Source organism: Scophthalmus maximus, chromosome 6 (assembly GCF_022379125.1).
Source record: "Scophthalmus maximus strain ysfricsl-2021 chromosome 6, ASM2237912v1, whole genome shotgun sequence".
NCBI classification, from domain to species: Eukaryota; Metazoa; Chordata; class Actinopteri; order Pleuronectiformes; family Scophthalmidae; genus Scophthalmus; species Scophthalmus maximus.
The window spans coordinates 21,966,386-22,078,051 of NC_061520.1; the positions used below are offsets into that span (position 1 = coordinate 21,966,386).

Genomic DNA, 111,666 nt, shown 5'->3' on the forward strand with positions numbered 1-111,666 from the left:
AAAAGATGCCATAATTCATAGTGTTTGCGTTTGCACCTTCTTAAAATTCTATTTACAAGCAATAATTCATATACTTAGCAAATGGCCATTCATCAATAATTTAACAATGAGTCCTTTTTCTGTGTGGGTCCCTCAGTCGAGTGAGTGGTTGCAGATAAGGCAGGTGAAGAGAGATGGCTTCTCAGGCCCATTTCCAACAGATTGCATTACAAAGCGGGGGGTTTCCTTCTCAGTAAAATATTGGACAGAACATTTTTCCCCTTTTTTACTCAGCGGTCCCACAGTTTTTGTTTTTTTTCTTTACTCCCATTGCTTTTGCTCACTTTGAACACAGTATCCATATTTGTATGCAATAAAGTACATAATTACAATGACAACTGCAGCTTAGGAGCAGAACAAAAGTTATGAGCACACATCTCCCGGACGTGAAACATCGCTCACGGCAAAGGTGATTATCGTCCGTGCGCGTGAACCTTTTTTTAAAAGTACATAGATCAAATCCTGTTGCTCAGACCCCAGGAGTTTTTCTGGGACTCGCCTAGTTAACTCTGGGAGGCTCAGCTGATAAGTTGGAGCTGGTACAGTATCTGGGGGCGGCTACATGTACAGCGGCGGTCCAGCGGAGGGAAGAGGAAAGGATTTGCTGAGGCCAGAGTCTTCCACCCAGCAGACCCAGAGCTCCCCCCTCGGCAGCCCACCCCTCACCCATTCTGCTCCTCGAGCCTCCACAGAGCTCCGCGGCGCTCTCACACTGCTCTGCCCCCCGATTCGGGCCGCGCACGAGACACGTGGACAATAAGAACACCATTTACATGGATTATATTAGTCTTTATTTAAACTGTTATTCATCTCACACATTAGATAATTGCATTTCAAATTGTTATTCATCTGTCTATGTATCATGTCATTATGAAATTCCTTTGGTCCTTCAATAAATAAAACTAAGATATCATATACACATTTATTCTTTATACAATTTCATACAGTTAAAAGGAAAAGTATGTTGGTCTAATATCAGCTAACGTGAAAGTGAATTAAAACCTTTAAATAAGCCTTGCTGTTCTAAAAAAAAAATTTGAAACGAGCAATTATGTTCTATTAACTACTGTAATATTATTATTATTTTTGCCTTCAATGACAGGAGTCTGAAATTAATAGAAAAATAAAAACGAAAATCAAATTGTCAAATCTTTTGCAATTTGTTTGTGTCTTTGCTATTGTTTTCTGGGAAATATCGTGTTGAGAGATTCAAAATTGTCTTCGGGATCAGAGAACAAAAAAAAGAAAAGAAAGAAATGAAATCCATTCACAACAGCTCGACACAACAGGTGTGTTTTTACAGTTCGATATGGTTTTACCAAGTGGAACTGTGTGTAAGCATCCTTTAGTCACGACGGAGGAAAAGCTCGGGCTCAGGCGATGAGAGGACAGCTCTACCTTGGGCCAGAAAACTCACATTTACGTGTGGAATGCAGAAAAAATAGCAACAGCTTTTTAGTGTTTTACACAACAGCCTACAACTGTACAGTTAAGGAGAGAAGACGCTGTATACGAGATCTGCTATAGCATAAACCAAATCATAAGACAGTCCAGTCCGAAAAGCTCAGGCGCCTGAACTTCGGGTGAGATCCTGCTGATGAAATGAAACCTGTACAGAACAAGCAGACGGACCCGTCGGAGGTCCAGACGGTGTTCAGGGTGAGACAGTGTCGTCGAGAGGAGCGACGGAGAATCTGATCCATCAGCACGTTGTCACGTTGAGTGACTGGGGCAATCCCAGATCTGCCAAAACCGCTTCACAGTGTATCTAGCACCAGTGTGAGTGTGTGTGTGTGTGTGTGTGTGTGTGTGTGTGTGTGTATGTGGTGTGTGTGTGTCTGTCGGTGACTCGAGTCTTGTCCTATCGCTTTTCAAACTGCAATAAAAACACTGAAGGAGCGGTCGGTCGGTCGGCAGAGCTACACGGCAAAGCTTCAACGTAAAAAGGAGATTATCAAAGTATACAGGTGCAACAGGTAATAAATAAGGGTAATAATAGTTTAAAGTTATTAAAATGATGGTGGTTATTTGTGCCCAGCGAAGAAATCTTCTTTTACAAAAACAAAAAACAAAACAAAAAATGTCGACTTGGCCTCACATCCACATACAAATATAAAACAATACATACAAGTGTCTGGATGCTACCGCAGGGGGCGTTTGGGGGTGGGTGGGGGGTTTGGGGGCGTTACTCTTTGTAGCCCGGCTCTCCTCGCAATGTGCCGCGGGTGTAACCACGAGAGAAGTTCTCCAAGCAGGGGGTTTGTTTCCCCGACAGGCGCACTGTCACTGTTCCTCTCCGCCAGCCAGATCCTCTCCGCATCCGGGGGAGGCTTATGGAATGGAGGCAGGGCAGCGATGGGAAAGGTGAAATCTCTCCCCCTATGAGATCCATAGTGTCCAGAAACGTGGGGGAGGAAAAGGGGGGAAGTGGTGCAGGGTGAGGACTTGGTTGGAGGGGGTGGGGTGGGGGTGGGTGGGTCCTCAGAACGACTCGTCATGCCCCAGAGAGAGATCCCCTTTGGGCGTGGAGGCGCGTGACGAGCCCTTGTCCATGCTCTCGGAGCCGGAGCTCTGGTGCTGCTGTTCGGAGCCCGCGCTGGACGTGATGGTGGATGAGGACGTGGAGGAGGAGCGGGTCTTCTCCTTAAAGTCTGTTATGATGACCGTCACGTTCCCGACGGTGATGGCCAACTGCTGGGCGGTGCTCCGGTCGATGTTCTTCAGTTTGGGTCTGAGAGGCGGAGGCAGAGAAGGAAGGGGGGAAAAACAAAAACAAACCTTAATAACACAATTTAACACAACGCAATGTGTGTGTGTGTGTGTGTGGGTGTGTGTGTGTGTGTGTGAGTGTGTGTGTGTGTGTGTGTGTGTCAGCAGCAAGGAGACGGCGGCTGCCAGCACTGTGGGGGCGGTTACAGCAAATTGCTCAATTCAACGGGTGACACATGAACAGTCAGAACAAGTGTACATAAAGTGAGAGTGGGTGTTTAGTGTGAAAGATCATTTGTGAATCATTTGAGGTTTCCCCACTAGCCTGGTGCCGCATGAGTTTCTCTGAACAGACGTGCTGTGTGCGTCGTAGTCATAGAAGTGAAAGTGTGTGTGTGAGACATTGCTACACACCTGGAGATGTGAGAGTTCTTGTTGGTCTTGGTCGCTGATTTGCCAGACTGTATGCTGTGTTTGTCGCTGGGTGGGCTCTGGTGGTTGTCTGACTTGGGTCTGGAGGAGAATCACAGATAAACACGGATGAGGATAAAAACAAGGGACAGAAAGAGATGCGTGTGACGTCTCGACAGTTACACTGACCTGGTCTTTTTGTTGCTGGGCTTCTTCGTGACGGCAGGGATGATCTCCTTCTCTCTGTCGGGTTTGTCTTTGATGGGCTGTTCCTTGTCGTTCTTTTCCTTCTCTGGGGTGTCTACCTCTGGACGCTTAACCTCTGGACGCTTAACCTCTGGACGTTCGACCTCTGGATGCAGGACCTCTGGACGCTGGACCTCCTGACGCTGGACCTCCTGACGCTGGACCTCCTGACGCTCGACCTCTGGGCGTTCACCCTCTGGGCACTCGCCCTCCGGACGTTCGCCCTCCGGACGTTCCCCCTCCGGACGTCCCTCTCCGTTGGCACGCTCTCCTTCTCCGTCAGGGCGGTCCTTCTCCGTGCGCTCGCTCCGCTCCCTACGCTCCTTCTTGGGCGGGGGAGGCATCGGGTACTGCTGAGCCACCTGCTGGGCAACCAGCTGGGAGTTGATCCTGGGTTTCCTGTGGAGGGGATCCAAGGCACAAACATGGATTAGCCTCATAGCAGCGCTGCGAGGTTGACTCTGGCGACGCCGTTTTACAAGGCGGCTGACAAAGAGAGGCGACTGAACCTGGAGGCCTCGGCCCCCAGCGGCTGCAGAGGCAGGTCTACGCAGTCGCCTCCCGGTGGAGCAGCTCTGTTTTGTGGGCTAATCTCATTAGTTCACTGCTGTAATAAAATGAATGCACAGGATCACAAGGTGGGACATTTGCAGCACGTCACTTCGGTCCTCTAATCTGATTACGGCGGGGTTGGCCCCATTTGTCACAGACCGACATTCAGTTGGACATGGTGTAGCGGTTCCACTCGCTGAGCTCACCAGCGACCACACAGCTACTACCCCTCCCACCCCCCCTCACTAATTTTCAAACCCATTTATCCACAAACACAAACCATAAGCTCTTTGAGTTTGATCATTCTCTCTCAGCAAAGACAATAAAAGCAAGAACATTGACATCACACGCGACTTTGAAAAGAATCCCACGGATTTTACTGAAAGTTTTCCAGTTCCCACAAAACAAAACTGTCCCCGTCTGAAAACCTCTGCTCTGTGGTTGGTCACCGCCGAACTGAGACAGAGCAGCGTCCTGCTCCATCAGCTGTGCACGTCAACAGGGCCTGAAGTTGTGAGGCCAAACGCAAATGAAAAAGTCCAGCCACCCGAGCTCAAACACACACACACACACACACACACACACACACACACCTGCAGCATAATGGACACCAGCTGGCAGCATCTGGAGGGAAATGGGAAAACCTCAGGGGGAGGGAGGGGGGGAGAGAGAGAGAGGGAGAGAGAGAGAGAGAGAGAGAGAGAGAGAGGACGACTGCAGCCTTCCAGAGACTAAGACTCGGCCAAGACCAAACTGTAGCCAGCAGCGTGAATAATCACAGGCCAGTGCTGGGCAAGCATGGTGAGGACTAAACCACAAGTGTGCTCACTCACCCACTCACTCACGCACTCACTCACTCACGCACTCACGCACGCACGCACTCGAAAAGCTTAGCGTGCAAGTAAATAGCCTGGCTATGGCTCGATGGCTGCTCAACACGACAAGTTACACCAGATAGTAGTACAACTCAATCCTTCCAAACCATATTTTAGTTTTGGCAGGAGGAGATTTACCGATATCGGGCCCCTTGATGCTGAGGACTGCTTTTATGAGACCTGTTGTCAAAGTCGGGAGTTATGAAAGTTGTAGAAAACTCCCCGTCAGTCTAAGCTCCGGGCCAGATAAACAAGTGTTAACTGCTGGAAAAGGAATCTGTCCCAGAGAAAACAAATGTTTTTTGGCTCTGCCATGGGAAAAGGGCCACTGCGAGTAGAGTCTTGCAAGCAAATGCATGTGGAAGCCGCAGACTCTGAGCTGCGTCGGGGCTGATGGTGCTGATTTCAGAGGCACTGATGGGAGAGTGTTTTGCAGACAACAAGTGGTTAGCCTCAGTGTTTCGGTTTGGTCGCACTTTTTTTCTCTCCTCCTCCTCCATCAAACTCATTCAGTGTTTCCTCCTGCTGTGGCCCATTACAGGCTGAGAAGAGGCCGTCCTTGAGGAGGAGGGAGGAGGGGGGCTGGGCCGTGCGGCCGATCAGAGGACGATCAATCGGGACATAATAGAGCATCATGTTGTAATGCTCGCACTACATTCCAATCAATACACCGGCTGTGGTGAATGCAATGAGCCCTGGGCTGTTGATGCAGCATCCATTAGCTGTCGTGGTTCTCTGGAGCCTGGGGCTTGCCCTGGTGTTTCCCACCTTCTGGGGGAATTGAAAAGGGGGAGAATTAAGAGGATGATATGGGAGCAAAATGTTCCTCCAATCCCAACCTGGTATTGCAATTGCCCATTCCCATCAAATTGATGGGAGTTTCATTTCAATTGAGAGTAATGAGTGCTTGGATACATCAAAGTATGCCTGGCGATGCTTTTATTTGCATGCATGCTTCATTTGATAATTAATCACAAGATGGCGATACCGAGCTCTGGACCAGTCGGCACTACTGACAACAATAATTTGTCTGATGTTGTTGATTATGTAAATTCACATTGGAATAGTACATAGTCATAAGTCCATGCTGAACGAGGCGAAACATTTAAAACAAAAGTCATATGACATTCGTTTAAATTTCCTCCGGACTCGTGTAAACTCATGAGCCTTGGGTTTCCCTGCCCTGCCCATGTTCCGATACGGTCCGCCCCACGGGAATCTAACAGGTCCCTGCAGAACCATTCCTGGCCCTGGTCCACTGTCAACATCTGGTAGGAAACTGTCCACATGCAACATGAGACAGTGTGACTGAATTCAGCCTGAGCTACAGTACATGGGAAAACAGCAGCGATCTCAAAGCCACAATAATGACACAAGCTCACTCGCATCAAAACCCATCATGAAAAATGATGACAAATATTTGTCTCTCTAGCCCACAGCCAAGAGTAAATAGATTCTGAACACACGCTGCATTCAACAGGACCGGCCGTTAGCCAAGGAGGTGGTGTGAGTACGTGATTGACCGATGGATGAGATCCACACCTTGTCTGCCTGTCGAGGAAGCTTGGACTCGGGTCGGAGCCTGAGATTTGTGGCGGCGGCAGCCCCAGTAGTTAAGCAGTGATTCAGTGCCAGCAGTAAGTCAACCATGAGATGCTGCTGGCATGATAGAGCCAACACTCTCTCTCTCTGCCCCATTATTTATTTACTGACCACCACAAAGCCATGGCTTTGCACGGCACTCCTCTGTGGCTCATTAACATGCGCTGTGCGTGTGTGTGTGTGTGTGTGTGTGTGTGTGTCACTGGCATTTATCAAACAGTGGTGGCCCTACAACAGCTGGATAGTCTCCCACTGCATACAAATTAACTCCATATCTAAAATTAATTACCGTTCATATTTAAATCATCTGCCCACTTTGTGAGGGAAGTAGCGCACAAATTACTACAACTTTGCAAAAAATGAACCGACAACTGCAATCATATCGTTGTGCAAACGTCCAAATCAAACTAGTGCATATTACACAACAGGTATTGGAAAGGATACCGGGAGCAGGACCAGGAGTGAACCCCGGGGTCCAATTGCAAAATCTCCTCCAACCTCCCACCGCTGCCAATATATTCCTGGAGAATTGGCGCGCGCGTGCGTGCGTGTGTGTGTGAAGTGTATAAAGCCTGCTGTCGAATCGCTTCCCACTGTGAGGGCTTACAGCATATTACCTCCTCTGCGAGCAACAATGGGCTGTGATTGACAGCTCCTCTTACGCTCGCCCCTCAATTCCACCGTCTGGGGGAGGGAGGAGTGGGGAGACTCCCTCCACAGGACGTCCAGAAATAACTATCATCACGCTTAAAAGCTCCTAATTCAGTCAGACTGACACCCGTAGTTAGGCTGCTCCACTCGGGCCGAACCTTCCCAGAAACAGACACACCTCCGCTTGGCTGGCGCTCGTACGCTGGCCAGGAGACGCAAACGCCAGAGCCGCTCCTTCAGACTGAACACTTTTGTCTACAGAAACCCCAAAACACAATGAGCCCGAGCACGTCACGGAGATACAGGGCGATGAAGAGGATGAGTGAGCAACGGAAAGAGTGTGAAAGAGAGCGAGAGAGAAGGTGGGTGGGTGTGGGGGTGGGTGTGGGGGGGGGGGGGGGGGGGGGGGGGGGGGGGGGGGGGGGGGCAGGAAAGCCCTCATTAACACAGCGCTTTTATTTGAAGTGCTGTTTGGAGGACAAGCAATTATTTCCTGCCAGGCTGAGGGAATGCAGCAGCAAACAGCTGAGCGAAGAGGAGTGAGGGGGGGGGAGAGAGGGTTAGAGAGCCAACAGACAACGGTCCTCCTCAACCATTGAGAGCTCGGGCTATTTAACATCACCCACTCTCTCATTCAGACTTTGTACACGGCCACATCTACACAGTGGGAACGTGGGCTCCTTGTGCTCAGTGACAAAAAAACGCCGTTGACAAACATGAATCCTCCGCTCACACAAGTTCAGCGGTGACCTGGTTTCACCCCGCCGCAGCCTCGAGCAGATCCAGCATGTGAGAATGCCACGGGGGCTTTGGCTCGATCATAGCACCTCCCTTTGACACGCTGTCAGCCGTGTAACCGATGATCTATGCGCACACTTTCTCGTACACTTTCATTATGGTGTAGGAACATGTGATAGATGCCTGTGCCTCCCCACAAAGGCATGATGAAGCAGAGCCTTGGAGCTGCATACTCAGCAGGCATTCGTACACGTAGGTATATTTATGATCTAATGTTGTTGCACAATTTTCCCCGAATGACTTGAAGCATGTCAATGCACATCATGAACAAACCGTATTATCAATTTATTCCTTCGGACTTTAAACTGAAAATCGGCAGATGCAAATACCACACAGACTCACTTGTCAATATATTAGGGAACAGCTGGCTAAACATAATGCAGTATAACAGCCCTGCACAAAAATCAGGACTCCGTGAAGGTATGAACTACATTGTGTTGTATTGACAGGTGTTCTTATTTGAGCCCGATCGATTTGGATTTTTTGGGGGGCCGATGCCAAAATCGATATAAGGGAGTACAAGATTCCTGATACCGATGCATTGGCTGATATATAAATGTTTTGTTTTTTTAATCTGTCAATGATTCCTAAGATGTCATTATCAAACCTTTATGACAAAGAAATGTAATTGAGGCTTGATGTTTTAGTTCAACCATAAACTTTATCATGAATAACTATAAATTTAGTTAGTTGAATTGAGAATATAAACATTTATTTTACCTAAAATGCAAACATAAATGCACATTTAAAGGCTCATATGGGTTTGCCCATAATATCGGTCAGGCTCTAAACATATCAGCCGATGCGATATGTTTGTGAAAGGATAATATCGACTGATATTATCGGCCAACCGATAAGCTCAGCCGTCTGGCTCTAGTTATTATAATTTTCCCATTACTGATTTGATAATCAATGTGGGTAGGCAGAACAATGTCTCCTATTCGTGTAATACCATACAGTTCAACAGCACCACAAAGTGCAGCCTCCAAAACGATCAAACGGTAGAAATCATCTCCTCCTTAACACCGTTGTTAACCGGCCATTTACTGCAGGACTGTTGTATTTAGCCTGCATTAGTGTTCCTAATAAACTGAAAATGGCCGCAGGTTCCCTGGGAGGAAATGCTTGATCGTCTGAGCCCGAGGTGACTGGAGCGGCGTTGTCACCGCCAGTGTAGCCATCCACGGGCAAAGTGATCCGTGTGAGCGAATGCTGAATGAGGAGAACACCTGAGGAGCGGCCCGGGGCTACGGCGCTGCTCAACTCATTCCCGCTGCCCACTGGAGGCATTACGCTTTCATCCTTTCATCTGTCGCTTCCAGTCAGGATATTGAGGACTTAATGTTGCCCCCATTTCTAAACACTTCACCCATGTGGGGGTCTGTGGATTTCCTACAATGCTTCCATCACATTTCTACAGGTGGTCTGTCTGTATGGCTTGCAGCACGAGAGTACATCAGTCAGGTACTTGGATCCTGCAGTGCTGAGTACTGACAAATACTGGAGAGAGCAAAGGAATTCAGAGAAATCTCAACTTCTCTGCTGTAAATCTTATGCACCACAGTAACTGCAAGGAGTGGGGGGGGGGGGGTTGTTCATTAGCTTCTCCTGACAAGTTAAAAACAGTCTGCCCATTTGAGTAAGACAGAGCAAGAAGAAGGGGTCTACAACAGAGGAATTAAAATGTCAAAGTTTGTGTCTGCTTGTGCGCGAAACACACTTCATCTTCACACTCACAAGTATTTCCATGACTGACCTTTCGGGCCCGGCATCGGGCAAACTGACAGCGAATCATTGCAAAGTCACTGGGCACGTAGAAGTCACTTCCATCTGCATGTGACATTGCTCAGCATCACTGCGTTATTTTCCCTCCTTTCTCTCGCCGTTGTCTCTGTCTTCCCTGCTATCTTTTCACTTTCTCCCCCTCCACCCACCCTCCGTAAATTCCGCTGGCTTTTAAGTAGGTCTCTTCTTCACCTCTCCTCACCCTCTCTCCTGCTGTCTGCCTCATGGTGCGCATGAGTTATCTGTCAAGTTGACCCGCTAAACCCATCTCACTGATGTCCACTTATCTTCTTGACCATTTGCTTTAGTGAAAACACACAGCCCGGTTTAGATTTATTCAACAAATCATCAAGCAGCACTGCTACTGGGCGTTGTGATGATATATATATATATATATATATATATATATATATTGTGCGATGATAGAAAACCATCTTTCACAGTAATTTTATATAAACTATGTTTTCATTGAATTAAGAAAAAAAAAAGTTATCTGTCGTGCAATGTAACGTTATCTGGACCGTAAAAAGGTAATAGATCCAGATTTTGGTTGTATCCACCACCTGATCACTACAACGCAGACTCCAGACTCTGGTTTCAAACAACGTCACCGGCACGAGACGGCAGCGTGCGAATCTGGGGTATTTTGGCTCCATTTTTATACAGTGGGAGGAAGTGGAGATGCGCCATCCGTCCTTGTATTGAGCCACTGTGTGGCAAAGTGGCAAAACCTGACACCAAGAGGTTAAATGTACAGCCTCTACTGATTACCTTTAGCCAAGACTCAAATTCAAAAGACTATAGCTTCCCAACAACACTCTCACTAACCACAGCGTTGAAACGTGACTGAAGATCAACAGGATCAAAACACTTGAAAAATCGTTTTCTCTCCCAGTCTCATTTGTAGCAAATGACATGTCAAATGCTACTGTTCTTTTCCCATGCATGGATGGTGGCACTGGTAGGAACAGACGAGGCCGTCCAGTCACCCCCTCCCTGGGTAATGATGTGCTTCGCTCTGCTCTTGCCCCTGGAGACTCTTGCCTGAGTGAGCACATCCCCCTTGCAGCCATCCAAACCCCCCCCTTCCTTCCTTCCTTCCTTCCTTCAACACACACACACACACACACACACACACACACACACACACACACACACACACACACACACACACACACACACACACACACACACACACACACACACACACACACACACACACACACACACACACACACACACACACACACACACACACACACACACACCACTCTCCGTCTCTTCACAACTCTGTTTCTCTCCTTGTCCTCTTTTGCCCTCTTCCTCTGCCGACTCCTCGGCTAGCTGCGACTCCGTGCTTAACAACTCCCTCGTTCCCTTCCTCCTTGTCCTCGTATGCTTTATCCCCCCTGTAGTTTCCACAGTCGCCTCTCTCTCCCTCACTGTCACACTCATTTGCGAGCCTCATTTTTTTTTTCCTCAATGGGAGGAGCCCCGATTCGACAACACTCTAAACATTTCTCTTGTTTTGTCAGATTGCCAAATTGGCTATTGTATTTAATCACTCACACTCTGCCAAATCCCATGAAGTAATTAAGAACTTTTAAATCCGGCAATTAACGTAAAGATTAGGGCTAACCGCTCGTGCTTAGGGTTTTAGTGCAGATGCTGATAATGCTGGATAAGCAGAAGCAGTTTCCTCTGCGCGGGGGCTGCTGCGGGGGCAAATGGGGTGGGCGAGGAAGTGCAGACACAAATTGAACGCCAGCATGTCCCTCTTATGTAATTCCATTATCCGAGACAATTTGCCTTAATGTGACAGTGGGAGAATCCACGGCTTATAATGACTCTATTCCATCATTGTAAAAGACAGAAAGGCACAGACACACACTCAGAGACACACACTGCAATCATTTTCCAATAATTGTCCAGTCCCCCCCCACACCCCCACACCCCCACACACACACACACACACACACACACACACACACACACACACACACACACACACACACACACACACACACACACACACACACACACACACACACACACACACACACACACACACACACACACACACACACAGTGAGTGAGTGAGTGAGTGAGTGAGTGAGTGAGTGAGTGAGTGAGTGAGTGAGTGAGTGAGTGAGTGAGTGATGCTCTTTTTTTGGGGTGTCATTCAGCCTCTATCCTTTTTTAGTCTTATCAGTCCTGTTTCTAACATTCATAATCCGGGGATTTATGAGTTTCCCATATGGTCTCACTATTAAGCCCCGGACTAAATGCAAAACACGTTTACTTAAGCACATTAACATCTGTGAATATCCACAGAATCATGGACAAACGACAGCGACTGCTTATGGTTGACTTATTTAAGTTTACCTCAGCGATCGCAGTGTTCCCCCTCTGGGATGGAGGTGCAGCGGCAGAGGTGAAGCGCACACATGTGAAAAATTCTTTTGTGCGCTTAAGCGCACCCTGCTGGGAGGTTTCTATGCATATGCCGGCACCAGAGGGTCTCGAGTATATTTGTGCACAGTGCTGAGAAGAGGAATTGTCTGTATGGCTAGCAGTCATTCATTCTTCAGATTATTCGTTCTGTGCTGTGCTTTTATCCAGAATTTACTTCCATCACCACAATATTTTATCATCAAACGTATCTACTTAACAGTAATGACAGTTTTGATTCAATAATAACTTGCATTAAGCTTCTTTCAGGGAACCCCATCCAAATATATGTGACATCGCTGTTTCCTAATATAGCAAGTGTCTTTGAGAATGACAGCTTTCGCACAAGGTAAGGCCCACCTCCCTTCTGTGAATGATAATCCTGAATATGCGATCGGCATTGCTTGCCTCATTGTTTACATCTGTATGCATGCTCGCCTCACAGGCGTGTGACCTGAAGTGGATATGCAGCATCTGTACAACAAAAAATATAATGTTAGTTTCTGAAGAGATAAGATTTAGCCCTCTTCTCTTTTTAAAAACCACCAAAACTCTTAAGGTGCATTTTCTACTTGCGTCTTTCCTGACACCTATGTGAATAAACCCCTGTTTCTCACACTGTTGTATCCAGAGTGTATCAGTTGGAATGGTTTTGGTTGTGTGCGCCTGCAGCACTGTGCATTTTCGAATAAATTCTGGACCATATAATTTTATTTATTCAAGTCAGAGTACTGCATTTTGTGATCAAGTGAGAGACACCCATTTGTTCTGTTTTATACGAAGCACAGATGGAAGCCACTTGAAATGGTTGACAACGCGCAACGGCGCACAGATAACGGCACAGCAGTCAAAGACTGAGGCACCTCAAGACTTCCTGTGATCCCCGCCATCAATCAACTTTAGAGGTTCTCCTAATGGTTTCTCCCTGGGCCCCCGGGGCTGCCAGAGGTGCATACCAAACACCGCCACAAAGCAGACTGATGTGCAGAAACAGGGTGTCGCGTTCGGATGCCAGAAACATTTAAATATGATAGCGTGAGCCTCACAGGGGATGCTAATGCCAAGCCCATCTCTAATTACCATAAGAAGGCAGGCGGTGAACGCGGATGCCGACCACTTACTTGGACTTGTAGATTAGCGGCGGGGTCAGGTGCACAAAGCAAAGTGCTTCCTTGTTTAAGAGTCGAGAGTGGCAGAAGCTAGATTTAGCCTACTTGGGTATCATGTTACATCACCGAGCTGGCCTGGGTCAACGGGTTCATTAGGCTGCGCTGGGCCTCCCTCCGCATGCTGATGCCACTGCTCCCGTTAACACACATTATTGCCTTACAGTAGCATGACTCAGAACTTGTCTAGCTCACCTACTGCCGTGATCGAATGTGTGATCGGAGACTGTGAATCATCCTGGATGTAAACTGTGTATTCTCAATCAACACCTGTGAAGACGGTTAGTCTCGGTGGCCCTGTTCATACTTGGCATTTACATGCTCCTTAGGTGATCCCATCACAAGTGGACAGCTCTGAGTGCGTCAGTTCACACCTGGCATTGGTATGCGCCTCCGCATGCCTCTTGTTCAACCACTTTCCTGCTCAATATGCGCATGAAAACTCAAATTAAAAGAAGAGGAGGAAACAATACCAATCAAAACAACACTGGATCCATTTCCTGGGGTGTTCCAGGAGAAATCGCCCAACATGTTGTGCAGACGTTTAACATACTGCATCGCTATGGGCTTTTTCGAAATATCAATAATACTTTCAGCTCATGCAGAGGACATCAGTTGAGTGGGCGGTCTCTCGGTGGCCCAGGACACGTTCGCACCGCTGTAAGAATGTGGCCATATGTGGCCCAGACCTCCTAAGAATGTGGTCAGAGTGTAATGGCGAAATTCACACCTGAGCCTAGAGCCGTCCACTTGTGACCGGATCACGTCGGACTAAGGTTAATGCCAGGTACGAAGAATGGATCAATGGACACAGAGAAAACTGTGAGCGACAGATGTATCAAGCTTAAGGTGATGGAAACATTCATCTGATCGTAGATTTCACTTGTAAGGCTCAAAGTGCAGTTAGAAACCAAACCACTACACTAGTGGAGTAATTCAACTAGCTCACCATTACATTAAACATTAAGTGAGATATATTGGTATGCACAACAGTGCACACCACGAACTTTCAGCGACAGGCCAGCGGGCATACCAAGACAAATAACGGAGGCGGCCACATCACTGCAGCAACCTGTTTTTCCCGACAGCTTTTCCAGAACACACTAAGATGTGACCGACCAGGATTCTGTCCAAAACTTCTGCCGCATCGACATTCTCCTTCCTGCTGCTACAGGCAACACTGGCTGACCTTTGTCCCAGGACATGGGAGAAAAACAGCCACATTTGGTATCTGATGGAGGAGTTTACACCATGCAAAACAAGCAATTTCTCTAAGTATAATCATGTCCCACAGACTGCACAAGTCAATACCTAAACCGATCTCTCCGGTTGCACAAAATCGTGTGTTCAATGTTGACGAAAAACAGTGTTTTGACTACGATCAGCAGCAAGGAACTCTAATTAGTGAACACGCGTGTCCTTGTGCATAAAAGCACATTCAAAGCGAAGCATCAGATGAAAGCGGCGAGGCAAACATCCACACGTAGCCCCAAGTGTGAATCGTTTGGCTGAGAGCATGTTGCTTTGTCCCGTGCTCCGCTGGAACACGGCACACGGTGGAGAAAAGACAGCTAATTAGGACTCATTAGAATAAGAGGCAGCCCCACAACTATACAATTGCATTAATCAAAGGTTAACTATTCCGATCAAACAGCAAATGTGTGACAAACACTGCGGTGATGTCATGCGCTCCCATTTACCAAATAGCGGCAGCTGGGCTGTTGCCAAAAGCACAGCGGCAGGATGGCAACGGCAAGCTCGTCTCCGCTTCCTTCCTCCGCGCAGCGTGCTCAGCCTGCATCATCAGCTGTGGTCTTAAGCTACACGCTGCAGGGAAAAGCTCACATGGAGGGGAGGGGAGGGGGCAGACAATTAGGATTGAGCTCAATGTTTAGGATTCTCAGTGCGCCAGCACCAAGTGCGTGCTCGCCCGGTTGCAGTGTGCCAGGAGTGTTGGCCGAGCCACTCATTGTAAAAACCACAGCTGGAAAGGTTTGAGTGCAGGGGACTTGTCAGCAAAGCCACAAATGACTCATCTACCTCTCCTGCCGCTCATCGTGCAACTGATGACATGAACAAACAAACTCTCACACACACACCATGATACACACGACTTATCATCAAACGCCCTCCACAGACCAGAAGGAGGAGGCGTCAGAACACACCAAAACCGAAAGGGAATCCCGTCCTGACGTTCAAGTTTACACGCCGATTTCATCTCGGTTTCCCCATAAGGTTGACATCACAAAAAACTAATTCTGAGTAGAGCGCAGGGGGGGAAATGTCTGAAACATAAAAGCCTGTTACCATAAACACTGATATGATTAATCTGAAGATTTCACTTGTAAACGGCTGCAAGAACAAAGCACATCTGTGACATGAATGATTAATCATCGCCAAATGTATGGTATGACTTTCCTTTTTAATATATAAATAATTTTGATTCTTCGAACAAAATAAACTCGCTAACCTCCTCTTAACACCGTCACACCAGGTTGGGCATGAAACGACACTGGCTTGAAATACGCGACACAAGGGGGGAAAAAGTCTGATGGACAAAGAAAAAAAAAAACACATCTGGAGTTGGTGTCCCTAATCCATCTCACAACCACTTTTCCCGGGGGAAGAAATACAACCGTTCCTTTACTGTACAGCGGCTTCGGGCACAATAAATCTTCCTCGTCAGACCGCGCAGAAAAAAAAACCCAAACCAAAACACAACCCCTCCAATCCTACAGGTAGCAGAAAAGCCCGTGCATGCTCTCGCCTCGTTCCACTCCGTGGGAGAGGAAAGCGGAAAAGAAACGGCAGCTCTGTCGCTGCTGCTCTGTTGATGCACTGTAGCCGTGCAGCCATCAAGAAGTATGGTCCCTCTATCCCAAGCCCACCCCACCCACCCATCCCATCCTGGCCCCCACCCCGCCCCCCTCCCTGGCTGGTGAAGCAGCCAGCCTGCCTAGACGAATGCACAGAAGGGGAGCGCAATGTAAAAAAAAAAAAAAATAAATAACAATAATCCAGACAGCGGCTGAAGATGTTTTTTGGGGGGGGTTTGGGGGGTGGGGCGAGATCGTCCATCAACAAGTCCCCACTTGCTTGCAGACAAATAGAGCTGTCGATCAAAGTTGTCATTCCCATAAATTGCGATGCAATGCTGCAGCAGCCAAGCAGGGGAAAAACGAGACGATCAGACTGGAGGGGGGGGGGGGGGGGGCAGAGGGAGGGAGGGGGGGAGAGGGAGAGAGAGAGAGAGAGAGAGAGAGCAACGTTACCTTGTGGATGTGCCCTTCCTCACATCGCAGATGCTGCATTTAAACGCCTCGGCGGTGTTCCTGAAGGTGCACACGCTACAGTCCCAGTAGCCGTCGTCGGCGCTCTGTTTGGCTTGTCTCTTTGGCCTGACACATGACGACACACGCACGCGCGCACGCACACACACACACGCACGCGCACACACACACAAAACACGTTAAGGTCAAGTTAGTTTGACAAATAAAAAAGCAATAGATTTTTTTCTTTCGGGGGGGGGGGGGGGGGGGGTGAATTCACATGAACGGGGATTGAGACAAACGTTAACCTGTTGTCCGATATACGAGGGGGGGGGCAACGCCGCGCGCAGGTGTTGTCACGAATATTGGGTTCGAGTCCCGGCAAGTGGAGCCCCTCGGTGAAGCCCCCCCCCCCCCCCAGCGGACGACTATCCACACCGTCCGATCGTATCGCCAGCTAAGGGAGCTAGCAGGCAGGCGAGCGCTGCTACGAATGTCGGCATCGAAGCCTTAGCACTGTCGGCTAACAAAGGCGATATCGGCCGATGTCAATTTCGACATTGGCCCCGCGGACGGCCGCGCCGGGGCGGAAGAGCGTTCCGGGGAATGCCAGGCGTCTCCGCCGAAGAAAATCCCTTTGTCTGTTCAAGTGACTGGCTTCTCGGGGAGCGAGCAGCCGCCATAGTGACTGCACTGTTCTAGCTAGCAGTGGCACACCGAGTGAGAGAGGAAAAAAAAAAAAAAAAGAAGGGAGAAGCGATCCCGAGCGCGGAGGGGGAAACGCATCCGAACGTCGAGTCCGGAAAACGGGCAAAAAAAAATACCAAAAAACGGTCGCAAACGTCGACAGCCGTTACCTGGTCGGGCTCTTCTTGTCGCCCATGGTGAAGAGTAGTCCTCGCAAATAAAGAAGAAAACGGGGGGGGGGGGGGGGCCTCCTTTTTTTTCTCTTCTTGTAATTGTCAGCGAGCGGAGCAGGATCCAGATAGAGCCGCTGCTGAGGCTGTTGGCAGACAGGCTCCGCTCAGCGCTGGCTCCAGGCACGGCACGGCGACTGACTGCGCCGCGCCACGTGACCGCCACCGGGCCAATCACGGCGCGAGGCGCTTTAAAAGTCCGGATGGTTATTTAGTGGCGATTTTTCTTAATAACTCCTCGACACGTCTCGCGCACCTCGCCTCGGTGCCAGTGTTGATATCATTTAAAATGAAATGTTACATAGTTAAATCAGCTCTTTGGACAGATGGAGCTTTGTTAATTAATTATTATTATTATTTTTTTTTTTTAATTCTTGGCGGTGGACAAAAAAAACAAAAACAGGGCACACATTCAATATGTGTTGTGTTATATAGGTATATAGGATAGGCCAGCTGTTTCTCACCGCAAAAGCCAGGAACCAGCATCACAGGATGCATCGGGCTCCACTTGTTGAGCGTCTCCCAGCATGCGTTGGATGGAAAGAGCGGGAAGCTCGCTTGGTGAAAATGAATCTAGCCGTGGTTTGACAAACACATCAGCACACTCAAAGCTGGGAATTAATCACGTTAAATAACTTTAATTGTGAAGGAATGGTGCGTGTCATTTCGGCCAATTGCCTCTCACACCTTGACTCCCTGAAAGCAAGGTTATCACACCCAGCGGGGTAAGTGGACTCTATTTACAGGAAAGTCACATTCACCCATTCACACACATTCATACAGCGCTTCTATTTACTGCCTTTTTTCGGTCACATTCATACACTGTCGGAAAAGCCGTCAGAGGCAATTTAGGGTCAAGTGTCTTGCCCAAGGACACAACGGCATGTGGACTGGCGGGAGCTGGGATCAAACTGCCAACCTTCGGGTTTTAGACAGATGGAATTCTGTTAGTTAAATTTTTTTTGAATTCTTGCCTGAGGAAAAAAAAAAAACACAGGCAAAAATTAAATATTTGTTGTGTTATATAGATATATAGGATAGACCAGCTGTTCCTCACTACAAAAGCCAGGAACCAGCATCACAGGATGCATCGGGCTCCACTTGTTGAGCGTCTCCCAGCATGCATTGGATGAAAAGAGCGGGAAGCTCGCTTGGTGAAAATGAATCTAGCCGTGGTTAGACAAACACATCAGCACACTCAAAGCTGGGAATTCAACACGTTAAATAACTTCAATTGTGAAGGAATGGTGCATTTAATTTGCTTCTCACGCCTTGACTCCCTGAAAGCAAGGTCATCACACACAGCATGGTAAATGGACTGTATTTATATAGCGCTTTTCTAGTCACGTAGACCACTCAAAGTGTTTTACAGGAAAGTCACATTCACCCATTCATACACATTCATATACTGTCGGTGGACGAACGACTCTGCCTCCTGAGCCACAGCCTCCCTTCAAAGTATGTGCACATAGAGTTTTTAAATTTGTCCCATATAAAGATGAAAGTTATTATCCTCCATGCAGGATTATAGGTATATGTGAGCAGATTGTCTGTTGTCTTCCATGGTGAATGAATGGTCATTTCATCAGCACGAGCAGGTTGTCCTGTGAGCATCAGGCTGAATGGGGAAGATGCAACCTTGGAGGACACATTGTCCCCGCTCTGTTCGATGAATTAAACATGGCCACCGTGTCCCGGTTAATGCAAGATTCTAACGAGACAACACGTCTCAGCATTCGCAAGAGTAGCTTTTAATCGCCCCCTTTTACCCTCCCGGCTCTGACAGCCATGTGTGTCGTGGAATGTGTTGGGGCAGAACCTGCACCTCTTGTGCGCCTCCGCTCTGCCCAGGACAAGGCTCTCTGTGGGGGAGGCCGAGCGTGAATCATGTAGGCTCATTAGCTGCTCTCCACGGCTCCGGGTCCCATTGTGAATCCCTCGCTTTTCCTGGTTCAGAGTGAATATCCCTGCCTCCACATAAGTCTGCCCTCCGCCCAGTGATTACCTCTGCTTAGCTCATAGCATGCTGCTCTAATTGAGCCTCATCGCGGTTGCCTACTGATAACCGCAGTTCAGTCAAAACAACATTAAACCTTGCCTCACTGCTTCTGTAATGAGTTCCTGGGAAAAAAGACTGTGCTGTTCTTTTGTTTTTGTTTGCAGAGTTCATTTTTATTCATAGGTAGGGTGACTTCTTGCAGCTACGAATATTCTTTTTCTTTCACAATACCTGTGCAGACCGGTTATATTGCTGATACCACGGTGATAAAGAACATATTAAAGGAGGCATTCACTGAGGTGAGAGACGTACACTCGTGCAGCAGATCCATCAGCTACGCCGTTGAGCAAGGCGCCTACTCTGCGCGCAAACGACTTCACAAGACAAACAGTTGGCCCTCATTCATTATGTATGAGAGGTGAGCGGCTGAGTTTGAACAGCATGACATTAAGGCGGAGGAACGCATCAGGGGTGAGACACGCGGAAAACAACTTGGAAGGAATTTTGTGACGCAAAGGAGGGCGACGGTCTTGCCAATCATGTTTGTGCGAAACTGTTAAAAAAGAAAATTCATCCCAGCAGACTCGAGGAGAGTGAGTCACTGTCAAATTGTTGTTTACCTACAACATAAAACTGTTTAGACTCAATCTGACTGCATCCGGCGCCAGTCGACAGCATTTTGAAGCACGTAGCAGCCTTGGATAGCTGTAACTCCAGAGGGCTGCTCGGTGTCTGACAGGAGAAGATTGAGGTTGTACTGCTTCTGGGCATAAATGTGTAAAAACTGAGCGGTGTCTAGTGTTGGGAGAAAATCGCCGCTCCAACCTCGGCAGCAGCCAATATTCCAATCAAACGTCATCACCACCGATCTCTCCTGTGTGACACACCGTCCAGTGTCCCGGCAATTACGTCCGCGCCACGTGAATTATGGGCGTCTAGGGGTCGGTGTTGAGTGCCACTCCAGGAAGCAGTGGGCCCTTTGTGCAGAGAAGGGCAGTGTCGAATGTTGCTGCTCCTGTGTTTGATTTTGACAAACTGTATCGTGCCAGCGTTTCAGAATCAGAGGCATGACGTGTCGCACAACAGTGTCGGTGTCGGTCCCAACGTTCCGGCTCTGCGGCTGCCTCAACAGGCGGTGTGAAGGCGGAACAGCGATGCCTATCACCTCTGTGTACAGAAGGGCAAGGCCGTCTTGAACAGGCTGTGTAAAAAGGTTTAATGACTGCACTAATCAATAGCCCTTTTTTATACAGGATCCTGCTACTGAGTCCTCGGTTTTCCACCTGTGCTCGTTTACACTGAACCAAACAAAGTGTGTGACGTGATATCATGCCAACGCTCAGGAATGAGACGCAGCGACGTGAAACACATCAGCGATGGCGTCCGCCCCATCATCGATCCGGCTATGGGACAAAACATTCCCGCCGTGAACGGGCAGTGGGAGAGGGGCTTCAACCGCAAACTGATCTGAACGTCTGGGAAGTGTGGGAGGAGGGGGTTTCTGAAGCTATGCAACCATCAGAGAAGCAGTTCTGATGAAGCATGCTGGCAACTTAAAGGCCGGAGTATTTCTCTATCAAAACCAGATGGTACAACATGTCGTCCAACCACATCAGAAATCATGTGTCTGTAGTCATTCCAATAGGCTATGGATTGGAAGAGAGAGACTTAGGTCAAAATGTGGATAACAGCGTACGTCTTTCTGACAGTCGCTGCAGGAAAACGTTCAGTGTTGCACTAGGTTGTTCACACGAGAAGCTGTGTAAAGAATGACAAGTAAGATCTTGGGAGAGAAGCTTAAACCTCTTTTCTCACCTGTGCACAGCTGGCCATGGGTATCAATGTCAGAATTTCACTTTTATCAACCGTAACAACAATCTCCCCCTGACCTGTTGCCTAACCCTAACCATACCTGAACCATGGTTTATTTGCCATAACCGCGTCTTTTCCCCCCACATGCCTAAAGGCTTCAGTATGTTGTCTCCACTGTATCCATAACCTTCCTGAACAGCCTGACTGAAATAGTCGCCATAGTGACGGGAGAGACATCACGTCATGAAGTAACTGTATTCAAACCAAGCACCTGGCCATTGACTGTGTGAAGTGAGTGCTTGGAAATAGGAATACACACAAAAAAATAAGTGGGAATCAAATGTAAAGAAATTCCAAGACTTATCCAGGGCTTTGCAGAAAGATTTCGAAAATGAGGCTGCAAGGTGACTACAGGTCTGAATTACCACGCCAGTCAAATGCTTCACAGGGGGTAAGTACTTCAGAGTTTTCCACAAACTGATGATGTTCAGTTTCAGGAGGCCACATACGTTTGCTTTTTTCCTCGTAAAATATAATTTGATATCAGAAATCGAGACCAATTCATTGCACACCTTCTGTGCACCGATCACATTCTCAGGAAAAAAAAAACCTTCCCTCAAAGCTCGAGCAGTTAAAGAAAATCAAGTACATGGCAACCATGCACTTAAAATGTTCAGCATCTTAAAAACAAGCCATCCTGCTTCAAATACGTTCGTTTTTTGTTGAGCATCCAACAGCTAATCGGAATCTCAACACTCCTCCGCAGTTTGACCAGAGGAGCCCACTGCGTAATCTCAATATGGCACTCAATCATTTATGTGGGCACACACACACACACACACACACACCAAAAAAAAGAAAAGAAGCTCCGCCACGTACACGCCCGGTGAGAACAACCACCCTGGAACGGGAATAAAAGAAAAGATCCGTTTCTTCAAGATTCTCTGTCTGGGCCGTTTGTGTACTTTACCCCGAGAGGACCTCAAGAAACCGAGGAGAGGAGATAAGATGGGGAGGGGGCGAGGCAGCGGTGGTAACAGCGGCTGCTGAAGAGGCGGCGGGACGGCAGATTGAGGACGCGGCCTCTCCCCCTTGCTCTCTCTGGCACTGATCCATTACACACAGGGGAGAGAAAGTGACTTATGATTAATCATCCCTCGCAGAGCTCTCCAGTAACATTCCCCGATCGATACCCCTTCGAAAAGGCAGAGGGGCGAAGGGGCTTCTAAATAAGAGTTTGAATGAGTTAACGCTCACCGTTGTGCGTTGTTTGCGTGCTCGAATCCAAACTTTTGTTTGACTCCAGCCCCCTTTTGAGGCTTGCGTCATCCTTTGCCTACTAATTACACAGTTTATAGTGACGCCGTCTCTGTCACAGAGTCTTTCAGCGGCGTCGTGGCGGAAAAAAAAGTCTCGGCTGCTGCGTCTGCGCTAGTTCCACCGTGTTACCGCGATTGGACCTACTTGACCTTCCACATGCAGATGACGCCCATGTGAGTCTGCCTTTTGTTCTTTTTTCGCCACATGACCCGGCCGGCTGCTTTTCAGAGCGGACTCCCGCCGCCATGTCAAACAAATTGACTCTTCTCACAGGCACATAACGGCCCTCCAACTGCTCTCTCAGCACTCTTCACGCTGGTGTTTGCTTTTCGACTTAAGCTTTATAGATTTTTCAATAAAAAAAACTGAAAAAAACATACAGCACAAGCACCTCTTCAACAACGTGCGGTTAAGTGCGGTGTGTAAGCACACTGAAGAGTTTTCTGTTTCACAGTCAGGCGCCCAATTCCAAAGTGAAACGTTCAGGATACGATTATGATTATACTTTTTTTTTTCTTTCGACTCCAACACCTTCCCTGCTTTCTGGTGTAGATACACATGAACACATTCACTCCATCCCTCTCATACATAGTCACGTGCACACACTTTCTCACTTTGTTTCTGTCTCACACACACACACACACACACACACACACACACACAACACACACAACACAGCTATCTTCATTTCCATGTCCATGGCTGTGGTCTGCGCCCCGGCCTTGTCTGTCCGTGGATGTTTGTGTGCAACGATTGTCCAGTGGTCAAGCCCCGACGGAGCTTTGTGGGATGTGTGGAAGCGTCCGGGGTGGGGTGTGTGTGTGTGTGTGTGTGTGTGTTTGTGTGTGTGTTGGGGGGGGGGGGTTGAAAAAGAGGGGAGGGCGGTTGAGGACACTGTTTCCTTCAGTGGTGGAATGTCTTCATGCGTGTTCCTGTTTGGAGAGGCTGCTCACGGCTCCCAGAAATTGGCAGGAAACCACATGCTTCTAACACTGGGGCCGATAAGACGGAGGAGGGGGGGGGAGAAGTGGGGTTGTGTGGTTGGAAGGGAGGAAGGGAAGGGTGCTTAAGCAAACCTTCAGGAAGGTAGATTATCCCACGAAATGCTGGCGGAGCTTCAGCCTTTGTGCATGCCTGTGCGTGTGCGCGTGTGTGTGTGTGTGTGTGTGTTGAGGAGAGAATAAGATTGTGTGACAATAAAAAAAAAAAGCAGCTCCTTCAGCTCACTCAGCAGAGGAGAGTTTCAATGAATACTGGGCAGGTTCCACAAAGGGCTGCCGAACAAAAGGCCTGCAAGCTGAGAATGTGCAGCGCGGAGGCACGGCCCAATCTCACGCTTTGTTAACTCTCCAACATAACACTGAATAAAGACTAAGACAATCACGCCTCGCTTGTCAATTACGTGCCTGTTGATTTCAAGTCTGACAGCGCAACACCTCAGACTCGGGGACCGGGGTTCGTACGTGCCTCCTGCTGCACCCGCGATTGCAGGATTGCTGCGCGATGTGTCTTCTTGGAGCCGAGGTGTGTGGTGTTATAGTCGTGTCTCAGTTCTGAGAACGCCATAGGACATTTTAGGGGCAGGACAATATTCGATTTTTTTTACATGCAAGTTATATTTTGCAGAGAAATGTGATCAAGTTAAGTATCAGTTATTTGTCCAAATAAGTCCAGTTCCTCCTGATTCAACACCTTTGCGGATAACTATGACCTGGATGAATGAGAACCTCCACAGATATCAGTTCTGTGGAATAAACAAATGTGCTCACCAAAATGTTTCGCATGCGCACAATGCAATGATAATATTTCCTTTACTCTTCCAACGTCTCTGCTCGGTGAGCTCACAGACAAATCCCATGGAAAAAATAAATAAATCCATTATGAGTAAAGTCCAATTCAAAAGTTGACTTAAGTGAGAGAAGAGAATGATCCAGATATGACATATTATTGCGTCATTGGATCATTAATATTGCTGCATTTTCATTTGAGTGGTATTTCGGTAAATCCAAACTAGGAGTTGGTCGTTTCATATGCAACAATGCATTACATCACGTGTTTAAGCTCTTATTGAGAAAAGTATTTCCCTCTGAACTATAGTGACTATAAGTATGAAAGGGAAATACACAATTAAAACAGTAGTACCTAAAATTTGTACATATGAACAGCACTTTCTCACTTTCTCACTCAACTTTCTGATTGGCTGTTGGGTTTTCAATCTAACGAGTAGCTGGGAAGTAATTCAATCTATTCTATTAAATCTATATTCGAGCATGCAATATATATAAATCCATAGTTTGAATATCTTAACTCCTTATGACGTTATACTTTTATTACAAATTTATTAGAGTGGATCAAATGAGACACTGAGCCTAATACTCATAACTGTCATGTTTAAAGAGGCGTAACAAATGAGATTGGGCAAAAGACTCGTCATGGGTCAACAGTTTCCACTTCACATGGCTGCTTTCAAGAAGGTGGACGGACCAAGTAAACCTGCACAGAAACACAACTTGAGTCTCCGGATCCGGCTCCTCCTGAGTGTGTGAGCCTTTCAACGCAACTGCAGGGGCTGAGCCCCACATGTCCATCCACAGCAATTCCCACAAGTGCACGCAAACACAATCCAAGGGATTATAAATCACAGGCACTCGGGAAAGGGTTCCGCCGACTGCGGCCGGTGTTTATGGTTTTCTATGACTGGATCCAGCTGTGCTCGGCGAGGCGCAGTCAATTTGGCAGATTAGAGTATTGACAGATGGTGCGCCGTCCGTCCAGCAATCAATACGTTTTATTTTAATCCCTTCAAATGTTTACTCAAGTACCTGGACACAGAACCCCTCTCTTCCCCCCCCCCCCGGCTCCATTGGCTATTGTACAGTGTACGCTCTCCAATTACATCCCACCCCTCCATCTCTTCTCTCCCGCCTGGAATGACTCTGTGGCCGTGCGCGCAAAAAGCGACACTCCCTTTGCTCGCAAAGTGCTATGAGATCTGCTCCCCCCTCCTCAAGTAGGGCAGCCAAATTGAGCAATCAGACAACACATCCATCACTATCCTGTGGGGTGGAGCAAATGACCTTGATGCAGTCTTCACACTCAATTTCAGATACCCTTGGGCTCCATTATGGGGAGATTTAAGCAGCGAGACAGTGGCCGGCCTTCACATTTGATTCTTGCGATACAAGGCGTGATAAGTGTGTGATCGAGCTCAGGGAAAGAGAGTAATATGGGAGGTACAGGGAGGGGGGGGGGGGGGGTGAGTCAGCAGGTGATGAAAGCACAGCAGAAAATGAAGATGGAGTGAGAGGGCTCCTGGAGATGAGAGGAGGAGATGGCTGACAACAGTTGGAAGAGCAAGCGGGGAGAAGGTGGCTGTGGATGGAAGAGGACGAATTGCTTTTCCCAAGGACTTGCTAACCACGCCCGGTGCTGTCCGTCTTTTTTTCACTGCACTAGCTGGTGGAAAAGAAAAGCTCCGTGAACGGTGTAAGTACACCGCTGGCTGGTGGGAGGAAAAAGAAAAAAGAGTGTGTGCAGATGAGCACTCACAAATGGAAGCATGTTTGCCCACCAACGACAGACCACGGCACTTTGGTGCAAGATGCATCTGTTCCGCCAGTGCCACAGAAAAAAAGGAGAAGAAAAAAAGTGTGTCAGAGAAGGAGAACAAAGCGAGCACCCCGGTGAGTTTTGATGCAAAGTGATTTGGACAACGGTTTCCTTTTTTAAGTTTCCCTTTTTTTTCTTCTTCCCCCCTTTTAATTGAGTGTTTGTTCTTCCTTCCTCTCCCACCAATCAGGGGGAAGGAGCTGCTTCAGCGGCGGCGGGAGCAGCAGCAGCGATGCACGCCGCTCCCGCGGGACTTCATTTGAGAAACACCACCTGCAGGTTTGAGTGGCATCATTAACAAAGGTCAGATGTGCTCACTGTGAAATTATACACACATGTATTTCTCATTGACTTGTTAATACACCTGATTTCCTTGCCCCGGGGAGACAGTTTGCCCTTTGCTGTCTGCCGGGGGAGAGTCGGACAGGGGGAGTGCACCACGTGGGCGCCGCGCACTTTGATTTAATTGCGGGGCCGCTGATAACGCTCAACAACTTAGCGTTACACAAGCATGCGAAAGGAATCAACATCATTAGCGGACCGAGTGGTAAAACAAATCAATATGTGTTATCCGGCGCGTACAGTGGATGTCGGCGCCTTGATCCCCCCCGTCTGAGGCTGCACGTTCTCACGCGTGTCCTTAGGGAATTGAAGAATTCAGGGCGGTCGATCCTATAATCTCGCCCCCACATGTTGTGACATCTTATGCTAAAATTGTCATAATAATCACAAATCTACTCTCAATACCCCATACTCACAAAGCAAAAACGGAATTTTAGAAATCTTTTCAAATGTACTCGAAAGGAAACTGACATGAAAATTCAGACCCTTCGTTTTGACACTTCTCAATTTTAGCCGGATTTTCCCGCCTGTGGTGAATTCAGTTGCCTAATTGAAAGACAAACTGTCTACATGAGGTCTCGCAGGGGACAGTGTCTGTCCATAATTCATGGGGTTTTTCATATCTGAAAAGCAGCGATCCGGTAAACAGTGTGTACGCCGCAGGTTTTGATGGTTTGCTGCTTGTTGCTTTGACAACAGCTTCGGAAAAACTGCAAGCCGGCCTTGGAGAACCCTGAACAGGACTGGCGGGGCTTGTCGACGCAGGACGTGGTTCAGCTGCATTTCTCAGCCGTTGTTCAGCCTGCAAAAGAGTTTGCATTTAACCTGAGCTAAATATATATATATATATATATATATGCACGTATCCCTGACCTAAAGCTACAGTGGCTGTTGTCCAAATGCGGGAGACCAACGCTAAACGCTGCGCCTGAATGCATCCTGCTGCTGTGCACTGCTTTCACTGTCAAACCTTGGTAGGAAGACCCAAAGGCCCAGCAGCTTTGTGAGGCTGCGGTTAAGCACAGCGGAGACGGATGGGGTTTTGGTCATTGTATCGCATGAATTAAAATTATGACCTCGGTGGTGGCAGTAGATAAAAAGTCTGAGATCACCAAATTTATTTCAGTTCAGCCGCACAGGAATACCAATGTCCGTCAATCCCTTATCCAAACCGCTTGTCCTTTTGGGGTCCTTGGGTTGGGGGGAGCCAGAGTGCCTTCGTCAGTGCGAACCTCTGCGCCACCGTGCCGCCAGGGGAAATGAGTGTTTGTATGAAATCAATTGCTGTCAAGAAATGTCACTCCAAACACAAATGTCAAACCCATTAATCAGTAGGATTCATTCTCTGTGCACCATGGGTGCCATCTCACCTCATGGTATTCAGTCATATGGCTGTCCATCACAGTGGATATAGAGGAAAGTCATTGGGACTACCGGTGTCATTAGGAGAAATCCTCTGGGGACCATGAAGGACTGTGCGAATCTTTGTGTTTCTTTATGTCCAGACATATTTTCCTTTCCTTTTTTCCAGATGGGGCTGGAGTGCCCGAGTGAGCCACTTGTGAGAATACTGCTGGAAAATCTTCTCGGAAGCGAGTGGACATGTTGATGACTGAGGAAAGAAATGGCTCCTGCGCGCTCTACCCAGATCCTACGCAGTGTTTCCGGAAATGTTCCTGTTGGCGTGGACATGTCTGAGTCGGACAATCCCCTGCTGCGGTCGTCATATGTGAGACGCGAACTCCGGGAAAATGTCTGGACCCGATTTTCCCAGACATTTTACATGTGGGGTCATGTCTGAAAACAGCTGTTTACTGCCGAACACAGGGAAAAAAGAGCAGTTTGAGTGAAATCCTCAGCAAATCCCGTGCAGCTAACTCTGCTATCCACGTTCAACGCACAGGATCTCTGCAGTGGGCGGCTGCTCCTGCTGATTTAATGTAGGAGGAACACATTACAGTCGTCCACATACCATGCACATATCAGCGGATAGGCCGAACAAGCACTTCCAGATAAATCTCATACGCGCATCCCTCTAATGGCCCCACGCGGCATGAACAATTTGCGGTCATAACATTGTGAGGAGGGCTGTCATGTGAGGAGAAACACGCCATTAAGAGTCAAGCAGCTGTGTCAGATCAGACTTTTACACAGCCCGCCGCTTTGTCATGTCAGAGAAGGTCGCAGCTTGTCCTTGTCCACTGAAGCGAGTGTTTGCACGGTGGAGAACGGGCCCAAGGCAGGTTGTCTGCGCTGCACTCATCCATGTAACTGGAACATGTAAAATACTGCACGGCGCTTCTCCTCCTTATGCCTTGTGAGTAAAGCGTTGCATGTCCGGGGCCTCGTGTGGCGGAGATGTAAATCGCGCTAACGCAGTGGAACCGGCGCGGACGCAAGCCCGCGCCGAGCACAGGAAATATGACGACCCGGCGGGAAGCGGAGGGGGAAAATTTGCCGCGAGGGAGGCGGAAAGAATAAACAGCCTAATTAGAACGTGTCATAACACGTCATGACAAGGTAAGTACGGGGGCTCGTTTGACAGCGAGTGAGAACAGCGTTTCGCTAACACGGGATGTAGAGTCGTCGAGGAAATGAAATGCTCCCAGGTTTGAGACTTGGTTCGTTTTTTGAGATCCATTATGAATTTTCTTTTTAAAAATTGGATCTGCAGGTCTGATTAACAAAATTAACATTATCACTTTACTTATTAATTCGGTTAGACTTTCTTTGCACGGCCTGTGACTGCCCCTTTTTAATGTGTATCATGGAAAATATACTCCGAAAGAGAAGGAGAGTCTGATGATATAACTTCTTAATTTCCACTTTTCAAAAACATTTGGTCTAATAAATCATAAGACAAAAAATAAGGCATTCTAATCACAACACAGATTGTTAAATAATGACTTAATGACCCAATTATCAATGCATTTGTATCCAAATGATCACTAGAGCTTTTCTTGGTATTGATTGATTGAAGTGTTGTTGTCAGGATCAGTGGACCTCCGACATTGTGACAATTGTTAAGTCCTCTCGAGGTAGAGATAGATTTCTATCAAGAACCAGCCACTAGTATCCCACTACCACTCTCAATATGACAATATTCTGAATTTGCAATGCCTCATAACAGCTTGTTTCCTTGGGGTTATTCCAAATTTAGCTTTATTAGGAATTTAGTATTTAAAGGTCTCATAATGTAGAAAGTATTCCCAATCCTTCTTTGGTTATAAAACAGGTCTAGCTGCGATATAAAAAAAAACCATGACAGTTCCAAAGAATCCAGTCCACGCACACAAGTCCGTACTACTAAGCTGTTCCGTGAAACAAGCCGTCGGGACTTCTGTAACTTCGTGATGTCACAAGAACAGTTACTCAGCGAGGTTCACCATGCAATCTTTCAGGATTTGGTTTCTGCTATATTTTTATTCGACCTCTATGAAGAACTCTTGAGCTGTTTTTTTCCTACATGAACTCAGACAAACAGAGTTTTTCCTTTCACCATATGATGAACGCATCAGGATATTGTCCAAGTCAGACGTGTTCAAACCAACGGAAACATTTTCGCAACATTCCCTGGCACCTGTATTTTCACGGTTAATCCTCTGGAGATTTTTCCTGCCTTATTCCCACTTGGTTCACTCTGATTGATTTTACTCGGGTGCTTGCAGGAAAAGTTCCAGGAAAATGCCCGGAGCGACATTTATGGACACTTTGCGTTCTCACGTGTAAGCCCCTCTGGAAAACATTCAGGGAAAGGTTCGGGACCCCAGTGCAGGTCTGAATGTTCAACTTTTGGTCCTTTGAACACTCTTCTTCTTTCGTCTGTTTACAATCAGCTTTGCACGTTGCACACGAATCGACTAACTCTGCAAAGAATGCAATTCCGCAGAACTTGCAGATCAGTGACGGTGCACCACGGGCGCAACGGGACTGCAGTTTGACAGGATGGGAAATCCTCCATGGGGGAATTAGGTCAGGGAGGGCGTAGCCGTGGTCCGTTCGTCACAGGAGCCTTTTAATGTTAACCGGAGTTACGGGTGGCTGCATGGGAATATTCATTTATTCTCATGACCCATGTAAACAGTTTAGTAGGAATATTTTGTCCATGTGAACGCAGGGAATGGGAATCAGGTTGGGGAGAGGGAAAGGACGAAATGAAGAGCACTGGCAAACACTGAGCTAAGCTACGATGCCAAACAGACAAAATAATAGTCACCAAGTTGACAGCATACTTTCCCTAATAGATTCTAAATAGACATCAGTTTGGAGGATGACAACACGCGCGTGTTTTCTCTCTGGCGTCCAGACTCTGGGTCTGTTCTCGATTGGAGCCTGTCACGACGCCTCCTGTCACATCCCTGTCACAGTCGTGCGTCCTCCAACAAGCCGGATGGCTGAGTCTGCCAGGCCGTGCATTTCCAAGAATGACACCGTTGGCACCCACCCCCTCTGAGACGAACACTGGGAATGATCCATGGATGGAATGTTGGATTGATTCACCGCTGCCTCTCATCTCCCCCCGTGAGAGGGAGAATGCCTCTGCTGCCGCAGTTAAACGCTGAGCGCTTGCCGCGAGCTCCTTGACACGTACACGATTGCTGCGGCTCCAATCGAACGTTTCAGTCGGCACACCCGCGTGTAGTGCCACTGCGCACAATCACAACGGCGCAGGGCGCGAATTCCGCCGGGCTTGTTTCGGCCCAATTCAAACACGGCTGTTGGACAATCACCAGAGACGGTGGCGGCACGTGATTGCCGCCCCGGCCGCTTTGCTCACTTGACTTTAAAAAAGGAACGTTGTAGCCTCGAGCGCGCGTGTGCCTCCCGCGCCGCGCAACATGGAAACGCCGCCGCCATCTGCCACGTCAGCGTGTCCTCCGTCCTTGGCTGCAGATTTCAAAGTACATCGGTGGTGCCTACGATTCTGCCCCTGCAGAAGATGAAGATGGCGATTGTCCATTTTTCATATGGAAGTATACGCGAACAGCTGTGAGAGTAAAAGATCTAGTGTCAGTGTTAAATGATTTGAATTTATTACATTATGCACCTTAAGTTTATTTTTCTTTTGTTCAGTAACATTGGACATTATATTCAAACATTCTGGGTTTTTTTTGGATATCCTGAATCATGAACTTGAAATTCAAGGGTGCCAATAATTTCGACCGGGACCGTAGCTCATTGACTTCATCCTCCTGTCACTCAGAAGTTAGAACTTGTCATCTGCTAATCGCAGGGTCGGTAGTTCGATTCCCCGCCTATCCCCAAGTGTCCTTGGGCAAGAGTCAGAACCCCAGATTGCCCCTGACCACTGTGCAGCATGTGAAGAGGCATGGCTGGTAGAAGTGCTGGGTGTGTGTGTGTGTGTGTGTGTGTGTGTGTGTGAATGGGTGAATGTCAATTGTAGTGTAAAGTGGTTTGTGTGGTCGATAAGACTAGAAAAGTGCTATATTAATACAGTCCTCATACTATTTCCACATACAGTGACTGCCAATTATGGTCGATTTATGTCTTGTCATGTCTTTCTTGGCATCGGCAGAAATGATTTCTTCTGCCCAAGCGCAACGGCTCAAATACAACTGTGGTTCTCTATGAATAATGCAATGATGCATTTGCAGTCCATGAGGTACAGTGGCACATTATCTCACGTGTCTGTACACTTGAAAAGGTCCTGTTGTCTCCTGATAAGATTCACAGCCCGGGACATGCAGCGTGTCCTGATGTCACCCCTGGGCTGTGGGGAGCTGTGCGAACGTGCGTGCGCGCGCGAGCGGTTTAATCGACGCGCCAGTAAATCCACGAGTGATGCTAACATCTCACAGATGTGCGAAGGCTGGAGATCTCCCGGCTCAACCGCAGAGCTGAATGTTGCGTGGGTGGGCGCGCGCCCCATTGGTTTTCGTGCTGGAGAGATTAGTGCACATTAGGGCTGGAATATGTTAAAGGGGAACGCACACTTTTAGATCAGAGGACGGGCCGGACCAGGCTGCAGACAGATGCATTACCAAAAATACACATCTCGAGGCTTTTGATCCAAATAGCCAACTTCAATATGTCGCGTGAGTGAGAAAAATCGGAGATGAAAAAAATGCACGTGTTTCTAGTTCAAATCACGAGATTTATTCGAGGAGGGGAGAACTTTCTTGACCTTTGGGGAACAGCATATGTAACAAAATACTCAGCCCAGTCGGGGTTTCCATCTCACGGCCTTTATTCAGCCAGTGGAGCCGGCTCAGTTTTCCCCACCTGATCTCAGGGAAAGACTTTCTTGCCCCCGCCTCCCCTGGAATTTCTTGATCTTTCTACTGGTCAATGATATTGACCTCCTCTCAGTCGATGCTCTGACCACGTCGGGTCTGGTGTTCACTGACAGCTCATGTCGACTGCTTTCTCATTCAGTCTTTCACCAAGAGCCCCTGCATTAATATGTATGCAGCGTGCCCAACAACTGCAGAGTGATTTCTTGAATTAAGCATAAATGAAGGATGTTCCTAATTGAGCTTCTGGTCCAAAGATGCTGAGACCTAATTCGACAGTATGATCGGGGAATTTGTTGAACACTTACAGACGGTCTTTCCTCATAGGCATTCGTTGTGTCGCAATGGAGTGATCAAAAAAAAAAAGGGAAATTATAGTGCCCATACTTTGGTCATTTACAGGATCAAATTATTTTTAATTTGGGGGGCTGTAATGTTCAACAAATGTACTATTTGTCTTGCTGCAGCCCGCATTTTCATCTTCAGTCTGAAACGCCGTGTTTTGGCTCTTGGCCCGCCTCCACAAAGACCCAGTCTGCTCTGATCAATCAGCTGCTTAGAGAAGTCTTTTGAAAATGTCACCCCCCTTATCCCGAGGCTTCTCGATCAGTTTTAAACGCCACGGTAACCACAGCAACAATAGATGGGTTCTGCCGGACGGGTGTCAAAAGCCAGGTCGAACCGGCTGATTAGACCTGAACCACCTTCTCAAGTAAATCTAGTTACAGGGCTTCTCACAGTGGGTTTTTATCATTATTTTTGTAGATAACATCGTTATCCGTAAAAACTGTACGCGGGCGCCCATGTTAAGTCAATTGAGTAAGGCCGGGGTCACCCGACGCGCACCAGAGTAGTGCTGTAGTGCTGTATTCTCATATGCGCCTCACTCTGGCATGTTCTGGAAATTGTATTAGTTGGCAGGAAAGGTTGCAGGAAATGTCCCGAGCAACATTGGCGTTCTCACACTGAGCTCTTCCGGGAAAGTTCGAAGAAAAAGGCCCGGCCTTCTGTGCATGTCTGACTCAGGAATTCAATCGGGGTGTTTGAGGCAAACGCACCGTTTTGTCCTGCGGCAAAGAAGAACTCCCCTGGCTGCAGACCCAAGCCTTTGAAACGTATCTGTCTTTTCACATGCACAAAAAGCTGCGACACGATAAAAGGAAAGGGAAAACGCCGGGACAAAACGAAACGGGCGCTTGTTACATTTGGAAAATGTAATCGAGAATCCCCGATCCCTGACGTTGAACAGGCGGGAGGGGGGCATTCATTGCTCACATGCCCCGCTCATTGGCAACGTATATATATTTTTTCCGACATCAAACTGACGGAACCTGCGAAAAAAAGATCATCAAGATGAAAAGCCTTGCAGCACAGCTGCGGTGATCGAAGTCCTCGCTTAGCACACGAAGACACTCATCATCGCAATCACCCCGTGCCATTTGGACCCGCTGAAGGGTCCGGAGGTCAACCGCCTCCTCGTACGCAAGATCCAGCCGGGGCCTCATCGACAGTTATCCGATTGCCAGCCGATTGGCTTCCCTCGGCGTTGTGAGCGCAGCAGTCCCTGAGCCCGCAGCCGGCTCCGCGGACCGCTTCCCTCCGCGAAAAACGTCAGCTTGTCTGATCTGACGCCGTTCACGCCGCTTGACACCGCGTTGACGCGCGACGGGCGTACTCGCTCGCTGTGATGTCGGGAGAATCCAGCGGGCTGCCAGTCGACTAATGGCGCTTCAGTCGTTTTCTTCCCCCTTTCTCGTCTGCGCTCGTCTCACAGTCTGGTTCTTTGATGAGCGGCGGCCCGAGTCTTTCCCCGAGAAGCCCGAGACACCGTGTGAGCAGGAAGTGTGGGTATCTGCTTTCATGCAACACATCCCAAGGGGGGGTAGAGGAACACGGTAGGAGGCCAACTCGCGCCACGTGCGCCGGGGCGAAGCGGAGAGGTGCTGGAAAACGCTGCACGACTGGGGTAGAGGTAGAGGGCCCGCGAGTGAGGTCGGGGGGCGTTCGGATGGCGGGAGAGAGAGAGAGAGAGAGAGAGAGAGAGAGAGAGACAGAGCATGAAAAAGAAAGTGCAGGTTCAAGCAAGAACGGTGGAGGATGAAAACCCCGGCAGGATGAAGATGTGTCTGTGCTCCGGCGGCTGCGATCAAACGGGGGGGAGAGTCCATTCGTCTGCCCGGCGCACGTCAACGGAGGCGGCGGAACCGGCACTGTCCGGGCGAATTCTCAGACAAAGGGGCCGAGTGTGTTCCTGTGTTTCGCGCTGCAGCGCAAGCTTTTCTTTTATCCGTGTCAAGATCCCGTGTCGGTAACGTCAGGGGAGCTTGTCTGCAGAGTGCTGGGGGGGGGGGGGGGGGGGAGGGGGGGGGGGGCGAGCACGAGAAACCTTTGTTCACCGTCTGGTTGCAACATACCAACGTCCGAGGGGCATCGTTAGTCTGAGGCTCGGCCTGCTCCGGGCAGAGACGTGCACTTCACACGGGAGGCCAAAGGGCACCGTCCCGTGGACGCGAGGCGGAGCAAACACAGGCACCGCCTCGGAGGTTCGGCTCAGAGGCACCACCCCCCCTCCTCCGCCCCCCCCCCCCTCACAAAGCCCAGAACTGCCTGCATCTGAAAAAATATATATATATCAAAGAGTGTGTCTGACGATTGTTCAATCGACCTCGGCGCAAAATTGCAGCGCTTGTTTGACGACGCCGACCAGGAGAGACCTTTTAGCCCAGTTTAGTTTGATTCCCATCCTGCGCTGCTGTGTGTTTCGGGCGTCCTGAAAGAGCTGCTCGGCTCCACGGATACATCTACGGGCAGACGCAGGCCGAGGAGGGAGAACGCCAGAGAGCAACAGTGTTGGTTTGTTGTTTCCAACTCCCGTCGCACTCAGAGGTTCCCTCCAGCGCAGTCGCTCGCTGAAATATTAATCGTGTTTGACAGCTGTTTTAGCTCCGAAAACAAACACGAGGCCGGCGGGGTTTTTTTTTTTTTTCCAGACGTACGCCCAAACGTGGACTGGCTTCCGATGAGGAACAACCGTTGGGTGCAAAAGACGGAACGGGCCCGAGGCAGCCTCATCAGAAATGTGCCGCCATTTCACACTGGCTAACGGCGGCCTCGTTAGAAAAATGTGCCGGAGTTCACCAGCGTGAAATGGTCGCGGCACGGACGAGTTCATGTCGTGGTGAGTGTTCAGATCTCAGCAGGTCAGAGTCTGAGGAAGTCAAGTCTCGTGTGCGGCGTGCTCTTCCAGAGGATTCTCCTCCGCCGTTGTGCCCTGCAATGTCCCCTGTACTCACTCACACACACACACACACACGCACACACACGCACACACACGCACACACACAAACACACACACACACACACACACACACACACACACACACACACACACACACAAACACACACACACACACACACACAGCTCCGGCATGGCAGAGGCAATTTGCAGCATTAAGCTGCCTGATAGCACATGTCCACTGAGAGTTAAGGAGTGATTTAACGGACATTGCTCACACCAATTAGAGGGGAATCAGCCAGGCAACGCCACTGACGACAAGTGGATGCCGTCGCTGTCAACACACTCGCACACACACACACTGAGGAAAAGGGGGGTATTTCACTGTTTCTTTTGTGATTAGGAGCATGAAACCAGCCCATTTAGATAATCCCCCCGTCAGCACTGTCAGCCTGAGAGACACTGACACATCCCATGCACTCGTTCCCTCATTATCATACGCCAGTCATTTCAAGAGGGCCCGACTACAAAGGCCCCCCGAAGAATGAGCTGAGGGGGAACGGCCACCTGCTCCCCTTTTTTCTCCCGTCGGCGGCACAGGGCAGCTCCTCCTCTGTTCGCCGGCCAAGCCTGGAGCGACATGACACAGTACGAGGGGGCCAGAAAGAAAAGAAAAAAGGCGAGCGGGAGAGAGCCGGGCCGGGCCGGGCCGAGCCGAGCCACGACACAGCCGCGCGAGAGAGCGTCCCGCACAAAAGGGATTTCTATTCGGGCAGCCATTGGGCGAGTCGGGCCTTGGAGAGCACCTGATTCATTTCTTCTTGAGGGCTATTAATCTTTTCAAGCACCAGAATCACGCCACCTCTCAGGAACGGGAGAGGAGATTGAGTTTTCTATTACGATCGAGCAGAGGCTGCGTGTCGCTGGGAGAGGAGGGGAGGGGGGGGGTCAGTGAAGACACTGTCCTTGCTGCCGCCTTTCCTATTTAAAACAAAAGCAAATGGAGGAGATGCATTACCACATTGGAGAGATAATTCAGACATTTCTATTCACGGCGGGGCGAGCAAGGTCACACAGCACATAACAAGGAGTCAAGTGGTTCACTTCATTTTCACAGGCACCCAACGTGAATGACGAGTCCATGTGTGAGTTCCTCTTCTGCACATCTCTTTACGTACAGCAGATGCCCAATCAAGTCATAACCCTCTCACGCGTTCCCCTTACTTTTTACACATGGTCTTGTGCAGAGGGGCCACCTGCATCATCCTGAGGATGTTGTGCACAGCGCGTGTCCTCAGATTATAACACAAGGTGAAAGTGAGTCGTCCAGGTGTGAAGGTCAGCAGCAGAGTCTGCCTGGACAAATAACAGGGGGCTAGGGACTAGAAGCAGGCGATGATGGTTGACAACAAATCTACCTGCCAGTGACACAACAGAAAAATCAATTCAAATATCAATTCGTCTGTTCAACCATATTCCCCAGTGCTGATCCATTGACAGCCCACCATGTGGTGGGTTTTCTCCCAGTGCGGACGAGTTCTCCCGCTGGCCAGTCCGACTGTGACATTACGAGTAGGCTTTTTTTTTTGGTTTTTTTAATGGTTCATTATGAAAATACGCCACAGTCTAGGAGTTTAATTGGAAACTGGAAATATATCATGGGGCTTGATAGAACTAATCTTCATTATTGCACATGTACTGTTGCTAATGGGCTAATTTCCACGGTGGCCTACATGAGCACCTGAACACATTAGCACAGTTCCTTAGACCCCCTGGGGGTCAAAGGGCACACTCGGTACACGGATAAGGGGCTTATTTATCAAGCCTGAGTCAAAACAGAGCGTAGGCATCGCATAAATTTCTGCCTTGTATAATTTATCAGCTGTGGTCGATGAATCGCCGCCTGGTCCCTTGAAAAAATGTCGTGCGTGCGAGGGGAGTATTAATTGCACAAGAAGCGACTGAAGAGCCGAGCCTCCAGTCAGACTCGGAGACGGCTGCACTAATGGAGGAATACGGAGGCCACTTTAAGATGAAAAACGGCGTCGGAGCCCAGTGTCACTTAGTCAATGTAAAACCCCCAGCAGGGGGGGGGAACCGGCTGCCTGCATTGGGAGGGGGCCCAGTCACCACACACTCGTGTCCCCCCAGAACGAAGGGCGGTTTTAAATGAGCAGATTTTTCCACGGCGCATCTCATCTCCCGCAACAGCGCGGAGGACGCGCGCTCCCAAGGGGGGTGTTCGCGAGGAGGTTGTCTCTCCCTGGGAGGCGGGCGAACAACACCATTCATCTCGGTAACACAGACACACGGCCTCTGTCTGAGGAGCCATCATCACCGCTGTCTCCTGAGCTTCAACGCCGGATGAAATTCCCGCTTTGGAGGGAAAAAAAGTAAAAAAGGCCAGAGGCACTGTAGCCATGCTTGACCTTTGCCCCCCCCCCCCCCTTAATTCATTGCAATCCAGTAGGATCACAAAGCCTGACGAATTCTTGCTTATTTGGCTCATTTTTGTTCACTTATGGAAAACATCAAGTCTACTCAGGGGAAGTCGAGATTCACCTCCTTGCCCCCCGAGGTGGGGTTTTTCGCTGCCGCCGCTGTATGTGGACATGGACACAACGGAGCCGGCCCGAGTGCCTTCTGCTCCTCCATCTCGCGGCTGCCTCGGGCCCCCGGGCGCTCTTATGCCGCAGCCTCGCTCGTGCAGCCCTCATCTATCTGCCCGACATGTGCTTCCTTGTTTGTTTTCTCTCGCCGGCTCGACGCCGCCGATGATATTGAGCCACGTCCACGGCGCTCCTCCATTCATGCCGGGGGAATCAATCACTCTCCCCGCGTGCGCTCCGTCGCCCCGTTTAGTGTCGACAGAGTCATTTCCACAAGGGGGTTCGTGCTTCTCCCACTATTTATTGGGAAAAGATAGCTCCCTCCAAGCAGCTCCGCCAGGCCAGCGCGGCTGAGTGATGTGCAGCAATGAATAATGAAAAAATGTTTGTCAGCTTCCTGGAATGACATTCCAGTTTCATTTATTAGAGCCCAACCTGGGTATACAAACTGAATGTGTTAATATGGGATATGGGAATATGCATGGTTAATAGAGAAGTTCTACACTTTAGTGAAATGTTCACAGAAGTGTTGAATTACCTTGCATAATTGAAAAGGAGCTGAAACTAATCATATAAAATCAAACACACTTATGTAGCAAGTATGTAGATTGGATATGGAGCAGTAGGAGCAAAGTCAAGATGACATGAGGCAGAAGAAGATGGAATGGAAGAAAATAAAACCTGCTCAACCATCAAATATCAAGTCAAGATTTTAATGAAGCTCAGCAATTTCCTCAATGAAGAAAATATAATTCCAGATGGAAAACAAGGTCCTTTAGAAGAGGGTGTATGCCCAAAATCTCACCTGCACAAAGCAGGAAAAAAAAATCCCAAAATAGAAAGAAAACTAGAATTATTAAGTTTCCACAACCCTGTCTCTCAGCTGAGGAAGTCGCTGACATCAGGATCGTCCCGTGGTTGGACGATGAGCAGAGGGTTCCTCTGAGGACGCAGCTCTAACAAAGTCCCACTGCTGCCGCCGCTGCCAGATGCTTCTGTCTTCGCCTCAGTGCTGCTCAGCTGTGAACAGCTTCGCTCCGCTTTGCAGCTGGAGTCTTGAGAGATTTTCAGCTCCTCCGCCACACGCTCTCCCAGCTCCTGGATCAGCTGTCTGGTGCCTTGTGAGGCTGAGGGGAGGGCGTCCACTTTCCTCTCTGCTGAGGGGAGTGTGCTCGGTGGCTCCTGGGGGATGGGAGAGGCAGTGGAGGTGGGTTGGGGCTGGGGAGGGCTGTCCTTGGACCGCTCTCCTCCTCCTCCTCCTCCTCCTCTCGTGCTGGATTCCGTGCAACCTTGCCCTTCAGCCTCAGATTCCTCGCTCTCATCAGACGAGGCGCTGCTGCCGCTGCTGTCACTGGAAGCGCCGCTGCAGACACCGCGGGATATCGGAGCGCTCTCGGAAGCTCCTTCTTCCTCCGCCACCATTGTTGCTGCCTCCTCCAGCTCCTCAAGCTCCAGCTCCAAGTCTTCTTTCCGCAGAGAGGCTTTTTGTAACATTTCAGCAAAGGCTGTCACCTTGTTGGACCTGGGAGGATGAAGAGGGGGAGAAACAGGGGCAAGTTAGGAAAGCAAAAAGTTGTTTCTCAATTAAACTGGTTCAAGACTACGCAAAGAGGAGGAAAAAAGAGATGCATGCAACTACATCTTCCGTCAGCGGTTCTCAAGAAGAGTGAGACACGACGACCGACTGTTCGACAGGCTCTGCAAAGCAACGATATAGCCACGGGATAACCATCTACAAATCTAATACCCATTAACCAAATCCCATTCTCGTCTGAATGCTAAGTAGACCGCGTTTCGCCGAGGCGCGGGAGGCTCAATGAAATATGGAAATATGGATGTTTAATAATGTAGAGCCGAGGAGCGCTGCAGATACACAGGGCTTGAACTCTTCCCCTCCCCCCGCTGCTGCTCTCCCTGCGAGAGGTGATAAGAGACTGAGAGGGATTACAGAGAGAGGCGCAGCCCTCCCCCTCCTCCACTACCGCGCCACCCACACACACACACACACACACACACACACAAACACACACACACACACTTTCACCACCGTATACGGCAACAGTTAGAAGCTGCAGCCCAGCGCAGGAGGAGATGTGATTGGTATTAACCCACGGCTGATGTGGATTTTTGGAGGCCGATGCTGATATTAGGGAAAAAAATTCTGATGATAATATATCGGCAGATATATGTACATAAGAAAAAAAGGGGGGGGGAAGATTCCTCAGGCTACATCCACGTTACTGCGTGGTTTTAAAATCCATCACTGCTGCCATGTTAACGCCTGCCGTCCACACTAGAGCTACATCAGTATTCGATTAGTAATCGATTAGTAAATTAATGGCCAACTATTTTTGATGATTGGTTGAAGTAGCTTTTATGAAAAAAAGGCAAGATTCTCTGATTCCAGCCTCTGAAATGTGAATACTTCCTGGTTCCTTTGCTCCTCTGTGACAGTAGACTTAATATCTTTGGTGTGTGGACAAAAGAAAACAGCATTGCGTTTGGGAAACGCAATCAACATTTTTCACCATTTTATGGACCAACGACTAATCGATTATCCAAGAAAATAATCAACAGATTAACCGATTATGAAAAGAATAGTTAGTTGCAGCCCTAGTCCACACTATTTCAGAGTTTTCAAGTGCCTAAAACGGAGAAGTTTGGAAACGGTGCTTGCCTCGCTTTAGTTTTTTTAGTGGACATTGGGAAACAATGACACAGTCAAGCCGCCTCGCTTCCTGATAGATTCTCATCAGTCACGAATCGATGACCGGTGGTGAAGTACTAATACCACCTTATCATCTGTCCAAGAAAAGAAATCCCTGCTCTCACTTTTCACCATTGTTGTTTCTCGTTAACATTTTTTATATTTTCTGTAACTAAATAACTAAACCTTGCTTCCCACCGGCACGCACATGCATGAATGGTCACGTTATACACGTTCAGGTGTGTTAGAATGGACGGGGATTAACGGTTGTGGGGACAGAGATCGTTTCAGTGTCAAAATGCGGTTTTAAAATGAATATGTAGTTGTGTGGATGCAGCCTAAGATGTCGTTACCGAACGCTTATGACAAAGAAATGTAATTGTGGCAAGATATTATAAAGTTTAACCATAATCGTTATAAATAAAAATAATACACAAATGCAACCAAATATATAGAAATTGAATAAGGAACATAATCAAATTTTCTTTTACGTAAAATATTACCATAAATGCACATCTTTTCTAAATTCTGTGAAATAAAAGTTTCACATTGGTGCATTTCAGCAAATGTAAACACACACTGATATGTCTGCAAAAGTATCATGCATCAGTCGAGCTCAAGTAATAAACAGACTTGTGGAGGATGAAACTAAGCAGAGTTCGTTTTACACCAGACAAAATGTGATGTACTTATTCTAAATAATGCATTTGTGCTCATTGTAAATTAATTCAAGAGCCGCAAACAAGACCTGAGAATATTTTGATGCCTGGCAGGAAGAAAAAAGTTCAATTTTAAACATTAGATATTTCGCCCAACAATCAGGCGGCACTGGGAACTAGATCGAATGAACACGGGCATGGTGAAAAGAAGCAGGGTGACGCTGAATGGCCACAGAGGCTGCAAGTTGTGCACAAAGTCCGACTGCATCACAGTCAATAAAAGTCTGGACGGAGAATGGGTCCGAACTGCGGTCTCGCAGCTTAATGTCTCTAAAGATTAAGATTAAGAGAATGCCCTCATAAAGCAGTGCATTAAACAATGTCGTCTCCCCCCCCCGGTCTCAGGTTTGTGGCCGTGTCACCACAGAAGACACAACAGGCTCCTTGAGGAGAGAGGTGTTTTATTGCTGATGAATGTCCTCCCACAAGGCCCCATTTGTGTAAAGCCATCAGATTGTTGGGAGGCCCCTGTCTGCACATTATTCACGCTGGGACTGCATGCCATGCTGCCAAAAAAACTTAAGTGGTGGCTATTCGTCCCTCAGCGCGGTTAGGGCCTGTGTGCCGCTCCCATTGCCATGGTGATTACGAGCTGACCTCCGTGGGTCACTGCGATTCAGACTAAGTCCATTCAGGGTGGGATAAAATGTGTGAGTTGTACTGGTGTGTGTGTGTGTGTATGTGCGGAGAGGCTACCCTTCCGCTGCCATTCACATTTTCACACTCGGCTCCTGTTGCCCTCTCTGGCCCAATTAACCCACTGCTGAGCACCAGGATGGCTCCTCATTACCGTGCAGCCCTAATGAGCTCCCCATTCCGGAGCCATAAGTGTTTATGGAAGCAGCATGTAGGGGCTGTGTATTCATTTAAGGCCTCAGGAGGGACTGTGTAAACAGATCTCACAGTTGTGATGTATCATCTTACACGTCCGCCTCTGCACGCTGAGAAGCAGAAAAGAATAAAGTGGAAGTGGGGGAGGGGGAGGGGCACTTTCTGACATGCACCTTCTTCCAAAAAATGCTTTGACAGTTTCCTCTGTCACAATGTGGCACATTTTGAAAGCAGTAGCTGAAGTCCATTGAAGTCCATCCTGCTAAGACGCTTGGGCAACTTGCCAGCTCAAAAAGGAACCAAGCAAGATTTTTTTGAAACATCTTCCCCCGTGGTATCAATCACAGAGCTGGGAGCGAAATTGCACAACACACGAGCTATGAAAGCAGTAAATCCTATCAAATAAAAACCAACGAGACAGAAAAAAGGAAATAAGACGTGTACACCTACACCGAGAAGAGGAAACTTGTCAAACTGATTGTTTCTTGCATTAAAGTATAAGTATAGAATACAATATTTTCTTTTCTTCTTTTATGTATACATATATATCTAGGCTTTTTTTTTTTTAAAAGACGTACGACTTCAGTAGAAACCAATTGGCTTTTGCTCTTAGCTGTTAAGTCCTGTATTATAAAGTGTATCTTTGAGCTAAACACTGCTCTCAGTAAGCAGGTATAAGGTTTAGCACATTCACCGTCACAGTTATTGTTACCACTAAACACAAAGTACAGCTGAGGCTATTTGACCAGGTATGACCAGGTATTTGGTCATAAACCAAAGTCCTGGACAAATACAAGTTTTGACCTGACGAAGGCTTTGGAGGAAAAGTTAAGGGATCATCAGCTTTTTTGACAATTTATCCCGAGGGGAGCATGAATTTCTGCACCAAAGTTTCCAAAGTTGGCAATCCATCTTGACATTTAATTTGAAACTTCAAACGACAACCTGTTGGCGAAACTGAATGAAATATTGGGGGGGACCACTAAAGTCATTAGGGATTCATCCTCTGGGCCACATGAATATCTGCACCAAATTTTATGAAAATGGCTAATGAAATATTTCGAAAGCAAAGTTGTGGTCCTACCGACCAACACTGGACTTAGTATGAATAACGTCTGTGAAGAATTGACTGATCTTTCAGAGTAAACATCAGTGTTTCCAAACCAATCCGAGCATTAAATAAGCTGAGTGCTGGAGACTCCTCGTATTATGAGAGAAATGCTTAATCGCAATACACAATCAGCTTGTGTCAACACATAAGATATGATAAGATAAGCTGTCTGGAGAGGTGACATGCAGTGTGTTTGTTTGTGTGAATAACAAAAAACACTGCATTCTTTGGACAATCGAGTTGTCCAAGCCATCTTCTGTGGCTTCTGTGTGAATGTCAATAAAACTAAGATTCACAACTCCCACACAACTTATTACTAAAGGATATGAAGACGTTAATGTAACCTGTACTGATCAGGATGAGTGTCTACGGGCTGTATGGAGCCTGTTTAGGTCCCAGCCTCTATAAAATCCATGTGAGAACTTGCTGTAGCGAGACTGGGGCAGAGGAGCCTCCTGCAGCACAGCCACTTCAAAGGCTGCCCTGTATTCTCTTTCCCCCGTGGGAAGTCATTATTGAGTTAGCATTGGAAAGGCGCGCTTGTTTTCTCTCCCCTCCCTTGCTCTGTGGTGGGAGAAGCTCAGCCTGCGGTGAATACAAAGGCCCTGTCCAGGAGGGGGAGGGATAATGTTGTACACAATCCGGTCATTACTACACCGCTGTTGTGGCTTGCCTTCATTAAACTGAGGAGGGGCGGCTTTTTCAAGGTTGGAAAACTTCTGGCGAGACAAAGACACCTCCATCTGCCAGAGTCTTTAGATTAAAAATGGGAAGAGCGAGCGTCTGTGTATGTGTGAACGTTTCGTGGGTGCGTGTGAAAGAGGCGCGCTAAATTACAATCTGACATTTCTTTCATCAGGCTCGTGTTCATTGAAAAAGCAACTCATTAAGTGCGCCTGTGACATTTCAGATAAAGCTGGTCTTCTGATGTATAAATCTGTGTAACATGAGCAACAGATTTCCCTCAGTGTAACTCGCAGAATGCATCATTCACTAGCTGAGGGGGATAAAATCCGACACTGGGAGACGTGATCCGTCAGTGTGACTGAATGCTGGAACGGTCCGAGGGAGTGGATTGCCACTACGATTCCAGAGATGAGAAACACAGATGTATTTATTCAACGAGCCAGTGTGGGAGATCATACTCAGAGCTGCCTGAGAAAAGAGTTACTATACTGTAGGAATACCGACACACAGTTTGTTATAACCGTGGAAAAGCTGTATGTACATAATACTGTATGTTGATGGAAATGGAATGGAAATTATTTTTTTTGTAGCTTTGGCCGTCATTCTTATCAGGGAGTGATAACCTCCCTTAGATCTCAGGGCACAGTGATTTCACAACAGACAACTAAGAATGTTGGAATAGAAACTCCAGCAATCATTCAAATTGTCAGCTAATGCATCCGCTCTAAATGTCCTTTGGATTTGGCAGACTTACTGGTTCACTTACTGTACTACAGTTGTTGTACAAGTACAGTTTTGCTGGAAGTATGGCTCTAGGAATGGTAATGTCCGCTGGTCAGTCCATTACTTTGGTCCTGACTGAAATTTCCCAACAGCTACTGGACTGGATTCCCGTTAACCGTTTGTACAATCATTCATGGTGCCCAGAGGATGAATCCTTTCAACTTTGGAGATAACCTTAAAAATTTCAACACACCACCATAAGGCTGAGATGATTGTTTTTAGTGAAATGTCTCAAAATGTATTCAATGACTTCTGGTTCAGACATTCATATTCTCATCAGGATGAATTGTATTAACCTTGGTGACTCCCTAACATTTCTTCTTACACCAAGAGGTAATTTAAATTTATCCAATACTTTGTTTAATACAACACAATACATTCCCAACACCCTAAGAACATAATTTGTTTTTAATTGGCAAATGTTAGCATGATGACATGCTAACCTAGGCTAATGAACATGGTACACAATATATCTGCTTAGCATCAGAGTGTCAGCATTGTCAGTGTGAGCAATCCTGCCATTAGCATTTAGCTTGTACATATATGTCCCAGCCTCGGATCAGGGGGGTCTTGTTTTTTCAAGCAGCAATTGGCCAGCTGTTCAGAGGTGAGAAAGTTTGATAGGTTTGAACTCTCTCATCTCTCTTGTTATTTTTTTGAGACATTTTTACTTTCGCCAATGGGGTTATGTTCTCAGCCCGGTCCGTTTGTGCAAAAACAACTGAACAGATTTTCCAAAAACTTGATGGAAAGATGAAACATGGGCCGAGAAAGAACCCATTGGCGCGAATGATGGGGTTTTGACCAACATTTAGCGTACGCTCATTTACAGTTTACTTCTGGTTTAGCCAGATCATCTAAACCAGTGGTTTGTCTGAAAGCTTATGTTGATACTGGACTCTGTTGTAGAGATTTTACAATGTTTTTACATCCTGGCTTTTACGTTTGTTAAATTTAATGTAATCATAACCAGTAGAAAGAACATTTTCAAAAAAATATGAGACTCAGTTCATCTACATGTTCCTTGAAGGCATTTGTGGTTTGGTGGAACATTAGTCAGAATCCATGGAAGTTTAAAAGTTGAGCTTAAACTTCCATCAACACACAGTATTTCCACTATTGCAGGCAGTGGATTGGTCTGTGCTCAAAAAAGTCAGAGCCTGCAGGGTTGGATTTGTTTTTTTGTTTTTAAACACTGGAAGCTTGAAAAGTTGACATTTTTGGTCTGAGTTGCTCTGCTATTGGGGTCGCGGGATTGCTCTCCCCTTTTGATTTATGAAGCTCCTTAAGGGTTGTATTAGTAGTTGTTCAGTCTGTTTATATAGTTTATATCTCAACAAGTTGAGATATAAACTCAGCAGTTGTTTAACTGGGCTTCATGTAAATGACCCAGGCTAAAGTTAGAACTAAAAACACAGTGATGCGTCTTTTTACTACTATGGCCCACGTCTCTGGAATAGCCTGAAGACCTGAGGGAACCTGAGTGTTGACATTTTTAAAAGCAAACTCAAGACCTACCTTTTTAGTCTAGCTTTTACATTTTTTTTTTACCATTTGATATATAAATGCTGCTTTTTAATTTAATTTAATTTAATCTGTGTTAATAATGTTCAGATTGTTTTCCCTTCTAATAAAATATATTTTATTGACCCTAATACAACTTTTCTCTGTGAATTGTATTATATTATCCTCTTTTATATATAGTGCAATATAAATAAAGTCTGATTGATTGATTTGTGAGGCTGCAAAGTCAGAAAAAAATCTTTACACTCTAATCGACTGTAAGAAGTGGAGTGGCCAATCAAAATGTGACTAGAGGAAATTATGCAAACATAGTGTGTAAGTCTGTGTTTAAGATGAGCCTATGTACTCAAGACAAAAAGCTGGAGTGGCATCATGCTGGGAGGAAATCTGTACTACTTATCACCGTTAGCTGGGAGACATTTGTGTCTTTGTTCTCCCCAGCAGGGCCTCTAGGATCTCCTTCAGAGCCGAGGCTAACATCAGATAGAGCAGCTCCATTATCTGTTTCAAAGCCTCCAGGACGGCCGTTTGACAGCTGTGTAAGGCTGCCTGGTGGTTCCAGGGAAAGTCCTTTTCCAGCAAACATCTGGGTGTCACATCAGCTGTGTGGTTGGGAGGGGGGATCAGAAAACCTGCCAGGCTTGGCTAGCGCACAAATCCCCCACTTCCTTCCACACAGGGAGCATCCCACCACAGAAATAGCCTCCAATGCCTAATTTTAATTCTCCAGTGAAAAGCCCCAGGGCACAAGATAAAATGAAAACACCTTTTGTGCTAAGTAGCTGTTGGGAAAATCTGGGTAATAAGTGCTTAACAATCACACAAAGAGGTGAACTGAACAGTCATGCTCAGCGGGGGGCTGGGGCTGGTGGGGGGTTAACATCAACAACACGCACAAGTGCGATTTCAAGGCGTTGGACCACCGGTCTTCGCTGACACGCTGACCCCATGCTTGACCTTGTTGCCCTGAGACGTTCTCAGTTATTGCAGCTCCAGATGCCTCTCCCTGCGGGGGAGCTGCCGACAACTCTTCTCAGCAGCATTGTCATGAGTACAATGCAGAAGATGAATGAGAGGAGAGAGGAAGAGAGTGTGTAGAAACCCAGAGGGCTGCTTTATACTCCAAAAGGGAAAAATTAATGTCTACAACTTTTTGGCAGCCTCCTTCGTTGTTTACATGTGATACAGAACACCCCGCCCCCGTACTCATTTTCCTCAGTGAAGACAACACCCATTGTTTTGGGGGACTGTTCACTTCACACCTTGCATAATTACTTAAGAAAATGTAGGCATTATTGTGCAAAGTTCAGTCAATCCCTGAAGCCTTTTCCAGCCTCAGGAGCAACGTGTGATTGTCTGATTCACACATCTTATTAAAAAAAGGTCACAAATTCACTACTCAAAAGTAAAAAACTAAAAACAAGGAGAGGCAGTTTTCCCCTCTGCACCTATGACTTCATATGCAAACTCACCTCTCTCTCCGTCTCTCAGACTTACCCTGGAGCACATCACTTGCATGTGGCCATGTATTTTTTTTGTTCTACTAGAATCGAATTGACCGATTTAATAAGGGTTGGTGGGTGGTTTTTTGAGTGAACCTGCACTGAAATAGGAAGAAGTAGCCCTTCTGATTTAACTGAGGTACTGTAACACAACACCAGGCTTATAAGCTTTGTCTGTGCTGGCTGCCACGAATCTACCTTGGCCTCTCTCCAAGCTTTTTGATAAAGGGAGCAAAGACAAAGAGAGAGAGCGAGAGAGAGAAAGTGAGGCGACTTGCTTTTTTCTCCGCAGTCCAGCAGCTCTGCGGGGGCTTTGGCATTCGAGGACCCTTCAAAAGCATGGACTGGAGGGGCTGCTGCTCCATTTGGAATAATGCTCTCTGCTAACAATTGGGAGATAATTAGGACTGGATGGGTGTGTGAGGGCTAAGTTAAAACAGTTTCCACAGAGGAAGAGTGTGTTAAATTCTGGAACCATCCCCACCGCAGTTAAAAAAAGAAAAAGAAAAAAAAGAAAAGCAAGTTCCACACCACTGAGACAATGCGCAGGGCAAATTGCTCTTGAGCTTGCACTCTTGATTTCAATGCGCAGCGTTCTCCTCTGACTGAGTGTGGGAGAGGAAAGGCGAGCGCCTGCCCCCGGGGGCTTAAATCACGCTGAAGCCTTTATGAGGTTGTAAATTTGAGACCGATGTCTCGGCAGTCGGAGGAACTTTAGGAGTAGAAATGCACGTGGGACAGCGAGGAGACTAAATAAATCAACCCCCCCAGCCAACAAACACCCATTAATCGCTGTGTCCATCATGCGCAGCTGATCACGTCTGTCCCGCTGGTGGCAGGGAGTGACAAGATACAGGGATTGCACCGGGGGTATAGATTACATCTCATTTTACCCGCCCGGCTCCCAGAGACGACTCACTTAGCGGAGGATGACAAATCCTGCACGGGGGAATATCTCACACTGAGGGAAGCAATGTCTACAATCTGTCATCAAACCTGTCAGAAGACACAAAAGGGGCTGCCACAACAAACCGCATGTGCGATAGGGGAAGTTGCTCTGCGGAAAGCTATTGTTTCCAAACATCACAGCGCGGGCCCGGCTCTCCTGTTCTGCTTTTGGTTCCTTTTAATATTATACTACAAACATGGGAAGATAATTGCACAAACCACAAGTTAGACTGTATGGAATGTCTATGGAGCCAGAATACCCAGACTGACACAACAGAAAGCATTAGTGGTGATAGAAGTGTTTTTTACTGAGCTGAACGTCTTTTTTCACAAACGTGACAGTTTACATGAGAAGACACAAAAAAACACTGTAAACTCTACTTCCATTATTGAAAGGAAGAGGAAAAAACATAAAAAGGGGGGGAAGCGTAACAAATCAATGGCAGATCAGTGTTACACAAGAGCGCGGACTAATCCATTTGATGATCGATGCTGTACGTAGCACAATGTCGGCATGTCAGGTCAAGCTGTCATTTAGTTCCAATGTACCGCAACGGAAAAAGAGAGGAGGAGCAGGGAGGGGAGGCAGTTCCCCAACGCCCCTCAGCCAGGAGGAGACTGATTGAGATTTTCAGTGAGATGACAAGAGCTTCAGCAGCTCCGTGTGCATACGGAGTAAGACAAAGGGTGTGAATGGAGCTGCTGATATTTCCCTTAAGGTCCCTGCATCAATCCATCCTTCCATCCATCCATTGAGAGCAGAATTCAAGGAAAAATTTAGAAATAAGAGTGTGAGGAGAGAGAGAGAGAGAGAGAAAGAGAGAGAGAGAGAGAGAGAGAGGGAGGGAGGGGGCAGCACTAAATCCCTGCAGACCTTTTATCGTGTCTGCATCTGGGCGCAGAGCCTACAACATCAGGCGCACATTTTTCAACTGGGCTTTTTCCAGACGAGCACACCACTTGGCTGAACCCTGGCCAAGAGTAAAACAGAGCTCATTACTGAGTAATGCGCTCTCGGGCTCACATTTGAAATGTGTAAGTAATTGTAAAATATGTGCTCGGGAGGAGGAGAGAGCCATCGGACCTATATCATTTGGGAGAAAAGTGCAGATTTAGCAAGAATGGCTTGAACTGCGATGGGGAAGGTTACAGGCAGGGAGGATTGGAGAAGCCCCAGCACACACACACACACACACACACACACACACACACACAAAAGTTTCGCACAAAGAGAATCTGCAGAGTGCAGCTGGCACTTTTGAGACTCAGCGATGGTACTTTTGCTACATGATAATGGGGACGACGGCGATTGCATCTATCGCTGGCTCGGTCGTTCAATTGCCCCCGCTGTGACAAATGACTCGTCTAATCCTCTCCTCTGAGGCACCTATGCATCATTGGGGCTGAGTGGCACTTCCCCTGGCTCCGAAGGGGCAGTAATTCTCTCGAATGAAGGTCTCTGAGATGTGTGCGCGCACGCATGGATTTAAGTGTGTGTGTGTGTGTGTGTGTGTGTGTGTGTGTGTGTGTGTGTGTGTGTGTGTGTGTGTGTGTGTGTTGGTGAACTCACTTGACCCTCTGGATCCAGACGCAGTAGTCGGTGATGTACAGATCGTTCAGTATGTAGGCCGGCTCGTTCTCCCTGAAGACTTTGTGAACATCCAGCAGGCATTTGAGGACACAGGCTCTCCCTGGGCACAGGAATACGCCGTGGCAGGCAAATGGAAAAACAGTGTTATTCTCGCTCAGCATTAAGGGATGACAATGTGCTCCAGCTGCTGGCAGACGCAGCGCGCATCTAAAGGCTTGCAGTCATTGTTCCATACATAAAAGCCAAAGTACAGGATCAGAGGAAAATCCCAGTGAGCTGCAGAGTAATTTGATCCATACGCTTTAAGAGGAGTTCCTGGGTAAGAACTCCAGTTCATCTGAGACAAAGGAGCCAAAGGAGAGACAACTCTATTTTTGGCATTCACTCTGTCAATTTAACAATGGTTCTTTTTTTTTGTCAAAACACGTGTTTCGCTTTCATCCGTCAAAGATATGTGCTGAATGTTTTGATGATTTTCCACTTGACATCTATTCTAAGTCTGTCCATTCAGCTTTTGTGCAGCATCATAATGGTGCAAATCGGAATCCAGTTTTCTTGTGGTCTGACAATCACGAAGGCCTGATTTTCGCACATTTCAAAGACTTTTTAAAAACCTTTGAATTTTGTCTAGCAGTCAAGAAAATCAAATCAAAAATCCTGCGTGGCCCTTAATGAGGAGCATCATTTTTCAACTTTTTAAAAAAGTTTTCTTACAGCAGTTTGTGAATCTTATTTGTTTGTCTGTCTGAAGCTTTCCAGCCTGTCATACGGATTTGCCACCCCATCTGTTTTACAGCTTAAGCCTTTTAATCACTCGTGTATTTTGCCACTTTTCTAATGGGAATACACGACAGCTGCATTGAATGAGCATGTAGTATGAAATATGGACACATCCACTGCCTCAAAGTCTGTTCTCTGAATCAACCTATTTGTGATACTTTGGAAATGCTCCAGACAGACGAATGTGATCCTGCTAAGTGTATGCTTTATTTTGATTTATAAAAATTAGTCGACCAAAAAAGGGCTTTGGCAGTGCCAATGACACGAGAAGCCGTGACGCCAAGAAACAAGGCCCACATCACAAAACAGATAAAACGGATCACTTTGCTGACACACCCTCTGGCTGAACGAACGCATATGTCTGGTGCCAAAGAACATGTGTTTGTGTGTTTTTACAAAACTCCACGTTCTGATGCTTTGAGCACCATAAACAAAATTCCTTTCACCTCCGCGGAATTTTGGGCGGAGGCAGCGGAAACCAACGTACCAATTGAGAAAGGAAATGTGCGCTGTATAGAGACTAGGGTGAACTTATACTTAAAAAAAATTATAAATGAAATAAAAAGCTCAAAGACATCATGACAATATATCTAAAGCTTCATACTTCTACATTTCATTAAAGGCCCCATATTATGCTCCAGGCACCTTTTCAAGCTGCCACCACGTATATTTGGTTATCTGGGGTGTCTGCCAGCCCACGGAGAATGAAAAGAAAACAATGAGTCGTTGATTCGTGGTTTGGGTTGATCGTGCAGACGGTCTGTAAACGAGCCATTCACAGCCCGGGCGTCAAGTGACGTAAGTTGACTCCTGCTACTGGGGCGACCACGCCCCCAACCTGAGCAGCACCTCCCCCCTTGAAGTGCGGAAAAACAGATCGCGTCTACGCCATCTGTGTCTACGCCATCGGTCGCAGCAGCCACGACCGCCGGCTTGCGGCGGAGCTCGCGGCTACCGGCGTAGCTAGACTCGCGGCCGGCCGCGAGCTCCGCCGGCCGGGATGTCGTTAACATGTAGTGCACACACCTGAAAACCAATGTAACTTGTGTAAAAGGGGGCATAATATGGGCCCTTTAAGCTTTTGGGGAAATTGTATGAAATTTAAAAAATATTCATTATTTTTTCTCCTGGATATTCGTGTGCTTTTTTGGGATTTAAAAACGAGTGTAAACACTGAAGAGAGGACAACACTAATTCTTAATACTATATATGTGCAGAACAGGAGGAAGCCGACAAAGAGCATAAACAATATCATGGATTCAAATGGTGAACACTTTAATTACTGCTTTAAATTAATGACATTCAATTCATACCATAAGTATTATTTTAACACTAATGTAATGGAATGGTACCAAACTATGTTGTTTTTTGTTGAAATCTTCATTTTCTACTACGTCTTAATGTAATTAAGTTATGTGGATTTTATCTGGTAATTCGAAGTAAGTAACGAATTACTTAAAGCCTCGAGATTAATTATGATTTTAAATAAATCATGTCGGCCGACGTGACCATCAAATATGTTTCCCCCCTAACTGGGGGGGGGGCCTTTAGCTGTGATGCACATGCCATGGTTTATGGCCGTCACCTGCACTTCCGTAACGTGTTTAGAAACCAATTTAGCGTAACATTCAACACCACAAATGTATCACACGTGCAGAACTACACAGAATCTCCATTTGTTTTCTGACGCATGACATTTCCCTAAAGCATACGATGGGCCAAACGGCCGGAGCACTTCTCGCTCCGATCAGGCATATAAATAGCCTTATGATGTGGCCATCGATCAACCGAGGGCGAGAGAAAATGCCCTCTCCACCTCCGCAGAGCTGCTTGGCATTGTCCAGAGACATTCCAGTCCAATCAAAATAAACAGCCCACTTGCAGAGAGGAAAACCTTAAGCAAACATTTGGTTCTCATTTAAGTACGGGATCGTGTGCAGGGAACTCTGCTCTCAAATTCAGGACTTGGATCAAAAAACACACTTGCGTCCAAGATTGGACTTCTTTTTTTCACGGCAGAGTCGTTAGTGGAAAGTTAGAGGAAAGGTTGCTCTCTGCACCAGTTGTGATTCTTGGTGAGCTGCCTATGACAAGTGAGAAAGGTGTGTTAATTAGGCGAAAGCAGATTATCCAGCGAGCGGGGAAGCACGTGCACGTCCGCAGAGGAAGTGCTCCACGGCTGCTGAGAGCGCAGGCTGGCACAGGAGCACTGGTTGGTTTGGGGTGAACGGAACACAAAGGGCTGCTGTGTCTTCTGGAGAGAGATGTAGCGATCCCAAAAAGTGCAGACGCAGCAAAGGGAAATTTGCATTTATTGAAATTGTACTTTTATCTCATTTCCATGCTTTATAAGTGTGTGAATGTGGCAGAAAATGCGCGGTCAATAGCTGCGTGGTATGAATGTGTGTGAATGGGTGAATGTGACGATAAGACTAGAAAAGCACTAAATAAATGCAGTCTTTTTACCATAATGGTAATGTATTTTCTACCTTTTTTATTTTTAAGTTCAATGCAAAATATCTAGTGTGCTGTAATTGTACCACACATTTGTTTCTATAGTACAACAAACTAAATGAACAGTAACTGGAATTACAATTCTCTTTTCAAAAAGGAAATGTGATGCTAGTGGAGTATGCTTATTGGTTTGATGACCGGACTTAACTGTCTTGACTAGTGGTTCTACTGATAAAATAAATAACATAGGCGATAAAGGACATGTAATGAACATTTCTCCATTTTTTTAAATGGAGTGTTGTCACTTCACACTTTTCAGAGAGCAGGAAAAGCGGCAGGAGATGCTCTGCATTTGTGTGTTTTTGCCACTAATGATGATGTGCTAGAAAGGCAGGAGAGGAACAACTTCATCAAGTGTCAGTCTGTCAGATCTAATGTCTAAAAGGCCCTGGATGGTTCGAACCGGGCTTTCTGACATTCAATTGTCCAGTTCAGCACATCTAGTTCAAATAAAATACTTTCAATATCAGCACGTTCTCATTTACATTTCCTCTCATTCAACACACACACAGACAGACACACTAACACACACACACACACCATGCATCTCCTCCAATAAAAGATCACCCTTCCTTGATTTTCCAACTTGAGGTCACTGTGCTTATTTGACCTAAAAGTTGAATTCCACTTTTGCTGCATTCCAATAATCCCAGAAGACATTCCATGACCAGCACAACATTTTTTAGATTCAATGACAGCAGCACGGTTGATAGATGTGTAAGAGAGGACAATATGTGACATTTCTTGTCTCGTTTTCTTAGTCGAATGATGACAGCAGCATGACCCCGGGGTCTTCGCTGCCACCTGAACTGCAGCTCCCTCAGGCTCTCCGCTGTCCTGTAGCTGCCCGGTGGTTCTTTAGTTACAAACACTCAGGAGACAAGTGGAGGAGCTCCTTGAGAATACTCGCCACGCTGCCAGAGGCCTGTTCAAATATTTACACACGGATAACATTTCCTCCAAGGTCTTAACCTGCGCGTTGCCATTAATGGATTTGTTTTACTAATTCCTATGAATGTTTGCTTTTACAGCCACTTTAAATGAAGTGTCACAAAAAAGGAGCAAGCATTTGCATTCTCCTTATCCTGACAAATTAATTTGTGCGTGAAATAATGCTTGGAGGAAACCCGCCCTTAGAAGCACGCCAAGCCCAAAAACTGTAGTGTTACAGTTCATTAAGGGGAAAGCCCTATTACTCATACATCTCTCATGCTCGCAAGTAATAACTTTCATTAGTCAGGGAGTTAATATTATGAAAAATAACATTGAAATAATGAGTTCCTTAATACACTGACACAAAAACAGAGCCTCTTATCAGTTGGCTGTTTTGGGGGGGGGAAAAATCCTGATTAAGATCTTGAATGAGCTGTCAGGAAGCGTAGAAAGTGTTTCCGATGTATGAGAAACAAGGTGAGGGAAGGAGTGAGTCAGACTGCTGTCTCCCTGGCTCTCCTGATCAACTCATCTTCCTACTTAATGATGCGCAGCAATGCTAATCTGGATCATAAAAGGCCTTTAATTTGCTGTCATTTACCAGCATTAAAATCATCAGAAGCAGGGTAATCTCAGCCCTCACACATCCTGAGTGTGTTTACACTGCAGAGTTTCATCTGTCCTTGGGGGCTTTTGATTTAAAGATTACGCTGGGCTTTCAGATATCAAAGTCAACAGGCCGTTCTCGGCTAATCCAAATTCCGCTCCCCCCGAGGAGGGTGCGAGTCGAGCCACTCTCTTGCTTAGCAGGAGCAATATTACTTTTAAACACATGCCACAGTATGCTCATGAATAATTTTTTGTCTGCAAACGCCAGCATGTGTCCAGAAGGCTGCTTTTACAATGCAATGTACCACGGAAGCATGCTGATTTTCAGGCTGTCTCACACTCGACCTGCATCCAACTGCTTCCAGGCAGGCGCCAGAGTCTGCCTCCGCACTCCAAAGCCTTATTTACATATAAAAACACCACTTGCACGACACCACCGGGTGGGAAAAAATCAATTAACACTAATTAGCAATGATCATGTGTTCACAGTGGAGTGAAATGATTCCACATAAGGAGGTTTGATTAAGCTGCAGCGGATATTTCTGGCACAAAACCACAAAGACCGCACAGACTAAAAACTAATAAACATGTGGCAGACACTGCAGGTTCACAACCAGTCTGCCGAGGTGAAAGGTCACTGTGACAATGTGTGTTTATGAGTCTGTGTGTGTGTGTGTTTGCATGTGTGTGTGGTGGTGGGGGGGGGGGGGGGGGGGGGGGGGGTGCACTCACCTGTCTGCAAAATCTTAGTTGTGTCAGCAAGTGCCGCAGAGACCAATGCAAAGTGTCTGTAGAGTGGGAAGCACAAAACCCTCCGTCCAAACGACACCAGGACCTCTTGCAACGAGACGTACGTCTGCAAAGGAGAGAACATGACAGTCAGGAAGTTCATCCAACACAAACCATGTGTCTCTCCTACTCATCGGTTTGGCTGATTTATCAGTATCGGAGGAACTTTCTCAAACCATCACGGTTTAGGGCCAGTTTTTCAGAAAGATGACATGAACGTGCAACCGACTTTGAACTGTGATTCTCACTGAAGATGACTTTAGAGATAATCTTTTCAGAACGCAATTCTTCACCTCCATGAAAAAGTGGGCTAAAAATGTGGGGATACTGGAACAGCTGATTTTATAGCAACGCAAACAAGTGGTATTCAGACAGTGGCTGTGACTCAGGAGTCGGTTCAATCCCAGCTTCCTCTAGTACACATGCAGATGTGTCCTTGTGCAAGATATTTAAAGGTGACATATTATGCAAAAATCACTTTTTCAGTGTTTGTGCACATAAATGTGGGTATCTGCGGTGTCTACCTGCCACCCTGTCGTTTTTTTGTGAGCTGGCTAAACCCTACAAGCATGGCTCTGAACAACTGGTTAAGATTTCTCTCCCACTCTGATGTCGCAGTTGGACTCTTTTGGGGTTACCCCGACAGCAATCTGAGAATCTCCACTTTTCTGGTGAAGGGGCTTGACATTTCCTACACATTTTGAAAGCGGTTGACCAATCACAACAGACTGGGCCAGCTGGGCAATCGGAGCAGACTGGGGTTTATCGGGGGGCTAAAAGAAATCCAGGAGTTTTAGACAGAGGGTGAAAAGAGGAGCTGCAGGAAGGGGCAGTATGAGAACACTGCAGACGGGGAGGAACTGACTTGACTTATCAATTAGGAGTTGATGAAATGAAAGGCTTTAGGATCCTCCTCACCCCGGGAATATGCCCCAACATTAATGGTTTGTAAGGAAAACAATTAACAGATGTGCTACAAAAGTAATCCAGGCCAACGCAGAACATCGATTTCATTGTCAATCATCCTATCACTTTCCCCCCACATTAGAGTGCAGCCGAAATCATTCATACAGATTTTGATAAACATTGAATAAAACTAATAGCTATATATAGATTGATTATTCAGCTTTTCCCTGCTCAAAACTATCGTTAATTAATTGGCCTTTAAGAATTCCCACTCAGTCAAACTCTCGATGCAACTGACAGTAACGGTTTGGTTGGAACCCTCCTCCTCTTTTCCAAATCTGGCTCCCATTGGGGTGTGTTGCAGTGGTCGGTGCTCTAATTACTCTTAACAACTCCTCAATTATAGAGCTGGCAAAACAGAGGCTCACAACTCTTAAACACCTCTGCAGCCCTGGCCAATTAATTGCTGCTTCTCTTTAATCACTTCCTTCACTCTCAGATTTTCTTCACACTAATGGACACACAGCCTGGAGACATAAAACAAGAGATTTTTATTTCTCTTGTTTTATGATCCCTCGTTTCTTCTTTTCTTTGAGGCTTTTTAAGGATGTGTTCGCGAGCTTGCGAGTGCGTGTCACTGGGGATCACGCTCTCCCTTGGGCTTGTTTAGTAGGAGTGTAAATAAGGTCTGCTGCTGCTGCTGGGGGTGGGGGGGGGGGGACTCGCAGTCACACCAGTGCAGTCAACTGAGGACAAGTAAACATTCAGCAGATGGAAAAGGGGGCAGGGCGTGGGTGGGGGGTGTTGGGTGGCAGGGGTAAGGAGAATGTTATGCATAAGCGAGGCAAGAGAGACAGACAGTGAGAGAATAAAGGCGAGATAGCACAGAGGGAGATTGGAGTGAGGAAGCAGGGCTGATATCAGGGGTGACACAGACAGACAGGCAGGCAGTCAAAGACAGAGAATCCACTGCAGAGCAGAGAGTGAAGGATAAGAGAGGAGGAGGAGGAGGAGAACGGCGAGGCAGGGAGCGAGGTGGTGTGTCAATAGGACCTGACAGCTCTGCTGACTGGCTGGCTGACTGACTGACGAGCAGTAAAGGGCTGCCAGGCAGGTGGAGGCTATTCTTTACTCTACTGTCACCACAGCAAGACAACTACCACCTCTCAGACTGTGGTCAAGGTCAAGGAGAGCACACTCCGCCAATGATTCAGCAAACTCTTCGCTGCTTCTCCGGCTGCGTTACAATTTGCAACAAAATGTGACTCTTGGATGACTTGATCACAAGCGGTTACCGCGTGTGAACTGCCGACGCCTAATGAGGACGCTCTGGGATACGATCGCTCAAAAAAATGTCTGGAGATGCTCTGGGACACATTTATCACGTCTGTAGTGTAGTGTGATTTTAAATGAGTCCCTGACGTGAATGAAGGACTCTCTATTCAACCGCATCATCTGTCTAGGTGGATGTGTGTATTTACGCTCTACTGTTGTCACTGAAAGTGTGACACAACTGGCAGCCACAACCAAATTAAAGAATGACACCCATTTCCCCCACCTGGGATTGGCTGCAGCCCCCCCATGACCCTCAAAGGATACGCAGTATAGATAATGGATGGATGGAGGTCAGTGATGCGGCCTCCATTAAAGTGGCAGTAAGTGATTCTAAAGCAAGGTACCATTTTTTTTTCCTCACCATCAGTTAACTTTTGTGTGTGTGCCGGAAAAAAAATCTGGGTTCAACCCTGGCCCTGTTCCACACTCCTATACCAAAGGTCGGGGGCTGGTATGGTAGTCAAACGTACTTAACGCTAGGTGAAAACCACGGAGTAGCAGCAACAACCGCCAGCACGTCTCTTAAAGGGCCCATATTCTCAAAATTTAGATTTCCTGGCTTTTTTCATAATAAGTAAGGTCTAAGGGCTCTGTAAGTACCGTAAGTGTCAAAACGGTCAATAAACAGACAACTACACGCAGCCTGCATTCAGCAGCTGCTTTGTTTAGGATGCCCAAGGACCGCCGTATAAATGTGATGTCATAGTGACACAGTCACTGCCTTCAGCCTTGCCCCCAGCGCTCACCTGTCATTCTGTTGCCGAGCGATCAACAACACGAGAAAAATCAGACAGCTACATCATTGCACAGAATAGGATATTAATACAAGAGACCAGAAATAACTCTGACTTATTTTAACTTTGCGAAATTCATTGGTAACCAGTGTCGGCTGCTGCCCGCGACGTGGAGCTGCTGAGAGAGATGCCGGGGGCAACGGCAGCTGTTACTGGCTGTGCACAGACAAAAAGAGGAGGTGGCCCAAATGGACCTGTTTCTCTGCAGAGCTCCTTAAAAAGAGCTATAAAACCATAATGAGATGTTTTTTGATACTAAATAACTCAAATATATCTTCTTAAGGATATCAAAACTTCAAATAAAACACCAGAAAGGTGACAATATGGGACCTTTAAGGTGTTGACGAGTGATGTTTAGAAAATGCACTGGCAGCGTTGTGTGGTGCTGTCCGCACCAATTTTTTTTTTCGATTTACAGAGCCTGGGCTGTGCCTGATTTTTTTCGGCGCACACACAAAACCAACAGCTAGCGGACTGTGAGGAAATATTTGCAGATTTTGACAAAACGTGTATTGCTTTACAATTGCTTACTGCCCCTTTAACTGTTCCAAGTGTCAGTTGAGATTTAAGCTTGATTTATGTTTTTTCATAAAGGGCTTACTCTTAGTGAGCCTCCTAAAAATGTGATTACACTTTGGGCCTCCCTTGGCTAAAAAGACAGAGTCGCAAATTTGAAGGAGCCATTTTGGGTGCTGTTCATTTTGTCCCCAAAGATAAAAAGAATGGGGAAACCACCAAGAGTCAGAAACCTCTCCCTCTTAAACCAACGGTATACACCACAAGAACTCTGATTGGCTGCTTGTGGTTTCACCTGTCAGTAGAGATTGTTGATAGTGAAGAAAACATCAAGGGATTTGAATAAAAGACTCTACTCCTCTTCTTCAGTGCCACACATCTAGCAAAGACATCTCTTCAAGTCACCACAGTTGTTGCTTGCTGATAAATGAATGAACCAACCTTGCTAAACAGGGGGACAGTCTTTGAGTTAGCAATGACACAAGGTCAAATGGTGTACCTGAATGCTACAGCCACCTTGGGAGAAGCAGAACTCTGCCCGATGATGCAAGATGCATCCATCTAGTACTCTGGTCGTGATATCAAGCTATGAAACCTTTAATATCACGATGAACTAAAAATCAAAACCTACAGTGCAGGTACGTATGTTTGGCCTCCCGTTAATTCTTTGCATGGAACATTTATATCTGACTTTACACAAGATGCATTCTGATGCCAGGTGTGAAATGCAATTTATAGCAACAAGAGCTACAAGTGACCTGGATGTATCTGGACACTAGAAAACAGCTCTGAAGAGGGTCTTTCTGTTCTGCCACTTCGTAATGGAAAGCCCCCATGAATCACAAAGCATCGTTTTCTCTAGTTTCACCTTCCCACAACACTTACAGAGTCTTACAGAGAAATTTGGAACAAATTCCAGCGGCGCAAGCAACAGAAAACCCACACTGCTTTTACAAAATTATGCCCGCAATATTACCATGTGACAGAAATGCTAAGCAGTCAAATTTCTGTCTCCAGTATCTCTGTGATCATGAATATGCCGAATTGTCACACTATATGGCCCTCTTCCAAGAACCACATTTACTGAGTAATCTGGATAACTTTCCCAGAGTGAAACACAAAACCTCCTCAAGTCTGGAGGCGGTTCTGATGTAAAACGACCATTTCCAAGTGAGGTTTTACTCAGTAAATTAGCTCCTTGGAAAAGAACACAAGAATCATAATTGATCTGAACTTGTGTTTATGATATTAGATTGAAGAATAAATATCAATTTGATTAACAGAAGAAGCCACTGTTTAATACGAAAAAATCAAATGGTGGAACACTGAGGAGACGTGAAGTGTGTTCAACTGAGAGATACTAAAGAGCAGGTAGCAACAGGACAACGGCGTAATGAGCTGGGATCAAACAGAAGAACTGTCACAGTGTGTTCTATGAACCACTTGTCTGAGATGAAGCTATTATCGGCCAAGGGAGGAGGGAGAGACTGAACCATTTCCTGCTGTTTAGGCTTGCCAATGTGAAAGCAAACATCCAGAAAATGATGTATTATCTCTGACAACATTTTTCTTTTCATTTTACCCCCACTATGGACAAGGGTTCATGATGTTAGAGTAATTCTAGCAATTCTAACACACTTTGGTCGTTTTTGGCGATATAACAAAGACTATTGCACGGACTTTCCTGGAGACCCAACCCAACCATAACCACAACTTGCCTGTTCCTAGCCCTAAACCTATAACAACTTGCCCAAAAGTCTACTTTCTTACCCCCAATTTGGGATTCAGCTTCTGTCCCCAACGGGCTACTTGCACAACCATTTCCGGGAATCTACTTACTACTGCTCAACTGTTTCCGGTCCGGTTCAACAATGGCGCTGTTTCGTTAGCTGATCGGTAACGAAATGTCTGCTGCAGTCTTCTGGAGTCGGGATGGGTTGGAAACCCATGAAAAATCAGTATGCCATTTAAATTCGATGACGGCGAAAAAAGTGGGACACAGCAGTGCTCTGAGTACATTTTGAAAATGTAACACAGTAACGGTAAACAGACCGAAAACAGACGAGCGGCATTATTTTGAAACGGAACTACGTCACGAAGCCTAGTGCATGTAGTCCATTGGAACCACCTCCAATTTACTGGCCGTTAGTGTAAAAGGCAGCTCATGACAGACTCTCACAAACACACAGTTTGTGAGCAGACAGGCTGTAATGTGACCTACACCACCTATCATCGACTTTGAATTGGGACATCTGTTGCTGCTAGTATACCGGTAACGTGCCAAGTCCAACAAACTGACAACTCCCCGTAGGTCACATTACAGCCTCATGTCAACACATAGACCTGAGCTGTTTATGTCAGAGCAGTCTTTAATGTGTCTTCAAATATTAATGCCACTGTCAACAACATGTTCACGCAGAGTGGAAATGTGTGAGTGTGTGTTTGCAACACTTTCTCACACTGACATTCACTTCAAGAGCCGCTGTAATCACTTTATAACACATCCAAGCTTTAAAACATCAATCATACGAGCCAGTCAAAACGGCCTCGTTCAATGGCAGCTGTTGACTCACACGTCTGCGCCTCACAATAGGATGATAAAAGAGGAGCTGAGCTCTACTGTATTTTGTTAAGATATTCTCAGTCATGTTCACATTGTTGGTGTTTTTAAGACGGTTCACAGTTCAATGCACTCACATTTGTTACATAAAAACTGCAGTTCTAGTTATAACAGAAAGCGATACTTACATTATCAAATATCCTTCTTTCTCAAGCAGTTCTTTACCAACACAAATGTGAGTGGGAGAATAAAAAGACTCGCCTTTGAAAGAATGTCAAAATCGAGGAGGTAAAAGCCCCAGCAACACTTAATAAAACTATACTACAAGTGCTGCTGGGTTATTGAGGCCTTCAGATTTACAGTCTCCAAACATCTTATGGTCGGAACTAAAAAGGTCAGATTTCAAGTGGGCACAGTGGTGATGAACATAGGACACAGGTATGACATATGCAATGTGTTTACTGTTTCAGCAGAGAACATATCTACATGTTTCTGACTTAATAGCACTTGTCCATAAGTAAAGCATTTCACATATTAAACATATTTGTTAGGGATGCTCCCGGTGCAGTTATTGTATGTGTACAGGAATAGCAGGGTGGTGGAAAGACCTGCGTTTAGAACATGTGTTCTAAATTCCCATCTGTAACTTGATAGAAACCAGTCCCATCTGTTAATGAGCAGCAGGAGTACCGAAGATTGCTATTCACTTGCATTATAAAACCAAAAGCAATATTAAGAGGAGGCTTGAATGAATGTTAACATGGGAACAGAGCCAAACAGAAGCTGATCCACACAACAGGGAATGTTTACTAAAGACTTCGTGCCCATTTTTAAAAAGGTGCATAACTGTCAAAATGAGTTTGTCTTTATTTTTACTTAAGGACTGCACAAAAGTTTCACACGTGTAAAATTAGAACAAAAGCGAGACTTGTGAAACGACTGTACAGTGTGTGGTCTGATGCAATATATACTTTAAGGCATTCCAAAATGTGGGAAGGGGGAATGAAAAGTCATACTAACATCCTCAGCACCTGATTTATCACTGACAGACTACTGGCGAATGATGAAACTTTTCGGTCTGAGGAAAAGCAGGATTTAAGTCTGCATCGGCACTGTTTTAGCGGACATGCACAGAGGGAGTGAGAGTCTGACCAGGAGCAACAGTGAGAGAGGAAGGCAAACTAAAAGATGCATCGTCAAATAACCTCAAGACAACAACAAAAAAGCTGCAATGAGACAACTTTTCGACAACCATTTTCCACTTTTAATGGCTCACAGCAGCCTAGTGCAGTGCAATTCGTTTGAAGCATTCATCTTTTAAGTATATTATTATTTTATTTAATCAGAAAACTTTCATCAGTTTTAACAGTTCAGCATCAGATCTTATTTATACACTTCCGATGAAATACAGCTGAGTTTGTTTACATCTGTGTTCAAAGTTTAAATACTCTGCAAACACTTTCTGCTCCTTATAGGGATTTGTAACGGGCTCAGTAATGTGCGTGTCATGTGTCAAGAATTAAGGCAAAGAATTGGGGGCGTCTAGTGACGACTACCGGGAACTACAGATGACAACTGACGTGACAAATTCACACTAATGTTTAATTACAGCATGTGCTTTGTCCTGTTCAATGGAACAGCTTGAGTACGGGAGAGTAAATCATTCACAGCGGCACGTCTTATTTCCATGTTCAATAACTAACTCACCTCCAGCCAGCACAGCGTCCCGCTGAGTTTTCTGATTGTCCACGGTGACTCCACCTGCAAGGAAGGCAGGAGCAACTTATCGTTACAACAATTACGCACAGGAAATACTGAATAAAACGAAATACAGCACAATTCTGCTTGGACAAACGCTTGGAGAGCAGCTGCTCAGATGCCTGTTCACAATATAAAGGGGGCTACAAGTTCAAATTAAGTAGGGGGCTTGTTCTGGACTCTCTCCGGAATTTCAGTGTCCCAAATGTCAAATTAAAAAGGTTAATATTTGATGGATTGTTTTCAGAGCTTAGATTCAAAATTCTGCTGTATCAAATATCTCTAGTATTTCAATGACACATGCTATGAAGCATCTTTATCAATGAAGTAGGCCTCGTCTGACTTGTCTCCCTGCACCTAGTCAGCTACACCTCAGAGGAATGACACAAAGAGGCCTGAGCTCTCGGATCTGCTGGTAATCTCTTAAGGCTGTGAATGAAATGGAAGGGGGTCTAAAGGATTTGAGGATAGAGGGCTTTGTCATCCAGGGCTAAGTGCTGCTCGTGAGGAGTTGCCTCTTCACACATACACACACACACACACACACACTCTCACTCACACTGTGCTCTCCCTCCGTAGCGCGCACTTCATAGCAGTGAGCCAGCAGAATGTCCACGAGGCTGAGCCACGCTTGGTGCCGCGAAGTCTTGTCGAGCAGGTAGGAGCGGTTGGTGAATTTCCTCAGCTGCTCCTTCTCGTCGTCGGTGAATGACACAGCTGCACGCGGACACAGATTTCACAGTTAGATGTTGTCACCACAAGTCGTATTGGTTTATTTAGAAAAGGACTGACAGAACTGGAGCGTGAAGTGGAAAAGAATCATCAAGCAGTGGGTACGACAAGCAGTGGAGGCGGAGGTTTGGAGGTTGAATGAACTACTTGGTACACATGCACTTCTGATGTAAAGACAGAGGGAGTGTCAAGTGACTTTCAAAACCCTCTGCATCACCAAACCATCATCATTTTTTTCAGGCATGAGCCCTGGATTTTCCCATAAAATAAATACTGAAACCATCAACTATTGAGATAAATGACATAATGTCTGATTAAAACACTGATAGGATAAAAGCAGCTTAATAAAGTAATAAAGTGGTTTGATCTTCTGAGCCTTTGAGATCATGTCCACAATAAACTGAGGAAATGTGAAAATGCATCATCCTGGGAAAGAAGAGATATATCCAGAGAAGCAATAATTCTAAAATAACAGCAGGAATCTATGAGCCCTAGAGAGGTATGTACCGTAACAGATGTTCCCTCTGATGTACAGTTGTGTGTGTGTGTGTGTGTGTGTGTGTGTGTGTGCGTGCGTGCGTGCGTGCATGCGTGCGTGCGTGCGTGCGTGCGTGCGTGCGTGCGTGCGCGCGTTTGTGTGCAGAAGGAAGAAGAGACTTGGTCATTTTCCTCTAGTTAAAGGGGCAGTAAGTGTTTCTAAAGCAAAGCACATTTTGTGAATATTTCTTCACGGCCCGTTAGCTGTCGTTTCTGTGTGCGCGCCGGGCAAAAATCTGGGTTTTCAGCTCAGCCCAGGCTCTGTAAATCGAAAACAAAGCAAATGGTGTGGACCGCACCACACAACACTGCGAGTGCAGTCTGTAAATATCACTTGTCGACACTTTAAAGCCCCTTTCACACTGGCCAAAAACCCTGTTTAAACCCGCTAACATCTTCTTCTCTCATACACACACACTTCAAAACCCATAACGCCACCTGCTTAAAGGGCCAGGCTTGGCTCGTAACACTGTGCTGAGTTTGTAAACTTTGAAAGATTGACAGTGAAAAGTACAAGATATAAGGTAACGTTGACCATCGGCTCACCGGCTACCATGCTTTCTGTTGTTTACTACACTGTTCTTCTTCTTTGTCTTATGGTGTGCACCGCTCTTTACTGCCACCTATGACCGCCACCTGTCACTACACTGTTTTCCTGCTGGCGATCATCAGACCACAGCTCTGCTCGCAGTGTGGCCAATTGCCAATTAAATGCGGGTCTACACGGTAATTTTGGTGTGAAAGTGGAATTAGAGGTGTGCTAGAGGGTGGCGCTGGTGGTTTTGGCCTAGTGGTCAGTGCGTCGGTCTCCCATACTGGAGGTCGCGTGTTTGCGGCCCGGTCAGAGCAGTAAAATCACAACAACAAGAAGAAGAGAGAAAAAAGCTTTCTCCAAAATCGCTTACTGTCCCTTTAAGGTGTTTCCATTGTTGACTGTTGAACTGTTATTCTGGAGCAGTGGGGGCAAAGGGCACCTGAGTGAGGTTGATAAGCAGCAGAAGCAACACATACTAAAAAAAAACCTACAATTAACAATATGTGTCTGTCCAATCCCATTTGTGTGTTTGACAGCCGAACAGACCTGCATAAATAAAAATACACAGCTCCGTCGTATTTGAAAATATCTCAAAACCTCCTCTTCCCTGATTGTTGCAAATTCATTTACTGTTGCCTTTTGAAAGAGACATTTGCTTAATGGGGATCTGTGGCAAGCCTAATGGGGCGACACAAACAGACTTCAATCCCATTTAAGCTATCAGCATCGTTCAGTGCTGAAAGGTACGCTGGATGTCTGCGGGAACACGCTGTAACTCAGCTGTTGGTTTTTTTTCTCTTTCACCCGGCACCTTATAAAACAGCTGAAAGCATTTTCCTCTCTGCGCGAGGAGAGGAGGCTCTCTGCACTGTCCCCCGATGAGCAAGACCGGTGGTGTTTATTGGCTTGGAGGAAGAACACAAATGCACAAGCTCACTCGCATACATACATACACACACACACACACGCTACTTCAAAACGATCTCTCTCTGGCTGCAGCGGTAACTTGGTTCTGCTGCGAAGGAGATTCCCGCTGCATTACGTCAGTTTTTTCAGCTCCCTGCAGATGCTGCCCAGTCCCTCGCCGGTGCAGCTGCAGCGGGAGAGCTCGGCTGAGCAGAACACACACAGACACGCACATACACACATGCTCCTGAACACTCATATCTGCACACACTCTTCTTCAAACACAAGCAAATACACAGAGGATGAAAATGTGATGATAATCCACTGTAACACTGAAACGTACGGCCACAAGCAACAGATGAACACTAGCAAATGTGCGCCTATTGTCTCAGTCACACAAACACAAAAACACACACATGCACAAGAACTTAAAGGATAAAGATATAAGATTTAGTATATGCACTATACAAGCACTGACATGAAGCAAATGTATTTATCTTTCACATAAAAATGATCCTAGAGAAGTGCCTTCTGCTCTGAAGAAAAATGTCACACAACTCACTCAGATTTTGTTATTAAAAACTGATATGCACAACAACTCCATGTAAATATCTAAATAGAAACAGAGCTCCCAGCCTCTTGCAGGTTGGACACTGCAGTCTCACGATGCTGATTTTCTATTGCCTCTGCAGCCAATGCAGTGAGGGGAGGGGAGGGGGGGTGAAGTGAGGTGAGGGGAAGCGAGGTGAGCAGTCCTGATAGATCAGCCCAACGCCAAATTCATTCGTCTCCAGTATGGAGCCGATCGATTCTAGCGGGCATTAGCACACAGTGTGTGTGTGTGTGTGTGGACTTCTCCTGCTTGCAAATTAATTTCTGACCTAATTCCTCCAGTCGGGGAAGGCAGTCTGGCTCGTCAATGCTCTCTACAGGTCCAGATGGCATGATGGCTTGGCGTAAATATGCTTCGTCGTAAATACTGCTGAGGGCTGGAAAACGCTCCCGGACTTTCACAAAAGCAATAGGTCGACACATGACATTGGATAAGGTTAATTTAGTGCACGCGCACGCTGTGATGATGTCAAGTACAAATCAAAGGGACACTTGATGATACAGTCTGTTCAAAGTGTGAACGTGGCCGGTGCAGTGGCAGCCTAAAACATTGACGGAAGACTATCTAGGTCATAGGTGAGATTTATGAACTCAGCCATAACAAAGTGGAGCAGAAAGAGAGACCGAGCTGTCAGGACCGTTTAGTCTGAACCAGTGTGTGAACGCAGGCCTCCAGTGGGCAGCTGTGGCCTGTCAGTGTCCTGGCCCAGGACACTGGACGGCACAAAGGGGCCACTTTCTACTTCATTAGCACTTGTGACCACATCCATCTGTCAGGTGACATATATATCAGACTCAGCAGAGGGGAAGGAGGGGAGGGGGAATAAAGCCTACAAGCCCACATGGGGGGGGGGGGGGGGGGGGGGGTGCAGTTTTCCATTTTAAATATATGACAAACAGTTAAAATCACAAGCATGCCTTCAAGATTTGACGGCATGCCGCTTAAATCCCCTGACCGACACCATTCTTCACACTCAGCTGTGGCTAATACTATTCCACTATTCAATCAAGCCATTAAGTTTAATTTGGGCCCATTTATCTATGCCTGGGCTCCCGAGTGAAGCACTCCGTCTTGGAATGCAGAATGAGGGAGAGGGAGCCGGCGGGGCTTACTGGGAACCGTAATGTTCTTCGGAGGCTAAACTCAAGTGTGCAGCTAATGGCCTTGGCACCGCTGACTGATGGCTGCTCGTCAGCGGCCGGGGCCCTCGTGGCTGGTGCAAACGCCACCAGTCTCGCTCCCTCCTGTGATAACGCTATCTGTTTAATCTAAATCCCCTCTCGAGCGTACGGCACCCATGCACTCCACATAAGCTATGGCGGTGAGTCATGTGCACGCTTAAACAGTGGAAGTGCAGGAATTAGCAGGCTGTTTGAGGAGCTGGATGGCACAATTAAATGGTCTCTCGCAGTGCTGAGGGCTTCTTGGGCTATCGCTCCTGTACAAGAGGCTGAAGAGAGAAACAAGCGGCACGTCTCAGTCTCCGTTAAATGAGCCATTGATTTGAAATAGACAGGTAATGTCTGCAAAAAGAAAAAGCAATATGTATTATTGTAAATGCTAGAAGTTAGAAATGGCCTCTTTTGAGTTGTCATAATTGGTCAACAGGCACCACAGAGACGCAGTGATTGGGAGAGGTCCAAGTTCAATCTCTCCTAATGGCAAGTGTCTCTTCCTGGTTGAAGAGCCTGAGGCTGTTTGACGGAAAGTGCAGCTGAGCTCTGACCTTCCTCTGCAAAGGGGGCAGTGAAAAGACTTGTGTGTCCCATCTGGGATTAATATATCGTCAGAGAACAATGTCAGGGAACTGGCACTCATGAGAATCAAGTCAACACATCGCCCGTTTAGACCTCTGCATATACAGCTTGTATATTCATAATACTGATGTAGGTTATGTTGTGGTTTACTTGGAAGTGTAAAATGGTCAACAAGAACATTTCAATTTGGTTAATGCATGATTGCACTCAAAATGTTTGCAACCTTATGCCACCTTCTGGTAGCCTTCAGTCACTTCTTGGTTCAAGTTGGTTACTTGAATAATCCAATTGTCCTCATTAATAAATAAATTTAATCATTGAGCATAATGGTGAAATGTCACAGTGTTTAAAAGTGTTCAAATGAAAAAAATACTAAAGTTTTCAATCCGCTACATTTATTTGGTAACTATTCTTAGAAGTTGCTTTTCACATTTAGATTTTAGACGAATACGAATAGCTCATTAAGTACGATGCATGTGTAACTAAAAGGGCGCTCGGAGAGTGCATACCTCCGCCAAGGCAAATGCCCTATCTCACCATATTAAATCTCGCCATATTAAATACGTGTATTCCTGGATCCACCTGTTTATCCAGCTGGCCCACCACTCGACAATATTTCATGGAAATCAGTTTAGTAGTTTTATTGCAATCTTGCAAAGTAATAGACAAACAAATGCCAATGAAAACATAACCTCCTTGACGGAGGTAAAGATTGATCAGGGATTTCAAACCTTTATGAATTGTGATAAATTACAGTGGACAGTTGAGGAAACCTTGTAAGAGATGTTTTGGGAGTTGTTAGGAGATGCAGAAACATTAAACAATATTTCACATTAAAAAAAAAAACATATAAAAGAGAAATAATTCAAGGCTGGAAAATGTATTTGTGTTTTAGAACTTTTTGTTCTAATTCTATCAAATTAAGTGTCTCATGATCCCTCAGAAGAGTCTTGTTGTGACTGTTTGGAGGTGCTCTGTGGCCAGTAGGAAAAATGATCAAGCTTCATATGAAGTAGTTAATGCTGTCTGGTTCTACGGGCTACAAAATAATAATAATACATGGGATTTATATAGCGCTTTTCTAGCAACTCAAAGCGCTTGACAAAAGTAAACTGCTAATCTAATGCATCTAGGGATACAAAAAAAATTCCTATGGACTGTTTCTCTGCTGAAAGGGAACTCGTACTTTGACACCTTAAGCACATTTTGCTGACAATACTTCTGTACTTTGAATGCAGGATTTTTACATATATTGTGTATTTTTGTATTGTAGTTTTACTTTAGTAAAGGATCTGAGTAGTTAAAACAGTGTTTTAGATACAGCAGCAATTTTATATATTTTCCGGTTTCTGTGTTTCGTATGATCTGTGCGCTGGAAACATTTAATAAAGAAAAAAGAAATAATCATGTTGCTTTTGATTCTAGCAATTCAGATGAAACAATCTATCAATCATATTATTAAAGATTATGACAGGATAAGTTAAACTCACCAGCTTCTTCTTCTTGCTCTGTGGAAGGACTCAGCTTTGCCCACCACGGTTTAAACTTCAGTAGCCCCTTTATTTCATCATCCTCAAAGAAATCAGCACTGCAATGACACATGGATATTGACTGTCAAAAAAACAGCTGCATATATTCATAGATTTTCTTTCTTTGATGAACTCACAGGTAGTGGTCAGGTGAAAAGGCAGATGCTTCTGCCTCCAGCCGTCCCTGCCTCCTCTCTGCTGCCGTTGTTCCCTCTGGGTTCTTGATATCGATCACATCACTGAGCTCCTCCTGTCAGGACATTCACCGCTTCATTTGTATGATTCAAAGAGTTCTATTCAGCAGAGTTTGTCTAACTCATTCGTAAAGAGAACAGGGAAGAATCTTTATCCGTGGATTTTACCTGTAATCTGGCAAACACTCCGGACCTCTGGTTACCGAAGCCATATTTCTGCTGAGCTTTCAGCTCCTCCTCCGACTGCTCCGTGTACACCTCTTGCTCCACCTGCCAGTCAAAGTCTTCTTCATCTTCTTCCTCTTCATCTCCAACACTCTCACTGCATCCTTTGAAATGTTAAGAAGGTTTCATATTATCTATATACTCCAAATAATTTATTTTCAGTTAATAAACACGTTGTACAGAATTGGCTTACCTGAGCTCAAATCTTCCACCAGAGGTTTTGCTGAACGGGAGCCTTTGGGTGCGAGGAGACTCGTCAGCATCTGAAGTCCTTCGAAGTGTTCACCGGCCGTCTCCTTAGGGACCCGGAGGATGAAAAGACCTGCAGCAAGACAGGGGACATGAAGGGTTTACATATCCCTGTTTATTAACATCACTCAGCACAATTCAGGTTTCTGTTATTTAATACAGAGGCCGTGACCGATCTGCTGAGGGGCTGGATTCTGAATTATTCTAAAATAATTCTGAGCTAGTTCTGGTCTGTTGTTATTAATATCCTTAGGAAGCCTGCGCAATGATGTTGACGACTGAACGGCTTTCCCTTGATATTTTCTCGTGTTGCTGATAGCTCAGCAACGGAATGACCGGGTGGGCAGTGCTGGGGGAATGGCTGAAGGCGGTGACTGTGTAGCTGTGACATCACATTCCAATGGAAGTCCTGACGCCTCGTAAAAAAAAGAAGCTGCTTAATGCAGGCTGTGTGTATTTGTCTGTGGATTGACCGTTATAAAAACTTTTACGGTAGTTACAAAGCCCCTAGACCTCATTTATTATGAAAAAAGCCAGGAAATCTCAATTTTAACAATATGGGACCTTTAAGGGTGTTCTAAAGATCTTTTTAACATTAGTTTCATCAGTGTTTCAGTATCATACCAGGCAAAATATGAAGGTATGATGGAAAACCAGTGGGGACTATTGTAATCAATTTTTCAGTCCTCCCCAGCACTATTTAACTGTAATTCCTGATGAAAATAATTAATAAATTTGAAAGATAATAAGGATGGATGTATTATCCTATTTACATAGATAGATAGATAGATAAATATTTTATTCATCCCAAGCTCTGAAATTCTGGCTATGCTTTTTTAAATGAAAGATGAATGAAACAACGTTTTTGCTCAAATCAAAACTTGACCATTATGAGACGATGATCTTCAAAGCCATTGTAGGAAGAAGTAGTGACATCAGTAAGTTCACGCCTGTTTTGTTAAAGAAATGTTTTTTAAAACTTTGACCTTAAGACATGTAAACACAATGTACCCTTACTATGTTTCTTGTTGTGAAACAATTAAACGATTTTGATCATTGATTAATAACGTATGAGTATGAAAGTGTCAAATAAATAGTCATTTTTAGTGACTGATGATGAGAAAACATCACATTAGGCTCTGATAAATTGAGATTAGATTTTGTATTTAGTTTTATTAGAGGATAAATGGGTAATAAAAAGGCATTCATTTTAAACAAGCAATATATTCATGATTTTCATTTCATATTTTATTTCATTTCTCTTCCAAAGGAGGAGATTGTTTGAATCAAATAAACCGATGAGTGAGGTGACAATGTCAAAGAGCTTATACTCATGTTTCACAAGATGTAAGAGAAGACGAGATGAGAAATACACACCGGCCCCTACTTTACTAAAACTACTAATTGTTACACTAAAGGGAAAAAAAGACGCTTGATTGATCACTTTCTGACTAGTCCCACATTTGATTAGAAGGCAAATGTCTTTTTATTACATGCAGCAGCAGATAAATCAGGCCACCTGCACGTGCAATGCTACAAAAGTTAAGAAGCTGCTTTGCAAACTGCTATTAAAAAATGAACAGATGAATAAAAATGATTTGCCTACGCCACAGTGATAACCTGACGGTCGCCTAAAGACCTTGTAAAATTTCAATGCAGCAAAGTGTTAAAGCTTACAAGGGCTTTACGAGTGGAAGCTGACTGACTGCTCGAGTTGAGCGGAGAGCCTGGGAGAGGGATCTTAATGATTGCTCATTATAAGTCTAAACAAGGACGCTCATTAGCGGCGCTTTATTAGCAGATGTTAAAGGCTTATATAGACACAGTGTGTTAACTGGGGGCCGCACTGACAGACGGGCAACGAGGTCTCAGAGTCCATAAGGCAGACGCCTCCGCGAAGACGACTTCATTACAACTGATTAAGGCGAAGACGGATCAAAGTGACAGAGAGTAATGTAAAGACAGTGGCGAACATCGTGCCAATAGTCATTGTCCTGTTATATATTTTAAGAAAAATCCAGTGTGAACTGCCTGTCACTGTCCCTGTGAGAAGAGATGTAACAGGCAGCCTGCAGGCTGTAATCATTATGACACTACAGATGGTTCCAGCGGCTCCTTAAATGGGATGAAATAACATGATCACTGGGTTCATTTACTCTGGCTGATTGACTCGAATACAAACTAAAGACTCCCCGGGGGATCAGTCACCGGCTGCTATTAGAGCCACGCTTCAGGGTCTCGCAATAGTGTCTGACCGGTCACTAACACAATGCAGGGCAAGCACAGTCGTGTCTTCAAATCAGGCGGCGCCGTGGACATTTGCTATGCAACATCGAATGTGTCAATGTTTGCATTAAATCTGTCACCGTTGGTTTTCAAATGCTTTAAAAAAAACCTGACATTTGTTTTTACCAACTAGTAACACATGACGTGCAAATCTTTGCCAGACACATCCCTGTTGAATGTTTCACACATTCACACGTAAACTCCTCTGAGTCCTCTCACTAATGAAAAGTGCAAACACCTCCTCCTGCATGTCACAGCTTACCAAGCGTGAAGGTGGCTCTGTAGATAAAGGACTTCATGTCTGTGACGCTGATCTTCCATCATTGTTAATCTTTACAAAATGCATTCTGAATATTTTTATACATCATTTTGATGTATTGGCAAAGAGCATGAAACCGAGCCAGGTTACCGTCAAGGGGTTTGGTAACGAAGATGCAGTGTCACATCTGCCTGTTTCTACTGCTGTTCATGTTGACTAAGAGAAAAAGCAAACTGCTGGAAAGTATCATATCCTCCGATAGAACTAAGAAATTGTTTACTTGCCTCTCAGAGTGTCCCTAGTATATCATTTGGTTTGGATGATGTTGCTAATTTGTGGGTGAAAAAATGATTTTGTCCATTCCAAATTATGCACATTGTGCTTTTTTTTGTGCTTAGCTGTTCCTGGAAAGCTTTTGGTGATGCTGCTTTTAGCCACTACGCTCCAAGTCCCTGGAACAGCCTTCGGAAGGATCTGAGAGCGGCTGAAAATGTTGATATTTTAAAATGTAAATTAATACCCACCAATTTCGTCTGGCTTTTATGCAGCCTTTTATATTTTCATTCTTCATAATAATTTTGTATCATTATTATTCATTTAATTCAATCTTGTTTCACTAAAATTTTAGTGCTGATCATAATTATTCATTCTACTATATTTAACTTCATTGACATCATACTATCTTGGCATAATTAATTTAATGTTTTTCTTGGTCATTTTATGTATTTTGGTTTTATTGCTTAGTTTTATGTTCAATGTTTTTAATATATATTAGCTACACTTTTTTAATTGTTATCTTTTCAATTATTGATTGTTGCATTCGTCTTCAAATCCGAGCCTTCAATTCACTTTTAACATCCTGTTTTGTCAGTCACCTTTAAAGCCCTTGCGATTACATTTGATTTGTTTGAAAGGTGCTATATCAATAAAGTTTGAGTGATTGATTGACATGCTGATGGATAGACTACTACAGATAAGCTGCAATAATGCAAAAAAGGGGTTCGTTTTAGTGCAACAGCTGTTTGTACCTTTACTGAAACACATCAAATTTAATTTTGCACGTCATGATGTTTTACCTCCATTGTACATCATATCATATAATACATCATATAATAACGTGACCTACCTTTATCAATGTCAAATTTAGCCTTTTCTCTCCCATCCTCCACTATTCTTCCAGGAAGAGTTAATCTGAAATTGAAATATACATATATAGTCATGGATGATGATTAATAAAAGCAAAGACAAACATACCATTTGCTTGATCCTCATCTGATATTTTACTCCTGATATTGGGAAAAGCACCATGGTCAGAAAATAAATTACTGTAAATTTCAGTCTAAGATAAATGGTGCTACTTAAGAATTGAATCCCCCTCTAATCCAAGCTGGATTTAAACACAGATACACAGTTACATCAGATCATAGGTCAACTCACCTAAGAAAGTAGGGCTTGGCAAAGAACTTGAAATCCGTCCCGTCAACATAAAGGTCAAACTCTGATGTCCTGGTGTAGGGCACGCGGATGCTGAGGATCAAGTACTCGGGGTCTTGGCTCAGGTCAAACGCAGGAGTTATCATTGTGGATATTGATGGTAAAAAAAATACCTGTGGAGTCAATGATTGGGGAGGAATGTTCAAATCCAGTCCAGGATTACACTTCACACAGCAGTTTGCAACGGCTGGTCAGATGAATCATGACCCAGCCGACTACAGCATGCCACCTTGTGGCTGACTCTGCTCAATGTTATTGTGGGAGATCACGTGTTCAGCAGCAACATCAGCAGCAGCCCACATGTGCCACACTGATGGTGACAGCTGTAAACAAATCTGGTGTCACACATAGCAACTCGTTTCCCACCGCAGCAAGTTACACACGGCGTCTTTACACCGACTTTAACTTGGCTGGGAACGGCCCGACCGTTCACTCTTGTTTACAACGGGCTTCACACCAAACTACATTGAAAATCCGACATATTTTAAAAGGTCTCGCTTATTTACAAAAGCGTGTACGTCTCAAAACATCACTTAGACCGTTTTGCTAATTACGAAGGCCTGTATGTAACTCCGGCACCATCCGCATGTTAGGAGGACATTCGTTTATTCAAAAGATATTCGCCAGTATTAATCTACAGCAGTGACTTGTAACTGTATGCGACTTTATGGACTTAGCAGGCATTGAATTCATTAATGTGATAAATTCTGTGTAATAGAGTTTTTATTCAACCACTGGTTCTTAAAATCATACGGCATCACGAGTCATCTGTGCGCCAAATTTTTGAAAGTTTGTCGACATGCCACATTGACTTTAACGGTTTACTTTATGAGTTTCGTGTTGTTGTTGTTGTTGTTGCTAGCTCGCTACTAGCCTGTAAACTAAGCTAACACGTGTGTTTCGGCTAACATAGCACGGTAGCATTGCTGCTAGCTAACAGACACGGACCTACCGGACTTTTTTTGTCACTGCTTGCAGTCAAAACAGGCGGTTTTAATCACCTCGGTGACGGTGAAGGAACACTGGTCGTGTGGAGTTGACACAGTTGATAGGAATATACACGCACTCACAAGAAAAAACTGTGAGTTATCCCATCAAAACCACACTATCGGCTCTTGAATGTGACGTCCATGTTTTTACCGTAGTGCCCAGGCAAAACGCGCAGTGCAATGTTCTGCGACAATTCACATTGGTATGACGACAATACAAATACAGAAACACAGCAACACGTGTCGATTTGACATGATATATTATTCATTCTCACTTAATCTCTTAACTATTTTCGAGTAAAATTCACTATTTCACAGACATACTGGTGATTTAGTTAATTGTCTTGTGACTTAAATGATTATTCAAGTAATACAACATTTGATGTTTATTGTTGTGTCCATTGAATAATTAATTTTATAATTTCAGCTCTATATTAAAATTAAGACACTATAAAGCAGTCAAGACACAAACTTTCAATACTACAACACATAATTAACCTAAATTGGGCAATATTACCCCTATCCTTCTCACTTTGTGAAATGTATACCGTTTTTCTGAGGTAAGGATATTAATTAAAGATTATGCATCATGTGAGAGAAGAAATGATGAAGTTTATCAAACTGGGGTCAACACGAGGTCAGTCTTAAAGAGAGAGGTGCAAGATAAAATCAAGGGGTGAAAATGTAATTTTTTAAAAACACTTTGGAAAATACAACAAAGAGGCCATTGTGATGTCTTCAATTTTAGAATGGGCTTGATGAAAGAAGCCATACGACTCTTTGTGATCACTTGACCAGCAAAATGGTGAGGGAGGTTCCTTAAGTTGTCTTTGCCCAGGCATGTACAGTAGATGTAGTATGATTACAGTCAATTTCAATGACTGAGAATTTTTTTCTTTTTTAAACAGAAAGATTTTTATTGAATTTGTATTAGGTTTCCTTTCAAGGTAAGCGCAGGGACCCCCCCAAGACTGTGTGCTTTACACACTTTTCACTAATGACTGTGTGGCCTCAAAGGACAGCACCAGCATCATCAAATTTACAGACGGCACGACAGCCCTCCTGGGACTGATTACCGGTGGTTGCGAGACAGCGTATAGAAGGGAGGTGGCAGACCTGGTGAATTGGTGCAATAACCACAACCTTGCCCTTAACACTCACAAGACAAAGGAGCTGATCAACGACCCAAGTAGGAGGAGAGTGTCACACACACACACCACTCTACATAGGTGAGACTGAGGTTGAGAGGGTGGATTCCTTCAAGTTCCCTTGGTACCCACATCAGCAAAGATCTCACCTGGTCACAAAACCCTCATCAGAGCATCAAAATTCGCGACAGTGCTTCCTAAGAAGGCCAAAGAAATTTGGCCTGAGACGGACAATCCTCAGCAACATCTATAGGGCAACAATAGAGAGTGTTCTCACCAGCTCCATCGCAAACGTTTTCTTTTTACCCCAGAGGCCATTAGGCTTGTGAACGCACACTACACTTCCCCAGTAGCCGAACATTGAACTCTGGGTCACCGACTTATTTTAACAGTGCTTTTCTTTTTGCGGCATGAATGATGGCCGCTGAAAGGCTGATGATGTACTGTCAATGGACTGCTGACTTGAATTTGGATGCAGAAGATGGATTATGAAGAGTAGGGCAAGTGGGAAATGGGTAGTTAATGTGTAATTGCTATGAATGAGATTCAAACGTTGAATAAAACTCAGAGTATGAAAGATGTGGAAAAAGTTGAATACAAGCCGGAATGCCCCACTTGAGCTGAGCGCTTAAATAAAGTTTCTAGGGTCGAAAAAATGTGGAAGGAGAGGAGGGCCAAACATTTCAGGCAGATTTTATTTATTTTGTAGAATATCATGTGTTGTGTTTGAATGCTTCTGGCAATCACGCCAATTAACCAGACACAATTTATCCTTGTAGCGTTATTACAATATAATCGCGCGCTAGTCGTATGGTAATTACGGTAATGCCGCGGAAACCACGCCTCCCGCCGTCCACTCCTCCATGGACGGTGAGGAGCCCCTCTCCGCTCTCCATCATCATCCGCAGAAAGAAAAAAAAATGCGAGCGACGGACGGGAACAAAATGTCAACTCGGGCCGCTCTCCCTCACCCGCAGACATGAGCGAAGTGCCGCCCGCCTCCCGCACCCGCACCCGCAGCAAGTCGCCCTCGCCACCATGCGGATCCACGGCAAAGTAGCTGTGATCGCCGTGTGCTTCGGAGTTTTCCTACTTTTGTACTTTTGGGGGGGCAATGCCGCGGACGATCCGTTGCCGAGAGAAGTTGCGGAGGAGCGGGAGAGGCAGGGGGAGGAGGAGGAGGCGGAGGACAGAAAGTCCTCCCCGGTGCCCGCGGAGCTCCGGCGCGACGTCGCGCCGAAGTTTGCCCCGAGGGCGTCCACTGGAGTCGGCGTGCGCCCGGAGCAGCCCCCCGGGGGACGGAAGCGGCCCAGGGCGATCAACAGAGGTGCCAGCGTGAACGTGAAGAGGTGAGCGGACTTTTGTTTCTCTCTCTCGATCGATTTTCTTTTTTCCTCCCAATTTGCGCTCAAAGAAAAGCGTCGCCAAACTGCCCCTCGATGCCGAGTCCTCTACTCCTCCCGTCGCTGGGAAGTTTAAAAAGAGTGAGCGCGTCGGACGTCGGACGCTGGCCCCACGACAGCCTCGTCTGTCAGGGGACACTTCCGAGCAGAGGCCGCGATTTATCACCATCACGTCCTCTCGTTTATTGGACTGTGAATCACGCCGTTGCAATCGGGGGTGGGGGGAGGGGGGGTTGTTAGTGGGGAGCATGACTAATGTGATTAGGTCCAAATGTTGGCACTATTGGCAGAGAAGGACGCCAGACAACAGCATAGCAGAATGATAAATCATTACCTGACCTCTAAATCTTGATCGCTTGACCCCTTGGTGTTGTTTCGGGTCTTTCTGCTCTGTTTTTAAAGGGGGGGGGGGGGGCAAAGGTCACCTTGAAAGACATAAACGGAGGTGGATGTGGTGATACGAATGTGCGCGGAATAGCTTCACTGCAACGCAGGCGGGATATTAACTGGAAAAGACACAAAAGGCGGGGAAAAACCCATCCCGTTGACCGCGGCCTCCTCAACGTCTGCCAAAACTGTGTCGTCTGCATTGGTGTGAAAGGCTTGTCAGGTGTGATTTCAATTTTTTTTGCTTCTCCCTGACGCCACCGACAGACGCTCCGATGAAGACACGACTTTGTCACAGTCAAGAGACACAGTTTGACCCAAAGTCGGGAGTACGTCAGGTGCTATTTCTGTCCAAGGATGGAAGCCCTCTGTTGTGTCGCGCAAGCGTTCTAATTTGGGCCGTGTGCGTCCCTCGCCGCTTCCTCCCGGGTTGAGTGCCAGCGATGCCACGGCGGCCACAATGTGGTCCTGGAGATACCCGGCTCCGCCAGGCAGCAGCCGGTGATGTGTATTCTACTCCAGGGCCCGGCTGGAGGATGCATGGGGACAGTGCTCGGTAGATAACGGCCATCAAGGCGTTTCATTGAGGAAGGACCTTTTACGTCCTCCCAGAAAGCACACTCCCCTGTGTGTGCACGGCGCTGATAAGGGCGATTGGGTGGAAGGGGTCACAAGTGGCAGTAACTTAGAAAAGAAAAAAAAAGAAAGAAAGAAAGAAAACACAGGCTTGGAAAACGCTCCAAACTGACCGCTGCAATTAGTGTAAATACTGAGCATCTGGCCTGAGCCTCCAAAAAAACCTTCTGCTTCTGAATGCATGAGCTAATCAGATGGCTGTTTTATGTAGTTTGGGGGGATAAAAGCCAGAAGAATGAAATCTGAACACCGAGGACGTCGTTTTTCCAGGTGGTGGATGCACAAGCGTCTGCAAAACGATCAATACTAATATTATGATGAATGAATCGCAGGGACGCCAAGGATATAAATAGGACAACGTCGGGGCAGAGATTAAAACTGTGTCCCTCATATCCGCTGTCGACACCCTAGACATCTGTAAATCGGAGTGCCCGGGCAGATTTCCTGTGCAGCACGCTTTAATGGACAAACATCCCTGCTTTTCCTAATCAAATCATTTCCTCTTGACACATCACACTACTTCCTGTGGCCAGAAATAGAAGGAAGAGCCCCGGCTACCGGGCCCGAGACAAAGACAATGGCTCGATTCATCGGTAAAAGAAACAATCTGACATCATTTTAACAACTAATTGATGATCATTTATCAAGTAAAAAAGGGCAAACATTTTCAGGTTCCAGACTCTCAAATTTGAGATTTTCACGATTTCTTTGGACAGCCATGTTATACACTGAATGAATAATCAGTTGTGTTTAAACATTTTTTTTGTTGAGAGTGGAGTCAATATGCGCATAGCCAGAATATAAATATGAGAATTCATAGTGAGTATACAAATGCGACATATAGATAGTTGGTAAATATACAAAACTCATACAGTAACCATTCTCCTTTTAAGATTTGTGAGGGAAAAAATGACTTTTACATAAGAGAATATAAATCTTTACATACATAAATACACACACGTACATAAAAGAAAACAAAAAAACAACAACCCACCCTCAGTTAAACACAGCACCCAAAAGTTTAGGATCCTATATAATGCTTGTAGCAGATATCAATAAATAGCATTATATTCTATTTCGCCAAAATATTTAACAAAAGGTTACCAGATAGCATCGAATAAGTTCACCTGGTCAATTCTTATGTATCCAAGCCTCTCCACCTCCACCGGTATTGACAATATCATCAAGCCCCATTTGAATGTCTTTATCCTTCCACAACATCAACAAGCATTTCATTGCTGACATAAGACAAAAGATGATAAGTCATCTGTGAGCCATAGTAATGCTATATACTATGAATAACCAGTTGACAACGTATTATTCAACAATGTTGGCCAATTGTTGGTAATATTGATTTCTTAGTGGTTGAAAAATGTAATAAAATCATCATTTATAGTCCTTACAACAGGGTCTGTACCTGTAGGACACACAAACCTCCACTGTGATCCCTTCATTACCGTCAGACGCATGTGTATCATCATGAGCAGAGTAATACAGACGTGAGCCCTCTGTCTGCTTTGTTACGTGGAATTACCGTCTGCATCCGCAGGATTAGATGGGTGTTGATACTTTGTGTCGAAACAAATCCCCTGCTCCTGTCACTTCATATACAGTTAAGCAGCATTTCCTCGCACTAAAGGAGTGGCTCCCTGGCAGTGGCATTATGCACTGCTGTGAAAGTGTCGCCCTGCATGACTGAACACTATCCGCTCGCAGTTTTTTAAATCTCCCTTGTTACCTGGCCGGAGAGCCGCAGTTCTCTATCCGTTATCTGGGCTTATTCCCTTTGAGGTTGCCGGCGGAGGAGCCGTGGCGAGTGTGGAAGGAGAAACTGGAGAGAGTCTCCTGTTGAGTAGAATCCTGAATGAAGATCAGGATTTGAAGGCCAAAGCTTAGAAAGTGTCCAATCTTGCCAAAAGACAGGCCTGAATGTTTGACTGAAAGGACAAAGATAACAGTTTCTTAAACAAATTCTGGGAGCTCATTTAAATATGCTCTGCCAGAATACAGTCTGGATCCCCGCCATTGGGATGTGATTTCCCTCCGGCAGAAAACTTGCCGGTCCAATCACAACCGATTTTCTGATAATGGGCGGGGTTTATACCACGATGTGGAAGGAAGCGACTTTTGTAAACAAACCAAGGCTGCTGCTGATGTTTCCAAAATTCTCCCACAAAAACGGCAACACGAAAATGAACCAAGAGGTCCCAGACTTGTACCCATTTGAGTATTATTCTGGCTACGCCAGGCTACCTGTCGCTGTCAACAGTAAGTGATGCAGCAAACGCTGAAAGAATTCGGTGAGCCATTGGTCAGCTGATCAACCGAAACTGAATCACTTGCAACTTTTTGTAATCACTAAAATGTTCAGGGGCCTGTTTCAGGAAGCAGGTGTTGGCTAAAACTCTGAGAATTTTAACCCTGAAAAAAAGGGGAAACTGGGTTTTCCGTTCCAGAAAGCGAGTGAACCTAAACTGTAGGTCAGTTACCATGGTAACTGACGCTGTGAACCTAACCTGCTCGCTGGCAGGTTTTCTTGGAAAAAACGCAGAGTTTCTACCTAACTCCTCCCTTTTCCTGAACCTGATCCAGCTGTCAAAACATGACGTGTCCTTTCCCCCTTCAACCCGATCGATATGGAAGCAGAAATTAATTCAGTCGCCTCACGTCAGAGAGGATGTTCAGACCCGATGCTTTCATTCCCCGACGACTACTCAGTAGAACTTTACCTTTTCTGTCACAATCTATCACATATCTGAACAATATTCTCCGACCTTATTTCAGCATTATAATATCGCGGACATGCTCCGACCAGATCATAGTATTTGCAATGCCCTTTTTTTCTGTACATCAAGTTGAAATAGCCACAGATGTTTTCTTTGTTTAACATGTGGAATCTGATTAAAACCATATGCCTTACCTATCTGCACTTTGTTCCTATAATTCATTTTCAGCTGCAGCCACGTTATTTTTGTGCCAGTGGGATTATACCTAAATTAAAAATAATCAAAAAAACATTGCACGTTTTCAGACGTGAGCGAAATAATCGAACCCCGGCCTCCTGCGCAGCGGACAGTGACACTGAACATTATGCCAGACACGACATTATAGACACGACAATTGTGGAGAAAATATCAGATCGTTTTAAATCATTTGATTGCTTTATTTCAGTCTTACATGTCGACTCAGGCAGTAACTGTCTCACACACCAACTGCAGCTGTGATGCTCCTCTTTCTCAGAATTATCTTATTTTCTCCATAATCACGAAGTTGTATCTCCAACTCCAGCAGCGTGACAAAGACGGACCTTGTTTTCGCCTTGGTTGCCATGGTGACTCGTAGTATCGGAGCTCCGTTGATGATGGCTTTTTATATATTCGGCAGATACATGCGTGACTCCGTGTGAAAATAATCTGAGTTATCTAACTAACTCAGAACTGATGTTCTGGAACTCTTGAGTTTCCCATCTGAGAGTAGATCAAGTCAGAGCTCATGTTTAAGTTCAAAGTTTTTTAAACCTGCTTCCTGGAGTAGGCCCCAGGTCACTTATCCAACAAAAATGCCAAACATTTCTCTGTGTGGATTTTATTGGAAATGTCACGTTGTTGGGTTTTGGAAGAAAAGTAGCACACAAAAAAAAAAAAATGCTTGTGACGATAGTTTTCATCAAATTTCTGACATTTATGCATTAAGCACATAATTGATTCAGTGGCAGTTTAATTCCTATTAAAAGCTATTGCTCATCACTGACTAAAGAACTGGTGTTGTTGCTGTGAAGTTCACAGTTTATTCATTTTTTTTGGGACATTTGAAGCTTGTGCTTGTTGTGAATGTGAAGGAGCAGAGAATCGAGGCTCAAGCCCTGTGGAAGATGTAAAATGGTTTAACACAGTTGATTGTTCACATTTCTAGAGCTGTACAGAACTTTGGGTTCGGCCGTGTCGGTTTTCATCTGATACCCCACAGTTTGCTCGGGGGAAACAGCAGAGGTCCATAATGATAGATCTTTAGTGTAACACACACCACACAAGTATTTCACTTGTAACACACACCAAAGTTGCTGTGGAGACAGAAGGAATCACTCGGGATCTGTCAACCTGGGCAAATTTGAAAAACCCTGCCACTCTGCAGACTTCTGTTGACCTCCTGTAATTGAAACAGTGGCGTACCCTTGACCCTTTGATGGCGTCAAGGCGACACCAGTGTGTGTTGCCCTATAATAACCGGATCACTTTTCTGATTTGCATCTGCCACACTGACAAAACTCGTTCTATAAGCTATACATCTGGGGCTTGACCCGACGATCACACTGTAGCTTACAGAGAACAACTGCCAAAGCTTTCCCACTGGAACTTTGACTTGTGGATTTAAAGCATGAACTAAGAAAGGCAAGGCTGCTGTAGGAGTAGAAAGCAGGAAATGCAGAATTTGACCATTTTTGATAAAAAAAAATTCTATAGGGACTCTTTTCCATCACTGCACAGCACGCATGTTGGTATGTTGGTTGCTCATGTCCTGGTTCGAATTATCTTTTAAAAGGTGTTGGTTATCTAATTATCTGTGTGTTTTTGAAGGACAAATAGGAGAAGTGTTTGGGTCTCAGTTGACTAATGAGTCACTCATCAACAGGGATCGGGGTGCAGTCGGCAAATAGTGGTATTTCATGTTTAGGCATGTGCACATGCAGTACTGTACATCTGCGGAGGTTTGCATGTGTTTGCAAAGGGCATGTGCAAGAACCATGCTTCATCAGCCCCTGAGGAGTTTATTTTGAATATACAACAATAATAATTAGTTTCTAAGGGAGTAATCAACCGAAGACAGTTGGGATTGAACCAAATAGCCCATACAGAACAATTTAGGCAAAATACGTATCGGTCACACCCCTAGTATCGAGTGTCGAGACCTCACTTTCTTAGATCTGGCATATTAAAGTAACTCTCTTTTAAAATGTGCCCACAAAATGTCAACAGGGTGTGTCAGCACATCTTGGGTAAATGAAAAAATGTGGTTTTGGTGATTCAGCTGGACATCCATCCAACGCAAGTCATCTTGCAGCATAACTGCAATGAAAACCGGCTGCCTGTAGTTTGAGGCGTCTGGCTGTGGCCACGTCATCAACTGTTCATGACCAACCACGTGGGATCTGGATTCAGTCTGAAGAAAAATCTTTAGGTCTGTTTTGCAGAAGTGAACTTACCCAACGAGGAAGGTCAATAGGGCAACATATTCAACCTAATGGCTTCGATACACACTGGTTCTAAACCAAAGTGAACAAACGCTGATTAATGGAGTCATTTCAAGATGCTCTTTTGCTCTCGTCTCCTGCACAAGTAACATTTTTCTTTGACATCTTTTTTTCTCCACCTAAATCATTTCAAAGACTTTGCCTCGGTGCCTTGTAGGCAGAGGTTTCCTCTTTTGCTCACTCTGCAGCCAGGCATGAATCCAATCCTTTTCTACCTCTTCTATGCGTGTTTGACTGCTTCCAGATGTGGGGAACACTGGCATGACACAGAACATCACGAGTGCAGTTCATGCTTTATGCAACAAAGGAATTTGTCCTGTTTTTGTGTTGTTGTGTTTTTTGTCATCCAATTTCATGCGGGAATCCTTTCCAGCGCGTTTATTTTGCATGACTAAGTGCAACATAATTACACTTGTGTAGGAGATATGGATTGCATTTCCTGTGGAAAACAGGAATGTGAGTTCAACAACCTTGACTGTGCATCAGCCTTTGAAGCGTGGCCGACAGATTTCTCTGCACCGTCTCATTCATCCCAATCTGCGGTTCATCATTGTCCCTTAGCCATGCAGAAAACGAAGTGTCACGCTTGGAGGCTGCCCTTCAACCCACCTGTCAAATTTCCCCCTTATCTCCTCCCATCCATTTTATGGTTGACTCTTTGCTTCCTCTGGGCTCAGAGGAAATACATTTGGAATGGCGCGGCCTTTAGACATAAAACCATTTGCCTTCCCCCATTCTCCCAGCAAACGCTACTGTACTTGCCGAAACAAAAGGTTCTCTTTCTTATGTCTCCTCTCCCTACGGCTATGAAAATATTTATGCTGAACATGTTATTACAACCAACTCCATGTAGTGTGTGTGTGTGTGTGTGTGTGTGTGTGTCAAGTAGATGATGTTGGCCGTAGCTTGAGGCTCTGCTATTGTGCGAATGTTTCCCTATCGTGGTGGGAGATATTCTGCACCGCTGAGTGTATTTTAACTCGTCGGCAGCACTATCTCTGCAGAGAAAGCACGTTTTTACATCACGTTCAACGACTGCTTTGGCTTTGAGCGTGGAAGAACAAAGTCTGGCGGGAACTTGCAGAGCGACATAGAATTGGATTTGTGTGTGGGTGTGTTGGTGTGAATGTAGTGTTGAACAATGTGCGAAGGCACAGCTGTCACGTCTTTCAGTGAAATCCCTGACTTTGCACCTCATCTATCTGACAGCAAGATGGATGTGGGAATGCTATGTGCTTGAATGCGGCCCTCGTCTGTTCTGTCTTGGATCTGTCTTGATTCTCCAAAAGTCCAAAATGAATTTCTTTGCCGCAGTCGTGCTCATGAAGTGACATGCCATTACTGTACATCAGTGACACGTTGGCAGGTGTGCTGCTATGCTCTTAAACCGTATGCATTTGGTCACAGATGGAAGTGTAGCTAATAGATATATTTTCTCAATATGCAGTAATGATATCGCCCAATCTGTGTAGTCATAGGATGGGTGTGACACTGGATGACCAGCTGTCCTTCACTGCCAACATCGCAGTGACGACCCGCTCCTGCAGATTCATCCTCCACAACATCAGGAGGATACGTCCGTTTCTATAGGAGAAGGCGACGCAGGTGCTGGTGCAGGCTCATCTCACGCCTGAACTACTGCAACTCACTCCTAGCTGGTCTGCCGGCATGTGCCATCCGACCTCTGCAGCTCATCCGGAACGCAACCTACCCAAATTCTCCCACACCACACCATTCCTCCGCACCCTGCACTGGCTGCCGACGGCAGCTCGAATCCGATTCAAGGCACTGGCACTCGCCTGCCGTGCTGCGGATGGTTCAGGCCCTTCCTACATCCAGAACATGGTCAAACTCTACACCCCAGCCCGCCCACTCCGTTCTACCACCGCCAAACGCCACTCCCTCACTGCGAAAGGCTGGCAGCCACCGCTCTTCTAAATCCCGCCTGTTTTCTGTCCTGGCTCCTCAATGGTGGAGCGAGCTCCCTATTGATGTCAGGAGCGGAATCCCTCCAATGCTTTCGTCGCAGACTGAAAACTCACCTGTTCAGACTGAACCCATACTCCCTGAATACACTATTCTAAATTTAACAAAATATACTGCACACACTCATAAAAAAAGCACTTTCTTTTACTTTATGACTAATAGCACTTGAAGCTTTCTTTGCCTATTTCATGAATGTTTATGCACTTTGTTAACTTTTGCACTTTGAGTAATATCCCCATGTTTGAATGCACTTATTGTAAGTCGCTTTGGACAAAAGTGTCTGCTAAATGAATGTAATGTAATACAGTGTTCATATTTATATTTATATTTATTCAATCTATGAGGTGTTTATGGAGAGCCACCAACCTCAATTCATTATACTGCAACAATCCGTCAGATTCGGAATTAAAATGCACAGACATTAACGTGGGACCATGTAACCTATGACAGCAATAATTAATAAGCAATAAAACACACCCTCGCTCAACATAACACTTTCGGGGGGATTTTGCTGTTAGAGCCTTATGGTGCATTTGCACCAAACGTGAAGCAAATTTTTCATCAAATACAACGTCAGTGCAAAGATGCGACGCGAATAACACAAAGAGGAGAAGACGCCCTCACTCTTTTCAGGGCCAAAACTGTGGATTACAGAGAGATTCAGCATCCAACAGGTCAGATAAACACGGGTGACAGTGATACACTGGGGCGTTTTTTAAATACAATTTAAAAACTGGAGTCATAATATTGGTCGGAATGAATAGTAATTATAAAATCTGCTCAGAGAGTTAGTCTATAATTACAAATGCGGCTGAGCAGCTGATTACATTGTCATGTAAACGTGTCAGGCTTAACTACAGTGAAATGTGTGTGAGCGGCGATCAACAAATAATTTTCCATTTGATGGAATCATGCAACCAGGAAAAAAATGGTGTCCTGGGTTTGAATGTTATCTTCAGTACAAGTTCAAAGATTTAAGCAGAGGCGTGCCACGCGTGAATAACTGTGTGCAGTTTCAGTGGAGGGTTTTAGTATCCTCATGGTGTTCAAGTGCTGTTTTATTAGCTTTCCCTCCAGCGTGTCAGTAAGGCTCAGAAAGTGCAGATATTATTATTTTTTTAATGTTCGTGCCAAGGCTTTTAATAGTGCCACAAAATGCAACAATTTATTTGGTGTCTGAACTGAACAAGAAATATCAAAGCCTGATCATGAAATCCAAAATTCCATAGTGGTCCATGTCGGTTTCAAATGACATGAATTCTTTCAGAACTTTTGTTTTGTATGTTTTGACTCCAGTTTAGTCCAGTACATCTGTTGTAGGTTTACAAATTTCTCCCCACGAGCTGCACGGGCTAATTTACAAGCGATGAGTGAGGGAAACAAGGGTTTGTTGAAGAAGTGATTGTCAGCAGTTCCAAACCCCCCTCCGTATCCCCCACACATGGCCTTGGCCCATTTAGACCCGACGGCACTGATGGGTGGAGAAAAACTGCAAATCCTGCACATTCTTTGTACGATTAAAGGAGCCCATTTTATCTCCCTGCCTTTATTGTAACATTGCATTGAAAAGAGGACATACCAGTGTAAAAGTGTGTAGGTTTATTACTTTACTGGACATTTCCTACTTTCTTGTGTACTAAACTGTCACTGCACTCTTCATTTCTACCTGTCCACCTCTTCTCTAGCAAACCGCAGAGCCGCATCGCGGTCCGACCTGTGATGAGGCGCGCCCGTGCTGAGGAGTTCATGCACTTGGCCGTGGTGGCTTGTGGGAATCGCCTGGACGAGACGCTCGCCATGGTCAAATCAGCCCTCCTGTTCAGCCTCAAGAAGATCAAGTTTCACATTTTTGCCGAGGACCCCTTGGCCCCACAGTTTGAAGAGAGGGTAAGACGCCTTCAGCTGCCTAATGCCTGAATGTATGTGGAGCAAATGTCAACGCAACGGCACAAAGTCAGATGCGGTGCCGAGAGAATCCTTAATTAAACACAGCGCTCGGTTTCTGCTCCGTACACGTCTTCAGAGGAATGCCCTGAGTCGTGATTTAATGCAGCACATGTTAGACATTTCCTCTCCCTTTGCCACGGATGACATCAAGATCAGAGCACTTTTTTACTCGGCCCCCTCTGACTCAGACGCACAGATACATAATCCTTTTTATCTCAAGGCCGGGGCATAATATATCACCAAGACACCCCAGCGATTCCTGCCGTACCCTGTAGCACTTCAAAGTCACCTTTACAAAAGGTGCCGGGCATGTTTTTGATTAGTGCCTCCGATCCCGTGACTAACAGTCTGTTAAAATGACCACAATTAATGGACCTCAAACAGCACCTTAAAGTGCTTTCAAATCTAAAACCCTGAACCTGTGAACTCGCTGTCAAGTGCGTGTGAATTATTTCCATGTGTAGGAAAGAAATCCCCCCTGTGGAAGACGGCGAGTTTGTGGTAGTCAAGGCCTTGGATTACGTAGCGCGTGCTGGGTTTGTACAGCAAGGAGCTTATGGGGAGACGGGGCGTAAAAAAACCACATCAGAAAAGTCCGGTCCCCATCTCTTTGGATGTTTTGTCCTCGTCAGCACCGGCCCCGACAACTGCTCGTAGCGCTCTCGCTCTGTGCAGGGCCAAAACTGTTGGACTGTTGATTACGGAAGGGATTCGGCCTGTAACAGCTCGGATAAACACGGGCGTCAGTGATACACTGTGGACTTAGAGACACAGCCTTCCCTTGTTTAGACTATTGTTTCATTTTAATAAAACAACAGCCGGCAGCTGCCAGGGCACGTCACCATGAGACGTGACGTCGTTGTTTGACATGGTTGATAAGTCTGTGAAACGACAGAGAGCTTTCGGAACAATGATTGTTTGTGGTGGCTCTGTTTCTCACTCAGCCTTTTGAAGGAAAAAAAAGAAGCCCGTTAGACACAAAGTGTGATGTGTTGCTTTACTTCCAGCTGAACCAGTGGCCTCGCTCCGTCTCAGCCATGTTCCGGTACGCCGTCTACCCCATCACCTTCTCCGTGGGGAACGCCGACGAGTGGAAGAAGCTCTTCAAGCCCTGCGCCGCGCAGAGACTCTTCCTCCCCGTAAGGCTGCAGCTCTTATCTCCCCTCATCTCCTCCGTCGCCACGCATAATGTGATTAACCAGTGTTCAGAAAAGAAAAAAGAAAAAACGTCATTAATCCATTCCGTTGCTGCTCAAACAGCGTTTTCCCCTTACCCTTTATTTTATCCCAGCGTATGGTTATAATTTATTACTGGCGTGGTGAGTGATGATTTCACACCTTTTCTGCAGCATTTGCGTAACAAATAAGCCGTCTCCTGGGACGCGGTCCAGTAATTTCATCAAGTGGAGGTTGTGCCTGGCTATTGATTTTCTGTTTCTTGCTGGCGTTCGTTGAAATAGCTGTCGGTTTACTTGGCATGTAATGAACATATTGCGGGTCAGACAGATCCATAGTTTCTTTTTTTTCTCTTACTGCAGGGCAATCAATGAACATTCACTATTCACTTTATTAGGAACACCCACTGAGCACCTTATAGGAGTCTTTTTGCCTCTACAATACATTTTTTAAGGAGTGGGCTTGCCCAACCTGATTCAGTACCATCACATGCTTTTTTTATGTTTTGGCATTTAATGCTACAAACAAATCAGAGATACACTTGCGATGGATATATGATCGGACAACTAAATCTCAGGAGTTGATCCAAGTGCGAGATACTCTATAAGTCTGGCGTAGCCAAACTAACATTCAAATGCATATTATTTGTGATTCTTGATTTCCAAGAGGCGTTACCAAAATGCCTCCGGACGCAATTGGATAGACCTTCAACCAGTGAGAACACCGAATCATGTGACGTCTGTTGAGCGACGCAAAAAAATGCCAACAACAAGAAGACGAGAGCAGAGAGGAGATGCCTGTGATGATGATTCCACAATGTCTGTGAACGAGCGTTGCCGTTTTTGTGGGAGGAATGTGAAAAGATTGGGTACTTTCAGTCAAATGCTCGTTCATCAGGTTGTTTCCAAACCCCGCCCTTTGTCAGATAATAGGCCCTGATTGGACCGGCAAGTTTTCTGCCGGTGGGAAATAACTTCCCAATGGAGGGGATCCAGACCGTAGTCTGGCAGAGCAAATTAAATGAGCTCCCAGAATTCATCTGGGTCCCAGGCTAGTCTAACACGGCAGCTGATAACATAAGAAGTGTTCAACTTTACTCGGCAAAGGTAGTGTCTTGGTACACATCTGATATTCTGATTCCCAATTTCTCAAATACCTTATTAAACATTCATCATTCATCGGGGTGCACACCACTTGTCTGATTGCATTCCCTGGTAATGTGCAGGTCACATCGGTCACATTAATGTTTTCTGAGCCAGGGGGGGATCATGAATTCATCAGCGAGCTGGTTCGACGTTGCAGAGCAGACAGAGACCGATACAGCAGAGCCGGTCCTGAAGGACAAACACTGTCCAACACTATGCCCGTTTGTCTTCAGTGTCTTTTTGTGGGTCTCACAAAAGTGACCACACAATAGCCTGTAACAGCTACGTACATGTTTTCAGAGGGAACTTTGATGCTTATTATGTGGACAGTCAGTCTTTGTGGTTTACAATCCATTAGTGCAACCACACCATTTGCAAAGCACCATTAATACCAATCTGGAATATCAAATTATAACCCCCCCACCCCACCCCCAGCTCCGCGAATTCAGTCCTCCTCATTACCTGTTATTACACAGCTGCGGACATGCACACAAACATTCAGGGTTGTTGAAACGGTGGTCCGCCGCTCTGTTGGGGCTTGTCGGGATTAGTCGCAGCAGCTCCTCGCTGCTGTCAGCAACGGTCTGCGGTCGAGCAATCCGCAGCCGAGTGACACGGGTTCTTTTGGCACTAGTGAGCAGCTGGAGCACAAATACTACCACTGCTCCCAGTGGTTCTGTCTTTATCGACTGTGCCCCTCAGACTTTATCGACCTCATTAGGAGTGTAGCAGCTCTGCCATGGAGGCAGCCTGAAGCTCTGTCTGTCTGTCTGTGCCGCATATTAAATGGTTCATTTTTCGTGGTGCACTTTGTGACCCTGTGCTAAACTATGAAGTAATGCACAATATACTCTGTCCTTACACGATATGTGGGGGAAGTTATTTTGGCTGTCTGAAACATAGTGTAAACTCTCACAGTCTGCCCACTCTGGCTCCATGGCAGTGCAGGAGTGAAATACTAATTCTATCTGTGCCGAACTCCGTGTAATTTGTCTGCCGCGCATTGACAGCTCAATTTATCAGTGGATACTGGAAGTAATTATCTCAAACGACTTGAGTGTTTGACGACATGTGAATTCTAAGATGCTCTTCCACGGAGCACCAAAATTAAAAGTCTTGATTCTGACTTTAAATTTCTTTTTCATCACAACACACATCGCAAACCGAAGAAACAATAATGTCTGTCAACTCTTTCTGAAAATGCTTGAACTTTTCCAAACGACGGTTTTGTTGTGTTAATAACATCTGAGCGAGTCGGCGTCCGACGGAAAACAATGTTTGTGCACACAGGGAGATGTAGAATGACACAGTGAGAAAATATCTATTTTTTCCCCCTCATGTTAAGTACTGAAGACCGTCTACAGGCTTTGCTGTTTTAACTCTTCTTCTAGCAAAGCTAGCAGATTGGCTCTAGGGATGGTAATGTCAACCGGTTGTCCCACCTCACTGATCCACACTGAAATATCTCAGACTAGTGGGTGGACTTCCTCTAGTTTTGCCACCACGCGGTCGACATTTCGGTTTCATCTTGATAACTACTGCATTGCCATTTGGTACAGACATTAAATGGTCCCCTTGGGATTAACCTATGTGATCCCTTGACTTCTCCCTTGGGCCGTCATCAGGTTGAGCCTAAAACGTCGTCCATCAATTCAGTTCAGGGCTGCAACTAACAATTGTGATCAATGATTTTCTCATTTATTCAGTTTATTGCTGGATCTAAGAATTTACTCAGGAATTGTCTCTTTTTTTTGTCCCCCCAAGCAGCATTCCAAAACCTGAAAATATCCAATTTAAAAAAACAAGAAACACGTCCACATTTGAGAACCTTAAACAAGAGAATACAAAATGACTTAAACCACTGATCGACTATAGAAGTGGTTGGCAATTTTCAATCAACTAGTTGATTAATCGGCTGATTGTTACAGCATTACTTGGGTTTATGACCAAATAACTATAAAGCTAAAGAAACTCCCTTTGACCACAGCTTTACCTTGTGTGATACAGTATATTATGAATATTCGCCTGATAACACGTTAAGCTAAGAGTCATTACACTTCAGCATTTTAGCGTGATCACTGTGAGGAACTGCTTCGCGGAGCTGCGAGCTCGGCTCTTTTTTTTTCTTCGTTCAACTCACTTTATCTCCACTTAAACATTTAGATGATCTGATCTAAACCTCATGATGCTTTCTGCATACTTTGCGATTATAATTTATTAATATGCGAGTTCTCGGCCTGGGAGAGCAGCAAGCTGTTGGCAAGCTGTGTGCAGATGGGGGGAGTGTTTGAGAGCATGTACGCACAGCACTTTTATTTATGTAACTTCGTGTTTGGGTGTTACATGGTGCAATCGTGTTCTTCAGATGAGAGGCTGGTCATAAATATTCGGCCGACGGCTGTGCTCGTGCTTGCAGGTCATCCTGAAGGACGTGGACTCATTGCTCTACGTGGACACGGACGTCCTGTTCCTGCGGCCCATGGACGACATCTGGGGTCTCCTGAAGTCCTTCAACGGCACACAGCTGGCAGCGATGGCTCCGGAGCACGAGGTCCCCAAGATTGGCTGGTACAGCCGCTTTGCACGCCACCCGTTCTACGGGGTCACGGGGGTCAACTCCGGGGTCATGCTCATGAATCTGACAAGGATCCGCAGCACGTTGTTCAAAGTAAATTGTCACACACACACACACACACACACAGTCATATTTCCCCACACTGTGATGAGTTGAACGCTTAAGTGAGATTTGATGTCTCTTTTGCATTCTGAAGGGTTTTCTTTTTTTAATTTTTAATTTTTTCCTTTGAGCTGAACTCACAGGCAGAGTGCTCTGAGTGGGCTGTGATTGAAGCTTTCTGATTACCATGCCAGCATCACAGACTTGTGCCCTTGGAACTCAATTTAGCAGCTTCTCCAGTTCTTAATACTGCCGGCAGATTGCAAAAGGAAGCTGGAATATATATGTGCTCCTCCTTTGATGATGTGTTTTTTTGGGGGGGAGAGGGAAAAAAAGGCTGCATCTGAAACGTTGTTGTTGGTATTGCAGAACAGTATGATCCCCAGTGGCCTGTCGTGGGAGGATCTTCTGCATCCGCTCTATCAGAAGTACAAGAACCACATCACCTGGGGAGACCAGGACCTCCTCAACATCATCTTCCACTACAACCCAGGTACCGTCCCGTTTTGCCGCTGTATTCATGCCGTCCACACTGAGAAAACAAAAAGGTCGTGCGAATTTAACTCTGCAGTTTCACACTCTTCACATTACGATGTGACTTATTTCACTGTAAATAAACCAGTCTACATTATGAATGTTTATCAGTGAACACATGTGGCTGTGGCTATAGGCGGTGGCAGACTTTCAGAAGCAGAACGAGTTTCCAGCTGCAGCAGCCAGATGTGGGCATTAAGTGCTCGGAGCCGTTGGCAGAGCAGGCGTCAACATTGCCGAGTGGAGCGTTCAGTTTGCTTTACATGTCATCGCTTTGAGCTGTATACTCCAGAGGGACACTCACATCGGTTCATAAGCGCGGTTCTCTCCTGTTGTTCCGTGTTCTACAGCATCTTAAGACTTCAAAGATCTCTTCAGTTCAGGATTTGATGGAGTTTAAAAGGGAATTAAAAATGAGCGGGTGTTTTGATTCGCTATGTTTTGTAGTGTAAATAGAAAACATCTGTATATTTGGTACAATGTCCCATACTTGAACCTGGGCTCATTAGAATGTTTCATACAATAAACATGCATTATTTTTATTATGGGCTCAACTGAACAACTTCACATGAGCATCCATGCCATTGTTTGAATTTTATCCATACATACAGTAAGTACACATTCCCACTTTGCAGGTGTGGTATAAGCTCCATCAGCCATTGAGCTGCTGCTCTGGAGCAGTTGGTAATTGATCACTTTACTCAATGCAACCTCACAGTGTAAACAGTTTATTAGGATTTCACTGCTCTTTTCTTGCCATCTTTGATCAGTGTAAATACTTGAAAATATGGGCGAAAAGGAACATTCAAACTGATAAGACTGCTCCCAACCAGTCCATTGTCTGTTCCCTGTACTGTTTTTCTTTATATTGTTTGTGCTGTTAATGTATGGGACACATACTCCTGGAACCGCCCTGGAAGAGGATGTCATGCGACCCGCAGGAGGATGCTTTTCTATGCGCATCCATTACTGTAAAGAAATGTCACACCATTTGGTTTATCAGTGAACCATCAGCGCATTATTTATGTCTAATGCATGCTTGTGGCCAGTCAGACAAGGCAGGCCAGCGATAGTCATCAACAATTGAATGTAGAGACCTGAAAAGGCGTTTGCAGCATACACACTGTGTGAGGGAGGAACTGTCATTAGAATGAATGGGGCGATCCTCTGGAACAGTGTATCCATACTGATGGAGCCACTGAGGGACAGTATATGCTCCTGGCTGTGCTGCACACGCATAACGTATTCTACTATTTCAGGCTGCATATTTAGTTTTCTCCTCACAACAACACCACAGTTATTTTACAAATCCTATGAAGATTCCTCCAGTCATTCAAATGTGGTCTAATGGATGTTGGCACTACAGTAGGTGGAGTGGAGGAAGAGTATCCGTCTGTTTGTTAGGTACCGTTTTGAATCAAGCCCCTGTTTACTGCGAGGACGGGACAGAAATGTGATCTGCCATTGTTCAGTCTTTCCACATAAATTGTTCTTGGTGAACTGGGGAATCGCTTTTATTAAACATAATATGCCACGCACCGACCTGTGTTGATAATAAATCTGTAACGGTGTGATGTGTGTGTTGTTTTTCTTTTTTCCCCAGAGTGTCTCTACATCTTCCCCTGCCAGTGGAACTACAGGCCTGATCACTGTATGTATGGGAGTAACTGTAAAGGGGCTGAGGAGGAGGGCGTGTCCATCCTGCACGGCAACCGTGGAGTGTATCACGATGACAAGCAGCCGGCCTTTAAAGTGGTCTATGATGCAATACGTGATGTGAGTAAGCAGGATATTCACAATATGGTACTGCTGCATAGCGCCCTCTATTGAAGCCCCACATCCTGTGCAAGGTGGACGTTGTTGTTTGCTCTCAAAACAGCCTCTTCTTAATGTCGATGATTCCACAAGATGTTGGAAACTTTCCTCGAAGGTTTTGCTCCATCTTGCATCACATCAGTTTTTGTAGATTTTTCCGCTTAACCTTCTTGCTGCCAATGTCCTGTTCTACCACATCCCAAAGGTCTGGTGACCGGGCCACCGGAGTTCATTGAACTCACTGTCATGTTCATGACTTGGTGCATTATCAAAATGGCAATTGGAAGATAATTGCATATTTTGGCCATTTGTGGCACTGAAGTTGTGTATTGCCATATTAATACCCTGGATATTATTTAAATATACAATAAATTACAATTCTATTATCAAGCCTTTAATAGATTTGTATACAAATGTTTTCAATTTCATTTGTGGTGTGTTGAACTGCACCTTTGAGGACACCAGCTCAGGAAAAGAGCAATTTTCTCTCTTTGCTTGCTTTTAACAATCTGGGTCAGTTTTTAAATTTAAAATTTGTTTGCTCTGGGAGTAGAGTCTGTGTCGTCGTCGACCCCCCCCCCCTGCTCTGTTGAGATAAGCCTCTTATAGATGAGCTGTGTCATAATTTATGATTAAAGGAGAAACCCCTCCTAACCCACCGCTGTCGAAGTCATTTGTAAACACTGTTTAATATGTGATATGTTCCATTAAAAAAAAACAATGAAGTAGCTCTGGGGGGCAGAACTGATACAGGGTGATGTCTCTGTCTCTGCAGTTTCCCTTTGAGGACAACATGTTCCAGTCGCTCTTCTACCCCATCCAGACCAAGTTCCTGGACACGGTCAACACCCTGTGTGGTCGCATTCCTCAAGTCTTCCTCAAGCAGATAGAAAAGACCATGAAGAAGGTGTTTGAGGAGAGAGTGATCCAACACGTCAGACCGCACAAATAACCAATGGAGAAAGAGGACTCTTCTGTTTTAATCCGACCACGCTACGGACCGTCTTTGCTGTGAACTGTACGTCACACCGGCATCTCCCGAGTAGAAGTGACGGCTCAGCGTTTGCAGTGTATTCGACACGCGACACTTCATGGAAAATGGTCTCATGAACATTATGACCCTCTCGTGGTGGCGTGGGTAAAAAGCCTATTGTATACAGAGAAGCATACAGTGCTGGTCAGTGATGCCGTAGAATAGGTTTGCCTTATTGCCGTCTTTAAATGTTCACATCCCAGTTACGTAGGTGGTGATGAAATGTATGAGAATGTTGAAAAGCTACAGTGGAGAAGGGGAAAAAAATTACTTTTTTCTTCAGAATAATTAAAGCATCGGCTCTTCATCTCAAGCGTAAAGGCAAAATTGAGGGACACATTTTGTCAATCCAGCGTTTGGCTAAAGTATCTGCCGTCTTTATTTTTTCCTCACGAACATGGTGTCCTTGAAACAAAGTCAACTTTGGGCTTTGGGAACATTTTACTACTTTGAGTAGTAAATTCATAAACCACTCCTTTAAAATCACGTGAATGTTTTACCAGCAAATGACTTGAAATGTGAGCCTGAGCGAAAGAGTGCAGATTGTGAGGTATTGGTGTGTTCTGCAGTTGACAAATGCCACTGACAGTGTTAAATACAGGTCAACAGAGCAAGAATGAACTTTTTTATGTTACACGCCGAATGTTAAAATGCACTTTCAGAATGATATTTGGACTGGACAGTTGTTTGGTGACACAAGACGTTGCGCTGTCCGAGTAAATCAATACCAAAAGTGCTAGCGTTTAAAAGGTGACATACTACAACACTACCGCTGATTATGTGCCATATATTCATGTCTACCATGTTTACTATTATAAGAAAGTGAGTGGTATAGATGTGTGTGTTTGAGTGGGTATCTTAATTTGTAATATGAAGTGTGTTATGTTGTGAACACATATGGTCATATGTTTTAGCAAATGTGGCTTGATTGTCCAAATGTATCAAATGATTCCGACTGGAAACTGAAAATGGCTGTGTGCAGTCATCATGTGTTTCTAAATAAAACAATGCAATGTCCAGAGCCGGCCTCAGCCTCACTTACACAAAAATGCCATCTACAAGATTGCAATACGAAATTGTACTTGAGGTGGAAACTCTAGATGAAAATAATTTCTTCAGCAATGTACCAAAGAATTGTTTTGCGAATGTGTGCCTTATTGATCGGTTTAATACTTAATAGTAAATGGATTGCATTTATATATTGCTTTTCTATTTCTTCACATAACAGATCACACTCACCAATTCACACATTCATACAGCGCTTGCTATACATAGTGGATTGTCTATCACCCGCACATCCCATTCTTGCACTGTCGACACAGTTGTCAGGCGCAATTTGGGATTCAGTATCTTGCCCAACGTCACTTCGACATGCAGCCTGGAGGAGCCAGGAATCAAACCACAGACCTTTTGATTAGTAGACGACCCGCTCTCCCTCCTGAGCCATAGCTGCCTCATATTATATTACTGGGATAATTTTGCCAATGCTTTGAAACTGAATTCAGCCCTATCTGTCATCTACCAGTGGCTGAAAGTTTGGTACAATTCCCCCAATTCTGTCCCTTCTTCAAACAACTGTAGTCTTTTAAGCCCAGTTTCATTTCCTGGAAACATAAAAAAAACATTAAAAATAAAGCCTTCTGGCAAAGAAATGGCTGTACACGAACAAAAATAATATTGTGAAGGCTGCAGTGGATTAAATGTGATTGTCTCGACCTGTTCTACAAAGACTCGAAGTGCTTTTGAAAATGTACATTGTGTGTGTGTGTGTGTGTGTGTGTGTGTGTGTGTGTGTGTGTGAGAGAGAGAGAGAGAGAGAGAGAGAGGATCCAAGATCAATCAAGAAGATAGACCCTGAGATGAACTTCCTCAGGCTGGAGAAGACAGAGGATGAAGAAAAAAAATATTGTGGAAGACCAAGCTCATTTAAGGGATGTATCATTGACAGATAGAGGGAGTGGCTGATATCAAGAAATCCTATACGTGGTTAAAGGAGGCAAGTTTGAAGGACAGCACGGGGGCTCATGGCAGCACAAGAACTGGCCCAAATCACCAGATCCATAGAGGCTGGGGTCCACCACAGCAGACAGGACCCCAGGTGCAGGCTGTGCAAAGAGGCCCCAGAGACAGTCCCGCACATGGTAGCCTAGTAGAGTAAGATGCAAGCAGGGACCATGTACACAGAGGGGCACAAGCAAGTGGCTGGGATAGTGTACAGGAACATCTGTGCCGACTATCAGAAGATGGGATATACGACCGAAAGTAGATGAGAACAACAGAGCTGGCTATCCCAGCCGACAGTAACATTGGGAAGAAGGAGCACGAGGCGACCAAGAAGTACCAGGGGCTGAAATAACAACTGGAACACATGTGGAAGGTGAGGTCCAAAGTGGTCCCCAAGGTAAAAGGAGCCTTAGGGGGCTGCAAGCAGAACATCTGAAGTCTCTGTCCGGTTTAGTGCAGTTCTAGGAAAAGGTAAGATACTGCACAGAACCCTCAAAATCCCACACCTCAACCTTTTCCACTCACAACCCACCACCAGTACAACCAGGCTGGTGCACGCGTATGAAGCCAATTTCACAAAGTGAAAATGTATTTATTTTTTAGTCCAGGCGCTAACTCATGTGCACAATAACACTCGCCAACATCCATTCTAAAGCAGATTTGATCATCACTGTTACAGACAATTTAATGTAAAAAAAAAAGAAAAAACGATTCCCAGTTTAAAATATGTAATTTCATTTTTTTATTTGTTGCATTATCTCTCAGTGGTAGAGGGCCCGCGCTTTAGGAAGACATACACACCTCCCACATGGGTGAGGGGGACAATATACCGTACATATATAGAACAAACAGTGGCCTTTTATGTGTACTTTATTTTCATATTTGAATGTAATTGTAGTTGAATTTGAATTGAAATCATCTTTTCATTGTTGTATTATTTCATTGGTTTAGTTTAGTTTTTTTTGGCTGCCTTTATCTTTGTTGTGTCATTCTTATTTCATTTTTTTTGTAAAGATGTGAAGCACTACACGAGATAAGTTGTGTGGCTCCTCTCCGTGCAGCGCCTCGTCTGCTGCTGAACAGGCAGTGATCTCACGGCGCCATATTAAAAATACTCCCTCCTCTTTGCCTGTGTGATCGTAGCTTAGCAGCAGCAGCTAGCCGCCAGTCCGCTTTCTTCACAGCCACCGGACTGACAGAGGGCGACGACGTGATGGAAATTGACTCGCTCCAAGAGGCGCTCAGAGGTCACTCCGCGTTTCTTTCGACAGATCGTGTGCTCGCCGTGGCCGCGCGCCGTACGCGTTCTCTCCCCGCAATTGCCGTAAAACAGTAAATACACGGAGGGTAGCTCACAGGCTAACGTCGCTAGCTAGCCGCTGCTCACGGCTAGCTGTAGCTAATGCTCGCCCTGCTAGCGGTTTGACGGAAACGGTTAGCTGTCTGTTCGAAACGTTTGGCTGACAAGGAAGCTAACTAAAACATGATGCTTCTCTTTATTCCTTGTCGTCGTCCCCCCCCCCCCAACGTACGTGTGTTTTCCCTCGGCATTTGAGTGATATGTCACAGGCACGGTTCGATGAAATGAAGTAGCCGTCCTCAGCCACCGGCTAGCGATGAGACAGTTTGCCGGCTGATGCGGCTAAATGGCCAGTGTGCTGAACTGAAGCTAATTATTGCTAGCTAGCTAGCTAGCGACCTAGCTGGGCTGTTAAGCAACTCTAGCCTGCTGCGTTACGTAAATAATTAACGGCAATGATATAATATGACCGCTTTTCCGCCCGAGTGTCGCCAGAGAACAAGCCCTGGCTTAGTCGTCTTGAGCAGTTAACCGCTGCGTTCCGAACATCGAGGCTTCACAGCACACTTGTCACAACTGTCGCTTAGGCTAGGTCAAACCAAAGCCTGCTAATCCCGGAGCCGACCGAAACTTATCGGAAGTGTGTGTTCATTGTGCATATGCTCTCTCCTCAGATTTCGACAAGAAAGCAAAGAAAGAGGCATGTCCTCTTCTGGAACAATTTCTATGTCACATTGCCAAGACTGGAGAGACCATGTAAGTGAACATTGCAGGCCCGGAGAATTTTCATTCCCCTCACCACTACTGCACACAAGCACACAAGGAAACACGTTTTGTTTTTTTCTGGTAGGAATTTGTAATTGATTTTACAATGTATGCAAACCCTTATGTAGAGCAGTCAAGGAATTATTTTTATGCAGCATTAACAGATTTGATTTTTTTTCCTTAATTAAATTAGTAATTATGATGGTAGTGTAAAAGCACTATGTGTCTTTTTTAAGATATGTTCTGTCTGATTTGTAAGGTGTATATTTTTTCCTGTACACTTCTCATGTCAGATGTGCCGAGCCTGATTGTGTTTACAATTGTCCTCCAGGGTTCAGTGGTCTCAGTTCAAGAACTACTTCCTGTTTAAACTGGAGAAGGTGATGGACGACTTCAGAGCCTCTGCACCGGAGCAAAGAGGCCCTGCCAATCCCAACGTGGAGTCGATTCCATTTGAAGATATGAAGGAGAGAATTCTGAAGATTGTGAACGGATACAATGGGTAGGTGCCCAGTGAAATTAGTACGATTCTACATGACAGTGACAGGCTGACTGGGAGGATTGACAAAGACAAAGTGTGTTTCGTTCTGCGTGATCATGACACTCCATCCATGGCTTTCCATTCGTATCTGCTACGCTAACACCTGTAGTTTAGAGAAATGGCTTTAATGGGAGATGGAAACAAAATTAATACATGTTGAGGCTGTGAACAGATAAATTGCATGTATGGACTATATTTATATAGTGCTTTTCTTGTCTTATTGACCACTCAAAGCGCTTTACAGGACAGGTCACATTCACCCATTCACACACATTAAGACAGCGCTGCCGTTTACTGCGCTTTTTCTTTTACATTCATACACTGTCTGAAGAGATGCAGTGAGACGCAATTCAGGGTTAAGCGTCTTGCCCAAGGACACATCTTGCGGCATGTGGACTGGGGGAAGCTGGGATCGAACCGCCAACCTTCGGGTTAGAGGACGACCTCCTGAGCCACAGCCGCATGACTGATCAGTTGCATGTCTGATCAACTGTGTCTGCTCCTGGAGGAGAAGTACATGAAACTAATGTACCAGATAAGATTAAAGAATAGTTACAACTTGCCCAATTGGGGGGGGGGGTCTTGAAGCGCTCTCTCCATTTATCTCCTGTAGATGGCCTGTGCAACCATTTTTTTTTCTGCCTCTTAAAAGTTTTTGGTGGTTTGAAAACAACTTGTTGGTCATTTCCAGTTGCAACCTTTACAGCCACGAGTAACTTAGTCTGCGCCGTCACCCTCTAATGATGCTACTTAGCCTAGTTTATTTGCATTGAATGGAAAAACTCACTACTGTGTCCTAAATTGCATAGCTATGTCTGGCCCAAAATATTACACCCATCACATCTGTATTCATAAGGCATTGCTGGAGTAATTTAGTCTATTTTATTCTGAACAAGATAAAAAACACTCCTACCAAACATTATGTAGTGTAGTTCTATTTACTATTCTTTGTGGAATGTATTGTAGTTCCCTAAAACAATTCCACAGTTGAACTGCTAGCAATCTTACAATTCAATGAGTTGCTTTTTATGGATGCAAAAATGGCAGACGTAGTTAGAAATGATCATTTATGAATGTCATTTTCTCTGAAACAATTTCACCCCAAAATGGGCCCGAGGAGCGATACAGCCAGTCCAAAATTGAGGTCATCCAAAAATGCTTTCAATTTGAACAGACTTGTATAGAAAGGGAACAGAAACACTAACAGCAGCACAGTGTTTGAATCCCCTACCGATCCAAGCGGAGCGTGTCTGCTCTTATCACCCGGGTGATGCCGCGTCACAGGAAGCTCCCAGTGATTGCTGTTGGTCTCGGCCAGTGAGAAGCCAGAGTTTGAATTCTAGCCAAACTTCCCACATATTGGTGGGATTTGTCATTGTTTAACCTGCGGTTACAGAACCTGCCCTCTATTGTTCTGAGTAAATGGCCTGAGATCCCAACACACGAGACAGTAGCCAAACTTGCCATTTTCCACTTTTCACTTTATATAATGCAACTAGAAATGTAACGGTATGAAACTTTAACATCATCGTTCAGGTGACCAAAATTATCACGGTTATCAGTATTATTGCGGTATTTTTAATATATGATGAAAATTATCAAAAAGATACATAAACCTTTCAAAAGAACGGCCCATCGTTCTTTTTCTTTTTTTTTCTTAATAAGAAAAAAAGCATCAGGAAGAGACCAAAAATCCTATCTTGTGCAGAGATGTGCCTGTGTTTGATTGTGCTTTACAACATAACCACCATGAAATAATCAGACTTGAAATAAAATAAAATAGAATGCTCGCTTGCCCACTGGCTCTCTCTCTCTCTCTCTCTCTCTCTCTCTCCTTCTCTCTCTCTCTCTCTCTCTCTCTCTCTCTCTCTCTCTCTCTCTCTCTCTCTCCAGCGTGCAGGAGTGAAACTGAAACTGAAAGTGTGTTCTGCCCTGAACCTTGACAGCTTTTGAGTCTCATGACTGACTGACACTCTCTGCAAAAAAAAAAAAAGTACGGTTCCCAAGCGCGATTCGGATCCACGACAAACCCACGTTGCAGCTGCGCCTGCGTCAGGGAGACTGAGCTGGACAGTATTTACTGGGGAAAACGTCCGTGGTGATGAACTGCGGTTTTAATGACAATTCAAATTTGAAACGGTAGAACTAACTGTCGGTAATTTCACCGTGGTTTACCGTAAAACTGATAATCGTTTCATCCCTAGATACAATACAGGATCAGACCCGATGGTTGATCTGCTCAGATCCACCCCGATATTAGACATCCGAGTCCCACTGCGATAGAATTGAATAGAACTCAGTAAGACTGATATATAAAAATGTATGTATATAATTAAGTTGATTGTGGACTCTGATGGCAGCAGGAACAAAGAATGTATGATCGCTCCTTCATACATTTTGGGTGGAGGTGAAGACCACCTGTTTTCTACTCAATGTATATTGATTCGGTTGCTCTTTTATTTTTAGAATACCATTTACGATCCAGCGCTTGTGTGAGCTGCTCACAGAACCTAAGAGGAACTACACAGGAACAGACAAGTTTCTCCGGGGGGTGGAGAAGGTAAGCTTTGAACAGCGTGGATGCCTTTTTTAAATTATTAAGCTGTTTTTTAACCTGACCCCATGTCTCACTCATTTGGTCATTCTTGTTTTACTCTAGAACGTAATGGTGGTAAGCTGTGTACATCCAACCTCAGAGTAAGTGTCATAATAATGTTGATGTAATAATGACTTAATGTGGACGTTTGGGAATGATATTTTCTACTGGATTGATTTTTTTTTGTGAACTTGCTTGTGCAGGAAAAATGGATGCAGTGCCGTCAATAGAATGAATGGAGTGATGCTTCCTGGGAACACAGCGGCTTTTACAGAGAGGTTTGGGACAGAATTGATTCTTTATTGTAATATATTCATATATTTTTATATTTCCATTTTTTTTGAATGTCTTTTGCACTCCTTTCTGTTGGCCGGGTACCAGGAAAGTGAACGGTCCAGGAACTCCCCGGCCGCTGAATCGGCCGAAGGTGTCTCTGGCCAACTCACTAGCAGCTAATGGTCTGCCAGACAGCACAGACAACAAAGACCTCAACACAGAGCCGGAAGGCGACACAGACTCTTGGTATTGCAGGAGCCAGAAACACACCTGAAAATGAAGTATTTATGTCCAGCACAAACCAACCCCCTTTGGAATCTCCTCTGAATCTCTTGTTCCTTCTTTGTTTTTCAGTGAGGTTTCGCCATCAGAAGTCTCCCTGGGGAGCTCGGTGAAGAACAAACACCCAGACGAAGATGAGGACATGGAAGCCGAGCAGCAGGAGGTGAAGAGACTGAAGTTCAGCAAGGATGAGGAGGAAGATGACGACGAGGAGGACGAAGAGGAGGAGCAGGACGTGGACACACTGAGGCCTTCACACGCTGCCTGCCTTTCAAAAGAAGCTGAAGCCATGGTCCAAGAGGAAGAGGAGGAGGAGAAGGTCGGGTACAGCAAGGAGAGTGAAGCTTCCAGCAGCGCGGCTGCTACTGAAGACCAAGGCAGGTTTTTTTTTTTTAGCAGATACTTACATGTGTGTAATTGGTTGTTGGTTTGTATGTGATGCTTTTTGCAATGCTGAGGTGAACTTGTGTTACGTCTTGATTTCATGTATGTAGATTATGAAGAGCAGAGGAATGCTGCAATTGCACTGGCTTTAATGGCTGCGCAGATCTCATCTCATCTGAAAAGGAGATTGGGATTTTGGGATTTTCCAGTAGCTTAAAAAAAAAAATCCCCAGACCTGAAACGTGCGTCATACCTGAAAGAACTGACGTGTTCGCAACATCGCTCGTGGTTTGTGAGGCAAATGTGACAGGGCGTGACATCACGCACCAGGAAGTGTCAGAAATGACAGTTCACCACCAGTCGGGCTGGAAAATTGTTGATTCTTTGAAATGATGAAGGTAACTATAGAATGATATGTGCTTTGACTTGGAAAGTGGTTGATGTTCCAAGATAAAGTCAATGTTTACTGTAGACAGTTTGCTGTTTTTAATGATTTGAGCAATAACATGTTTGCATTTTGCACATTTTTCATCTAACACTAAGCTACATAAGATTTACATGTGTTAAGATAAGTCTCGGAGGCAGAGCACTGGTCATGATTTCTGAAGACAAAAAATAATTGTGTGTGCGGGGGGGGGGGGGGGGGGGGGTACATGCTTCCATACAGTCTTCCTTGATTTAAACTGGGTGATGAGTTCTGACTTACTGACATTTTAGACTGATATGGTCACAATTTGTCTCGGAGCAGCAGTTCAGTACAAGCTCTTTCCATCCATTGTTTTAAAGCGCAGCTGTATGTGGAAGTTCAGTGTGGTTTGTGCCATAAAAACAAGCACAAGTTCAGCTGTGACTGTAGTTTTTTTTCTGATAGAATCTAAATATCAGCACCGATGTTTGTATCCTCCCAACAACTTTCCCATGGTGTCTGTCAGACGCACAGACTGTGGGTAGATCATAGGGCAACACGAGATTTACATTCACAATTATTTGGTTGAAGTCGAAAATGTGGAGTGAATCAGAAAAGTTCAAATATTAGGTTCACACAGCAGGGTACAGATTATCTTATTAAAACACTGATTTAAAACTCAATTTACACTGAGACATTAGATAATAAGAGGCATTCATATTTTCCTTATTCTGGATTTAAAATACTTGTGAAATATAACTTGAATCTGGTTTCTGTGCATTAATGAAGGGAAATATTGAATCCATTGTGCAAGAGTGAATGTTGAATGACAAAATTTTGTAGTCTGTCATCATTCTTGAAGTTTGCTGTCATGAATTTGTCTAGAAAGTTTAAATGAAAGGCTTATGAAACACTGCATAATTTTTTTTTAACGTTTCCACTTGGTTCTCTACAGAACCATCGAGCAGCACGCAGGCGGAGGTGTGTGCAGGCTCAGGTGAGGAGGTGGAGCAGGCTGAGAGGGAGGTACCATGCGGCTCCCAGGACGAGGGCAACGACATGGATCAGACGGAGCAGCAGGCGCCGGCAGGCGTCCTGGAGAGCCCCGAGACCAGCAGGGACAGCGAGGAGAGCAACAGCGACCCAGTGAGCAGCAGCAGCAGCAGTAGCAGCAGCAGCAGCAGCAGCAGTAGCATAGAGGATAGTGCAGAAGCGGCCAGAGAAGACGAAGCTCTCGCTCCCTCCAGCAGTACAACTGAGCCTCCCACAGAGGGCGCCATGGAAAGTACCACCTTGAACACTGGGACCACCGAGGAGCCCATGGAGCAGGACTAGACTGAATGTCCCCCTGCAGCCGTGTGTGACCATAAACCAGCTTGTCCTTGAATCCAGCTTGACTGTCACTGGGGACGAGGATAACTGCACCTCGTACGCAAGACGGAACGCCTCGTCCCGCTTTTGGACACTCCTCCAAAATGGCTACCTGGCATTGATGTGGGCATAGAAATAAATTTTCATTTGAAGGTTTTTTTTTTGTTTTTTTTTACTGGAATATTTTATTGATCTTCTTATCTTGTATTTTTTTTAATTTTCCCTTAAAAGGATGTTGGTTTGAGCAGCCTCAAGTTTTTCTTTTTGAGTTCGACGGGGTTGTTTGAGAGCCATTTGGACATGGTGACAGGATTGGTGGTCTAGGTTTTGTACCCTTTAAACCCAGTGTACCACACTACCGGGGTCAGAACAGAGCCATACCAGCCATTATTATTTATGAAATTGTTCACCTATGAGCTATCACCACCATTTCTATTCCTGACTGAAGCACATGTAAAATATTCTTTAGTCAAGCTATGACCTGATCTTAACCCCCCCACCACAAATATGTTACTCCACCAAGCCTCCACCAGGCTGTTGATTGTTTTAAAATGGACTTCTCCGTCATTGTGTGATGGAGGTTTTTTTTTTTGTCCTTTTTGTGTCCTATTTTAACCATATTTTTTCGCGAAGATACACTACCAATCCCACTGAACAATACTCTGTAAAATGATATATTTTGGATGCATAAAAACCACCATAATTTATATGATCATTTCAATTCAACGACTTACTTTGGAGTCTGTTTTTGTTTTGTCTGCCAGTTGTAGTCTCCAAAACCAGCTGTAAGTACAAAGACGACCTCCGCTTTCTTTGTATCGTGATGTCACCATGTTGTCTCACCGACCGATATCCAGAGCAGCTTCTGGTTCCAGTTCTACACCTGTTTCTGCAGCTGTACTTTTTGATATTTAGGATTTTAAATTTCTGTAAAGTAGATTTTTGTAGATTGTAATACAGTATGTGTTCACTGCCTTTGTGAAACCATATATAATTGTATAATTTCTGTGTATACTCTGAATGCTTTTGCTTTCAATGCGGTATTCAGAATCAGCAATAAATGTTAACATTTTTATGCGTGGTGGTCTTGCTTACTCGCACACGGCATCTCGTTGATGCTCTTCACTGTGAACATTAGTGTTAATAATGTCCTGCTTGGATGTGCTGGTCATAGCCGGATACAGTGTTGTGTCTCAGCAGTGGTCAGAAAAGCACATGGTGTTATAATTAATAACTTCAATTGTGGTCGCACTTGTTGTAAGGTTAGTGTCGGGACACTGGAAGAAATTAAACATTGTACAACATCTAAATTATGTGCAATATATAATACAAAATTAATCATATATTAATTACACAAATAGATCAAGAAACTTGAGAACCTAATAATTTCATCCTTTTTTGACTAATTTTGCAGCTGCAACTCAAAGGCAGACCCAGGCAACAGTCTTGGATGGTACATAACGTGCATGTATTGGTTACTTGCATCACAACATGATAGCAGACAGCGTTCATCATGTTGTCAACTCGTGACTGAGAGTTCAGCGGGCGCAGTTTGTCAATTTTTTTGTAATTAAAAGTGTTAGAGCTAGAATTTGGACCCAAAATGCAGACGACCAGACTCGGTGAGAGTTTTACAGGTTTAATAGTCTTTCAAGGGAGAGGGTGAGGATAGAGGGTGGCGACGTTGAGCAGGAGTAAGGTGGTAGGAGTTCGACAATCGTTTCGTGACTTGAGTGACTAGTTTATGCAGACAGGCAGAGTGTCTGAGCCAGAGCTATCAGAGAGGGCAAAATCAACTTTGGCAAAATCACCCAACAAGATCTAATCAAAGTCATAGTAGAAACTGCCCCGAGTGTTTAACCAAGGATTAGACAAGGAAGAGCCACAACATTCACATGAAAAATTTTGTCTTCCAAGCTGTCTTGTCATCATCTGCAATTAATCTATTTTTTTTTACTTCACATTCAAAACAAGTTAATTTAGTCACTTTTCAAATATGAAAAAAACCAACCTAAAGATTCAGAACCTGGTCAGTGTTTTATGCAGTTTGAAATTGAAGCGGAGGTGTTTTGATTTCACAAACTGCTGCAAGGTGTAGAGATCCTGAGGAGCAGGAAAGATTTTATTCCCCTCACACATCACTGTGACTCTTCGCAGTGGGAGAGCCTTAATGATGGCTGTAATTTCAAGCGGCCCTGGAAGCCCTGCCATGTATCCCACATGCAACACACCGGGACCCCGGCAGTGTTAACCCACACATGAAACACAACATTTTTTAATATTATTAGTTACTAGGGATGGCCTCATCCAATATTCCATATATCGGCAATACTGGCCACAATGATTGGATCGGATATCGGAAGAGATAAGAAGTTAAAAAACGATCCGATACATTACAGTAAAAATACCAAATAAATACTTAAATATTTACATATCATACCGGCATCATATTTTTATGTGAATTTACTATTATTCAATTAACCGTTTACAGTTCAATTCGTTTTTTGCTTGTTTGAACGGTGCTGAGCATAAAAAAATCTGCCAAAAGTTCTGTGAGAAATAAAACAGCAGTATTCCATAACCCAGTCATGTTGCTGACTAAGTATGTCTTCCTTTAGGGGAGACTATTATTTGTTTCACAGTTGAGTATGAGGTTTTAGGTGGCTAGGTTAAGCAAAGTGCATCCTGAGCAATGCATTATTAATACAGTATTTTACAAGTGGGGAAAATATTGTATTAGATTAGTATCGGATCGGTATCGGCAGATACGGTTGCAGATCGGTATCGGACCGGACACGAAAAAGTGGTATCGTCCCATCCCTATTAGTTACACATGTTTGCGACGAGTTATTTCTCATTTTTAATTTTCCTCTTTGTAATTTTGTCTGTAAAGTGTTTGAATCAGCTTTGATGTCCACCAAGCACGACTTCCCCAGGTAGAAATAGAGTTAGTCCCACAAAAACACCCTATGCAGTCAATTGGGCGCACTCACAGACGTTATTTGCATTTAAAAATAAATTTTTATTTTTTTCCTTTCAGTGTTTCTGGGTAGTTGCTTCTTCTAATCATTGAAAGTAATGAGTCCATTATCACGACTGTTGTCAAATCTCCTCCCCTGTGTCACATGCAGACGGAAAAATGAAACACGTATAAAGTTTGATGAAGGCAGCCAATTTGACTTTGACATTTCCAGGGGGCATCTTTGGTAAAAAGCTCCCCAACTGTTTGACAGTTTTGGTCACTGGTTAAATTATGTAGGTGGAGCAAATCTTTGCCCCTTAAAATAAAGATGACTTTCCGTGTCCCTTTGAAGAGCCGTGTCCCTGTCGGTCAGTTTACCGTCTGTCGCTTCTGCCTGTTTGACTGCTGAAATCTACCCAGGCCCTCAGAGGAAATAAGAATTGGACTGTATTAATTCACGTCGTGGCCTTTGAAGACTTTGTCTCCAGGGAAACAAATGCCAGGTCAGGGGGGATATTAAAACGCCGCATGACACCAAATGATCTTTAATTTGACCCCGGTTTTATAAACTTAAAGGCTTCACAGATTTTTATTGGAGTGGCCCAAAGAAAATGTCCACTTGACTCTTCACACTTGTCATAAAAGCTGTTTACACTGCATCGTAGACACTCCTCAGTCATTACTGCGCTCGCAGAATTTGCTTTGGCTCCTAAATTAAATCCGTCTTTCTGTGTGTGCAGCCTCGAGGAGAGGACTGTATTAGCAGGGATGAAAAAAAACATTGACAGGAA

General features: G+C 45.3%; 4 protein-coding genes across 7 annotated transcripts; 2 read left to right on the forward strand and 2 right to left on the reverse strand.

Moving 5' to 3' along the window:
• Positions 1-813: 813 nt before the first annotated feature.
• rybpb (RING1 and YY1 binding protein b) lies at positions 814-17,569 on the reverse strand. Its single transcript, XM_047332813.1, has 5 exons — positions 17,412-17,569; positions 16,558-16,683; positions 3,349-3,804; positions 3,163-3,261; positions 814-2,770 (listed from the first exon to the last, which is right to left on the reverse strand). Exons 1-5 carry the CDS (start codon positions 17,435-17,437, stop codon positions 2,521-2,523), a joined length of 957 nt encoding a protein of 318 aa, XP_047188769.1. The 5' UTR covers positions 17,438-17,569; the 3' UTR covers positions 814-2,520.
• Positions 17,570-39,350: 21,781 nt separating this feature from the next.
• On the reverse strand, positions 39,351-77,016 carry shq1 (SHQ1, H/ACA ribonucleoprotein assembly factor). Of its 3 annotated transcripts, none has more exons than XM_047332861.1 (12): positions 76,935-77,016; positions 75,808-75,977; positions 75,497-75,561; positions 71,770-71,898; positions 71,520-71,680; positions 71,295-71,407; positions 71,119-71,216; positions 65,108-65,265; positions 64,498-64,551; positions 56,623-56,746; positions 51,034-51,154; positions 39,351-40,173 (listed from the first exon to the last, which is right to left on the reverse strand). In XM_047332861.1, exons 2-12 carry the CDS (start codon positions 75,948-75,950, stop codon positions 39,531-39,533), a joined length of 1,809 nt encoding a protein of 602 aa, XP_047188817.1. In that variant the 5' UTR covers positions 75,951-75,977; positions 76,935-77,016; the 3' UTR covers positions 39,351-39,530. The 3 variants fall into 3 exon arrangements, with proteins under 3 accessions (XP_047188817.1, XP_035488140.2, XP_047188816.1); XM_035632247.2 differs by having other exon boundaries at positions 76,866-76,996; XM_047332860.1 differs by having other exon boundaries at positions 76,815-76,995.
• A 1,839-nt stretch (positions 77,017-78,855) lies between these two features.
• gxylt2 (glucoside xylosyltransferase 2) lies at positions 78,856-99,009 on the forward strand. 2 transcript variants are annotated; one of them, XM_035632041.2, is made up of 7 exons: positions 78,857-79,350; positions 89,347-89,548; positions 90,616-90,747; positions 94,346-94,597; positions 94,976-95,099; positions 96,744-96,916; positions 97,731-99,009. In XM_035632041.2, exons 1-7 carry the CDS (start codon positions 79,040-79,042, stop codon positions 97,905-97,907), a joined length of 1,371 nt encoding a protein of 456 aa, XP_035487934.2. In that variant the 5' UTR covers positions 78,857-79,039; the 3' UTR covers positions 97,908-99,009. The 2 variants fall into 2 exon arrangements, with proteins under 2 accessions (XP_047188797.1, XP_035487934.2); XM_047332841.1 differs by lacking the exon at positions 90,616-90,747 and having other exon boundaries at positions 78,856-79,350.
• A 2,075-nt stretch (positions 99,010-101,084) lies between these two features.
• Positions 101,085-108,986, forward strand: ppp4r2b (protein phosphatase 4, regulatory subunit 2b). Its single transcript, XM_035632037.2, has 9 exons — positions 101,085-101,239; positions 101,967-102,048; positions 102,389-102,559; positions 105,065-105,158; positions 105,258-105,295; positions 105,398-105,472; positions 105,576-105,716; positions 105,825-106,129; positions 107,498-108,986. Exons 1-9 carry the CDS (start codon positions 101,206-101,208, stop codon positions 107,875-107,877), a joined length of 1,320 nt encoding a protein of 439 aa, XP_035487930.2. The 5' UTR covers positions 101,085-101,205; the 3' UTR covers positions 107,878-108,986.
• Positions 108,987-111,666: the final 2,680 nt, after the last annotated feature.

Bases quoted from the DNA above. Each gene is read 5' to 3' on its own strand.
- rybpb (XM_047332813.1), bottom strand. From the start codon at position 17,437: ATGGGCGACAAGAAGAGCCCGACCAG. The intron at 16,684-17,411 runs GTAACGGCTGTC...GTCATGTGTCAG, and splicing joins GACAAGAAGAGCCCGACCAG to GCCAAAGAGACAAGCCAAAC. The intron at 2,771-3,162 runs GTGTGTAGCAAT...TCCGCCTCTCAG, and splicing joins AAGAACTCTCACATCTCCAG to ACCCAAACTGAAGAACATCG.
- shq1 (XM_047332861.1), bottom strand. From the start codon at position 75,950: ATGATAACTCCTGCGTTTGACCTGAGCCAAGACCCCGAGTACTTGATC. The intron at 65,266-71,118 runs GTGAGTTTAACT...GTCCGCGTGCAG, and splicing joins AGAGCAAGAAGAAGAAGCTG to CTGTGTCATTCACCGACGAC. The intron at 56,747-64,497 runs GTGAGTTAGTTA...TCTCCTTTGCAG, and splicing joins GGACGCTGTGCTGGCTGGAG to ACGTACGTCTCGTTGCAAGA.
- gxylt2 (XM_035632041.2), top strand. From the start codon at position 79,040: ATGCGGATCCACGGCAAAGTAGCTGTGATCGCCGTGTGCTTCGGAGTT. The intron at 94,598-94,975 runs GTAAATTGTCAC...TTGGTATTGCAG, and splicing joins TCCGCAGCACGTTGTTCAAA to AACAGTATGATCCCCAGTGG. The intron at 95,100-96,743 runs GTACCGTCCCGT...TTTTTTCCCCAG, and splicing joins CATCTTCCACTACAACCCAG to AGTGTCTCTACATCTTCCCC.
- ppp4r2b (XM_035632037.2), top strand. From the start codon at position 101,206: ATGGAAATTGACTCGCTCCAAGAGGCGCTCAGAG. The intron at 101,240-101,966 runs GTCACTCCGCGT...CTCTCTCCTCAG, and splicing joins GCTCCAAGAGGCGCTCAGAG to ATTTCGACAAGAAAGCAAAG. The intron at 102,560-105,064 runs GTAGGTGCCCAG...TTTTATTTTTAG, and splicing joins ATTGTGAACGGATACAATGG to AATACCATTTACGATCCAGC.